Here is a 106,050-nt window from a genome sequence, read left to right as displayed (position 1 = left end):
TGATTTACCCATTCGGCATTTAGATGTCCATGCTGTATGCTTTCTGTTTCATGTAAGAGGCATTCACTTCTAAAAATAACACCTCTGGGTGATGATAAATTTTTGGCCAGCCAGCATTTGGTAAAAGGCAAGTATATTATACTTGAACTGACTTTAATGAATACCTTTTTTTATTTATAAATCAAAGATCTTTCCCAGCTGTGAAGAAGATACCTGAAGGCAAAGATACACAGCTGCTGGTCATTTTGATTGGAAGGTTCCAGGTATTAGATTAATTTTATGTGTAAAATCATGTAATCTCTTGAAGAATCTTACCACCCTATAGTGATAAATCCCCTTTACCTATACAGTGCAGTTGCGAAATAAAATTTCAGCCTACCTACATGTCATAAACCTGTAATAATTCAGTTACCATCAAATGTTAGAATCATTAGGTTGAATTACATACTTATCACTCATTCTAGCCTCACATCATGGAGACTTTTTAAGATTTTCATTTGCTGTTGTCCCTAATGTAATCTTATGGCTTTGTTGTTTATAATAACAAATTAAGTGGCTTTTGTTCATGCATATTCCATATTAAAGAAGAAATTCTCAGTATTCTAAAATCCAGGTGTTCCACTGCAGTGCAAAAGCAATACAGAGATAAAAAGTAAGTTCTGCCTTTTAGGTTGGCTTGTTGAACCAGACAAAGACAGATGGCTATGTTCTTCCCAAGATTGAAAAAAAAAAATTAACTGTTCTCTCAATTATGTTTTCTTTAGCAAATCTCCTACAGAAGTCTCTACCTCAGTCATTAAGTATTGTGATATGATTAGCATATTGATACCAGAAAAACTTAGCTAGGACTTCCAACTTTTAAAGAAAATTTAAATGTAAAATTCAACTGTTAACCAGGAATCAAATGTCATGTGATGTGCAGTTTGGATATTGCATGAACAGCTAAGGATTTACCTGTTTCATTGCCAAAGATGATTTGTCATTGATTTTGTTCTGTACAGTTTATGTAAAACTTTCATGGTAGAGACAGGCTCTGTGCTCAGGGTCTTGTCTCTGGGAAGATTATGTCAGTTTTATCAGTTCCAAATACAGTTTAGAAGATTCACTTGTGGTCTGTGCATCCTTTCTCAAAACTCGAAGCCCTTTGAAAACTAGGCTATCAGGAAATTTCATGGTTGGCATGTATACCATTCTTTGTATTAAATTGTTTCCAAGAACTTAATGGTTTACACAGAAAATCTGATATGAAAATCTCTTCTTGTACATTCACCTGTAAGTTGATCTTAGTGGGAATACGCGAGCAGAGAAACTTCCAGCTAGAAGTCTGGCCTCAAAAGAGGCCCTTTTGCATAGCAGGGCTGGTGCTCCTCTGGGTCTAAGTGGATTGGTGGTTTACTGTCACAAACTGGGAAGTACTGGTGGTCTCCTAGAGGAGGGGAAGGCTGGAGTCTAAGCTTGGGTGCTGGGAATGCCCTTGTCTCTGACTTCCTTTGGTTCTGAGAGGCCTTTTCTGGAGGAAGAGTACTTTCCCCACCTAGGCACAGCCTCATCCACCTCTGAAGGGCGGTGCGGGTGTGGGTGAGGGGAGCGGTTATCCTTAGCCGAAACAAGACTCTGTTCCCAGATATAGGATAGCTGACTGGTAGGTCTCACACACCCCACCCTCAGCAGCAAAATTGTAAACTGGTCAGCTAACCATATTTGGTAATAAACTTGTGAGCCATTTGAAAGCTCTTTGGGCAGTTAAATCACTCCTGATTCTTAGTTTTAAAAGTGTATTATTTGGTAGATTTGCCATCAGAACAAATACCTGGAGAAGGTATTGGTATCAAAACTAAATCTCTGCTCTGTTTTTTACACAGAGCTTAAAAGCTTTTTTAGGTTTTATTAGACATGGCGGTGCACACATATATGGGTATATAACCCAGGGACTTGCACATGCTAAGCAAATAGTCTAACATTGAACTATGTCTCCCAGCTCTTAATTTGTATTTTATTTTGTATTTTATTTTGAAACAGTTTCACCAAGTTGCTAAGGCTGGCATTGAACTTCCTGCTCAATCTCCTGAGTCACTAGGATTGCAGATATGTGCCACCACACCTGACTTACAAAATTTTTTTTTTTTTTACAAAGAAACTCTGTCTTTATTTTTTTTTTCAAAGAGAGAGTGAGAGAGGAGAGAGAGAGAGAGAATTTTTAATATTTATTTTTTAGTTCTCGGCAGACACAACATCTTTGTTGGTATGTGGTGCTGAGGATCGAACCCGGGTCGCACGCATGCCAGGCGAGCGCGCTACCGCTTGAGCCACATCCCCAGCCCTGACTTACAAAATTTTAAGACCTTTTTTTTTTCTTAGTTGTAGATGGGCAAAATACCTTTATTTTATTTATTTATGTGGTTCTGAGGATTGAACCCATGCCTCACACATACGAGAAAAGTGTTTTACCACTGAGCCACAACTGCAGCCCACAAAATTTTATTAAGATAATTTACATGCAGTAAAATTCACTCTAGCCCCAAAACCCACTCTTTTAAAATATATAATTCTAAAAACACAGTTGATTAACCACTGAAAGACACCGAGTAGCTGCATCACCCAACAAAAATTCTATGTTTTGTAAATGACTCATCTTGGGAAAATATTTTGAAATGTGAGCCAGAATAAAAAGGAAGAAATGAATTATTTTAAATTATCTCCTCTGTTCAAGGAGATTTAGACCTGGCATAGCACATGAATTTCATCTCTTCTGCCAGCTCCAAATGATTGATGGATGGCTGGAGGGGAGGACTTTGTACAAGGTTCAGACAAATTACCCCTAAGTGATTTTGGAAATGGCAGGGGATACGGGGAAAAGCATGCCATCCATTTTTTAGATTTATTTATTTATTTATTTTTGGTAATGGGGATTGAACCCCCTGGGCCACACCCCAAGTCCTATTTTATTTTTATTTTGAGACAGAGTCTCAGTAAGTTGTTAAGGTTGGCTTTGGACTTGTAATCCTCCTGTGTCAGCCTTCCAAGTTGCTGGGATTACAGGTGTAAATCCTGGCCCTACCTAGTTTTTTAAGTATAAATTTTCAAAACATGAAATAGGATTCAGGACTTCCTGGTTTGTGACTGTAACTAGACCCATGGGAAAAGACCCATCCTACCTTGCATGTTCATGAATGTCTTTGCTCAGAAATTTCTCCACCCCATATTAGATGACATCTTGGAAGAAGTTAAACATAGGAAGTGACTTAGAATTAGAAAACCACAAGGGAAAAGATAGTGACATGAGGACAAGTATTCATTGTCCAATAATTTCCTCTGCTCAACCCCCTCAATCCTGATGAAAATGCCCTGCCCTGTGCTGCCCTGCCCTGCCCTTCACATGCCAGGCCTACTTAAACTAGACTGGGGAGTTGTGAAAGAAAACTAAGGAAGCCCCTTGCTGGTGTCAAGGAAAAACTAGATTCCCTCTTTTATCCTTGGTCGAATCTCCCACAAACAAGTGTCCTTATCTTCTCTGCTCTCCTGAGGCCATCCCAGAAGGCCCAGGGAGGCCAGCCTCTTTGAACTCCAGGCAAGGCAGAACCAAGCAACTGTTCATAACTGATTTCAGCACATGGCCAGTGACCTGAATGGGACCTGACCGTGGGGGAAAATGATACAGAACTAGATGGGTTTTTAACATTTTTATTTTTAGTATATGTAGTCCTGTGAAAGTGAAATGCTATCTTTGAGCCAGGAACATTGAAAAACACTGACAGGGAGCTGCTTTGGCCTGGCCCATTTTTCTGAAGGCACATTGCAGCTGTGGCCTCAGCCCAGCAGGCAAAAGCATGTTGGGTCTGTACCCAGGTGCTGTTCAGAGCAGTGACAGGTCTCATCCTCTGACTGCAGAGGGGTCTGCAGGAAGACTGGGGCACCATAAGAAACTTTGAACCTTAAAAACCCTGGAAACAGTAAATGCAAGTTGTCAGGACTGTTTACTTCACATTTCAGATTGGAAAGTGATCAAGACTTTGGAAACATCAACAAGGATCTGCAGGATCTGGACCAGTCAGATTATAGACCAATTTGTAATTATACTGTTGGTTCCAGAATTCTACTTTGCTGGGGCAGAGTTGGGGGGGGGTGACCTAGAAGAAATAGTGTGGGTGGGCACTTTTATTTAATACACAGCCCTTAAGCAGTGAGTAGCCATTCACACCAACTCTTCTGAATAGCAAGCTATGGTCCTGAGAAATAGCTAGAAGGCAGACTACAGTATTTGGCAGAAATGCAGGATAAAGATGTTGGGGAGATGATGTCTTTTTTTTTTTTTTTTTTCTGGTACTGGATCAAGCCCAGGGGCATTTTCCTCTGAGCTACATCCCCAGCCCTTTTTATTTTTTGAGACTGGGTTTCACTAAGTTGCTGAGGGTCCCACTTAATTGCTGAAGCTAACCTTGAACTTGGGATCTTTCCTCCTCAACCCCAGGAAGGATTATTGTGAGATGAGAAATGTGGAACACTAGTCTAGCCAGGGTCTGCCTGAGAAGAGTGCAAGAAGGTCAGCATAGATTGGCCTAGAATAGATGCCTGAGCAGAAGCCCCTGACCCTTGATTTGGCATTACCAGTTAAAATACAAGATGCCTGTTTTTATTTGAAGGTCAGATCAGCAATGAATGACTGGTTTTTATATTACATGGAACATACATCAAAAATTTTCTTTGGGGGGGCTGGGGTTGTGGCTCAGTGGTAGAGTGCTCTCTGGGATGGTAGAGTGATCACTGGGTTCGATCCTCAGCACCACATAAAAATAAAGATATTGTGTCCCCCTTAAACTAAAAAATAAATATATTTTTTTAAAAAGTTCCTTTGGGCTTGGGGTATTTAGCTCATTGTTAGAGCACATGATTCCCTGGTTTTCAATCCCTAGCACCCTGCCAAAAATTGTTGTTTATCTAAAATTCAGTTTTGGGGCTGGGGATGTGGCTCAAGCGGTAGCGCGCTCGCCTAGCATGCGTGCGGCCCGGGTTCGATCCTCAGCAGCACCACATACCAACAAAAAGATGTTGTGACTGCCAAGAACTAAGAAAATAAATAAATGTTAAAATTCTCTCTCTCTCTCTGTCCCTCTCTCTCACTCTCTCTCTAAAAAAAAAATAAATAAATAAAATTCAGTTTTACCTGTTTGTCCTGTTTTTATTTGCTGAATAATTTGTAAATTGAATTTGTTAATGAATCTGCAAATTTTAGTTTGACATGCATTCTGAAGTCTGGTAACAGGATGGGAAAGACTTTAATCAGATATTAAGAAAACTATGAACATAAACTGTTGACTTGAGTCTGAGCTGCTTCACACAGAAAGATACTTAGTCGTGTTGCCAGTGAGAAATATTGGTTTTTCCTGTTTATGGCGACTCTCCTATGATGTAAAACGTTTTTTGGTTCTGCAATTTCCTCAGTAAGTAACAATATATAATACCACATTAACCCAAACTCAAGCTAGCAGCAACCTGCTTTTGTAAAAAACAGTCCAGGACTGGGGATATAGTTCAGAGGTAGAGCACTCTCCTAGCATGTGCAAAGCCCTGGGTTCAGTCCCCAATACTGCAAAAAATAAAAAATTAAAATAATGAAAAAGTCCACTCCTGACTATATTGTCAAAATAATTGGAATCAGGATATCAAAGAGATATTTGCATATCCTTAAAACGCATTCTTCAGAATGCCCAAGAGGTACAAACAGCCCAAATGTCCATAGAGAGAGGAATAGATTTTAAAATGTCATATATCCATGCAGCAGAATTATTATTCAGCCTTAAAAGAAGAAAATCCTTTTATGCTTACAACATGGATGAGATTTGAGGACATAGGCTGAGTGAAATAAACCCAGTCACAAAAAGACATCTGTGTGAGTATGAATCCACTTATATGTTGTGTTTAAAACAGTAAAAATTATAATAATAGGCTGGGGACATAGCTTAGTAGGTAGAGTGCTTGCCTCACATGCACAAGGCCCTGGGTTCAATCCCCAGCACCACCAAAAAATTAAAAAAAAAAAAAAAAAAAAGAAAAGTTACAGGAACAGAAAGTAGAATAGTAGTTGTCAGGGACTAGAGGGAGGGAAAATTAGTTGATTGATGGGTAGAGTTTGCTTGTTTGTTTGTTTTGCTACTGGAGATTGAACCTAGGGGCACTCAACAACTGAGCCACATTCCCAGCCCTTTTTATTTTTTATATTGAGACAGGATCTTGCTAAATTGCTGAGTCTGCTCTCAAACTTGAACTTCTGTCTCAAACTCTCGAGTTGCTGGGATTACAAGTGTGCACCACCACGCCCAGCCCCAGCCCTTTTTTGAAAATTTCGAGACAGGGTCTCACTAAATTGCTTAGAGCCTAAATTGCTGAGGCCGTCCTTCTGCTTCATTCTTCCAAGTTTCTGGGATTACTGGCATGAGCCACCATACCCCAACATGCCCCACCCAGCCAAGATTTTGAGTTTAGCACGATGAAAATAGAGCTCTGTTACATAATAATGTGCATATAATTAAGACTACTGAACTATCCACTTAGAAATCATCAAGAGGGCCAGGCATGGTGGCACACGCCTGGAATTCCAGGAATTCCAGGAGGAATTGGGAGGCTGAGGAAGAGAATCTCAAAATCGAGGCCAGCCTCAGCAATTTACTGAGACCCTCAGCAACTTAGTAAGACCTTGTCTCAAAATGAAAAATAAAAAGGATCAAAGATGTGCCTCAGTGGTAAAAGACCACTGGGATCAATGTCTAACACCAAAAAAAAAATCTGGTTTATTTTATTTATATATATACATTTCATATAAATATATAGTTAATATAAATATATAAAACCAAAGGGTAAATTTTACATGGTATTTTACTACAATTAATTTTTTAAAGACTTGAATTTTATAGCATCTCAAGATATATAGAGACAGATATTCAATTAATTTTTTGAAGCTGGGAGTTAAAGCCAGGGTTCCTTTACCACTGAGCTACAACATCAGTCCTTTTTATTTTTCATTTTGAGACAGGGTCTTACTATATTATCCAGGCTGGCTTTGAATTTGTGACCCTCCTGCCTCAACCTCTCAAGTCTTTGGGTTTACAGGTATATACTACTGTGCTCAACTAAAATTCAATTAAAAAAATAAGCAAAATCAATACTATGGATATAAAAAAGCCACCATAGTCCCTCCTGTTCCCACTGTTTAGTCTACCAATTCTTTCCAAAAATATTTATGCACATGCAAGCATATGCATATGTCCACTCTTAGTGAACCACATATCCAGTGAAATTTCAATTGCTATCTTTAGTAATAGCAGACTACAGGATCCCAGATCCAAAACTGTTGGCACCAAAATTAGAGAACTTTAACTGCTTGAAAGGGAACACTTAGAAATTCAGCAGAACATCTACTGCTAGTGTACGTTACTTAACTTCCCATAGAGAGTATAACTGTGCACTATGGTACAGACCTTAAAGTGAAATGAAAGAGATATAAGAGCTTTTTAAGCTTCTTTTTTTGTCGGGGGGGTGGGGTGGGGTGCGGAGAGGGTAGGGATCAGAGATTGAACCCAGGGACCCTTAACCACTGAGCCACATCCCCAACCCTTTTTGTTTTATTTTGCAACAGGGTCTTGCTAAGTTGCTTAGGGCCTTGCTAAGTTGCTGAGGCTGCTTTGAACTTGTGGTCCTCCTGCCTCAGCCCCCTGAGCTGCCGGGATTACAGGCATGTGCTACCTTTTAAGCTTCTTAACATTACCTTTTTTTTTTTTTTTTTTTTTTTTTTTTTATAAGAGTAGTCGGCCAAGGAGACCAGGAGACCAATTTTTTTTTTTTTTTTTTTTTTTTTTTTTTTTTTTTTTTTAGAGAGAGAGAGAGAGTGAGTGAGTTTTAATATTTATTTTTCAGTTTTCGGTGGACACAACATCTTTGTTTGTATGTGGTACTGAGAATCAAACCCGGGCCGCACGCATGCCAGGCGAGCGCACTACCGCTTGAGCCACATCCCCAGCCCTTAACATTACCTTTTGAGGGCATAATTTACTGACAATAAATGTACCTGTTTTCATTGTTTATACATTGTATATAGTACAATGACTAGTGCAAATACCATATCTCCTTTTTCCTTTTTTTTTTTTTTGACTGGGGATTGAACCCAGGCACACCTTACCACTGAGCTATATCTCCAGCCCTTTTAAATTTTCTTTTTTTCTCCTGCTTCAGCCTCCTGTGTACTGGAATCACAGGTGTGCGCCACTGCAGCCTACGCTCTGCCTCCTTTTGGGAGGATAGTTCTCAGTTTTATTGACTTATTTTTTCCAGTTATGAAGTTATTACATTCTTCTTATAAAATTTATAGCTAGACTGGTGCAGTAGTTTATGCCTGTAATCCCAGCAGCTCAGGAGGCTGAAGCAGGATAATCACAAGCTCCAAGCCAGCCTCAGCAATTAAGAGTCAATTTAGGAAGACTCTGTCTCAATATTAAAAATAAAAAGGATACCAACAAAGATGTTGTGTCTGCCGAGAACTAAAAAATAAATATTGAAAATTCTCTCTCTCTCTCTCTCTCTCTCTCTCTCTCTCTCTCTCTCTCTCTCTCTCTCTCCTCTCTCTTAAAAAAAAAAAAATAAAAAGGAATGGGGATGTGACTCCCTGGTAAAGTACTCCTGGATTCAATCCCCAGTACCAAAATAATAACAGTTTACAGCTGGGCGAGGTGGGGCTCACCTGTATTCCCAGCTACTTGAGATGCTGAGGCAAGAAGATTGCAAGTTCAAAGCAACTTAGCGAGGCCCTAAACAACTTAGCAAGGTTCTATCTCAAAAAAAGAAAGAAAGAAAGAAAAAGGGCTGGGGATGTAGCTCAGTGGTAAAGCAACCCTGGATTCAATCCCTAGTCCCCCCCTCCAAAAAGTAATATATATATGTACATATCTTAAGAATTGAAAGTACAAAAATGTATAAACATATCCTTTTCCCAAAAGCCTCTCTGTCCAAGTGTCTGTTTTGGTGAATTCCAGCACAGGTTTCCTCTGTCTGTCAGCCTGTCAATGAGGTATCGTCCTGGAAACCTTCTCATTGTTTCACTTCCCAAATCTCAGGGTACTCTTTACAGCTCTGTCACCCTGCCTTCTGCTTGGGAACTCCCTTGGAGGCACAAGTGGGTACCTGGCTGCTGTAGCATAGTGCTCTTTGCCACAGCAGCATTCAGGGTTCTCGAGAACAAGACAGGATCCCTTGCTCTCTCTCCAAAATGGTACTGTCTAGTATCTTCATTAATAAATTCTCTGTATAAGGATTGGTAAGCCGTTTAATTTTTTATTATATTTTTTGGTACCAGGAATTGAACCTGGGGGATGCTTAACTACCAAGCCATATCCTCAGCCCTTTTTAATTAAAAAAAAATTTATTATGAGACAGGGTCTCCACTAAGTTGCTTGAGGCCTCCCTAAGTTGCTGAAGCTGGCCTTGAACTTACAGTCCTCCTACCTCAGCCTCTTGAGTTTGTGGGATTAGAAGCATGGTCATTCTGCCTGGCTGACAAGCTGTTTTAAGCACCATCCTGAAAACTAGAAGCCTTATCAAATTTAGCCCAAATAAATTTCTCAGATTGAGAATCTCCATATTTAGGCCAGATCATGGGAAGATAGAGGCCAGTAAGTACCCACTTCTGATGTGGTCTGACCAGAGCACAGGGACTGCTGCCTTAGAAATAAAGTGCCCTCACCAAGGAAGGTGACCAGCTGCTGAGGTTTGCTCCATTTCTGTGTGATGTGCTCTAGGAGGAACGTGGGTAGACTGGGACATGTCTAGAGTGGAGTGACAGAGCAGGGCAAGGCTTGGGCCTGTGGCCTGCCAGAAGTTCTTAAGGAATCTGAAAGGATTTTTAGCCTTATGTGGGGGGAAATCATGGCATTTATGTGAAGGGCCAGAGGGTAGAAAATTTGTGTTTCCCAATAAAGAATCCTTTGCTTTTAGAGGAAGCCACACAAAGGCCAAGTGTGCAGAAGGAAGGGAGGAGGGGGGCTGGCAGTTACTTTCTTGGGTTCCTTTCATCTCCAGGTCCTGTGTTTCTATTGGAACAAGCAGGGTTTTAGTTTCCATTCCCTTTGTGACACTATTAAGGTTTTTTTCCCTTACATCTTTTATTCTTTCTCCGTAAGTGCTGGGAGACACTGGGCAGGTAATTTTAGTAAGTAAACACTATAAAGTTTTGACGGTTATGAATGGCTCAGGAAGGCGCAGGAAAGGAATGAATCCGTAAAAGTCCTTGCAAGAGGGTGGAAGGCCTGTGTCTGGGGGCAGCAGTGCTTTTTCCATCTCAGAGCTCTGTTTGCACTCTGGGCCATGTCGGCAGCCTCCCAACAAGTGTGGCAGGTGGTCCTGTGTAAAAGCTCTGGGAGGACCCAGCCTTGAACCAGACCCCCTTGGTGGCCTCACAGAGTTGCAGAATTGACATAAAAGCAACAGCACCAGGCACATGATGCTCAAGGTGGGGCATCCTCTAAGTTTCATTACCTCTGGTTTCATTACCTGTGGAGTGGGGACACCAATAGCTCCATGTTTGGTGTTTGCTAATGACACCTGAGATGTCATGTGGGACTGGCCCAGAGCCAGTGCTCCACATCTAGGGGCCGTGAGTTCTAAGGCTTCCTGGAGGGGTGCTGGGGAGAATGAGGTTCCCACTGATAAATCCAGAAAGCTGAAGAGGGGAGCTAATGGTGAGGAGGGGGGTTGGGAATATAATTCCAATTTTTTTGGGGGGTGTACCAGGGATTGAACTCAGGGACACTCCGCCACTGAGCCACATCCCAGCCCTATTTTGTATTTTATTAGAGACAGGGTGTCACTGAATTGCTTAGCACCTCACCAAATTGCTGAGGCTGACTTTGAACTCGTGATACTCCTGCTCAGCCTCTCGAGCCCAGCCTGCGCCACAGTGCCCAGCCTGTAATTCCAATTTTTTTCTTTGCAGCAACAGGTAGGTTGTTCTTTCATTTCTATTGTGCAATGAAAAAGAAATTTCCACACTAAGCACATATCAGCGAGTATGTCTCAAATTGTGTTGTGATTACATCCTGAGGCCACTCAGATTCCCCATCAAACCCCAGTTAACTAGTACAGCAGTGAGCTGGTCTGGGTCTTGGGGCCCTCTTGGGTGTTCCCCTTGGTTCTAATCCAACACGCCTCCATCGGGCCTGCTTTAGTTTTTCTGGTTCGCTCATTCTGCAAACACTGATTAAGCCCCAGTGCTGCAGGTACCAGAATCCATGCTGCAAATTACCCATGGAGGCAGGCTGGTCCCCACTTCACGGGGGAGTAGGTGGGCTCCAGGCTCAGGGCACTGATGGGAACGTGCTCTGAGAGCACAGGCACCCGTCCCAGGCTGGCTTTCTGGAGCAAGTGACAGGTAATTGAGCCTAGTGGATGAGTAGGAGTCAATGTGGGGGTGAAATCATAAATGGGAGGAAGGCCCAAGGGTCAGAACTTTCAAGGAACTGAAAGAAATTCCGCAGGTTGCAGCCTAGAAGGAAAGATGGGTGGAAATGAGCAGGAGAGGTGAGCTGGGAACACTGGCAGCCAGAGCCGGCTGCGGGAGCGGATGGGGTGGGTGGCTGAGAGTGGAGTTGGCTGTGGCCTTGAGTCAGATGGCCAGAGGGAGGAGGTGGGTTTGGAATTGGTGGTCCCCAGAGTTTGCTTCCAGGGCTGGAGGGGTGGTGAGGAGCTGGCTGGGGACAATTCCATAGAGAAGCTGTAAAAGCACTGGGGCCTGTTGGATTTGGTGGCTTTTTTTTTTTTTTTTTTTTTTTTTTTAAGGATGGAAAGGCCTTGAGTCATGGAAAGCAGAAGATATTGGGGGAGAAGATTGGTGAATGGCAGAATTTTTGTTCTAAGACTGTAGGAGGAAAGGCATTAGATGTACAGGGGGAAGGTTGGCCCTGGTGGAAGGGCCTGGAAATAGTGACAAGAATGCAGGTGGGGCTGTGGGTGGCCTCAGAGGGACATCTCTCGGCCAAGAGTGCAAGGCCCTGGGTTCCATTCCAGCATGGAAAAAAAAAAAAAAAAAGAGTGGGAGGAGACCCTCAGAGCAGGGGAAGTAGCAGAGGGCAGCAGAGACATTATGACATTCTCTTGTGAGAAGGGGTGGGGTGGGGGGAGTTTGAAGGGAGCAGAGGGGGTGAGAGGAAATGCTGGGGAAGAAGGAGAACAGCCATCCAGGGCAGAGCCCGGAGCCACAGCAAGTGTGCCTGTCTGAGCCTAGGAACTGCTTTTGCAGTGACAGCAGTCTAAGCCATCCTGGGGTATCTCTTTTCTCCAAAGAGAAGCCCTATCTCCCACCATCCCACTCCTGTGCTTTAGTTCTCCACCCAGGAGTGACCCTCAGATTGGAGAAGGGACAGTTGCCCTGTGATCAGAGCTTCCCCTGTGAACGTCACTGGGTCTGCCCTGGGTGGAGAGGCTGGCACGTCTTCACAGTGACCTCTGAATGAGGGTGACACCTTATTCTCAGAGGAGCCAGGATCAGGCTCGACATGGAAGAGGCTGCAGGGGTCAGGCTGGAGGAAAGGCAGAGAGCAAGTTTATTTTTAAACCCAAGTGGGCACTAGAACTGCCAGCAAGAAGCAGACGGCTCTCGGGGAGAGTGGAGATTGGCAGCCAGTCAGGCACTTGTCAGGAAACCTGGAGGCTGCCCAACGGGCAGGGGTTCAGGCGGCTGAAGGCCAGGGCCATGTGGGAGGGGTGGTGGGATGAGAGGAGCAGGGTTAACACCTCAGAGTTCAGCTCCAGCACTTCCCAAGGAGGCAGTGGGGATTGGAGGATGAGACCTGGAGTCCCCCAACCCCCTGAGAAGTGCCTTTGTTCCCTCACCCGTTGGCTGAGTCTTGATCTGTGTCAGCTGGACCAGGTGACTAGCTCTGTGAGGGAGTAGAGGTCAATCAGGAGTCTGTTAAGGGCTCCTTGCTGCTAAAACTCCCTCATCGGAGGTGTTCTGTCAGCATTCTGCAGAGCCAGGTGGCTCTCGGTCCTGAGAGCTGACCTGGAAGGTGGCCTGTGGCCTACTGGAAGGTCTTCCCCTCTGCTCTGTGCCAACGGCGCTGCCCACAGCTTCATAGCCTCATCGACCTCACCAGGGTCAAGACAAAGGTGCAGGATGCTGACAGGCCCTCTAAGAACTCCTGCACCACGGGAAGGGGTCCCAGGACCCTCTTCAGGAACTGTCACCAGGGCTGGTCCCCAGGTCGTAAAAGCTGAAGCCTCTCAGAGGACATGATAACAATAGCTCGAGTCTCAGCACTGACCCTCGTTATTTTACTCTCAACAGCAGATGGCTTGAAGAGCCCATGGGCAAGAGCTCTGAGCATTTGGCTAGAAGTCTTCAGGAGTCTTCTTGGCACCCAGCCTCAGGGTTGGCTGCTTTTCTCTCCCGCTGACCTTCTGGAAAGGTTGGTAGAAATCTTATATTACTTCCAGCAAGTCCCAGGGCTCAGAGCCCCTTTCAGGGCAAAGTAAATCTAGGTCTTTCACTCTAGTTATAATTTCCCCGTCTTGCCTTCCAGAAAGGACTGTACACACGGCTTCTCTGACCTCTGATGAGGCAGCGTCTGTTGTACCTGATCCAGGTCCCTCTGTGTGTCTGCTGCCTCTTCCTCCTTACCTCAAGCTTCCTGGGTTTCAGTCTTGCTACTTCCTAGCACCAGTTGTAGGCACTTGTAGCCACTGAGCACTTGAAATGTGGCTAGTCCAAACCTAGATGTGCTTCAAGAGCAAAATACATTCCTGATTTTAAAGATTTAGTGCAAAAATAAAAGAAAAGAGAACCTAACATCCCAATAATTATTTTTATGTTGATTACATGTGGAAGTGAGAATGGTTTGGCTGTATTAGATTTAATAAAATGCATTATCTTTATCTGTTGCTTTTAAAACTAGGCTACTAGAAAATTTTAAAACTCACCTGTAGCTTGCTGTGAGGCCTACATTCTATCCTGTGGGACACAGGTCTAGACACAGGGATGAGCCATGATGAATGTGTCATTGTTCCTTCAACTCAACAGGTAGACTTTCTGAGCACCTGCAAGGTGTAGCAAGGGCTTCCTGAACCCAGCTCTCCATCCTGGCCACCTTCAACAGGAGAGGGCAGGCAGTGAGCAGCCATGTCAACCTGAGCAGACAGCTGGGAACTGGAATCCGTACCTGTGATCCATCCAGAAATCCTACGGGGTGTGTGCTAACTCATTTGTGCGGGGGACTCAGAGGCAGCTGGGGGTTGTGATCTAATAGAAGGACTTTCTACTTTGGAAAAAACACCCCTGAGTATTTCTTGCAATAGGTGAGCTTCCCAGCAATTTCAAATTCTTGGTCCCACTCCCCACTGTTTAGGAACCACTCCTCTGAACTGCCTGTGACGTCTTCTGAGTGAAAGTACTCTTCTCAGATGATCAACCTGTTTGGGACACACCTGAAGCTCCATTCCAGCCCACAGGCATTTATTTCCTCCTGGAAAGTTTCAGAAAGAGGTGCAGGCATCATAGGCAGGGAGGCCAGAGGCAGAAGGCATGGGCACCTCCTGGCACTCCCATTGCCAGCCAGTGCCTGCTCTTTCCTGAAGCCTCTGCTCCTGTAGGCACTCAAAGATAACACAGCACCAAGGCAGGGAGGTGGCAGGTGACCCTGCACTGACCTTCAGAGCTAGGACTGCTGAACCTCCCCTGTGCCCTCTCTGCCAACTATCTACTAATAGCCTCAAATTTCAGTCGTTCAGGGGCCAGCAGTGGACTCAGCAGACCAGCAACTGGGAACCGAGAAGGGGTTAAGTGTAGAGACGGAGCTGTTGAGAGGCAGGAGCAATGGAAAAAGTTAAAAATAGGGTATCCAGCCCAGAGCAAGGAAGCAAGGGACACTCAGACTTGGGTCCTTGACTGACGGGTTTGAGGATGCCTCTCGCCTCTTCACCCTGCACACTGGATGGAAAAGCTGCCCATCAGCCTCTGGAGATGCCTCAGGTGTTCCCTGCATCGGGGGCACTGAGACGCTGCAGTAGGGTGGGGACTGGGAATCTAAGTTGAACGTGACCCTCTGTCCTATCTCTGTGTATGAGTTCAGGTGGTCCTGGGAGTTCTGCCATTTGGAACAGGGCTCTGATCCTGGCCCTCCTAGCTGCCCTCTCCCCAGGACCCTGCCTGGTGCTGCACAATCTCCTCCCTGTCCTGTCGTCCCTCCTTTTCCTGTTCCCACCCCCTTTCTTTTTCCTCTTCCCTGACTGCACCAGACTTCCAGTGCCGATGGACCCTCCCAGGGTAGGTCCTTCCCTCCGCCTCCCCAGACAGAGCACCTCCTGGCCCAGAGGGGACTGACATGCCAGAGTAGGGTGGAAAAGAGGTTCTGGGCTCAGACTGCAGCCACTAACCAGTCTTGCCCACCCCAGCTGGGCAGAGAGAGTAGAGGGTGGGAACCGAGCACTGTGCCCTAAGAGTACAGCTGGTACTGGGCTGGTCCGGCTTTCTGGAGTCTCTGGAGTGAAGAGAGACTTTTTTGGCATTGGCCTTAACAGGGAGGTTGAGTGTCCTGCTTGCTTCACCCTGTGCTCGGCAGAAGCCAGAGCAGGGGCAGTGTCTTTGTTGGGGCAGGCAAGGAAGGGAGGGCTGGGCCTCCACCCGGTGTCTGTTTCCTCGCCCGGAATGGGAGAGAATGGAAAGTCATGCCCCTTCCTCTCCTTGTGTTCCTGGGGGCTCCCTTCCTGCCCCCAGCTCCCTGCTCCCCCCCCCCCCAGTAGTCAAGCTCCTTGCCAAGCCCCAGGAGGGAGAGGGCCTGAGTCACACATTAAGGCCATTTACAGAAAGGAGAGACACAGGTTGGTGTGAGCTCCGTGGAAGCCCCAGGATGTGATCTTTAATTGATATTCCTGGCCCTGCCTCCCCACCCCAAGCCCCAGATGACCTATGTACAGAATGCATAGGGAGCCAGGTCCAGGCCAGGCCAGAGAAGTCCCCACTCCCCACTGGGCCAGGCTGTACCGTCAGGGCGGGACAGGAGGATGCAGACAGCTGGGAGCCAGGATCCACTGGTCACAGGAAGTCTCTTCTCCATGTCCCCACCCCACGGGCACGTGAGCACACAGACATGCCCATGTGTGCGGAGGCATTCACACTTGTGCAGAGATGTGGGTCCACATGCTTGTGCCCAGATGCATTGCCACTTGTGTGCCCATGTGCCACCTGAGAATGGAGGCCTCAGGGTATCGTGGCAAGAGTGCAAAGCCCAGCCCTTGACCAGCCTCAGGTTGTGGAGCAGAACTGGAAAAAGGGGCCACCTGCTCAGCCCCCTCACTTGGGCCGAGCCAGCTGGGGCACAGTACTGAGGACCTCACTGTAGCTGATGTCACCCAGTCACCTGAAAGGCTGTCAATGGGTCCCAGACTCATTTGCCTCTGAGGGTGGTTTGGATAAGTAGGGAGCCATTTCCTCCTTGATTCCTCTTCAAAGAGGCCCCAGAAAGAGGGACACAAGCAGGCAACTTAGAGACCCTGGGGTGTTCAGAAATCCCTTCTGAGTCTAGATGGTGAACCCTGGGGTGGGGCGACTCCATCCATTGTGGCTTTCATCCATAAGGTAGCCCTCTGCTCATCACTTTTAGGGTCACAGAGCCAGAGCTCCTGCATCTCAAGTGAGGGCCATGAGGGCAGGCTGAGGGCAGGCCTGTTTGTGGGAGGGCTGAGGAGAGCTGCCGGCCTTAGTCAGGCTCTCAGGCGTGGCCGCATCAGGGTCAGAGGAGAACAGATAGGGACACATCTGTAAACTTACTGGTTGGGCCTGGAAGGGATCAAGGAGTAGAAAGGGTTTGATGAGGCCTTGAGAACTTTTCTAGAAACCTAGGATGGTCCCCAAGACCTGCCCTTTCCTCATCTTCTCTTACCTCATAGGCACTACCCCTCCAGGCACCGGGACCCTGCTGGCCCTACCTACCTAAAGAGCCCTCCCTGGGAGAATGGCCTGGCCTGGGACTGCCAGGCCCCGTCAGGGGGCACCTAAACCCTGAGTCAGCCCCAGAATTACCCTTATCAAAAGGGGAAGGTGCCATTTTATTTCAGGGACTGTATTTTCTGGTCCCCTGCCCCACAATACATGTGTCCAGGCAGGAACCAGATTGTTGTTTTGGAATTGAAGACAATCTGGGACATGTGGTCACCGTACCCACAACCTAGCCTTGGGCACGGGACAGGCAGCTTTGGTTTGAGATAAGCACACATACTTCTGAGCTCCTCAAGGCTGGGGTTGGGGCGGGGCAAGCGGGACGTCCAGCCACTGGGTGCAGTGACAGGATTCCAGGTGGGAGCATCCCAGGGGGGGGTCTCCCTGAGATGACCGTACCTCAGTTCCTCCAGGCCCTCTGGTAAATGTCAAAATATCCCTAGAGCTGCCCTGGCCCCAGCACCCCCAAGGTTACATTCATTAGTTAAGATTCAATTAAAAATAAAAAGTAGATGTCAGCCCCTTCCCGCTAGGTCCTAGAGAGCTGAGTCCCTGGTACCAGCTGTCTAGTTCTGAAGAGGGGCCATCCCAGGCCGTGTCCGCTGGTGGCTGCCTGCCCCCATTGGGGCACCACTCCAGGCCCCCCCATTTGAGCTGTGGCAAACTGTGATGATGGAAGCTACATTCACAGGGAGAGTTGGTGTGCAAGGCCAAAGCCGCATGAGATGGGGTGGGACCGTGAAGGAAATGCCCTCCAGGCCTGGGCCACCCTGGTGGTTCGAAGGGCAGGGCCACAGCCCCCCCTCCAAACCCCTGTGCAGCCAGGAGTTGAAGGGTTGGACCTGGAAGACATTTGCACGGTGCCTCCCTCTGTGGCTGGGTGGGGGCAGCCTCGTGGTTCAGGGCCGAGACGTGGGTGCCAGGCTCGGAGGGAGGGGGGTGGCGCTTAGGCCCCTCCGGACCTGGAACGGAGAGGGGGCATCAGGGGAGGGTATGAGGCAGGGCCCAGAGGGAGAGCCCTCCAGCTGGGGAGTCAGTGCTGGGCCCTGGAGGCAGCAAGTCACAGGCTGGCCGGGAGGGGGTCTGGTGGGAGGTAAGACAGCGGTGACATGGAAGACAAAACAGATGGGACGCAAAAGGAGGATCCCTTCCCAGGGAACTGGGGCTGCAGGGGGCACAGCTCCAGGGCCCACCTGGCCAGGTGGTCAGGCCGCAGAGGACGAGGGGGCAAGAGGAAGGGGTGGGGCAGGCTGAGAGCGTTCATCCCAGGCCGCCTGCAGGGCTGGGGAATCGGGCCCCCAGCTCCCGTCAACAGAATGCCAGAGCACAAATGAGATGGAGGAGACAAGGACAGCGGGAGGGATGATGTGGCCGGCGTCACACTGCCCCCTGCTGGGTCGGGTCGTACCTTCCTCTGCGGATGTTTCTTCAGGAGCCAAGGCAAGACAGGGGAGAGAGAGAGAGGAAAAGGAAATCTGACCTTCCCCTGCTCTCCAGGGAGGGGCCTCCCAGCCCTTGTGAGACTCCCTGACCTAGAGAAAGGCCTGGGTCGCCAAGACCTGGACAACTAAGGACAGGGCCGGTGGGCAATACTGAGATCTACCAAAAATGGGCACTGGGTTCAATTCCTGACTCTGCCACTAACTCACCATTTGACCCAGTGCCTCAGGTTCCTCCTTCGTATATCGAGGGGGTTGGATCAACTCCAGGGCCCCACACTTAGATGACCAAGGGGCTCTTAGGTTCAGTGGGGACTAGGGATAAGGGAACACACACCCTGGCACAGGTGAGCCTTGCAAGCCTCCACCCGGCTGTGCTGAGAAACACTGAGGCACACTGGGGCCCAACGTGTATACTATAGTACTGGGGAGTGAACCCCAGGGTGTCCTTCCACTGACCTCCATCCTAGCACCACCTCCCTTGTTTTTTGTTTTTTAATTTTGTGACAGTCTTGTTGCCGAGGCTGGCCTCAGACTTGAGATCCTCCTGTCATAGCCTCCAGAGTCACTGGGATTACAAACATGTACCACCACTCCAGCCAATCTTTATATTTTTCAAGAGAGGCTGGCAGTTGGGATTGTTAAACGTGAAATTTCTTGGTTTCTAAATGTGAGCAATTGTTCAAATGTTGCAACGAGACCCTGTGGGCTGACTTGGACTGGTGATGTGTGAGCTCTGGTTTATGTAACCTCTCAGGGAAGTCCCCCTCAGCTCCGACAGTCTGAGAAGACACCAGGGAGTCTAGGGTGCATGTATGTGTGTGTGCACGTCTCTTACTTAAATCCCCAGCCCGTGCCGCCCAGGACGATGGCTGCAACCAGGACAGCCCCGGCGATGGAGCCAATGATGATGTTGGTACCGCTGGGACCTGGGGAGGAGGGCAGGGCTTGGTTGGCAGGGACAGGAATGGAGAATGGGAAAGACAGACCCGCCCTGGCCAGCTCGAGCCTCACCTTTATATCGCTCTGTCTCCCCGGTGGGTGGGGATGTGGGCAGGGGGTTGTGGATGCTGCAGTCTTTGCCTGTCCAGTCAGGCTGACAGATGCACTTCCCTTCATTGCTACAGACCTAGAGGTGGGGTGGCGCCAGCAGAGGTGAGTAGACCTGTGTCCCCTCTTGTAAGCCTCTCTCACCATCCCTGGCCTCCAGGCACCCACCCCGTGGTGGGAGCAGATCCGGCGTTCCCCACTGCCTGGGCAGGTGCTGAAGTTGAAGGCAGAGGCTGGCAGGCAGCGGTGGTCCAGGCACAGCATGTTGGGCCCACAGGCCGTGCCATCCTCCACATAGCTCAGGTCTGAGCCATCAGCCAGCTGCACATGGCCTCCCCTGGGAGATGATACAGCCAGCTTCAATCCCCATCCCCTAGCCTCCATCAGAGCTGCCACCTCCCCTTCCCCAGCCATGGTCCCAACCAATACCTGCAGTCCAGCTCCTTGCCCTGGTGGTAGAAGGTAACACTGCTGATGTCTCCCCCTAGGTCCCCTAGCCGAGGTGCTCCAGAGATGTTGACACAGAGGAGGAAGCCACAGAGCACATCCCTGTTGGGGCATGTGGAGATAGTGAGCCCACGTTTGGTTCCAGACCCAACTACTGAACTCTGTTCTGCCCTTTCCACTGGGCTTCGGGCTCCTCCTAGAAGAACCTGAATATCACTTCCCTCCCCAGAGCTGGGGAGGCTCAGTAGGTGCCTTGACTACTCACTGCTTATTGCACTGGACCCAGCCTGACCCCTTGCGCCCACAGTTCCCACGCTCTGTCCCCTCCACATTCAGCTTCTCATAGCAGAATCGATCAGCAGCCACTGGGGAAAGATGATGCCAGGTGTCACCCCACCTACCCCAGGACCTCAGGCCCATACCTCCCCGACTGTGGTTTGATTTCCAGGCCAGTTGGCTCTCTGAGATCCTGGGAGCCTCTCAATTCTGGGTCCCTCAGAGTCCCCTCTCCACACTTAGCCAGACTCACCATGGCCCCAAAGGGCCTGGCACTGTCGGTCCCGAGTTTTGCAGCGACCTCCATAGCAGCGACCCTGAAGGAGCAGCAAACGAGACAAGAGATGGAGAGAGACACTGGGGGATCAGGTGGAGACAAGAGATTGCATTGAGCCATGAGGGGAAGGAGCCCCCTCCCCTCATACCTGCTCATGATCACAGTAGTAACCATCCAGCTTGTGCAAGTTAGGGGGACACTGTGGAAAGAGGGCTGACTGAGCAGACACCCCAGGGAGGCATACAAGCTTGCCAAATGCCTGGGGGCTGAGAATGTAGCTCAACTGGTAGAGTGCTTGCCTTGCATGCACAACGCCCTGGGTTCAATCCTCAGTTAAAAAAAAAAAAAAAAGCCTCCCCTGGGAATGGGGCTCATGTTACAGGGTTCTTGAACCTTAAGGACGAAAGGGATGTGTCTGGTTCTGGATTTAACCATGTAGATTCAAAAATCCTTTGGCCTCTCCAGCTTTCCTCAGTCTTCTACACCCACCCATCTCTGAGGACAGGGAGAAAAAAATGCCTAGCACATAATTACCACTTAATTGATGTTAACCAATATTATTATCCACTCTGATCCCTAGCATACACTAGGTGCTGTGCCAGGCGCTGGAAATACCAGCCAGACTGTAAATACTGGTTTAATGATTGAAGGAACGAAGCCAGGAGGCATGAAGAACCCCTTTCTCAGATAAGAAAATGAGATGATGAGCGGCTAGTGTCGCCAGCTGCGAAGCGAAGGGGCTCAGAGAGCTGTCACAGAGCCAAACCGATAGGGATAGGGGCTGCCTTGCCCGGGGCTCCGTAGGACCACTTGGCCGGGCGGACCTGGCTTGAGTCTCCAGTGCAGGTCTCCGCGATGTCGCATTCGTTCACCGCCTCTCGGCAGGAGACACCTCGTGGCTCGTACTAAGGAAGGGATGCATTTCGGGGCTATAGACACCTCGGCGCCGTCCTCTCCGGGACCATACCCTCTTCCCCGCGGGTTCTCATTTCCCTGTCCCCTCCACTTACGGGCTGCTCACCCCTCACCCCCATCCCATCCCTCAGAGCCAGGCTTTTCAACAGTCCAAGGTGGCCGAACGCCCCGCCCCCAATCGCTCATTGGTGCTTCTTTCGCGCCAGGTCCCGCCCAGATATGTGCTCCGCCCTTAACAGCTCCGCCTCGTGTGTGTGTGTGTGTGTGTGTGTACACACGCGCACGCACGAGATGAACCCAGAACCTCATGCTTACCAGGCAAGCGCGCTGTACCACTGAACTACACCCTGAACCACATCCCCAGCCCCTGCCGCCTCTTATCTGAAGTCGTCCCATTGTCCCTCCGTGGTCCCGGCCCCGCCCGATCGCTCTTCCTCACCTTGCAGCGGCGACAGCAGAGCCCGTCGCTGCACATAGCATCGTGAGTCAGAGTGCACTTCTTGCAGCAGTTGCCACCCGCTCGGCTGCATTCCTGAGGGTCGCGAAGAGTAGCGGAGGGAAGCGGGCAAGTCCTAATTCTCCCCACTCCGACCCTCCCCCGCGCCCACCTCCGCCTCCCTGGTCCCATCTGGCGCATGCATCGGCCACTCACCTGCACCGAGCCGCAGTCACATTCCTCCCCCGCCTCCACGAAGCCGTTTCCGCACTCGGGGGGGTCCAGAAGCTGGACCGGGAGGGGGTGTCGGGAGTCTGGCTGGGACCTTGCCCAAGCCCGCCTCCCCTGTACCCCGCCCCGGGGTTGGTACCTTGAGGGGCTTGTTGAAGAGGCAGCTCCCACCGCCCTCCTGCAAAAACTGGTTGTACTCATCGATGCTGCAGCGCGAGAACTTGCGGGGCAGGTAGAACCTGGGCGATGGTGAGGGGATGAATGATCCCCCCCAGCCCGCCCTCTCGCCCCTTGTTAACTCTGGGGAGCGGGCACACCAGGGTCTCGGTCACCATCGAAAGGCGGCTGAATGCACTACAATCCTCCCGCCTGCCCATCAAGGAATGAGCGGAGGACGTAGCTCCCGCCAGCTCTGCGGAATCTCAGGATTCCGTGCATTGAGAAGGGACCGCGCCTCCACACGACGCTCGGGCGGCGCCCAGTGGCGAACGCGTGCACTACAGTCTGGCCAAGTTTCGTGTCCCAGCAGGGGAATCTGGGCCTTCAGAGTAGTGTTCGAAGAGAACTGGACTTCTTGGAATCCCGTGTGGTCCCGTGAGCTGGGCTTTTGGGGCGCAGATTACATCCAGTGCCTTTTCTAGGATTCCCCTCAAGACCCTCTCCTCAGTTCGTGCCCAAGAACTCACCCAGTATCCTCCATGATGCAACCCAGCCAGATGTCTGGACACTTGCAGTCCCCTGAGAGGGAGCCAGGAGGATATGAGGGAGGGTGGGGGACCACTCCCTCCCACTTACACCCTTTTTACTTCTAGAGTTGCTGGGTGTGGGTGGAGGCTGGCTGTGGGATCACTTGGTGTTCTCTAAGGGTTGATACCTGCTGAGCTCCTGTGTTTGTTCCACATCATGCCCAGGTTCTGCCCCAGCGTCTGGGCCAGGGTCACTGCCATGGCCCCCATGTTGCCATACTAGGGGTGGGGAAGATGGAGCACAAAGATGTCTCCATCCTCCCAACAGGCATCTTGGGCGCTGTATCCCCTCTCCCTCAACCCCACCTCAGCCAGGCCCTCCCTACTCACCTCGTTGACACCCCCACCCCTGGACAGGGAGCAGATGCCCCCCACGTAGGCTGCACCACTGCTGGTGCTCTGGAAGGTCCTGCCCCTGGAAGGAAAGGGTTGTCAGGGTGATCTCCTGCCTTCCCTATGCGACTCCCTGGGGTGGTAGGAGGTCGGGGGCGGGGACCCTGACACTAGAGTCCTTCCTTGGGGAAGCAGGCAAGACCCCCCCCCCCGGCCTCATTTGCCTGAAAGTGAAGTAAGAGATTCCTATTAGATCATCTCTAGTTGCAAGGCCCTGTAATTAGATTCCCCCCACCCCATCAGGGTACTGGGTCTCTGAGGAAGGGATAATGGGACAGTCTGAAGGGGAAAGAGGGGACTGTGGGGAGGTAAGGGTATATGAAGACCCCCCCCCCCGGGCTAAGGCAATGGGACCCAGCCTAAGATGCAGGGATGCCCAGCCAGTTGCATTTGGCTGGGGCAGGTGTCAAGTGCAAGGTGAGCCTGGCCCTCAGACTCCCCAGGCTCTGAGGAGAGCACCTGCACAGGCAGGTGTTAAGAACCCTAAGCACCACAGAAGGAGCCCAGGCCAAGTGCATGGGTCAAGGGACTCACGAGAAGAGGTGGGTGGCATCACTGGGCTCAGGCAAACCCTCCCGCCGGTAGACCATGAGCCGGGCCAGGGTTTCCAGGAGGTCATCCTGCACCTGGATCTTGTCCCCATCTGCCCATGTTTCCATGGCAACCAGCACAATGCGGGTGTTGAGCTGCTCCTTGTATATCTGGTACCAGAGGGAAGAAGATGAGGAGGGTTGGACGGTGGGAGTGGTTGTGGGGTGACAGGGATATCCCTCCAGGAAGTGGGGGTCAGAGGCTGAAAGTGACCCCCGGATGTGTGGAAGAGTGTGGTGAAGATGGAGGAAGGGCTGCTCACCACATCTGCCAGGTTCACCACGGACTTGGCAAAGTTGCTGGTGAGGACCACAGACTGTCGCATCTGCTCAAACTGCAAAAGAGAAGAGGGGGAGGGAGGGAGGCTTCTTCCTGGCTCCTCCTCCTGGTGTCACCCCCCAAGTCTGGGAACTTACCAGCTGGTGGTCATTGATTACAATCAGCTCCACGTACTTGGTCTCACTGTGTACAGTGGGGTGGCCCCTGCGGACCTGGGGGGTGGGTGGGCACTTGGAATCAGTCCCTCCATGTTTGGCCTCATGGCCAAGCCATGGAAGACTCAGTGTATGTGGGGTGGTCCGGACTGCAGCGGGGGACAGTGCCAGCCTCCACTGTGGCGTATCCCATCCCTCCCCAGCCTGGGAATGGGCACAGAGGGCCAGCAGCCTTTGCTTGCCTGAGATGGGGACCTGTGTAGACATCAGTGTTAGGGAGGAGTTGGGGGGCTCTTCCCAGAGATGGCTCCCTGGCCATAGGTGGGAGTTCCTGCCCTGGACCACAGCCTGATGTCTCTGCAGCCCGAGGTCTGAGCGGGCCCCGTACCTGCCTTTTCCTTCTCAGCCTCGGCCGGTTTGGAGGAGCAGAATGGGCGGGGTCCACAAACAGGCAGCCTGTGGGGAGGGGCAGGTGAGGGGGGCACGGCCCACCCCCACCCCAGCCCAACCTTCCCTCCCTTACCTGGTTCCCTGCATCCGAGGGGGGCTGGGAGGAGAGGGGTCCGGTAAATGAGGTGGGGAAGGGGTCCCTGCAATGAGGGGGGATTAGTTCTTGGGGAGCCAAGCAGGTCTGCTCTGGGCCCAGTTGAGGGGGTAGCTCCAGCCCTTCTCTCCATGCCAACCTAGGGTGACCCAGAACTGGCCAGAGCTCCCATGTCGGATCTGATCTCCCAGATGCTCAGATTCCGAGGTCAAGACCTGGGGGTGCCCTGAGAGACATGGGGCAAAGGACACTGGAGCCCAATTGGAGGTCACTCAGGGGACAGAGGGGACATTGGAGCTGGGGGCATAGGGCGAGGGAACCAGAGCTGGGATCACTGAGGAGGGCAGTGAGTCTGAGGTTACTGAGGGAGGGAGGCGGAGGAGAAGGCAGAAACAGCTGTTGGGACGGTCACAGCATGGCCATCCGAGGGGGTGGTGAGGGCTTACCTGGGGGGCTCCCCAAGGCCCAGCCATCTCTTGGGGCTCCACAATGTAAGTCAGGTTCCCATCAGAGAAGACCCCACTGTGGAGAGAGAGGCACAGATCCCCACCATCCCAGACTGGGCAGGAGGCTCTCCCTGCCACCCAGCCCTGCGGGTACTCACTGCAGCCCCCGGCAGGTGGAGATGGCGGCAAAGGAGTGCGGGCTGCCCCGGAGCTTCCCCTGGTAGTAGCAGTGGTCTCCAGCCCCCTGGGGAGCAGCAGAACAGTAAGCAGAAGGCAACCCACCCTGGCACGGAGGCAGGAGGACGGGGGGGGGGGGAGCACAGAAAGCTCCCTGTGTGCAGGTGACTGGAGTCCCAGGTATACCTGGGCCTCTGGGGTCTGGTTCTATGCTGCTGGTGCTCCTCATTGGCTGTTTCCTAACCCTCTCTGTGCCAAGTTCACTTCTCCTATAAAATGAGGAAGTTGGACCATGGCAGGGGTTCTTAGCCATTTGTTGGTCACAGACTCCTTTGAGACTAATATCTAACATTTATATAGCACCTGCTGTGTGTCAGGCCCTCTTCTACGCACTTACCATGTATTATCTCATTTAATAAGATGACTGCAATGGACTCACCCTAACCCACACCATCTCACTTGAACACTGCCTGTATGGCACACACCTGGACATGTGGTCTGTGGCTGAGGAATTCTAAGCAGCATGGGTCCTCCTGGCCAGGCTCATGGGTCAGGGGACCAGCAGCACCCCCCTTCCCCAACTCGGCTTCCTGCAGAATTACTTGTGCTCCAGTTACTGAACAGGCTGGGAGGGGGCAGGCTATTTATAGATACTCATTCATCTTTGTTCAGGCTCCAGGGCCTCCAGGGCTGGGACCCTGGTGTGGCAGGCAGCTGGGAATCCCAGGGCAAGAGGGGGCACTTCCTCCACTGCCTCCTCCCAGGAGATCCTAGGGAGACAGCCAGCAGGGCACAGTGAGGCGGAGCTGGCTTGGAGGCGGACTCCCGGGGCTGGGCAGGGGGCTTCAGGTCCCACGCTGTGCAACCTGCCTACCCAAATGGCCATTCTCAGGGCTTCCAGGGTGAGGAGAGATAGAAGATCTCCAGGAGTCAGGCCCTCCTGAGTATCTCCCTGACCTCCCTTCCACCAGCCGTCTGTCCCTCCATCTTTTGTCCCCTCAGGGCTGGGGATTGAACCCAGGGCCTCATGCATGCCAGGCAAGCACTTAACCTCAGAGCTCCACAGCAAGCCCTGACCCTACACCTTTGCCCACAGAAACAGCAGCCCTATCCCACCTCCCTGTTCCCTTCCGAAGGTACTCACAGTACTGTGCTGGGTTGTCCCCTCCCTGCTGAAGTGGCGCTCTACATATTGTGAGGAGAGGAGGTGACTGAAACAGCAGACAGATTGGCAGAAGGAAGGAGAGGGTTGTTGGTGAGGTCAGGTCAGGCTTGGGGCCTGTCCCCAGCTCCAGGATCCCCCCACCCACCCTCCACCTGGCACCAGCAGCCACGCCCAGGCACCTGCTGCCCACCCTCCCGCTGCCCTTCCTCCTGGGCTCAAGGCCACACTCACTGGTTCAGCTCCAGGTCCAAAGTGAAGTTTGAGTTGAAGGCTGGGATGACGAAACTCACCTGGGCCAGATGGACAGGCTGAGGTGGGGAAAGGCAAAGGGGAATCAGTCTGAGGCCCCTGGACGGAAGGAGCCCTGGGGAGGGTGCTGGCCCCAACATCTGAGGGGACCCCTCTTTCAGAAGATGCTTTGCACAAGGTCCTCTTCCTCCAAGACCCTGTTCCTTTCCTGGGGGGCAGGGCAGGGTGCTCACCCCTGGGCATGGCCAGCCCCACCCCCTGCCTCTGGGTTGAACTCCTGGGACCAGGTTCCTGGAGCAGCTGGGCCAGTGGGTGGGAGTGTCCCTCAGCCTGCTCATGGCCTCATCCAGGTGTTCCCCGCTGCTGGTAGGACCACCCCAACCTCAGGTGGAGTAAAGGAAAGGTCCCCAGAAGTAACAGAGAAAGGGAGAAGAGTCCTGTCCAGGAAAGGGAAGCAGGCCCTTTGCTTCCTGCCCAGCCCCAGTCCACACGGGACTGTGCGGATATGGACGGAGTGGTCAGGAGCTGATCAGGGTGCCCTGGATGTTGGGCAACAGGCAGGTGCCATCCTCTGAGGAGGTAAGGACTTGGCTCCTCTACTCCCAAATCCATTGCCCTCGGCCTTGCCCAAAGCAGCTCATCTTTAATATTTCAATTCCATGGTTAATTTTTAAACACGGAAGTTTTCCTGATAAATTTTTCAGAGGGGCCTATGCAGTGGGGCTGGGAGGTTCCAGGTTGTCATGGCAACGTACCAGGCCTGAGCAAGATGGCTGCCCTCCCAGGCCTGGGCACCGGTTGCCGGGAGGGGATGGAGACTTGGAGAGTCACTCCAAGAGAAGAAGGCAGGAGAGCCCAGCTGAGGGAGTGTCAGCCTTCTTGGGCCCTGAGTCACAATCACCCTAGGGGTACCTCTGGAGGCTCCTGCCTCCTCCCCAACTGGAGTATACGGCCTCAGGTCTTAGGAAGGCTGGAGGGTTCAGGAGCTGGAGCCTCCTTTCTGCCTGTCCATTTAAGAAAACTGAGCTCCAGATACCAAGGTGAGGGTCACAGCACTCTGCCCTGAGGATGGGAAGCTTTTGTTTCCTGCCTGGCTCTCATGGTAGGGGAGCAGGTCGAAGGAAAAAACGGGAGCCTGACATCAATGTCATGAAATTCCATAGCCTGCTGCCTGGTCTAGCTGCTCAACCACCTGACCATGACTAATCCTCACTGAGCACTTCTTATGCACCAGGCAGGGGTCTGTCTTTGATGAGCATGATCATATTCGATCTTCACAACAACCCTGTAGGATAGCTGCTACTGTCATTCCCACCTGACAAACAGGGAAATTGAGGCACAGACAGGCTGATAAATTGGCCCAAGGTCACACATCTGAGAAGTGGTGGAGCTGAGAGTCAAACCTAGGGCATCCATTTCCAGGGCCTTCCCACCCCAAAGGTGAAATAAGATGGAAGTTGGCCTGGGGTCCATGAGAGACCCTGGGAGAGACAGCGAGGTGGGGCGGAGTGCCGAGCCTGGGTAGCAGATCTTTGAGCCCCAAGGACACTGACTCTTCCCCTCCCAGCTGACCAAGGCTCCAAGTCCCATTCTGAGCCCCTAGAACATCGATCAGACTCGAAATAGAAAGTCAAGGACAAGGAGTGACAGCTTTTCTCCCCGCCCCTGCCTAGGGCCTCCTGGCTCTCCCCTCCCTCCTTCCAACCAGGACTGGCTCTATCCCTGCCCCTCCCCAGCCCTTCCTGGACCATCTCTGCCCTCCCTCTCCCCTTGGACGGATCCTGCTTGTTCTGTCGGTCCCCCACGGACAAGCCCCTACGCCAGCCCAGAGAAGCAGCTTGCCCCTGCCGCGTTGCCCTGATTCTCTGTCTCAGGATGTGCATCAGGGTCCTAGCAACTTCTCTGAATTTCAGATTTTCCCGCTAAAAATGATGAAGATGAAGGCCACTTTTGAGACTGAGTGGTTGATGTTGTTGTGGGAGGTCGTCCTGGGCCTGGAGGAGTCTGGCACTTTTAAAAGCTTCCCTACTTGGGAGGTCAGCAGGCTGACCTCACTGTCCCTCTCTGTCTGTGGAGGCCAGGCTGGCCTGCTCTAGGGCATGCCCAAGACAGATGGGGGTGCAGTGCCAGAGACTGCAGAGTCCCTTCTGGCCCCACCTCTATAGCCTGTGAGGCTGAACTGTGGGAGCAGATCCCCGTTCCCCAGCAAGATGCGGGGTTCAGGCCAGAGAAGGCAGGACAGCACATGCCCCGAGGCTGGTCCTGACAGAGGCAGATTTGGGAGCTGCCAAAAGGTGGTGGAAGAGAGGAGAGGAGCAGACTCCACGCATGCTCGGAGGACACAGCTCTGAATGCTGTCTGAAGGAAGAGCTAGATCAGGCAGGGCCTCCTCAGTCCCAGGACCTCTGGGTCTCAGACACCAGAGTCCCCAGAGCTCCCAGCCAAGTTTTCAGGCCAATGTTCTATCAAAGTCCAACTGTTCTCCTGGCCTACGCCTGTCTCATGCCCCTGACCTGCCCCTGGCCTCATTCCATCACCTCCCAGGCCCTGGTGGACTTTTCAGTCTTGAGGTCACACCAGTCATCCAGCCACCACCCCCCCAGTAACCAGCTCAGCATGGCAGGGCCAATTCTGCATCCTGCACTGGCCTCTTGCTGCCCTGGCCACCGGCGTAGTCACGTGCTCCACTTCATTTGATCTCGACCCACCCAGGCGTCTGGACCTCATTTTGCAAATGCTGGACCGAGGCTTAGCGAGGGACACTTGGAGGTGACAGGCTCAGGGTCATGGCCGGGGAGCCAGCTGTCGGGCCAAGTCTCACCCTTGAGCTGGGGGTTGCCTCTGCCGTTGCAGCTGGCAGGATGACGATCCACCTCTCCACCTGAGCTTTCCCTGTTCCTCGTCCCCCACTTTCCCAGACACCTGCTTCAGGGGTACCATACCTCGTTCTCTCTGAGCTCTGTGTGGGGCACGACCATGTTCAGGGTGCAGAGAGAAGGAGGCAACAACTCTGCTGGCATCCCCCCCGAATAATCACAAACACAGATGCTGGTCTCAGACCCAGACCTGCAGGATCTGTTCTTGGGAAAGAGGAGATCAAAGATCTTTAGGGTTCTTAAGTACCCAAGAAAATCTGAACATACAGACCCCTGCTCCCTATGACCTGCAGGCTCTGCCCTTCACGCACCGGCCCAGGAACCCCCAACGGCACCTCTACTTCCCCACAGCCCTCCCATCCCACCCTCATCTGCATGGTTGGTGCCCACAACCTTGGCTACTCCCTTGCCCTCTGGTCCTTTAAGCAAACAGTGTATATATACACACACACACTTTTTTCTTCAGAATCTCACTATGTTGCCCAGGCTGCCCTTGAACTCCTGGGCTCAAATGATCTCCCTTAGCTTTAGTCTCCCGAATGTTGGGACTACAGGTTTATACCGCCATGCCTAGCCGCACTCATTCTTGATGTGTTTTTGTTTTGTTTTAATGACTGATTCACCATTTCACGAGGGCCACCTTTAATCCCCTGGAGCAAGGGGCTCAGCATTCAGTGGAGTGAAAGCAGCAGGAGGCCTAGGTGAGTTGCTTAATCCTCGGCCTCAGTTTCCCCATTGGTAAGATGGGACTGTCAGGAGGAGGAAGAGGAAGCCCTGCTCAGTGTGCTGTTATCATGAAGATGAGTGAAAATAAATGAGAAAGGATGTAGAAAACAGTCCAGCTGAACGGGGCTTTGAGTACCTGGATAAAAGACCCCCTTAGGCAGGGACAGGCTCCAGATCTGGGTGACTGATTTATCTGTGAGGTGTCTCTCACCTGTGGACTTCTTTCCGGAATCCTCTCCAGCCAGCTGGGCTTGGAGACACCACCACCTCCTGGGCTGGGTGGCTGCACATGGGGGAGGAGCTAAGGAGGCAGGGGCCCCCCACGGGGGCGTGTCCTGGCTGGAAGACCCCTCTTTTCACCCCCCAACTGACTTGCTGCAGGCTCCCCAGCGAGGTGCTAATGCTGTATTTATCAACAGGACCAGGGGATTCCCAGACACTGAGAACAGTTGGACAAATTTCTGATGATGAGATATGACCTAAATTTTTGAAGACAGAGTCACCTCCTCACAAGGTCATCAGTCCCTCTGGGGGAAGGTGCTGGGCAGCTGGGTTCCTCTAGGCAGCCAGGAGGGGTGCTTGGGAGAGGCCAAGCCCACAGGCTGGAGTCTGGCTGGGGAGGACTTGAGACGCCAGGCCTGCCCTGTGCCTCCTGGAGCCCCCCCTGGCACCTGATGGGTAACCCCCAAAGCCCCGACTCCTGTTCCTCACGCCCATCCCTCAGGCCAGCACCCGGGTGCCCCACTCAGGGGTGCTGGGAACGGGCTCTGGCTGGATCCCAGGCTGGACACCTGACACACATCATCTCTAGCTCTTGCAGCAGCCCTAGGAGTGGGACTGTCATCATCCCCGTTTTATGGAGGAGCAAGGGGGCTTCTCAGAACAGAGGAAGACACGGTGGAGCAGGATCTGCACTGAGGTTCGCTCGCCCCAAAGCCACAGCCAACAGCCTTTCAGACCACAGTCTGCGGACCCTCCCTCCTGTGGGGCTCAGCACGTGGCCCTGGGGAACAAGCCGGGTCCACGGGTCCTGGCCATGGCTTTTAGCCACCATGTGCCTCCCAGGAACCTCTCCTTCCCCCACCCCAGGTTAGATCTGCAACTCTGGCCACAGACCACAGCTAGCCTTGGCTCTAGCAGGTGACAGCACTGGGTGATCACTCTGGGCTGCTGCCTGTGACACCCATCTTCCCAGGGCTGGAGGTTGAGCCTCCCTCAGTCGCCCCCACCTCTACGCAGCAGGGAAGCAAGAGGCTCTCTGCGCAGGGCTTCTGGGGCAGCATTTCCAGTAAATGCTGCTGTGGGCAGCTCTCAGAGGCCCAGCTCAGGGAGGAGGCCCCCGCCCCCTGCTGGCTCACATGAGCACTGTCTCCTGGGCCTGGGACCCCTTCACTCCAGACCCTGTTCGCTTCCCTCCATCCTGCCTCTCCTTGCTTCCCAAGGATTCTGGGTTCCCCATGGCCAGCTTCGTGTGAATCAAAGAAAGGTGACCCTCAGGACACATGCAGCCTCTTGGGCCCATGGATTTCATTCAGCTCTCTTACCCCTTGCTTGGCTGACTTGCACAGTCAACAACCAGTCTGACTGTACACTGTGGGCCTCTTATCCTCCTGCCTTTACCCTTAGCTGTGGGCTGCTTGTGACCAGACATTTCTACACTTTCAGAAGCTCCTCACTTTTCTGGGTCACAGGCCCAACCTACTTACAAACTGGACAGAAGTTGAGGGGTTGAGAGCAAAGAGAAAGCAAGGGGTCCCTCATGTCCCTTTTCTATACAACCCTGAGTGAGGTGGGCAGTCCACCAGCTAAGTGTGCCACTCTGGGTTTCTTTCCCTTTCTCTCTTTCATACTAGGGATCAAACCCAGGGGTGCTCTACCACTGAACTACATCTCCAACCCTATTTATTTACTTCTTGGTCCCGAGATTGAACCTAGGGTCACTTAACCATGTAGCCAAATCCCCAGCTCTTTTTTTTGTTTTTAATGTTTTTATTTTGAGAGTTTATGGCTAAGTTTTTAAGGTCTTGCTAATTTGCTGAAGCTGGTCTTCAACTTGCCATCCTCATGCCTCAGCTTTGTGAGTTGCTGGGATTACAGGTGTGCGCCACCATGCCCCGCACCCTTTATATTTTTTATCTTAAAATAGGGTCTCACTAAGTTGCCCAGGCTTGCCTTGAACTTACCATCCTCTTGCCTGGGCCTGCAAAGTCCCTGGGATTATGGGCATGGGTCACTGCACCTGGCTGGATATCAATGTTGACCCAGCTACTGATGTGACTTGGGAGAGTTACTTCCTCTCTCTTTGCCTGTTTTCCCCATCTGTGAAGTGGAAATCATGGTCCCATCTCCTGGAGTCAGGATGAGGATTAAATAGACTCATATGTGTAAAGGCACAAGTGTGTCTGCCTTAATGGACTGGTAATTGTGATCTCTTTATCATCTAATTCTTTCCTGGTCACCTTCTCTTTCCCCTGTGCTAGTCCCATGTCCACCCCCACCAAGCCAAGGATCCCCAGCAACCAAGCCCTTTCCCATAGCCACCTTCTGGAGCTAAGGGGGCTGAGATTTATGATATCTTCATCCAGACGAGGCTCAGAAAGGTGAACGGATCAGCCCAACACCAGGGCAGGTCAGTGCCCAAGGTTCCCCACCCCAGCCCCGTGCAGCAACACGTGCCCCAGGCTGCCCACGTGGCCGGAGACCTTGATGCCTGCTCAGCTGCTCAATTGGAAGTCCTCACCAGGGAGATAACTTGGGACAGAAACCAAGCAGCACGGGTGTAGAGAGCTTCCTGCTGGACCAGGGTGGTCAAGGCTGCCCTGATCCCACCATCAGCCCCAGAAGTGCCCCAACCCTGGGGACAAATGCTGGGTGGGAGATTGAAAGTCAGAGAAAACCTTCTGGACAGGTCACTTGTCTCCTTTGGTCTTCTTCCATCCTTCTTGCTCTAGGTGCAGTTGGGGAAGTGCCCCTTGACCCAGATCCAGAGAGCCCTGGAGGCAGAACAGTGCAGTGCAGGAGCCCTGGTCTTGGAGAAAATTACTCCCAGCTCCACTAATTAAGATCTGATTGATTTGGGGTAAGTTACTTAACCTCTCTGAGCCTGAGTTTGTTCATCTGCAAAACGGAGCAGACAGATGTTACCTGCCTCCCAGAGTTGCAAGACTTAAATGATGTGCTCACAAAGCTCAGCAGAATGCCTGGCCCAGAGAAGTCCAAGGGAAACTGAGGCAGGGCCCTAAGTCCCCTGAGAAGGCTACGAGAGAAGTCTCAGTCCCAGAGAGACCCCTACTGCAGATGACTACTGCCCACAGACCCACAGGACTCTCCGCTCCCACCCCCGCCCCCAGGCACCCCTTAGGTGTATTCTGATTTGGTCACTAACATATACGCCACACATGCACACAGGCCACCCACTCACCCAGCAGAACAACACTCAAAGAGACACCCCACCCATCCAGTCCCACTGCACCTCCCTGATCTCCCTCACAGCTACAGGCGCCTCCTCTCCAAAAAGGACCAGGCCCAAGAAGCCACTTGGATCCCCGACTTTTCAACCCTACCAGGCTCCCGTGATTCCCCTCATCTCTGCCCCCTGACCCCAAGGTGACATCACTCCTTCCCCAACCTGTCATCCGCTAAAGCACAGTCAGAGTCCCAGCAGTCAGGCAGGGTCACCAAGGCCCTACCAAGGCAGCCGTGGGGTGCACAATTCACAGAAAGCCAGTCTAAGAACCAAACTGCCGCTGGGACACCGCATCCCCGCTGCGAGGACCATCCTTATGCCCACCCACCTGCTCCCAGGGAGCCTGGGCAGGCGCCGCCAAAGCTGGTCTCTCCCCCCTGGCTCAGCCACCAGCTCAGGACCATCAGCCCCCTCCTCTCCGGGTCCCCATCACTGCCCTGAGTGATGGTGCATCTATTATGCATGTTCCCTTCCTGCTCCACTCCATTTCACAGTACTCCCCACCCCTGCACCACCCCACACCCCCTCCCCCTTAAGGGCTTTTAACCAAGTACATTAGGCAGGGCCAGATGCCAGTCTGACAGATGTCTGTAATGTTAGCCTCCGTTTCCCTCCTTCCTCCCTCTGCCCAGCCCAATTTACCTCCCACCACTCGCAGCTGCCAAAACTTCCCAGACTTTGTTGTGCCCCTCCTCTGAGTCTCTCCTGACACCCCCTGTTTCTGCTGGGCCTTCATCATCCAGCCCTCTGCCGCCCCCATTGGCCTGGCTAACTTTCAGCATCAAGGTCCTGGAGAACTGAGGCACGCTGAATGGATATTCCATCTGGATGATTATTATTCACATGATATTAATTAATTATTAATTGCAATTAATCTCTTTCATTCCTAACCTTCCTGTGGGAGGCAGGAAGGGCCTGGCAGCTGAAAAGGACAGGGGCAGGTAGAGCTGGTGTTGGTGGGTGAGCTTGAGTCCTCTAACCATTTTCCAAGGTCCCACCTTCAGCCAGGACAGGAAGGCAGATCAAGTTTGTGCACAGTGGGAAACTGAGGCAGGAGCACATACTAAAGTTGTTCTAAGAAAGCTGAGGGTGGCTTTAGCGAACCTGGAAGTCAGAGTCCCTGACTGGGCACTGGGCAGCTTCTCCCTGGCCGGCACTGTTCTGCCCAAGCCCCATTTTAAGCAGAACCACTAGATGGGGCAGGGAGGGGGTGCTAGTGGAAGGCTGACCCATGACAGAACTGAGGCCTGGGTGAGCCAGTGTTCCTGAAGGCTAACAGCAGGGGGTCTCCACAATGATGGAAGGGACCAGGATGGGCAGGCCGAGGGCTTCCCACAGCCCATTGTACAGAAGGGGAAGCTGCCACAGCCAGCTGCTGAGGTGGCGCCCAACCCTTGGCTACCCAGTTGCTTCCCTTGGGTTCTGAGGCCTGCTTCAGCCCCCTTCCCTCACCACCAGCCCCACTCACCGGGCCCCCAGGTGGCTCCTGGCGGACCCTGGTATCCAGCTGCTGCTTTCGGACCTCTCCCCCGGAGCTCTCCCCTACCAGACGGCTGGGCTCTGTGACCTCGGGGGCTTCTACAATCCCCACCTGGGGTGAGCCCCTCCAGCGCAGAGCTCCTACAGGATCCCGGGCCCCAAGACCTGAGAAGACAAGGCCATAGCTGCAGGCAGATGCCCTCCACGGGGCAGGAGACTTGGGAAGCGGGTGGGCACACCCCAGCCCCCAATCTGGCGTGGCCCTTGGAGCCTTGGATCTTAATCGGGTGGGAGGATCTGGCTACCCTGCAGAGGAAGAACCCCAAGGGGAGGGGACCAGGAGCTTCGTCCTACCCAACCGTCACGACTGCCCCCCCAAACCTGCAGAGACCTGCAGAGTCGGCTGGCCAACGGCAGGGGAATGGCCGCGGTGAGGCCGGCCAGATCGGGACAGGTGGGTGGACGCACCTTGCCTCTTCTCCCGTTCCCCCACCCTCCCGCGCTCTGGATCGGCTGTCACCCGGGGCACTGCAGGAAAATGTGGCTGCAGCAGAAACCGCCGCAAAGCCCGGGGCGGGGGCCGGACGGGGGTACCCGGCAAGGCGGGGGTCACTTACCGGGCGCGGGGAGCAGCAGCAGCAGCAGCAGCAGAGCCGCGATCGCCCGGCGCCGCAGCCGCCTCATGGTTCGCTCATAATCCTCCGGGTCCGGGGGCTGCGGCTGCCAGCGGCGCGGCGGAGAGCGGGAGGCGGGCCGGGGGCGGGAGGCGCCGGCGGCCGGCGGGCGGGGGCGCGAGCGGGCGGCGGGGGTCCGCAGGGCGGGGGCGGCAGGGAGGCGCCGGCTCAGCGCGCTCTGGCCGCGGCCATCCCGGCTGGGCGGCGGGGCCGGGTTAAGAGCGGCGAGGCGAGCACGTGAGCCCAGGGCCCGCCCCCCACCCCCGCCCCCCAGCCCGCTGGCCCGGCCGCCGCGACGGGAGGACAAAAGAGGCGCCGCCCCGGGGGTCGCTTCCGACACCTCCTCTGCCCCCTCGGCAGGTGCAGGGCCGGAGTGCACTCCCTCTCCGTCGGTCCCTTCCTCGGCCACCCGTTGCCTGAGGATCCGCGAGGACCCATAGATTCGTAGGGGGATGGAGGCAGGGTGCAGAGGGGGCCCCCGGGTCTCTGACTCGATGGCCAAAGACAGCCAGTCTGGGCACCTGATGCTGGGACGTGGCGGCCGGACCCGGTTTCACCCACTGGTGTTGCACACCTGCCATTCCAGCCCCAGATGCTCAGCAAGACTGTCCTGGCCTCAGCCTGAGTGTCCCGGCTGACCCAAGGCTGCGGGAGCCCGGAAGGTGGAGAGATGGACAGAGGTTTTGTTGTTGTTTTGGCGAACGCCCTGCTCCATACCTTCCGGATCTCTTGTCCATCTGCAGCAGAGCAGGTCACTGCAGTCCTCCCACACCTGCGGTTGGGACCCCTTCCCACTGGCAGGCTACTTCTTCTGGTCAAAGACTCCCCTGCCTCTAGGAGGGTATCAGGGATTACTGCCATCACAACCACCAGGAAAGGCTGGCTTTCCTCTCTGGGCTCCTAAGTCTTTGGCATAGGGAACCTCCCCCTAAATAAAATATAAACCATCCAGGTGTTCCCATGCTGTTAGCATGCCCCATTTCTGCCCCTCTTGTGGTTGTCCAAATCTTTAAGGAGCAGAAGATGCTTTTGCAGACTACCACCTCCCCTCTGGTCAGAATAGGTTGCCTTAAACTTGACCGCCCAACCCACCTTCCCAGCTGCGCCCTCAACCCAGTTACTGAGCTCCTGGGTAAGATGGGTTCTAGAACTGGAGGCTGGCATCCCTGACCTCTGCTAGGAGTCCCAAGAGCCCAATGCCTGGGTGCCTGGGGTGTGGTAGGGCATGGCATGGGTAGATAAGCAACTGATGAGCTCTCACCTTGACTTTCCCAAGGCCAGAGCATCTTTATACACACCCTGGAGGACCACAGGTCCCTGAGGAGCAAGAGTGGAGGCAGGGAAGTCCTTCCTGGTTGTTCTGCTTCCCCAGGGCCTCTGATGGGAACCTGGGAGGTGCCTCTGGCTTGTGACAACCTCCCCTCTCCCCCAGCTCTATTTTAGGCCCAGGAGAGGTGAGAAGGCAATTTCCTAGGAGGCGCTGACATCAATGCTTAGAACGAGGTGACTATCCCCCCCCCAACCACCTGCCATTCCAGCCCCAGATGCTCAGCAAGACTGAGCAAATTCTTTCTTCAATCTGGAGATATTTTGAAAACCTCCTCCAGGATGTAGGGAAAAGGAGGTTCTGGGAACGATGGCCTACTATGTGGTATTCCCTAGAAACTCATGACTGGTAATCCAGGATGGAAAGATGATCCTCTCCATTGTATGGATGGGGAAACTGAGGCTCTGGGACTACATGAGCTTCTTCAAATCACAGGGTCACTCAGTGAAAGATATATTCAAAATGCTAGGGCTCCAGTCCCTTCTGGCCAGTCCTATCCCACCTCCACCTCTACCTCTATTTGGGACTAGAGGGGACTGGTACATCTGGTTCCTTACCCTCCACCTATTTGGCACTCCAGATACCAAAGTGACTGTCCTGCCACTGTGCCATGCCATGTCCCAGGGCCACATCAGTAAGCCCTGACTCTCCAGGGCTGGTGAGGCTTGTTTCATGGTGCTGGGGCTGGAAGAATCCAAGCCTTCCATTTATTCAAGACCACACAGCAAGCCTAGACCTGAGGTCCAGCTATTTTTCAGCTACCACCTACCACATCTGTGGTCCTGGTGCCGTTGGCTTTCTGTTGGGGTGAACTTCCCAGCCTTGGGGTGACTTTTGAGTCACCTGGCCAAACAGGAAGCTTGCTTCAATTTCCCTTTCCCATTTTCCCTCCTAAGGTTGGGGGCTGTCTTCCAACTAGCCACCTCCATCACACAGAGACTCATTGATTGCATTCCTCATCAGACCTGAACAAAAGGGCTTGTGACCGGTTCCTGTGGTCCCTGTGGCCATCACTTGAGAATGATGGCCTCTGTTTCTGCCATCCTGATGGCACCCTTGGGGTCACCTTTGCTGTGTGGCTCTGCTCAGGGCTTGGGCTCTGATCTCCACCTTCAGTCTTCCCTCAGGAATGACCGTCATCAGGAGGCCTGGGCTCAGCCCTGCAGCTCTTCCTGCCCTCTGGCTAATTCTTCCCTCACAAGGTCCAAGCTGGAGTAATTTGGAACTCAGACTTTGTCACAGCAACTGCAAGGTGAGGGAGCCCATTGCAGCGGGAAGACGGGGATTCCTGGAAGTGGAGGATGGTGCAGCGGGCAACAGCAGGCCCTGGGCTCCTGGTTGGAGGCCCAGCTTCCCCTAGCTAATGAATGTGACCTTGAGCAGGTCCCCCAGCCAGGTTCCTCACAGTGCTGCCTGAGAGGGAGGATAGGCAGCTGAGCCTCACGTGCTTCAAGCAGTGCCTGGCACACGGAAGATGCCATCAACCTGATCTGGTGTCAAAGGTGCCCAGGAACTAGCTCCCCGGCCCTTGTCCAGGACAAAAGGCCCCGTTATGGCTTGGGAGCCTCAGGACCCTTTCTATGCCGTGCACATGCAGACAGTAGGCCTGATGTGATCATGGTGAGGAGTGGGGCGCACAGGGAGTGCCACAGTGCCACCACTCCAAGAGACACCTCATGCTCTTCCTCCCTCTCCTGGAATCTATGGAGTTCTCAGGCTTTGCCCAGGCACCTGGGGCACCAGATCCAAGGCACATCTGTCTTTTCAAAGGCTTGTGGGGGCACAAATGCCCCTTCCTCACACAAGAGATCCTCTAAGCTCTGGAGAGCCAGACTTTGGAAGGTGAGTCTGGGGACAGGGTGTCTTCCAGTGCTCCTTCATCCACAAATTTACCCTAGGGGTGAGGATATAGGTCACAGAGGGACATCACAAGATGGAAGATTAGTGAAGTAAGCTCAATTTAGGAGGGAAAATGCACAGGTGTGTAGGGGGTAATAAGTGCGTTTGCTAATGTGCCAAGTACCTCACACAGATGCAGTTTGATTCTTTGACTTTCTAGCGAGTAGGAAGTAATGTTACCTCCACTTCACATTAAGAAAACAGTTTCAGGGGCTGGGGATGCAGCTCAAGCGGTAGCGCGCTCGCCTGGCATGCGTGCGGCCCGGGTTTGATCCTCAGCACCACATACCAACAAAGATGTTGTGTTCACCGAAAACTAAAAAATATAAATATTAAAAATCTCTTTCTCTCGCTCTCTCTAAAACAACAACAACAACAACAACAAAACAGTTTCAGGAGTTTGCCAAAGGTCAGAGGTAAGTAGCAGGACCTGGACTTGGACTTAGGCCCTCATGACTCCACACTATAGGGGAACATGGAACTTGTGCCTTGAACTGTGGGCATTTGAGGGTGGGACCAGGGCAAACTTGGAAGCTGAACTGCCTATTGCATTCAGACAAGTGGGCTTACCAGGCTGGATGGGACTGGGGCTGGGAGGTGGCAGAGACAAAGAGAAGAGTGGGTGTGTGGAGTAGGACATTCAGGAGGGAGGAAACAGGACTTGGGACTGATTGGACGTGACTTAGAGGTTGCAGTTGGAGAAGCTGGGGAAATGAGCACAAAGGGGGCCCTGGGTCTTGTTTTGAGTCGTCTCAGGTCTGTGCATGTGGTGGTAGGAAAGGGAAGTGATTTGGTGGGGTCATGGCATTTTATTATTGAGAGGACCTTTGAAATCATCTCATCCATGCCCCTCATTTCAAGATGAGGAAACTGAGGCCAGAGTAGTGAGTTTGGGGAGCAGCGAGATCCTGCTTTTGCACAGCAGAACCACCCTCCTGATACTGGAATTCAGAGGGGATGAGAGGAGGGATTACCTGTGCAGGTCACACTTGTAGTGAAGTGAAAGGACGGCGAGAAGAGAGAGTGAAGGTCCCGGAGCTCGTGTGGGGAAAGCAGTTAGAGCTGAGGGCTCATCCAGGTCGGGGGCTGACTTGAGGGGGACACCTAAGGAATGGGCTGAATGATGGCCAGGTGGCTGAGTGGGCAGGCAATGGTCAGCAATGGGGCAGGGGTAGACCCAGGCTAAGATGGGTTTGCTAGGACTGAGGTTTCAAAAGGAGGAACTTGACTTTAGCAGGCTATCCAATGACCTTGGAATAGACAATCCCAAGGGCAATGCTTCAGTCAGAACCACCAAGGAAGTTCAGAAGGGGAAGAAAGGCAAGATGGAGGCAGCTTCAGGAAGGAGCCAGAGAACAGGAGGAGGAGCCCTCAAGCTTCCAAGTCAACTCAAGTTACCTTCCAGGATGGACAGGCATTGAGTTTTCAGGCAAAGGAGAGGTGGCGAGTTGAGGAAACCAAGGTGGCTGGAGAGCATAGGGTCAGTGTGACTTGGGGAAGAAGGACAGAGTTTCCTTTGAAAGAGAAACAATGAACAAGATAATGTTGAAGGGGATGTCAGCAAGATGACCCAGGGCCGAATGAGTCAGAGTCAAGGTCATCTGCTGAGAAGGCGTGTCTGGGGAAAGTAGACTTGAAGAACAGCGGTCTGAACAGTCAAGGAACCACTGAAAGGCCTAACTTTGTCAAGCAGCACCCATAGGTCCTGGGTGTCTCAGGTGTTGGCCGTTCCACTCTGAGCCTGGAAGCCGGACTGGACAAATGACTGGATACTGTAGCCTGGAGGTTATGGCCTTGCAGAAATGTCTGAGGTCACCGTGATTGAGATGGGTCAGAGATGAGGCGGGAGAAATGGGCCCTGGTGATGGCAAGGAGGGCATCAGAACCTGTGTGATAGGTGTTGAGTGAACAGTGCACAAAGGTACCAGCAATGTCTGAAAAAGAGGAGAATCGGGTGCCATGATGGGGAAGGCAGTGGGGAGCAGTCATCTCTGTATGTCACAAAAGGAAAGGGACATTCCTAGTAGGGCCCAGAAGTAAGCCATTATCAGGGCCCTGAGGAAGGGGAGAGGATTTGGAGCAGGAATGCCCTTTGGGGCAGAGGAGTTTTCTTGGTGGGGGGTGATGGGCATGCCCTCTGCTGGGTAGCAGAGCCAAGTGAGTGCCCAGACGGGAGTAGGAAGAGGCTGACCAAGGATGGGTGCTCCTGTTGCCCTCAGCACCCAGGCCAGGCCACAGGAGGGTGGTGACACTCACATTCCCCACTTGCAGGGGGCCCCATTCTGCTACCCGGCTATTTTCTTGGTATCTGCTGGACCCTCACCCCTGCCTCGGGTCACTGAGGACTGAGACATTGCACTCCATCTCTTTGCTATTTAACAAATTTATTCACATTTCCCAAATCAAGATGAATTGTGAAATTTAACAGGAATGGCATAAAAAGGCCAAACAAGGCCTCTAAGGAGGGCTGCACACAGTTGCTCTATTTCCAAACTAACAACTCAGGTCTTCACCCGCAGCCAGGCCCCCCTTTCTTCCTCTGAAAGGAGACACAGAATAGCACCAGGCTTCAGGGAGCTTCAACATTTAAAGAGACAAACACACAAAGGCAGAAGGGTGAGAAGAACCACAGTACAAATTGTAATAAAAAAAAAAAGTGGCCAAAGAATCAATAGCAAACCCATTTCTGTCTCCAGATTAATGGCTTGGCAGTAAGAAATGGGGGGAGGTCCTTGGGGAAGGAGGGAGGGAAGAGGGAGATGCAGAAGTTGGCAGGTGAGACACTGACCCTGGAACAGCAGAACTCCGGGTGGGCAGCTTGAGCTGAGGCTGCAGAGGAGAGCTGAAGGGTCCCCAAAGAGGGCTATAGCCGCATCCTGGGCTCAGGGGAAAGGTCAGTGCTGGGCCCGACTAAGTGCATGGGGGAGGGAACGCTGCAGTGCTGCAGCCTGGGCCCCTCCTCTGCTTCATATGTTCCTGAGGATCTGTGTGAGCGTGGGGGGCTGGGGGAGGGGACACGCACAGGCATCGGAGAGCAGGAGAGACCACATGCTTGTGGGAAAGGAGGCTGGGTGGGGGTGGGGAACACCAACAACTAACCCTCTGCTCTGCAAGAGACAAGAGCCTGGATGCTGGGCCAGCAGGCCTCCTGCCACCCCAGCTTCTTCATGGTTCCTTCCCTATGCCAGTCTGGCCTCTGCCTCCGGGTGTGGGGCTGGCCATGGCTGGAGGTAGAGGCAGGAGAGAGCAGCCCCTACCTAAGGCTCTCGGTCCTTCCCCCAAACCTGCAGGCAGGAGGTCTGCTTTGTGGGCTCCGCAAGGCTGGGCATAGCTACTTACTTGTACCTCAAAGACCAGACCTAGGGCTCCACTCCCCTGGTCTTGGCTGGCCCTGGCCAGTGTATAACACCAAGTAAGGTAGAACTTAGATCTGTGGCTCTGTGGGCTGGAGCTGGCCGGTTGTGTGAAAACCTAGGGACTCACAGAAGCAGCTCTGGGTGAGGGCTGGGCCTGCGAGACAGGGAGACAAGGCACTTGGAGAGATGAAGGGGCCCAGAACCATCTGGAGCAGCTGGCTCCCATGCTGGCTGGCAGAGGATGGGGAAGTGAGGTGGCCTGGCTTCCTGCAGGCCCTCCCACGGGGGAGTGCAGGTGGGCCCGCAGCTGGTTGGGGCCTGTGGAACAGCTAGGGGGCTGGTCAGTCTGCTGGGGTATAGGACCAGGGGCTGTACACTCAGAATCCTCAGGTCCCAGGAGCCATTCTCTCCCAGGCCAGGGGGGTTGTGTGGTCCAAAACTCAACTGGTCTGTCTGTGGACTGCCAGGGTAAGGGGTCTGGGAGGGAGCAGCAGGCCTGTGTGTGGCAAAAGGGCCGGAGGGAGGCTTGGGGCTTAGATTCACAGCTGGGAAGAGGAAGATGCCTGCTATCAGCTGTCCTGGGGCCACAGGGGCTGGCGGCTCCAGGTACAAGAAATGAGGCATTTGGCCTCTTCTCAGCGATGCTGCTGGGGAACTGAATCTTCCGCTTGTGACCAACAGATGCCAGGTCCAGGCCAGAGGAGAGGTCCATAAAATCAGAGCTGGGCAGGAGGTGCCGGTAAGTGGGGCTCCTGGAAACTGGTGTTTTTGAAGGGTCCACAAGCACATCAATTGGTCCCCCTAGCTCCTGGCAACTTGCTAGTGGTCCAGGTACCTGGCCAGTCCCTGCAGGCTCAGATGATGCTTCCAGGTTGTCCACCATTCCATCCTGCTCTGGGGTACCTGGGATCTGGCAGTCATCTTCTTTCCTCATCCCAGGAGATGCTACCCTGGGAGGGAAGGGTTGGCTTGGGGACAATGTGTCAGGATGGAGAGCGTCACATTCAGAAGCTGTGGAATCTGACTGCCTGTGGGGACAGAAATACCCAGTGAGCGCAGGTTCAGCTCCAGAACAGGCAGCAAGATGGGAACCTCTTGGGCTGGGGCTGAGGACAGGGCAAGTGGCCTCTTCTGTGTTTAGTGCTGAAGAGAGCTGCCCCTCTGGGAAAGGCCTCTCTTGGTCTGATACTGTGGAGCAGCCAATGCTGTGTGCTCCTCTTGGCTTTGTGGCCTGTGGTTGGGGCTGGCCAGAGGAACAGGGTAGAGGCTCTTCTACTGAATGACTTCATAGAGGAGGCTGTGCCCTTTGGTAGGTGCAGACAGTAGCAGAACCTGGCTGCCCAAGCTGAACCTGGGTGAGAAGTGAAGCCACAGCTCCAGGCGGGAGAGGGTCTACCCTTGGTGGGTAGCTGGAGAAGCTGGGCTCAATGAGTCTGGGAATCTTCACCAAACCCCAGGCAATCCTTCTTTCTGAGAGTAACTTCCACAGAGGGAGAAGGACCTTGCTCACTACCCTCCAGAGGGACTCAGGAACTATGTCCACTTCTAGCTAACCAGAACTGCTCACTCTCTACTGTGCCAATGGCCACCCCTAAAACAAATAGGATAGAGGATGGTGGAAAGGTGAGGAAAATATTATAGACTGGTCCTGCCAACCTGAGGGTTCCTTCCCAGCTGGGGAGGGCAACAGGAGAGAGAAAATGCAGGTGTGTCTGCAGCTATGGCACTCACCTGGGGAGGCTGGCCTGGGAAGGGACTTCTATAAAGCTGTGGCTGAGCTGGGCGATGATCCGATCAACTTCTGCATATGAACGGGCTTCTAGGGCAAAGGCTTGGTGCTGGGCACTTTGAAGATGCTGTCCAGGGCAAGAGATGGCAGAGGGCATCAGACAGGTTTGGAATGGGATGAGAGGAACTTCCAGCCAGCCTCAATGGAGGACATGCAAGGTGGAGACTGCAGGCTGGGCACTCTCAGAACAATGTGGGGAATGGGGAAACGGCTCACCACGTGCAGATCCTCAAAGGCCCCCCGGCAGCACTCGCAATAGCCCTTCCTCCTCCTGGGCATGGTGCACACAGCTGACTGAACGCTTGGCTCTTGGTCCTTAAGTTCTCTGTGAAAGATATAGGGTGGGGGAAAAGAGGTCACTACTAGGGTCCCCGGAGGAGGAGCTGCTGCTCAAGGCCTAGAGCTCAGGTGAGGGAGGGGAAGGACCAAGATGGCCAAGGGGCCAAGCAGGCACAATGGGCAGGTTTGTCCTACCCTTGGTGCTAGTTGTCCAAGGGTGGCAGGAGAGGCAACAAGGAAGGTGAAGCCTCTGTGTGGGTAGCCTCTCTCTCCCTCTCTCCTTTTATTTGGGAGTACTGGGGATTGAACTCGGGCACTCAACCACTGAGCTACATCCCCAGCCCTATTTTTAATTTTATTTAGAGACAGGGTCTCACTGAGTTGCTTAATGCCTCACTTTTGCTGAGGCTGGCTTTGAATTTGCAATCTTCCTGCCTCAGTCTCCCAAGCTGCTGGGATTATAGGTGTGTACCACTGTGCCCAGGTGTGCAGCCTCTCTTATCTGTCTTCTCCGCACCCACATCTCTGAAACCACAGGTGAGAGTAAGTAGGGACAGCAGAGGCCATCACTAGAATAGTTTGTAGGAAAAATGAAAAAAAAAAAAAAAGAAAAAAGAAATTCAAACACACACACACACACTGCACCCTGATGTCCTATCTGACCCAATCCTCTGCCCAGGGAGATACCAAAGTTTCAATGCCTCACTGTCTTCCCTTTATGGCCTCCCAGCTGCAACCCTCAGGTCATACCAAGCTTAGCTACCCTGCTTTGCCTGGGCCACCTCCTAACTGGCTCTCCTGGTATCCCTTGTACCTTCCAGGAAAAGAATGAAGACATTTGGGACTTACCTTCAGGCCATTCTCTCCCAGTTCCTGCCTCCATCTACTGCCACATTCCTTTTTCCCCTCCCATTTGCACTATGTCCTGACCCACAGCCTCTGTCTATGAGAAGCTCACAGGCTGTCCATGATCCCAGGAGCTTTTGGGCTGAGACAGCCCATGAACTAGCCCTTGGCTCAGAAGTTAGAGAGCATCTGAGAAGACAGCTAGTCCACCACATGAGCTGAATTCTTTTTCCACTTTGGTCAGTGAAGTTCAAACTCTCTAACATCTATGGAGTATGAACATGAACAAGGCTACAAGCCGCCATGGCCATACAATGTAGAGAGTCCCTTTAGTCTCATTCCTAGTTATTCCTTGTGTTTAGCCTAACAGGACTCAAACTTTGATGTGCACTGATAACACCTGGAAACTTCTAGGAATGCAGCTTTTGGGGCTCAATGATCAGAGATTTTGATTCTATAGTTGTGGACTTGAGTCTAGGAACCATCTATCTCATATACACATACATATGTGATCAGAGATATTAAAAACTCCCATGTTTTTTGTCATATTAGGGGTTAAATCCAGGGGTCACCTACCACTGGGCTACATCCCTAGGCCTTTTTATTTTAAAACAGGGTCTTATAAAATTGCCCAGGCCAATCTCAAACTTGTGATCTCCTGCCTTAGTGTTTGGAGTCACTGGCAAGTGCCACAGGCATATGCTACCACTCCCAGAGAGAACCCGCACTTTTCAATGGCACCATAGGGGCACTCTCATAATGGTGGTCTACAGATCTGAGTTTGAGAAACCAGTCTATTGCCCTCTGGACACTTAAGTTAAATTCCTTAGTAGAGATGAAGAACACCAAATAAAATGGATGAATACTCCCAGTGCCTCTCTTCTCTGGGCTAAGTTCCCAGAATAGACTTTGCCAAAGGAGCAAACAGATGGCCATTCCCAAATCTGACCAGCAGGGCCCTGAGGGGGAGGACTTTGGCCTGTCACCAGTCCTTGGTACTCAGGAATCAAAAAGACCTACCTGGTACAGTGTGAGCTGCCCGGGGTTGTCAGGGTCTCAAAGGGACTTGCATCTTTGGGTCCCAGAAAAGAAATTTCAGGAAAGGATTTAAACTGATGGTGGAAAGGACGAAACTTCCTGAAACACAAAAAACTTCCACTTTGACTATAGTGGGGAAGGGAGACGATGAGGAAGGGGACTAGCCTCTCTACGGAATTCTAATCCTGACATTTTCTAAGTTCTAAAATAGAACTCCTACCAGCCTTTCTAGGTAAAATTAGTACCATTAACTATGCTGTCCCTGTCTTCCTTTTCTTCTCTTTGTGGTAATGAGGATTGAAATTAGGACCTTGTATATGCTAGGCAAGGGCTCTACCACTGAGCTGCCTCCCCAGCTGTTTGTACTTTGACAGTGTCTTGCCAAGTTGTCCAGGCTGGCCTCGAACTTAACAATCCTCTTGCCTCCGTCTCTAGAGTAGCTGGGATTGTGTGCAATGCCTCGCATTCCTCTACTTTCCCAATGTGTACATACTCATGCTTGTTTGAATCTTATAAGCATCCTTTGGGCTGAATGGAATAAGTGGTCTTATCCAATTTGACAGAAGAAAGGAAACCCCAAAGGCTCTGTGACTTGCTCAAGAGCTCATGACTAGTAAGTGGCCAAGACCAGACTACAAACCTCCACTACAGATTCCTGGGCTGGTTCTTCCCATTCTGCCTCTCAACCCTACAACTTTCACGGACTTTAACCTGGCAGAACCTACATGGAAGAATGTTTAAGTCATAGCAGTGATTTTTCCGTTCTGTGAAGGGAAGTGTTTTTTGCACTGGGAGGGTCCTTGGCACCATTTGAGGGCTGGTGTTCTGAACAAAAAACAGAGGTGCAAATGAAGATTCTGGATAGCCAGATCTATACGGAGGGTTCTGGCAGTTTGCCTGAAGTTGAAGACATTTAGGAAACTTAGAGAGCCAGAACCGATTTGTGTGTACTCTGCAAACCCTGCTGACTGAGGTCACTGCCGGGCGCGGGCACGCTGTGCTTGGTTGGAGTAGCCCATGCTCTGGTTGTGGTGGTGGTGGGGAGAGTGCCTGGGCCTCAGAAGGGAATTAACCAATAAGTCTTTTTGGATCCTTAAGCAGAATGGGTGCTTGCAATCCTGGCACCTCTCTTTCCCCTTAACAACACTTTCTGCTTAGGAGGTTTCATGTTGGTCAGGCAAACAGGCTTTGAAAAGCTACTGCTTCAGAACAGCACATGAAAAGAATCACCAGAAACTTCAGTTCTGCTTGAATTTCTTCTCTGGTCTGTGATGCTGGGAACACACAAGCAATGTAACCCCTCTGGTGATAGTGATATGACCTGTGCCTGCCATGTACAGTACCAGTACCAAGGCAGCGGCAGTATCTCAGACACTGCATCTGAGTTCCTTGTGTTTATCTTGTGGTGCAGGGGCTGAAGAGCACGTGCTTCACTCCACTAGAACTGGAGGGAGTGCCTTCCGTGTGCCTTTGGGCCACCAAAGCCAATCCTACTGTCTGCAGACACTAAGAAGAGAATGTAGGCCCATTGAGAAGATGGGCTTGGAGCTCTGGGGGTGCCCTGCTTGAGGCTAAAGGACCCAGAAAGTTCTGGTCCCAGTAGTCCCTGTTGTGCACAAATGGTCTTTTTTTCCTTTAAATCTTTTTAAAAAAGGAAATAACTATTGATTCACGTGGACTTTTATCCTAGAATCAAAGACACTGATAACCAAGGTGGCTGCCAAGGGCTCATCAGGTTAACATTATCAAGGTGATCCTCCTGCTCTAGGTAAGGAGATATCACAGTGGACAGAGGGCAAAGTAAGGGGGACCAATTAGGGCAGTCAGGGACCCTGGCTGTAATTTACTAGCAAAGTGGCTGTACAAGTCCCTGGCTTCTCTGACCTCAGTTTTCCCTCTAGGAAAGAATGGATTTATGCTGTTTCTCACCCAGGGCTGTCATGAGATATGTGCTTGAAAAGGGCCTTTCAAAGCCAAACTGAAAGCCTTTATCATGTACGAGGTGGTCTGACAAGGGAATCCCCAGTGCCACCTCATGCATTTATACTTCAGCCAAGATGTCGTGGACTGTACTAGCACTGTGACTGGACCAGAAATGAATTGACATTAAGTGTCAGCACACACCCAGCAAGGAGCAGCAATCATGAGCCAGGATGGGACACAGGAGCTCATAAAAGGAGAGTATTAAATGAAGGTAATTCACACACAGGATCATTAACCTCTGACTCATCTCCAAGAGGAGTATCAACTGCATAATGCCACCCTCAGAGGCTCCCCTTGGTCTGTGTGAGACTTCTCTTCGACAGTGGAAGAAAGCAAATTGTGGGGAAGATGAAGATGCAGGGTTGAGGCACTCCATGTCCACATGTCAGCTTGGGTCCCCTGAGTACCTCTCCCTCCTCCTCTCTGCAGGCCTGGGAAGGGGGAAGAGGAGAGAGGAGGTTCTACTTACATGCTCACATCTTCGATTTTGAGGAATGGTGCCTTTAGTCTGGCCACTGGAAGGGGAAGAAGCACACATTAGCTCTCTGCCTGCCTTAGAGCACAGCCCACACCACACACACAGGAAATGCTCCAAGAGGCAAGGCTCTGCCAAAGCCTAAGAGCCTGTGCCTTTCCATTTGGCAGAGGTGAGCACCCCTCCCATCTCTTCCAGCCTCTCTTGGGGAGAGTGAGTTGCACTAGCGGAGGCTGCAGAGTAACTGCAGCACTAGCTGCGTCCTCCCTCAGCAGGACCTCCTGTGTGCATGTTCTGGAGGCTGTCACCCACCAAGGGTACCGCGACCATTAGAAACATGGCTGGTGAAAGAGACCCAGGCCCTGCTGATTTCTGCTAAATACAGAGTTATGGTCCACAAAGTTCCTAGACCTTGGTTCTTGGTATCTCAGAATCCTAAGGGACCTGAAAACTCCCCAGGCAGCATTCTTCATGAGGATTATGGGAGGGAGCAAAGGGGAAGAGGGATAAAGTATGTTCAGTGATCTCAAGTTCCTGAAAAAAAAAAATAGGGGCAAGGGGTGCTGATAAGACAAATTCCGAGTCAGGTGACCCACCCCTCTCCTCTATTATGCTAGTTATTGCACAACTTACAAAATCAGTTGGGCACTATGAACCTCTCTATCTTCCCACCGTGACTAGGAGTCCTGTCGGAGGTGCAGTCTAGGCAGGCTGGAAGCCCAGGAAGACCTAACAGCCACAGATTCCCTCGGGAGGCTGGTACCTCAGAATTCCTAACTCCTCTGGAAGCCATCCTAGCACCTAAGCAAAGCAGCCTTTTCTCCTTGGGCTGCAGCTCCCATTAATTACTTTCTGGGGACAATTTCTTGTCTTTCTAATTAACAGACAATGATTAAAACCAATTCCCCCACAGACTTCCTTGATTTTCGAGCATGAGGAAGTGCCAAGTGACTTTTCTTAGCTCCTTCTTGTGCAGGAATAAATGCCACTTAAAGAGCATCTTTGGGAGAAACATCCAGGGGGAGAAACTCTCCTGCTGTCCAAGAGAAGCCAGGAGACACAGTCCATCAATCTGCCTGTTTGTCAGTTTTGGGGAGTTTGGCATTTCTGAAAACGGTAGGCAGCTGTCAAACTGCCCACCCCAAACTGCTACTAAATCAGGAGAAGATTGCTGAACTTCAGTCAATGCCCAGGAACAGCCGGAGGATATAGAAGCCAAAGGGCCTGCATGGGGTCCCAACTCTCAAGGAGAAGCCCTGGCCATACCTCTCTCGCCCCAGAAATCTGAGGCCAGGCCCTGGAAACACGAGGGGGCAACACAACCTGGACTTGCTTCCTGCCACAGAGAAGTGAACAGATGCTGCCTCAGAGGGAGTCGTGGGGAAGTGTTTATAGAAGGAGGGATTGCAATTAGATGAGGAAAAGCTACCATACTGACCTTTCCGCGTTCTTGACTCCACTCCTGGATGTGTTCCCTAAATGGAAAGGGAAAATAGGTTAAGGATGTGAGGGAGCCACGGGGGTCGAGGAACTGGGACTGGTACGCGGAGTTACTCAGTCTGTCCCACTTTGCTTCCTGCTGTTGAGAGGCTGCAGAACCCGACTCCTAGGCTGTGAGCTACAGCAGACAGGGGCACAGTGGCTCCCCCTGCCTCTCAGGGCCATGATGAATGGAGAGTCCTCTCTGTGAATTTCAATGGCGGCTGGCTCTTTGAGGAAAAGATGCAGGACTGTGTAGAGAAGAGTTTTGGAGTCCCTCAGGCCTGGGTAGAAACTGGAGCTGCACCGCCAGTACTGTGAGGGCCATTTTCTAACCTCACAGGATGTGGCACAGATGAAACTAAAGCAAGTGAAAGCGCCAACTTAGAGGAGATGCTCACTAAAGGGCAGCCTTTATTTTCTAGGCATAGCTGCCATTTCAGGTCACCTAACAGAATGAGGACACTTGGTTTCCAGTGGCCACCTTGTGTACCCTTATTCTGTGGGCCAAAACTAACATTTAAACCAAGGTCAAATAAAGCTGATATTAAAAGCTAAATGGAGGGACTGGGGTTGTAGCTCACTGGTAGAACAGTGAGGTACAACCCCAGTTGTGATGCCTAGGTAAGGAGACATCACAGTGGACAGAGGGCAAAGTAAGGGGGACCAAGTAGGGCTGTCAGAGACCCTGGCTTCTACATGCCTGGCACGTATAAGGAAGGCACTGGGTTTAATCCTCAACATCACATAAAGATAAACAAATAAAGGTATTTTATCCATCTACAACTAAAAAATATTACAATAAAAACAAACAAACAAACAAAAACCCTAAATGGAATAAAATAATTAGCTAAAGAGCTAGGGAAGGGAACCAGAATGAAAGATCCAGTTGGTCCATGACTGCCTGTGCTTCTGAGCCCAGGGTGGTTCCAGATACTTCTCTAGGCCACACTTTGAGGGCAAACACAAGCCAAAGAAGTCCAGCATATTCCCTTGCATATCAGCAGATTATGTAGAAATCTTATTACAAAAAACTCCAAAATATCTACAAAATAGGTTATTAAGTCAAAGCAAAGTTAAAAAGCATTTGTATAAAGGGGGTAATTTTTGATAAACTGGCTTATATGTGCACAGAGTCCTAGAAGGACACAGAAAAACTGCTTCCACTGTTTGCCAGGGAGGCAGGTCAGTGGCTGGGGAGTAGAAGTAGGAGGACTTCACTGCATATCTTTTTGAATTTTGAACAAAAATATATCTAGCAAAAGGAAAGCCCCCAAACTCCAGCCACTTTGGATGTGGTTTGCTACAACTATTAGTTCTGCTCCTAGACGCCAGGCCATGCAAATAGATCTGCAGGTTTGATCCTTAGAAGGATCAAACCTGAAGACATGGCAGCTTTAAGTGAGTCTGGGCTTTCTTGATGGGGTACCCAGAATTCTAACCCTGATAAAGAAAGGAAAAATTAAACACGGAATTGGAAGACAGCTGCTATTTCATGATACAACTCCCTCCCCAGTCCATCCAGTTGTGGGCTCATTCCCAGGCCAAGAACTGTTCCTACAATGACAGCCTTGCCAGGAGGTCAAGAGCACTTGGGAATTTCTATCTAGGTCAGGATGACCAGGTGCAGTCCTTGGCCCAGGGTTGCAGTGAATGCCTTAGTGGGGTAAGTATGACATGGGACATCCACAGAGTGAGAGAAAGGGCAATGTAAAGCTGTGGACATACAGAATGAGGTGACAGAGGAGCTGCACTCCTATTACATTTTTCAGAATGGCCAGGAAACAATGGCTTAGGTGGGTCAGGGATTTACCAAGTTGTCAGAGTCCACTGAAAACCACCCGTGGGTTTGACCTACCTCCTGCTGCTTCGGTTCTTGTTTCTTTACACATGAAGAACCATGGGATAGCTGCTGCATGTGCATCATCATTTCTGCAGAGAAGACAAAGGCCATAGCAGAGGCGTAAACTTCTTAGTTATCCCTCATGGTCCCTTTCTGGGCTGGAGGACTAACTTGGTCACCTGGCCTAGTCAGCTGGATCATGCCATCCTTGTCTGCCACCTTCTGGCTACAAGTTACCTCTGCACCTCCTGACAACAGAGGTAGGGGCTGGGTCCTCTATGTCAGGAACCACCTAAACTGGCTTCATGTTTTTTTGTAGCTTTGAATATAATTCAGTTTTGGACTGCAGTGCCTTATGGCTCAAAGACTGTAAAGAGTGGCATCTGTGGGGAAAACCCAGAACTTTTAGCTATGCAGGTGTGTCCTCAGGTAGAAAACCCAGCAGGGGCTAAGGAGGCAGGAGCTTCCCTAGCACCACGAAAGGCAGAAAATGAGATCAAGTCCGGCAAGGATGACATTGCAGTGGGATGGAGTCCCTGCCTCCATCCCAGACCAGGAACATCCCCTGCACAGCCCTTTGATTCCCTTGAAAAATCTTGGTAGCACCTAGTTGGCATCTGGAGACTGTCCTATCTAGATCAACTCCTCTATAATGGATCAGGGAAAATCCCAGACTCAGAGTGGAGCTGAGCAGGAGATCAGACTCCATAAGCCAATTATGGAACACTATTCTATTATAGACTTACCACAAGAGCAAATCGGTCATTTATAGTGTGAGGCAACCATATGGAAAAAAGAACACAGCATTTACTGTCAGACCAAACTAGGTCAGAACATGGGCCATGCTGCTCATTTTGGTGAGACTGTGGACAGTTTACCTAATCCCTCTGAGGTGCACACTCTGCTATATGCTATCCTGCTTGCCCCACACCCTCCCACTTTTATGGAGCAACATAGGAACTGAGTACGCCTGGCTTCCAATACTGGAAACTTATGCAGCCCTGATCCCTCTAAAAGCCGACTTTCCTAAAGTCATCAATGCTTCCCTCCACAGGTGCCCAGCAGGGACCAGTACCGTCCACATGCAGGACCCTTACTCCCCAGGAGCGGGCATTGGTCAGGAGGCTGCTGCTGTTCCCACTGCCTCTTCCGCTGCTGCTCCCCTGAAATGACAGAGTAGAAACACCACAAGGACAAAGCATGATGGGACAGGTTGACATTACTGTGAGAGCCCTGGGTCACCCAAGGGGGGATTTGGATGGAGGCAGGGGAGAGAGCATACTATCCCCAAGGAAGTTACCCTGTCCTCCATTCTGAGTGGCCAATCTAGGAGGACACACACTGAATGTGCCCACATGTTCTGCTCTAGCCACCTCGTGACCATGAAGGAGCATGTGTTTCTAAGAGAGCTCTGTTGGGAGGGTTCTGTGAGGGAAGCTCTCAGTACACCGCAAGTACACACGATGACTACAAGTGAGGTTCTCACTGACAAGCCGGAAGCTATGCTGGTTCAGTCTGGTAGCACAGTCTCCCTCATTCTGGCCAAGGTTCCCATCGTTTTTTGTCTTGAGATGAGGTCTCATTTTGTTGCCCAAGCTGGCTGGCATCAAACTGGGTTAAGCAATCCTTCGGCCTCAGTCTCCCAAGTCATTAGACTACAGTCACGTCACCATGCCTACTCGTACCCATCTTTTTTTTCTTTCTTTTCTTTTTGCTATTTGATACTAGGAATGGAACCTAGGGTTGCTTTACCAAGGAGCTATATCCCCAGTCCTATTTATTTGAAACAGAGTCTTGCTAAGTTGCTGAGGTGGAACTCAAACTTGCTATCCTCCCAAGTTGCTGGTATTAAAGGCATGGCCACCATGCCTGGCCCAACTCACCTGCTTTGTGATGGCCTTCTGCAGAAGCTCCTTCCCTCTGCTCATAGGCACCTGACAGAAAGAAAACAAAATATGTAGACCACAAAACATATACACAGATATTTACACATAAGCTGGTGGTAGTGTCTTAAATGTCCCTTGGAAAGTTTGGAGCAGTATCAGCTGAGGATAGGCAGAAATGAGAGTTTAGAGAACCTTTAGGAGGTAAAGATAAACCCATCTGTAAGTTTAGATCACGCAGAGGTAGCTGCACCATTGGCAGCCTGAACCATAATGGAGAAAGACATTTTGAAAATATGCAAGGTCAAACTGTCACAGATGTTCTCAGACCTTTCTTTAAGAGTCTCTGGACTCTCTAGCAGATAATGTTAGCAAGTGTTTCATTTTATAAAATCTTTTCTTTGCTTCTTGGAAGACTTGTCCCTCATCATGAACATCATGAACAGGGTATATTCATGGACATCTTAATCTTAGCCTAACTAAACAAAAACAAACATGCAAGTCCAGGGGTAAAAAGCCATGGTGCATATATCAAAGAGATGGCATGTGTATTGTCCCAACTATTGGTGGTTCATACATGAGAACAATGGAAAAGGGAACTGCTGCATCCTGGGTGTACTGCTGCCCAAGCCAGGCCAATTCCAACAAGTCCTCTCTGCTTTATAGAGGACTTTCCTCTGGTTTCTGAACTTGTGACTCTGAAGTCCTCATAAAGGGTGACATAGAGCATAGAGGGATAGCATGAGGATGGAGCATTGCTGAGGTGTTTAGATTCAGAACTGTGATAAAATATTATCAGTCTCTGAATTCAAATAAAATTAAATTAAACCAGCTAAAACTCAAACTAGAGCCTACCTAAAAAGGTTTACCAACGCCTACTTGCTTTTTTTGTGGACCACGTCTTCCCTATCCCATGAGGTTCTTACCGAGTGCACAGGTTTCTGTGAAGGCCTGGCATGGTTGCCTTTGGGACTGGCTACAGAGGATGTTTCCACTTTGACCTCGCTGGGGCTGGGGCAGCCTCTGTGGCCTGTCTCACCACTTTCTGCCTTTGCTTCTCTGCGGCTGGACACGATGTAACTTACTTCTTTGCTCAGAAAACCCTCAATTACCTGAAACCAGATCACAGAAGTGGCTGAAAACCAAAAAGCAGATGTAGAATTGTCAATATCAAGAAGCTGGAAAAGGAAATCTTGGCTGCCAGAAGTTCCAGAATCAATGTCTTTAAATAGACTAAATGTACCTCTGCAACGAGTCCCCAAGAAAACATCATTATGAAATAAAATATATATATTATATATCCCTCCAGGAACTGCTGTTCCTGACCCAGGCCATAGGCTTTGAGTTCTTTCACTGGTCTGAGTTTGCACACACACACTGGAGGTGCTGTGCAAGAAAAGAGTAGCTTGGTTTGGCCACGATTTTTTCTGTGTAAGACACACTGGGGCATCCAAATGCTGCTGTTATCTTGACCATAATACAAAAAGGAGCATAAAAAGTGAAACAAAAAAGGGTTTGACTGACACTCAGCTATAATATAGGTGTCTGCTCACCTTAACCAGACTACAAACCTCTTGTGAGCACTGACTTATCTTGGTATCCCAGGAACTCAGCACAGTACCTGAAGCATACTGACATTTAACTTGCCTTTGTGGGAACACAACAGAAATAAACACTGAATGGGCAGATACTTAGACCAACACTCTGGGGAATAAAGAAAACTGCTCTGTACATTTGTTGATTTCTGGGCTAATCACTATGGCAAATTTCGAGCTATCAACTAAACACCTACAAATGAGGAGCTGGGAAGAGATAAAGTTTGGAACCACCATGATGGTTATACAACAGTATAAGGGTAATGATGCCAATGAACTCTATACACTTCAAAATGGCTAAAATGGCCAAGAATGGTAGCAGACACCTGTAATCCCAGTGTCATGAGAGGCTGCAGGATCACAAGTTCAAGGCCAATGTTGGCAACTTAAGAGATCCTTTCTCAAAATCAAAACAAGGTGGGGGTGGATATGGGGGATGACAGAAATGTAATAGTGGTAGAGTGCTTCTGGGTTCAATCCCTAGTAAAAACAAAAACAAAACCAAAATGGTTAAAATGGCATTTTTAAAAAATTTGTGGGCTGGAGTTGTGGCTCAGTGGTAGAGTGCTTGCCTATCATGAGTGAGGCACTGGTTTGATCCTCAGCACCACATAAATGTACAATAAAGATATTGTGTTCATCTAAAAAACTTAAAAAAAAATTGTTTTTTGGTTGTAGCTGGACAGCATGCATTTATTTGTTTAGTTTTTTATGTGGTGCTAAGGATTGACCCCAGTGCCTCACACATGCTAAGCAAGTGCTCTGCCACTGGGCTACAGCCCCAGCCCTAAAATGGCATTTTTTAAAAATAAATTTTCCAAAATTTTAAAAATCTTTATAGTTTGAAAGAGTACATCTATCTTCCTCGTTATGGCAAAAAGAAGTATTGGAGGATAGGAGCACAGCAATGTTTATCTTCCATAAATTGCTCAATGGCCAACGTTCCTCCCACCTCAGCATACCCGTTACTTTGAATGTGACTTTGTTGTTCCTTCCATTAGGAGGTGGCGCCTACTTTTTTTTTTGGTATGGGGGAATGAGCCCAGGTATGCTTAACCACTGAACCACATCTCCAGGCTTTTTAATTTTTTATTTACAGACATGATCTTGCCAAATTGTTTAGGGTCTCATAAGATTGCTGAGGCTGGCTTTGAACTCATGATCCTCCTGCCTCAGCCTCCGGAGCTGCTGGGATTATAGGTATGCACCACTGTGCCCAACTGGAGCCTACTTTTTTACCTCTTAAATCTGACACATTGACCAATAGAATGTGGCTAATGTAATATATAAAAATTTTAGAATGCAGGCTTTGAGAGGCCTTGCAGCCCTCCACTTCACTTTCTGGGAAGGGTGCCATGTATCCACTGTGTAAACCAGCTAGTCTATCTTTCTATAAATACACACAATGCTATAGATGTGTTCAATGTAAATAAGAAGGTAAGAAGTTTCTCATACATTGTACAAGAAGTTAGAGAGTGCCAGATGTGTGATGGAAGCCACTTTGGTCCTTCAGCCCAGCTGACCCTCCAGCTGAATGCAGCTACAGGAGTGAGCCCCAATGAAACCATTAAACTATGCAGCCATCCACATAACAATGCAAATACTAACATATTGCTTTTGTGTGTTTGTTTGTTTATTTTTGTGATGCTGGAGATTGAACCCAGGGACTTGTACATAGGAGGCAACTTTACCAACTGAGCTATATCTCCAGCCCCTAAAGTATTGTTTTTAAGCCCAAGTTCTGACGTGTTTTTTTTATGCGGCAGGAGCTAAAAGAGACTAAAGTTCATGCCTTTTTTTTTTTTTTTTTTTTTTGGTACTGGTGATTGAACCCAGGGCACTTAACACTGAGCCACATCCCCAGCCCTTTTTTGTATTTTATTCAGAGACAGGGTCTCACCGAGTTGCTCAGGTTGGCTTTGAACTCGCGATCCTCCTGCCTCAGCCTACCAAACCACTGGGATTGTAGGTGTGTGCCACCATTCCCAGCCTAAAAGTTCAAAATATAATTATGGGCCAGTTTAGGCATGATCCTTATTCTATTATCTGCCCTGAATTTCTGTATTGCTAAGTTACTGGTTTGTTTGACAGCAAAGAGCCTCCGCATTTGAAACATATTCATGCAGTTTCCCCAGTTATCATTTTCTTTTGGGTTGAGCATTATCACACTATTTCCTAGACATAAGAGATATCTATTACTAAAATTACCATATGATATATACTTTTAAGATATTTTAATAGACTCAATTGTTCACCAGTGTCATTTCTAAGAGCTCAAAATTAGAAATAATCTAAATGTTTATTAGGTAGCTATTAAATAAATCAACAATCCACTCAAAAATATTATACTGTAGGCCATGCACAGTGTTGTAAACCTATAACCCCAATGACTCAGGAGACTGAGGCAGGAGGATTGTGAGTTCAAAGCCAGTCTCAGCAAATGGTGAGGTGCTAAGCAACTCAGTGAGACCCTGCTTCTAAATAAAATACAAAATAGAAAATAGGGCTGGGGATGTGACTCATTGGTCGAGTGCCCCTGAGTTCAATCCCTGGTAACCCCCTCAAAAAAAACCCCAAAATTATACTGTATAACATTACAAATAATGTGTACTTAGGCAATAAAGACAGGAAAATGCCAATGCTTTAAGGTTATGGATTAAAAAGTTGGTAATCAAAAATATAATCGGGGCTGGTGTTGTGGCTTAGTGGTAGAGCACTCCACCTAGCACAGGTGAGGCACTGGGTTTGATTCTCAGCACCACATAAATATATATATAATCATAGCTGCTAGTACATGCCTATAATCCCACCAACTTGGGAGGCTGAGGCAGAAGAATCACAAGTTTGAAGTCAGCCTCAGCATCTTAGCAAGGCCATAAGCCACTGAGTGAGACCCTGTCTCAAAATTAAAAATAAAAAGGGCAGGGGATGTTGCTCACTGGTTAAGTGCCATAGGTTCAATCTCAGTACCCAAAGACAACCAAATCAAAATACACACACACACACACACACACACACACACACACACACACACACACAATCATGATCACAACTATATAGAAAATGAGCTTAAGAAAACAATGGCAGAACAAGGACCGAAAGTAGAGTGTTTACCCAGGGCCAGGGACCAGGGGTATGCAGAGAGACTGATAATAAATGTGGGGCTTCTTTTTTATTTTACTTATTTATTTTTTAGTTATAGGTGGACACTTATCTTTATTTTATTTTATGAGGATCAAACCCAGTGCCTTATGCATGCTAGGTGAGTGCTCTACCTCTGAGCCACAACTCTAGCCCCGGGGCTTCTATTCTGGGGTGCTGAAAATGTTCTAAAATTGACTATGGGATCACATGATTTGAATACCCCTGTGAATACAGCTTGGGGAAGTATCTATGGGGAGTTGGTACCAAGACCCTAGATGTAAAATGGCACAGTCTTTGCATATGACTTACGCACACACTTCCATATACTTTAAATTATCTCTAGATTATTTGTAATACCTAATGTATTGTAAATGCCACATAGTTTTTAGTATATTGATTAGGGAATAATGGCAAAAGAAAGGTTTGCATAGACACAATTTTTAAAAAATATCAATGTGCAGTTGGTTGAATCCATGGATGAGGAGCTCATGAATATGGAGGACTGACATACCAAAAACCACTAAACCAAAGCCGGGCGTGGTGGCACATGCTTGTAATCCCAGCAGATTACAGCCACTCAGTGAGACCCTGACTCTAAATAAAATACAGAATAGGGCTGGGGATGTGGCTCAGGTTGAGTGCCCCTGAGTTCAATCCAAAAACCAAACCAAAACAAAACAAAACCCCCACTAAGCTGTGCCCATTTTTATTTTTGGTACCCTGAGGTACCAAAACCACTGAGCCACATCCCTAATTCTTTTTATTTTTTATTTCGAGACAGAGTTTCACTAAGTTATGTAGGACCTTGCTAAATTGTTCAGGCTGACCTTGAATTTGTAATCCTCCTGCCTCAGGCTCCCGAGTCACTGGGATTATAGGCATGCACCCAGCGAAACTGTGTACTTCAAATGAGTGAATTTTATGGTATGTGAATTATTTCTTAAGAAAGCCTTTAAGGGAGGAAGAGAGAAGGGAAGAATAAAAATCCCTCACCAGCTCCTGACTAGTCACCCACAAAAGATCACGGGATCACCGGAGAGAAACGGCTTACGTACCCCACCCAGCTGCTGGATGGCTCCCGTCAAAAGCTGGAGATTCTTGCCAGCAGGCAGATCCAAGTAAAAGGACTTTCCAGAAAATGGCTGTTTCCTAGCACCTCGTGAGCTTTTCTGGTATTTTCCCAGACAACTGGAGATGCCCAGCCGAGCCCCTAAAAAAATAACAAAGAGGAGCACAGTAAGAAGTTTGGGGTAAGAAAGAGTTCCTCAGTGACAACCCTCAGTGACAGTCCAGTCTGTGCGCTACGCCTTGTGCTAGGCTCTGGGAACACAGAGACACCTTCAAAGCTAGTGTACTTAGCTTCAAGAAACTTAGATGTGGAAAAACCAGAGCTCTTCTTACACTCTGCTGGTGGAAATGCAAAATGGTGCAGTCACTGTGAAAAAAAGAGTTTGACACTTTCCCAAAATGTTCAACACAGAGTTAACATGTAATGAAGCAATTCTATTCCAAGATATGTACCCAAGAGAAAAACATATCTAGATAAAAATTATGCACAAATGTTCATAACAGTATTATTTATGAGAGCCAAAAAGTGGGAACAATTCAAATATGAATGAATAAACAAACTGTAGTATATCCATACAATGGAATATTACTTAGCAATAAAAAAGAATAAAGTATTGATACATGGTACAAAACGGATGACCCTCAAAAACGTGCTAAGTGAGGAAAATTAGACACAAATATTATATTGATTCCAATGACATGAAATGTTCAGAAAATGCAAATATATATGGAAAAGGTAGATTAGTGTTTACTCAGGTCTGGGAGTAGGAATAAGGAATGACTGCAAAAGGGCATGATGTTCTTTTGGGGATGATGAAAATGTTCTCAAATTAGATTTTAGTCTTAATTATACGACTCTGAAAATTAACTAAAGACCCACAGAGAGTAACACTCCATTTGTGTACAATATGAATTTTATTTATACCTCAACATAGCTTTAAAATAAAAACCCAGAGAAATACCCTTAAGAATTGTGCACTTTGGAGGGCTGGGGATATATCTCAATTGGTATAGTGCTTGCCTTGCATGCACAAGGCCCTGGGTTAATCCCCAGCACCGCCCCCCGCCCCCGCCCCCCCCCCCAAAAAAAAGAACTGTGAGACTGCAAACTGCTGCAACCACTTTGGAAAGCAGTATGGAGATGCCTCAGAAAACTTGGAATAGGACCACCATTTGACCCAGCTATCCCACTCCTTGGCAATATCCCCAAAGGACTCAAATCAGCATACTACAGTGATACAGCCACATCACAATGTTTATAGCAGCTCAATTCACAATAGCTAAACTATGGAACCAACCTAGATATCCTTCAACAGATGAATGGATAAAGAAAATGTGGTACACATATACAATAGAATATTACTCAGCCCTAAAGAAAAATGAAATGACGGCATTGCAGGTAAATGGATGGACTAGAGAATATCATGCTAAATGAAATAAGCTAATCCCAAAAAAACAAAGGCTGAATGTTTTCTCTGATCAGTGGACACTGATCCATAGTTGGGAGTGGTGGATAGGGAAGAATGAAGGAACTTTGGATTGTGCAGAAGGGAGTGAGGGATGGGGTGGGGCTGTGGGGATGGAAGGATAGTAGAATGAGACAGACATTATTACCCTATATACATGTATGATTACACTACTTGTGTGACTCTGCACCATGTACAGCCAGAGGAATGAGAAGTTGTGCTCCATTTGTGTATAATGTGTCAAAATGCATTTTACTGTCATGTATGACTAATTAGAACAAATTTTAAAAAATAGAAGAGAGACCAATAGAACAGAAGAAGGGGATCAGGGGAGGGAGGGGAGGGAAAGGGGAGGCACTGGGGAATGAAATTGATCAAATTTTAAAAAATTAGAATTGTACATTTTATTGTATATAAATTTTCATCAAAAGAAAAAACTATATACAAATATGGAATTCTTGGGCTGGGGATGTGGCTCAAGCGGTAGCGCGCCCGTCTAGCATGCACGCGGCCCGGGTTCAATCCTCAGCACCACATACTAACAAAGATGTTGTGTCTGCCGAAAACTAAGAACCAAAATGTTAAAATTCTCTCTCTCTCTCTCTCCTCACTCTCTCTTTAAAAAAAAAAAAAAAACAAAAAAAACAAATATGGAATTCTAATCAATTAAATGCATGCTAAGCCACTTAGAGGAACATGTACTAAGGTCTAAAAGTTACTTGAAATTCATGAGGAAAAAAAAAAAATTGGATAGGAGCTGGGGGCTTACCTCAGTGGCACAGTGCTTGCTAACATGTGTGAGGCCCTGGGTTCCATCCCCAGCCTGCCACCACCAGGTTCAATAAAGGGAAGATAAGATGAATGGGAATGTGATAAAACAAACATATTAAAATGGCAACAAGAAACTTTAAGCTGTGTGCCTACGAGAGCTCCTTTTAAAATTCTTTAGATTGCTGCAGGTTTGAAAATTTTCATAATGCAATGTTAAAACTTGAAGAAATCTTAAAATATTCCCTAACTATATAATGCCTTTAATCCTATAGAAGCCTCACATATTAAACCAATTTCCTTAAACTGAAATACTACCCAGTTCTTTATATTCTTAAAATTAACAAGTAGTTATCAACACCACCATTATTAATTCCATTAAAAATTCCAATAATTAAAAAAAAATCCTAATAATAAAATCACTCAAATCATTAAACACTCAAGTCTCAGGAAAATCTTCAGTAATAAGATAGTAGAAGTAATAGGGAAATATATTTAAATATATATGGATAGATAGATAGGGCTGGGAATATAGCTCAATGGTTAAGCACATCTGGGTTTAATCTTCAGTACCAAAAGACAAAGACAGACAGACAGACAGACAGACAGACAGACACACACACACACACACTCCAACACTGAGCTATATCTCCAGTACTTTTTTTTTTTTTTTTTTTTTTTTTACATCAGGGCCGCACCAAGTTGCCAAAGGTGGCCTCAAACTTTCAATCCTCCTATCTCAGCCTTCTGAGTCACTGGGATTACAGGCATGCACCACTGCACCTGGCAAAAAGCCATATCTGAAACTACATATTGAAAAGACACATCACATACTTGAAAAACTTAACCCAGAATAGCTAATACTAATACACAGTCTAGTAAATTGGAATTTAAAATGAGGGGTTTTGAATATTTTAAAGTTATTTATTATTACCATTTGCTGTTTCGAGATGGGAGTCTTACTTACGTTGCCTAGGCTAGTCCTAAACTCCTGGGCTCAAGTGGTCTTCCTGCCTCATTCTCCTGAGTAGCTGGGAATATATGTGCTTGCCAACACAACCAGGCTTTGACAATTTTTAAAAAGCTACCTGGCTTGGTTTGTTTTTGATGTTATTTTACATTATAGCTTGTAAATAAACAGTATTACTCAAAATAGTCAAATACACCCATCAAGTAATGAATAAATAAAATGTAGTTATATCTGTACAATGGAATGTTATTTAATGTCAAAAGGGAATTACATGGGGCTGGAAGTGTTATTTAGTGGTGGAGCACACGCTTAATATACAAATGGCCCTAGGTTGGTCTGATGCCCAGAATTTAAAGAAAAAATGATATAATGATTCATGGTACAATTGGATGACTGTGAAAACATATTGCTAAGTGAAAGAAATTAGTCACAAAAGAGTATATATTATGTGATTCCATTTATATGATAATGCCCAGAAGAAGCAAACATATAGAGACAGAAAGTAAATTAGCAGATATCTAGGCTTGGGAGCTTAGGAGAAAATTGGGAATGATTTTAGTAGGTGTGGGCTCCTTTTTGGGGTGATAAAAATAGTGGTAGCGAGCTTGCCTGGCATGCGTGCGGCCCGGGTTCGATCCTCAGCACCATATACAAACAAGGATGTTGTGTCAGCAGAGAACTAAAAAATAAATATTAAAAAATTCTCTCTCTCTCTCTCCCATTCTTTAAAAAAAAAAAAAAAGAATATACTAAAAGCCACAGAGTTGTACACTTTATAGTGGGTAAAATGTGTGACATGTGGGCCATATCTCAATAAAACTATTATGAAAAAATTTAACCCTCCATATCTGCAAAGTCTCAAGGTATCTCTTAAAATAGTCAACAGTAACTAAGTGGAGAAATCTGGCAGATACCACTTTGATTGTGTGATTAAAGTCAATGTGACCAAAAATGAGACTCATGTGCCTCCTGACACATATCGGAAAGGGCACAATATCAAATACCAAAATGCGTAGTCCAAACTGAGGGTTGTTCAGTTGTGCTTCAAAAGAACTGAGGTCATTAAGACAAAGAAAGAAGGACAAATTCTTCTCAGGAGACTAAGTTTTTATGACAGCTAAAACAACGTATGATCTTGGATTGGTTCTTAAACCAGAAAAAGGACATTGGGGGACAAGTCGTAAAATATGAATAAGGGGGTAGAGAGCTTGCTTAGAATGCTTGAGGCCCTAGGTTTGATTCTCAATGACATAAACATACAAAAAGAAATACAGAGGATAGGGAAAGAGGTGTTAAGAATAGCAGAGGCATTTGTAAAGGGGGAATAAACAATGTAGGGTGGAAAATACTTGAAGAGGAAATAATGTTTCAGACTTCTGAATAAATATATAGGGTGAATAAAGAACTTCTGTTCTCATCCCAGACCTCACCAAACACACACACGCACACACACACACACACACACACACACAAAAAAAAAAAAAAAAAAAAGAGAGAGAGAGAGAGAAAAGAAAAAGAAAGAAAGAAAAAAATATAAAGACACTAGCAAGGGGCTGGGGTTGTGGCTCAGCGGTAGAGCACTCGACTCACACGTGAGACCCTGGGTTCAATCCTCAGCATCACATAAGAAAAATAAATAAATAAGTGAAGGTGTTTGTGTTCAACTACAACTTAAAAAAAAAAAAAAAGACACTAGCAAGAAAAGATGCTATAAAATTTTGGAAATCGGAAAGTAGATGGGGGGCTGGGGATGTGGCTCAAGCGGTAGCGCGCTCGCCTGGCATGTGTGCGACCCGGGTTCGATCCTCAGCACCACATACCAACAAAGATGTTGTGTCCGCCGAGAACTAAAAAATAAATATTAAAAATTCTCTCTCTCTCTCTCTCCTCTCTCACTCTCTCTTTAAAAAAAAAAAAAAAGAAAGTAGATGGGTGAGTAAAACCAGACAGGAAGACCAGCAGGAGCCAGATCCTAAGCCAATAAGAAACAGCTAATTAGGGACCAAAAGTCTTGAAATTAGGGGGACCAATACAGGAGAATGCTACAATGAAACAGTGAGCTAAAAAGAGAATTATTTGAAAACCTTTAAAAGGAATAGTTACCTTCTCAAAACCTCTCTTAGGCCCAGCAGAAGGCTACAGCCATGATTTTAACAGGGTTAGGGTTAGGGCAACTAGTTTTTGCAAAATGAAAATACTGTGATTACTCAAGAATTTTAATGCAAGAGTGATATAAAGATATTCTCAGGCATATAAGCCTCAGAAAGTTTATGACACAGAGTTCCCTTTTGAAAATACCCTTGGAGAAGGATCTCCAGCAAAAAGAGAACGAGATCCAAGAGAACGAGATCCAAAAGAAAGTAACATGATATGAGAAGGATGAATAAAGTAACTTATTCAAATGTATTATTACTTAAAATGTAACAAACAAGAACTAAAAGTAAGAGATGCTGAAAGAAACAGGAGAAAAGGTATGCAGGGGTAATTATGTGTTAAAAAACTGGGTATCTATGTAAAGTTTATTGATAAAATAACCATGAATATGGGCTTAATAAATTACTCCATAAGTTTTACCATCAATTCCTAAATGATCTATGACACCATCACCCCCACCCACTCCCCCCACACGCACACAAAACCACTAAGTAATTAGAAGACTCCAACAGGGATAAAATTTCTCCGCCTTCCAGGAGGCCCTGAGGCAGGGGTAGTAACTGTGACCCTGCACCCTCATTTTTGACTGGTTACCCACCTGAGTCCGTAACAGGGAGCCTACTCTCAGCCATGGAACTCTCCAGCCCGAGGTATCTGTCGCCTGAGAAAGGACAAAACAGCAGCAGCTCAACTCTCTTCCCCAGGCTTCCATCTTCCATCCCTCCTTCTCCCACCCCGGCCTCCGCCTCCCAAACTCTACACCCTTCGACACCGCGACTTCTTTCGGACCCACATTCCATCTCAACTCCCCCGCCTCCTTAAGGCTCTGGTCCCTCAGTCCCTCCGCCCCCTCCGCCACATTCTGCTCCCCCAATTCCCAAGACCTCTTGGCCATCCCTTGCACATCTCAATTCCCGTCCCTTCTTCTCGGCTCTTTCCCTACAAGTCTCTCAGCCCCCTTTCCACCTCTGCTGCCTCAACGCCAGTACCCTGCTCTCCAGCAAACCCCTCCTGGGCTCCTCTACGCTCCTCAGCTTCAGCACGGATCCATTCAATTCCTAAACCCATTTCCCGATCCCGTACCTTTTCAACTCTTATGACCCCTGCCGCCTTCCTTCTTACCCCTTTCTCCCCTTCCCGGCATCCGTACCCTTTCCCCGCTCACACATCAAATCTCGGCTCCTTATCGGCCTCCGTACACGGGCCTCAAGGTCTCTGTTTTGCATTCGCAGGCCCCTCGGGCTCTTTGAGACTCTTAAATCCCGTTGTTTCAGAGCAACTACAATATTCTCCAAGCGCCCTTCGCCGCGGCTGCGGTTTAAATTTCCTGCCGGCTCCGCCTCCCAGTGCAATAGCCTCAAATTTGCCCTACGGTGTCCCTGGGAGGACAATATTAATCGGGCCTATCCTTCCTTTCCCACTTCTACAACCACTTCGCCTTCTGCTCCAGGCTCTGAAGCTAGCTTTTCATAGCTCGCGGTTTCATTGGCTGGAGGACTTTGCGCCCTAATGGCCGGCAAGCTGGGATCTAATGGAAGCATTTTACTGATTCTTCACACTGCCTGGTTTGAAATTTCTAGGAGTTCGAATAATAAATAACAGAATAATCCTAAGATTTATAGACTTTTGCAGTTTACCTAAAAGTTTCATATACAGCATTTCGTCTTCCCACCTTTGTTCCCCTTCTTTTCTCCATTCTCTACCTGACAAAAAAACTAACAGGTTATCTCCATTTGCCATTTGTTGTTCAATAATGTAGTACCCACCTCCCCCACCCCCACCCGCTGCACTTTTTGGGAAGGATACTGGGGGTTGAACCCAGGGATGTTCTACCACTAACCTATATCCCCAGCCCTTCAGCCCTCTTTTTAATTTTATTTTTTTGGATAGCATCTCACCAAGTTGCTGAACTTGAACTTGTGATCCTCCTGCCTCAGGCTCCGGAGTTGCTGAGATTATAGGTGTGCGTCACCAGCCATGATTTTTTTCCAATTTATTTTTTAGTTTTAGGTGGACACAATATCTTTATTTTATTTTTATGAGGTGCTGAGGATCAAACCCAGTGCCCCAGGCATGCTAGGTGAGCACTCACCACTGAGTCACAACCCCAGCACACTTCCCGCCCCCCCCCCCGGATTTTTTAAATTTTTAAAATTACATTTTGATCCTCACCTCTCCACTTAAACCATGCATGTTCTGGTCCACTGAATTCCATCTTTCCAAATGCTATGGTCACACTTCTATCTTCATTGTGTCCAACTTCTAGAACATGGACTATTTCCTGCTTGAAATACTTTCTTCTCTTTGTTTTGATGATACAGCTTGATGATACAGCACTCCACTGGTTTTCACCTTACTTCAATCCTTTTCAAGCTCTCTTTGTTGGATTCAAAGCCACTGATCATCTATACTTGTTGGAGGAGTGCTCTAAAGCTTTGTCCTTTAGTCTTCTTCCTTATCTCCCTAGGAGATCTCCAATTGTATATGCTAATGTCCCCAGAATTTATGCCTCTAACTCTGATCTCTCCTCAGCTCCTTGATATAGAAGGCTCAATTCTTGTCTCCCTTGCCAAAACAGTAACAGGGACAAGGTTTTGAGAAAAAGTAAAATATTTAATTGATTTGCTAGCAAAGAAACATGGGACTCCTGTTCCAAAAGCTCCTGGTCAGGGGGAACACAGGACTTTAGAATAATACAGGGGCCTGTCATGGTGATGCATGCCAGCAGGCTGGGAGGCTAAGGCAGGAGGATCAAAGTCAGCCTCTGCAAAAGTGAGATACTAAGCAACTCAGTAAGACCCTGTCTCTACATAAAATACAAAATAGGGCTGGGGATGTGGCTCAGTAGTCTAGTGACCCTGAGTTCACTGGTACCCCTAAAAAAAGAATAATACAAGAGCTGGGATCCAAATATTAACAGTATATATGATTAATTAGTGTCCACTGGGTGTCCATGAGATGTTGCTACATTTCCCAGATTTGGATTCTTTATTCTTGTGGGTAGTGACAATCTTCTGTGTTGTGAAGGACACCGTAGCTTATCCTGGAACAGGAAGAATGTTAAGCTTGTTTCCCCTGCTGTCAGGAAAGGGATGAAGAAGAAGAAGAAGAAAGAAGAACAAAAAATGTCAGTTTTAAAATAAGCCACCAGAAGTCAAGCAAAAAGCTTTGTTCTCAAGGCACAAAGTGGACCCCTGATACACCAAGATATCCAGATGTACATATTCAGGAGTCTATGAAATAATTTAAAAATTTGGATGTCTAACAGGCACCTTATGCTTAACATCTTCAAAATTAAACACTTGTTTCATTCTCTTTAAAAAAAAAAAAAAAACAACTAATTTTTTCCCAGTCTTCATCTCAGTAAATGTCATTGTCATTCACCAAGTTGCTCAAACCAAACACCTAGAAGTTATCTTTCAGTACTTTCCCATAAGTTCATCCCTACTCCAGAAACAGATCCTACTAACTCTGACTCCTAAGTATATTTTGAATCAGACCAATGGTGCCACCCTAGTTTAAGGTACATTTCTTGCCTAAAGTACTGTCTAAAGTACTTCCTAACATTGCTTCCACTCTTGAGTAGCTTCCTGCTGTCTCCAGTATAATCCATTTTCCATTCAACAACCAGAATAATATTTTTCAAACATCATTGTAGTGGCAACCCCTCCTCCACAGGAAATCTTAATTAAGCTTCTCCAGAAATTTTCACCATAATTGATCTTAGGACTATCAGCAAAAGAATCTCTACAAAAGAGTTCAATGTAGTTAAACTTCTTATTTCCTGTTACTCTATCTTATTTAGCCACCGGTCTGAAAGATATCAGCACTCCAGCTGCTGAACACCTCTTTATTAATTTTTTCAAAAACATTTATAAATGTTGATGAACTATCATTATATAGATAGATAGATAGATAGTAAATGATAGTTCATCAACATTTATATATGTAAAACAATTTGTAAAGGTTTTCAAGGGAAGTGTGTCTGTGAATGCAGAGTGTGATAAGAAAAACAGATTCTTTTAACTAGGCCTCTGGCCTTGGGCCTGAGCTTCACAGATAAGTTTACATTTCAAAGATAGAGAAGAGATTACTAATTGGGCTCCCTGGTAACAGCTGGCAGGGGGAGGAAAGAAAGGGGAGAAGAAGCTGTCCCCTTCTCAGGTGTTTTCCTTGAAGGGTTAACTTGCCCAGATAGTGAAAGAAAAAGCTGCTTTTGTGTGAACTTCCGCAGACTGTGAACTTCTGGGCCCCCTCCCCTTACATGCTGGGTATAAAGTTCTGAAACAGTCTGAACTTGGGGTTTGGGGGCATTAATTGATTACAGCGAAAGCTATACCTTCTGAACCTAGCTGCAACCAAATAAAAGTGTTTCCTGCTATCTTCGGTGCCCTGCCTCCTCTGTCCTCTTCTACACCATGATAAATGTGTTTATAGCACATACACATGGTAGGTATCCCTTCCAGTGGGGTCCCTCCCTTTAGGAAAAGTACACATTCTAGCCCTGACAAACTATATTGTAGCCAAGTGAATTGCATTGACTCTTGGAAAAAGAAAAAACAAAACAAACAAATGACCGAAAAAACAAATTTTAAAAAACACAGGTGCTGGGATTGTGACTCAGTGGTAGAGTGCTTGCCTAGCATGTGTGAGGCACTGGGTTTGATTCTCAGCACCACATAAAAGTAAATAAATAAAACAAAGGTATTGTATAAAAAAAATTAAAAACACATTATTTCCCAGTAAATGCTTTAACCAGGCGCGGTGGCGCATACCTGTTATCCCAGCAGCTCAGGAGGCTGAGACAGAGGATCATGGGTTCAAAGCCAGCCTCAGCAAAAGTGAGGCATTAAGTAACTCAGTGCGACCTTGTCTCTAAACACAATACAAAATAGGGCTGGGGATGTGGCTCAGTGGTTGAGTGCCCCTGAGTTCAATCCCCAGTACCCCAAACAAACAAAAAACAAGTAAATGTTTTAAACTTTAAGAGCAAGGATGGTTGGCTGTGTTCCCTTTTCCACATTGACATAACTAGAAACATCCCAGCTAGAGGCTGTGAATGTCAAAACTTGTGTTCCTTAGTGAAGATGATATGGAACAGAACCCTGGGCAAATAAACCTTTATTGTCAACTATTGAAATTTTGGGACCATTTGTTACTATATCATAATCTAATTCAAGGTTCTCAAAGTGTAGTTCATGGTGCCTCTCCCCCAAGAAGTTTCAACCAGGTCAAAACTTTTTTCCCCCAGTATAGTCAAAACCTTTTTTCTCCAGTACTGGGGATTGAACGAGGGGTCTTTACCACTAAGCTACACCCCCAGTCTATTTTATATTTTATTTTGAGACAATGTCTCACTAAATTACCCAGGTTGGTCTTGAACTTGTCTTAGACTTCCAAGTCACTGAGATTACAGGTGTGTACTACCATGCCAGGCCAAAGTCAATTTTTTTTTTTTTTTTTTTTGGTACTGGGGATTGAATTCAGGAGCCCTTAACCACTGAGCCATATCCCCAGCCCGATTTTTATTTTATTTAGAGACAGGGTCTCACTGAGTTGCTTAGCACCTCGAAGTTGCTGAGGCTGGCTTTAAACTTGCAATTCTCCTGTCTCAGACTCCCAAGTGGCTGGTATTACAGGCTTGCACCACCGCACCCGGCGGGATTTTTTTTTTGTGTGTGTGTAGTTGTAGATGAACAAAATGCCTTTATTTTATTTATTTTTATGTGGTGCTAAGGATTGAACCCAGTGCCTCACACATGCTAGGCAAGTACTATACCACTGAGCCACAACCCCATCCTAAAACTAATTTTTACAGTACTACTGAAAAATTATTTTCCATGTTCACCCTCATTTCCTGATGAATGTTTGGTAGAATGTGCAGAAGCTGAAATGAGAATACAACTGTAGTCTGTTAAACCAGGTATTAAAGAGATTTGCAAAAAGGTAAAGCAATGCCCTTCTTTTTATTTTTATTTTGGAATGCAGGCCCATCCTGTCAACCTGGAAGAAGTGGTATAGGGAGCTACAGGAGACCCTTTCCAGGGTTAGCACTCAAACTAACTTGATGACAAATCCTGACTCTGAGTGACTGAGGTTCCTAATGTGTCTTGGGGAGCTGTTTTGCTTGCTGGGATTAAGATGGACCTTGTTGAAATGAAGAAGCTTTTGGATTTCCGCAGTCCCTCCAACTTGCAGCTCACTCAGCCTACTGTAATGATAAATTTCAAAACACCATGTGGAGGAGCTATTTGAATCTTTCTGTTACACTCTAATATTTTTAATAAACTTGGTACAACAACAACAATAACAACAAAAGATGGATCTTGTTCTCAGTGCTGCATATTATGTTTATTTTTTTAAATACTGTACATCTATCCAGCCACCTTGACAGAAGGTGACATCTTCGGGACTCCTGATTTCAATAAATCTTAGTGCTTATATCCTTTATTTCTTCTGTGCAAAATTGAGCTACTGTTTTGTATATGATCATTCACTGATGAATTATCCATAGTTTTAAAGAATCAAGTGTACTGAGAGATGAAGGTTATTGTTCAGTCAGTACCATGGGTAAGGATCCTCACCATTTCATTGTTCCTGCTGAAATTGAGAGGGGACAGTAATTTTATGGAAACATGGGACAGTTTACAAATAGCTGGTTTCAACTCACTGTTAGTATAATATCCTCCCTCTTTTTCACCAACATGTTGAATTGCTGAATTCACAGAAGCCTTCTACATAGACTTGTATAAAAGCACACAGGTAGTAGAACTCACCATATCTAGAAGATTCTCACTTCATTTGTATGCAAATACATCCCAGTGAAAGCTTCCCTTCAGAATCTACCTTACCACTCATTATTCTATCACACAAGGTGGTTTACTTGGGTTTGTACTTCTTGGTTAAAATCTTGACAATTTCCATTCATGATGGTGATTTTCAAGTTCCCTAGATCTAAAAGCAATTTTTCTTTTTCTTTCTTTTTTTTTTTTTTTAATGCAGGTTGAACCCAGGGGTGCTTTACCACTGAGCTACATCCCCAGATTTTTAAAAATTTTGATACAGGGCCTCACTGAGTTGCTGAGGCTGGACTTGAACTTGCAATCCTCCTGCTTCAACCTCTCAAGTCACTGGAATTATAGGCATGTGCAGGTCTCAAGTCACTGGAATTATAGGCACATGCAGGCTAACATCCATGTTAAAGAGAGCCATATAAACAATAAAATATGGAGGGAATGACAATTTGTGACTTCTGAGGGTAGGTCATAAAAAAGACATTTTGACATATGGTATTGCTATTTCTTGGCTTCTGCTCCTGGGGAAGTCAGCAGTCATGACACAAGAACTCAAGTATGCTTGTGGTGAGCTCCACAAGTATGCTTGTGAAAAGGAACTGAGGCTTCCTGCTGACAGCCAGGAAGCGCCAACTGGCCACTCGTGATTGAATCATCTTGCAGGCAGATCTTTCAGGCCTGGTGTATCCTTCAGATAACTGCAACCTCACAAAAGAGCCTAAGCCAGAAAATTCCATCCAAACTGATTACAAATCCTAGACCCACAGAAGCCCAGAGAAAAGAAATGATGAGTCCTATATTAATTCACTGCTATAGTTTGGATTTGGATGTCCCTCCAAAGAACCAGGTCTCAAAGGTTTGGACCTCTGTTTGGCACTATTGGGAGGTAGTGAAACCTTCAAGAGGTGGGGCTTAGCGGGAGGTCTTTAGGTGATTGAGTGCATGCCATGAAGGGGATTATGGAACCCCAGGCCTTAAAGAGAGCAGTTTTGCTCAACTACCCCTTCCATTCCTGTCACAACTGGCTCACTACAAGCCTAAAAGCATTGGGGTCAATTATTATGGACTATGATCTCCAAAAACTGTGAGCCAAAATAAAACTATTCCTGGCTATCTCAGGTCTTTGTTATGGTGATAAAATGGCTAACAATCACTAAACTTTGGTGCCCTTCAGCTTTTTTTTTTTTTTTCTCTGTGTGTGTGTGTGTATGTGTAGTGATGCTGGGGATTGAATTCAGGGCCTTGTGCATGAAAGGCAAGCACTGTACCAACTAAGCTATACCTCCAGCCCCAGCTCCGACCATTAAACTTTGGGAGTGGCTTTCTTATAATGAAAGGGTAAAGTTTCTAAGCTGCAAAGCCTGAGTTAAAAAGTGAAGGACCAGGTATTGTTAAGTTCCTCTGCCACACCCAGAACCTGAAATTCCTGAGGCAGTTAAGACAACGCCCTACTGGCCATTTAGCCTAGGGCCCTGTGCAGCTTGTCACGTAGGCATACAAGGCCCGAACCAATCAGTTTGAATGTGTACCCCGCTTAGGAGTGACCAATCACCCCCGCCCGACCTGTTCCCGCCAATGAATGTGCTAATCATGTATGAGAGTTGTTGTTCAATTTTCCCGGGCCTCATGCTGATTTGTTCTGATGTATACAAAGCCCCCCCCCCACCCGCGCTCCCCAAAAAGTGTACTTAAGCACTGCTTAGCCTCTGCTCTGGGCTCTGGGCTGCTCTCCCTTCTTTCCCTTCTTGAGTGGGCACGGAGCCCCAGCATGCTGGAACAATAAATCCCCTTCAGCCAATTGCATGAGTGGTCTCTTGGTGGTCTCTTCCTCCCACACTTTGCCGGTCCCTTACAATAACAATAGAAAACTAAACAAAAAGCTGCTTAGAATCCTCAATTAATTAACATGTAAAAGGGCCTGAAACAAAAATTCTTTAAGATTGGCTAATCTAGCATGTTCTGATACAAATCAAATCAAATGAAATCACCCTCCTGTTCAAAGACTCCCAATGCAAGCCTGTAATCCCAGCAGCTCACCCGTAATCCTAATAGTTTGGGAGGCTGAGACAGGAGGATTGCAAGTTCAAAGCCAGTCTCAGCAACAGTAAGGCGCTAAGCAACTCACTGAGACCCTGTCTCTAAATAAAATACAAAATAGGGCTGGGATGTGGCTCAGTGGTTGAGTGCCCCTGAGTTCAATCCCTGTACTTCCCCCATCCAAAAAAGAGAGAAAGGAAAAAAAAAAGACTCCTAATGGCTTCCTGTGCTTGCCCTCCAGTCACACCTCTCTTTTCTGCCTTGGACAAACCAAGTATCAGATCAAATTTCACTCTTTCAGATGGACCTTTCCAGACCACCCAGCCCAATAGTAGCCCACCCATTCCATGCCAGGCACACTACCTTTGTTTTCTTTATAGTTTTTAACCATTATCAGATGTGGGAGACCAACCTTACACGTGACTGAGTCACACTCCCTGGCTGGGTGCTGAGGCACTCAGTCGCAGAAATGTGGCAAAGCTTTCCCCACCTTTCTTGGGTTGAGGGTCGCTGTCTTGCTGCAGCCCCATGGGTGAAGCTACGCTCACCTGTTCCTTTGTAATATAATCCCTTGCCCTATTTAGGATAGAATCTTCCATGGAAGTGCCTTGTGTGTGTCCCCTTCTCTTACTGTGCCCTTGGGTGTGGCCTACCCAGGTGTCAGTCAACCTGCTGACAGTGGACATCATGAAGATAGACTCAGCCCCCTGAAACCTGACCCCTTGCCTCTTTTGAATAGCTTCTCCTCAATAAAAGGGGTCAGCATGTGCTCTCACTCTCTTTCTGCTGACCCTTAAGGTCAGAGGAGCCGTCACAGTGACCCAAAAGAAAAAGGTATTTGTGTCTCTTGTGTGGTTATTTTGCACAGCCCAGTTAGCCCAGTTTATTTATTTATTTTTTAAAATTTATTTATTTATTTATTTTAAAGAGAGAGAGAGGAGAAAGAGAGAGAATTTTTAATATTTATTTTTTAGTTCTCGGTGGACACAACATCTTTGTTGGTATGTGGTGCTGAGGATCGAACCCCGGACCGCACGCATGCCAGGCGAGCACGCTACCACCTGAGCCACATTCCCAGCCCCATAGCCCAGTTTAACTAGAGTGACCCCTGAGCCTTTTAGTCGCGAGAACAGAAACCCCAAAATCAGGAAGTATCTTATTTTACCAACTTAACTATCTATATCTACATACCCTAGAATGTAAGCCCATAAAAAGGATCCAGTCTGTTTTAGTCACTGTAATATCCCAAAAGTAAAAATCCTGCTTGGAAGAGAGTAGGTGCCTAATGAATTCATTTGTTGGATGAATGAATTTGATTTTTAGTTTTTTTTTTTTTTTTTTTTGTAAAATGAGAATATTATCATCTACCAGGCAGTGAGATTTTTTTTTTAAAGAGAGAGTGAGAGAGGAGAGAGAGAGAGAGAGAATTTTTAATATTTATTTTATAGTTCTCGGTGGACACATCTTTGTTGGTATGTGGTGCTGAGGATCGAACCCGGGTCGCATGCATGCCAGGTGAGCTACCGCTTGAGCCACATCCCCAGCCCCAGGCAACAAGATTTTAAAGAGTAAAGATCTGTTTAATACATAGTGAGTGACCAAACATGGTGCTTTTTACTTGGTAAAAAATTTTGAGATAAGTCAGTTGCTTTTTTTTTTTTTTTTTTTTTGTGGTACTGGTGATTGAGCACAGGGACACTCTACCTACTGTTAGGTCTTAGCTTACACAACTCTATTTTAAAAATCTGCAGCTTCCCCAGGCACAAGCCCACAGAGCCCTCCAATGTCATCAGGCACAGCCTGGTAAAGAAGTCATTTTCCGGGCTGGGGATGTGGCTCAAGCGGTAGCGCGCTCGCCTGGCATGCGTGCGACCCGGGTTCGATCCTCAGCACCACATACCAACAAAGATGTTGTGTCCGCCAAGAACTAAAAATTAAACATTCAAAATTCTCACTCTCTCTCTCTCTCCCCTCAAAAATAAAAAAATAAAAAAATAAAAAAGAGAAGTCATTTTCCACAAACATGTCACTTGCATTAACCCATTAGGGGGTCAAGTGTAAAACCAGGGTGGAAGCCACCAAAGTATATGGCTTGGCTCTGAAATGTAAAATGTTACTAAGAACAGCTGATAGGGACCTGGGGGAGCAGAAGCTCCAAAATTTAGTATAAATAATAAAGCAAAAGGACAGACATTCAGCCAGCCAATACTGATGCACACTTGCGGAGAGCCTGATGAGGACCTGGACTGACATCCCAACTCTTCTCATCATCTGCCTGATACTCTGCATCGTCTTCACCATTCTCAAACCCCACAGCAGCCTCCTGACCCTAGTGAATACAGCAACTTCTCCTTACAACTTCTGTCCCCAACCAGCCATTAACTCCACTCCAGGAGGAAGCCTCCACAGGTTGATGATCTGATCACTGTGGTCTGAGTGTGCATCTGCTGGACTTAAAGACTAAGACTTGAGACTCTAGATCTGGCATTTGAGCTTAGCATGCAGAGGGAATGTCTGTAATACGTCTGTCATGATTAAGTGTGTTTGCAGTGCTTAGAATTAACTTAGAATTGTTTGCTTTGAAGTGGTTATGTCTATTGCAGTGCCCAGGATTAAGGATTGTCATTTCTTGATTAAGAACTTATTGAATGAATTGTATTGAATGATTTGAGTGAATAAAACACTGAAAAGGGCTTAAGCACATGGACATTCTTTATTTTTCCCCTCGACTACATATGTTGTACCTTTGCCCATCATAACAACTACTGAGCTGTGTCCTCTCTCCTTTTTATTTTTAATTATTTATTTATTTTTTGGTAGTGGGGATTGAACCTAAGGATGCTTTCCCTACTGAGCTAAATCCACAGCCCTTTGATTTTTGAGACAGGATCTCATTAAATTGCCAGGGCTAGCTTCAAACTTTGATCCTCCTGCCTCAGCCTCCTAAACTGAGGTGTGTACCACCACACCTGGCAAAATAATCCAAAATTTTTTCTCACCATTTTCTCAATTTCTTAGAAAGGACTTAAATTTAAAAACAAATAAACAAACAGAAAAAAAAAAAAAAAAAACAGATCTAGCCCTACCAGTTCTAGGGTCAATCCCTAGAACTGCCAAAAAAAAAAAAAAAAAAAATCACAGAACGAGAGCTGATTCTTAGTCTCTAAAAAAGCTTGTATAAATTAGGTGGGGCGGTTCACACCTGTAATCCCAGTAGCTTTGCGGGTTGAGGCAAGAGGATCACAAATTCAAAGTAGCTTCAGCAATTGAGGGAGGCCCTAAGCAATTTAGTGAGAATCTGTCTCAAATTAAAAAGGGCTGAGGATGTGGCTCGGTGGTTAAGTGCCTCTGGATTAAATCCCCAGTACCCACTCACCCCCTTAAAATAAGAGAGAGAAACAAGTAAATTTTACTAATAAAGAAAATGACATTGGTGTCCTCTCTGGTCTTCTGGTTCAGACATTCTGGGTTATGTAGGGCAGGTGAGGTGTCTGGGTAAGGAGTAAGGGAGAGTTTGCTACCTGGAGGGACTGTGCTTTTTTTTTTTTTTTGGTATCAGAGATAAAACCCAGGAGTGCTTAACCACTTAGTCACATCCCTACTTTTTATTTTGAGAGAGGGTCATTCCAAGTTGCTTAGGATCTTGCTAAATTGCCGAGGCTGGCCTCCAACTTGTGATCCTCCTGCCTCAGTCTCCCAAGCTGCTGGGATTACAAGCATGCACCACCATGCCCAGCTATTGTGGGTGTTTTTTTTCAGTGTCCTGTGGTATGTCTGCTTCTCAGTGTTCTACAGAGTTTACATTATGTATGGGTAAATGGATTTACATGTTGTGCTACATCCCCTGACCTTTTAATTTTTTATTTAGAGACAGGGCCTAGCTAAGTTGCTGAGACTGGCTTTGAACTTGTGATCCTCCTGCCTCAGCCTCTGGAGCTTCTGGGATTACAGGTATATGCCACCACACCTGGCTAACACCCATTTAAAAAAATTATTTTGAGAGAGGGCCTCCCAAAATTGTCCACATTGGCCTTGATTTTGTAATCCTCCTGCCTCAACCCTACTCAAGTAGCTAGCTTACAGCTGTGCACCACCATACCCAGAGAGTCACTCTCTTACAGTTCTTTTTGTTTCGGGGGGTATATTTTATGATGGACATATTAATTTGGTACAGCAGTTCACATAAATAATTTCTAAGTAATTACATATTAGGGGCATATGCAGAAAATACTTTTACAGCTGAGAGTATATGGCAAAAATAGGTTTGATGCTCATTCATCTAGAGAAACTTTCCATAGATGGGCAGAGACATATATAAGAATGTGAACTTAACTACTATTTGGAAAGCTGGGAAATAACCAAAATGTTCATAAAAAGAATGGATAAACTAGGTTATGTTCAAACAATAGAATACAGTGGTTTGAGTGGATAAGAGCTACATGTATCAATATGGGTAAATATTTTAAAACAATTTTAAGTGAAGACAGCCAATGCTGAATCAAAAGTACAACATATAAGACAATGTGATATATTGTTTTTGGATACACACATATGTATTAATAGTGTACTATGTTTAAAAACTTTCAAGAGGAAGATAAATACCAAATTCAGGAATATTGGAGGGTTTCAAATAGGTGTTTTATTTTATTTTAGTACTGTGGATTGAAACCAGGGGATCTTAACCACTGAACCACATCTCCAGCCCTTTTACTTTTTGAGACACATCTTACTAAGTTACTGAGGCTGGCCTTGAACTTATGTTCCTCCTGCCTCAGTCTCTCAAGTCACTGGGATTTACAGGTGTATGCCACTGAGCCCAGCTCAAACAGGTGTTTTTGTTGCTGGGGATTGAACCCAGGGCCTTGGGTGTGCTAAGTACATGCTCTCTACCGAGCTATATCCTCAACCCTTCAAATGTTTCCCTTTTTTTTTTTTTTTTTTTTTTTTTTTTTTTTAAAGAGTGAGAGAGGAGAGAGAAAGAGAGAGAGAGAGAGAGAGAGAGAGAATTTTTTTTTAATATTTATTTTTTAGTTCTCGGCGGACACAACATCTTTGTTGGTATGTGGTGCTGAGGATCGAACCCGGGTCGCAGGCATGCAAGGCGAGCGCGCTACCGCTTGAGCCACATCCCCAGCCCCCAAATGTTTCCCTTAAAGAAAAAAAAAAAAGGTATAACTAAATGTAACTAGTTCAAAACTAGCTCTCCTCACTGACATCCTTATATCTCTGTGTATCTTCTCACACACTCTATGCACATGCAAGGACAGATAAAGATATGCATCCTCCTATTCCACCTTTCTTTTAAACACAAATGGTAGCAACACCATTACACCCTGTTTTGAGCTTCACTTTTCTAACACTATATCTTGAATTTTGTTATATGTCAGTACATAAAAAGCTGTTTTTTGAGACAAGGTGTTGCTGTGCTGCCTAGGATGATCTTCAACCCCTGGATTGAATGATGATCCTCTGATATTAACCTCCACTACACATGGCTACATTAAGTAGTTTTTCGTTATTTTTCTTTTCTGTGGTGCTGGGGATTGAATCCATGACCTCACACACACTCAGCAACCCTCTATTACCCAGCTACATCTCCATTCCTCCCTCATTCATGTTTTTAAATTTTATTTTTGTAGTTGTAGATGGTCAGCATGCCTTTATTTTACTTGCTTATTTTTTTGTATGTGGTGCTGAGGATCAAATCCAGTGCCTCAAACGTGCTAGGCAAGTGTTCTGCCACTGGGCCACAACCCCAGCCCTCCCCCATTCATTTTATAGCTGCATAATATTTTGCATGGCTGTACCAGGCTTTTATGAACCAATCTCCTATATATAGAATATAGACTATTTTGGTCCTTTTACCACAAGGAGCTTCACTGCAATGAATACCCTTATGTCACTCTGCACATATGTATGTCTTATAATACATTCCTCAAAATAGAAATGCTGGGTCTTTAAAATAACTCCTCAAAAAGAGTACCAATTTATTTCCTGCTCCAACACTTACCAGTGTCTGTTACCCTATCACAGGTCAACACAGTTACAATCAGGCTTTTGTGTGTGTGTGTATGTGTGTGTGTGGGGTACAGGGGACCAAAGTCATGTCTTTGTGTATAGGAGGAAAGTGCTCTACCACTGAGCTACATCCCCAGCCCTATTATCAGACTTTTTGATCTGAGCAGAAAAGGTATTTTGTTGCAATTTTAATTTTCATCTTCTTTTTAAAATTTTTTTTTTTACCTTGGTTTTGTTTATTTTCATGTGATGCTGAGGATCGAACCGAATGCCTCACACGTGCAAGGCAAGCACTCTACCCCAGCCCTAATTTTTACCTTCTTAAAAATGAATGTTATTGAGCATATTTAATTTTTCAGAGACAGATTTATTTGGAAAGCAGATACATATTCAAGGGAGAATGAGTAGATATAAATGTGGGGGAGGGAATCTTTTGGATGAAGAAAGAAATGCACATTCAAGGGATAATGCTGGCCATCTTGAGGGTGAAAAGTATGGGGATAAAGAAAGGAAAAACATGTTAAAGAAAGAATGCAGGGCCAACTTCAGAGGGAGATAGCCTAAGCCTGAGCATCTCTCTTTTTTTTTTTGGTTCTGGGGATTGAACCCAGGGGTTTTACCACTAAGCTATACCACCATCCCTTTTAAATTTTTATTTTGTGGCAGTCTTGCTAAATTGCCCATGCTGGCCTCCAGCTTATGATCCTCCTGCCTCAGCCTTTTGAGTAGCTGAGATTACAGGCATAGCTCAAACTCATCCTAGAGCCATGGGGTGGGGGGTGTCCCAAGTCTGTAAACTGATAAGCAACACCACTGGACTATCTGGAGCTGAGACTGTAACTCAGTGGTAGAGAATGTACTTCACATGCACAAGGTCCTGGGTTCCATGACCAGCCCCCAAATAAATAAATAAATAGGCACATCTGTGAACATGACAAAGAGGCAAGTCTTTGGGGGTTGCTTCTGTCCTCTGACTTCATTAGTGTTCCATTCTTATTCAGAGAAACAGAGAAGCCATGGGACTAACATTTGCAACATCCTTTACTGCCAGCTGTACAACCTCATGACAAGCTCTATCATAATTTTAAAAATTGAATTCTCTCATTCCAATACAACTAATTCTATGAAGCTAGCATCACCAAACACAAGTTGTTTTGTGATTTCTCCAGTACACTTTACTTTTTTGGAGGGGTAACCAGGAATTGAACTCAGGGCACTTGACCACTGAGCCACATCCCCACCCCATTTTGTATTTTATTTAGAGTCAGGGTCTCACTGAATTGCTTAGCAACTTGCTTTTGCTGAGGCTGGCTTTGAACTCATGATGCTCCTGCCTCAGCCACTGGGGCTGCTGGAATTAAAGGTGTGCGCATGGCTCCAGTACATTTTACTGTGTGTTCAGTTTATAGAATGTGACTATCCTGTATTTCAACACTTGCATTTGTAACATTCATAAATATCAATCCATAAGTAACTACGGTAAAACTGTCACCTGACAGGGGTCCAAGGAAGTCCCTCCAAAGGAAAGGGGATCTCAATTGGGCCTGGGCCGGTTCTTGATGGCTTCTGGAGAAGAATTTCAGGATATATGAGAAAGTGAAGCACAAGCAAAGATTTTTAAAAAAATTTTTCTTCTTTGTATTTTTATCTTTATTTATTTATTTTTATGTGGTGCTGAGGATCGAACCCAGTGCCTCGCCCGAGTTAGGTGAGCGCTCTACTGCTGAGCCACAGTCCCAGCCCCACAAGCAAAGATTTTTTTTTTTCTTTTTGGTGGTGTTGGGGATCCAACAAGGACCTCACAGCTACACCAGTTGCCCCACGAGCAAAGATTTATTGAAGGCCACAACAAAAGAGTACAAAGAGTGTGGGCACTCTATTCTTCTTAGAGAAGACAAGACAGGTGACATGCCCAGGGTTAAGCTCTCTGATTATATACATAGGACTTTTCAGGGAACAAAAGTGCAGGTTCTCGGACAAGCTTCTTGAAAATAAAATTCCATGACAATCATTCTGTACTTGGGTTCAGAATAGTACTCTTTGGTCAACAGTCTATCCATAAATGATTCGTGGACCCACTGTGTAAATCTTTGAACCTGATGACATTTAAATAAATAATATATTTTTGTTCTAGTTGATCTGTTACAAGTTGAAGGTTTTGTTCATCTAACTAAAAGGACAAGTCATCCTCCTAAATCTGGCTCCCCACCTACTAACAGTCTCTTTTTCTCTTTCTCCAAGAACCTATTCATCTCAAAACAAGGATCAAGTTGCTTGTCCTCAGAATGACAATTGTATTTTTTCTCATGGGTTCACACAATATATATGCCATGCTTTTTGTGTCCTAGAGATAAGCAAGTTGGGTAACCACCTACCTGGCTCCAAAAAAGAACAAACTGGAACCAGGCAAGACCAGTTTCTGCCCTCTCACCCCCCCAACTCATTCCCATTCTTCTGTAATGCACTACAAAAGGTCTGTCAACACCATTTTGGTCAGAACTGCTTTCTACCCAGACCATAACCAGTCCATATAAGGAAAAAAAAAAAAAAAAAAGAAGGTGAATCCCCATTTCCATAAAGTGCCCACCCCCTCTCCAAGAAAAAGTCATAAATAAAATAATCCTCCCTTTTGTTAATGAAGACTTCTTTTTTCACAGGTCAAACGCTAAATCAAGCCCTGACCTTAAGGGATTCATATATGATACTGCAAACTTGTCTGCCAGCTTCAGCGACTTAGCGAGGCTCTAAGCAATTTAGTGAGACCCTGTGTCAAAAAATAAAAGGTCTGGGGATGTGGCTTAGTGGTTAAGCACCCCTGGGTTTTAATCCGTTACCCCCTGCCTCCGAAAGAAACGGGGGAGGAGGGAAACAAACCAAAACTCAAAGTGCAGATAATAAAAGCATTTTCTCACAGAGTTGTAGAGAGGATTACAAGAGATAATGCATGAAAAGATCTTAGTACAATGCCTGGCGGAGGATAAAGTAGCTCTAAAGGTATTCCTGTGTAAACGTGGAACCAATGAATAAAAGAAATAAAATTAAGGTGCCTGTACATTTATTGAGCACCTACTATTTGTTGGTACTGCAATAAGTACAGCACGACGACTGCATTGAAATAAATGCAGCACACTGCAGGGTTCTTAACGCAGACAGAAAGGATTTAAAAGGGTTCTGGAGCTTGTGTTTTCAGGGAGTGGGGTTTGGCGTGGAGAAGGTGGCAGGAGTCGGTAGCGATGATGGATATTCCCGGTAGAAGCAGCAGGTCCCTGCTCAAAAGCCATGGGAGAGTGGGTGGCTTAGCACCCTACCAGGGCTCGTGGAAGGGCAGCTCGGTGAGATGGGAGGAAGCGCTGGAATCGACGTTCAGGTCCAGTCCTGTTATTAGCCCCGTGACTTTGGCCAAGTTACTGAACCTCTGTGAACATTCACAGTTGAAAAAGAGTCTGTTAAAGATACTCACCTGCCGGAGTTCCTGTGCGATTGACTGACAGTGCGAAACCGAACACGCGCTTTGCTAGGAAGGTAAGAAATACCGAAGCAGGACACAAGCCCGGCGCGCGGGGGCGTGGGCTTCCTCTCCGAGCATGCGCGCTGGGCCCGCGGCGCGGCCCGTCAGGCACTGCGGTAGGCACCCTGGGGGCTGGCAGGACCCTGACCCCAAGATGGCGGCGCCCTGCGAAGTGGCCGCGGCAACCTCCGGCGAAAGTGATGGCGGGGGTGGGGGTTTTGGATCCTGGCTGGACGGACGGTTGGAGGCGCTGGGAGTGGACCAAGCCGTTTACGGTTCCTACATCCTTGGTGTCCTGCAGGAGGAGGAGGAAGAAGAGAAGTTGGACGCTCTGCAGGGTATCCTGTCTGCTTTTCTGGTGAGTAGCCCGGACCCATCCTTCAGCCTTAGGCCGGCATCGGAGGATCCCAGTCAGTACTTCGCATCCCGCTACCCCTACCCGGCGTCACGAAGGCTTAGTGGTGTCACCTGGGAGAAGTACATTTCTAGCTCTAGGCTGCGGATGAAGGAGGTTGCTCCCAAACCAGGTTTTGGGAAGCTTGAAGGTTGCAGGTGCTTCGAGAAGAACGTCTTTCCCTTATTCCTGGGAACGAGGCCCTCTCGGATGCCTGTGGGTAAGTTGCAGAATGTTCTTATGAAGGCGCTGGGATGTCTAAAATGAGAGTTTTAGCTAAAACGTCTACAAACCAATTCCATTCCCATCCATTTAGTGTTGAGAGTGGAGAATAAAATGTTCTTGGGATGTTTGTTTACCCTGGGAGCAGTACCTAGGGCTGTCCCATGACAAAAGCCTGTAGGAAATCTCCTTTCAGGTTCTTCTTTCGGAGTAGGAGGCCAAAAAAGGTAACCTCGTGCTAAGGATCTTTTCATGGCGGGTGGAACTGAAGCAAATGTTGTGCTTGAATCTTTACAATATTTAGAAATTAAGTAATCGGGGTGTGTGTGTATGTGTGTGTTTAGGGGGGCAGTGATTAGAAAAAAATTAAAAAGATAAAGTTTGTATTTAGACTCTTAGAAGCAAATTGATTCAGAAATGCTTACTTTAAACTTTTTACCAGTAGTAAATGATTAAAATGTCCACTTTTCCAATCTGATCATTCTGCCTTATCCCCATTTCTCTCACCTCCAGCGCACAATTCTTAGATGGCGACTCTAGAGTAGATTGGCTACAAGTGCTGTCTGGCTGTCCATCAGATTCTTTTAAAATACAACAATCTCAAGACTGCGGTTGTAGCTCAGTGGAAGAGGGCTTGCCTAATGTGTGTTTGATCCTCAACACCACATAAAAACAAATAAAATAAGTGTATAAAAAGTACAATAACATTATTTAAAAAATAAAACTGGGATGCTCAATATTTACCTCTTTTAAAAAAATAAGATAAAATACAACAATCTCAAAGATAAAATTTGTTTGTGTCATCACTAAATACTATACGTAGACACTAGAGTTGTCTCTGCATTCATGGTTTAGAAGAGATGTGGAAATTGGACTGCTACTGTGAAAGCTGCCAGTTCATCAAAAGCATTAATTTTTTCTTGGTAAGTGCTCAAGTTTGTACAGGTTTGTAGAATGAATTCATTTGTTATTCTTTTTTTTTTTTTTTAAGATGTTGATGGACCTTTATTTTATTAATTTATTTATATTTGATGCTGAGAATTGAAGCCAGTGCCTCACACATGCTAGGCAAGCACTCTACCACTGAGCCACAACCCCAACCCATTATTTGCTATTCCTTTTTTTTTTTTAATTTTTAAAATATTTTTTAGTTGTAAATGGACACAATACCTTTATTTTATTTGTTTATTTTTTGTGGTGCTGGGGATTGAACCCTCACCCATGCTAAGCAAGCACTGTGCACTGAGCCATAACCCTGGCCCCCCTCATTTGCAATTCTTCAAGCCAATTTTAAACAGGGACTATTTAAAAAGTGAATAAGGATAAGCATGGTGGCACATGCTTGTAATCCCAGCTACTGAGAGGACTAGGGTGAGAAGATTGTAAAATAGAAAGAGGCCAGGCTCCGCAATTTAGTAAGTCACTGTCTCAAAAACAAAAAGGGGGCTGGGTGGCTCAGCGGTAGAGCGCTCGCCTCGCATAAGTGGAACCTGGGTTCTATTCTCAGCACCACATAAAAAGTAAAGACACTGTGTTGTGTCCATCTACACCTTAAAAAAAAGGCTAGGAGTGTAGTTCAGTAGTAAATCCCTGGGTTCAATCCCCAGCACTACATACACAGACCAAAAAAACAAAACAAAACAACAACAAAAAAAACAAACCAGAATCAAAAGATACTATGAAAATACAGATAGAAATATGTATATATGTATTTTATAGAGAAGTATAGAAGGCAGAAAACATTTTTTTCAAATACAAGAGTATTTTTGGAGGTGATACATGCAAGGAAAAAATGAATGTGTTACACTTGATGGAAGTGCAGTTCATTCTTTGGCACATGGTTGAAATATAACAGTAATGTAGGTATCCCAGATCCCTCTGGCAAGAACCTCTTTGAGTCCCAGAACCTGCTCTGGCGAGATTGGCCCATAAAGGGGAAAGCTATAGCACAGTTTGTAAGGCAGCTTGGTAGTTCAGTGGAAATTCAAAGTAGTGTTTTTTTGTTTTGTTTTGTTTTGAGGGGAGGGGGGTTCTGGGGATTGAACCTGGGATTGATTTACCACTGAGCTACCTCAGCCCTTTTTATTTTTTGATACAGGGTCTCACTAAGTTGCTGATTGTTAGTAAGAACTTGACATAGATAACGCTATTTTGAAACACATCCTCCCTTTCAGAATAAGAGTCACCCCAGACAATATTCCATCATCATAGAAAGAAACCCCAAACAATATTTCATCATCGTACAAAGAAAGGAAATTGTTATCTGGGATTAAAATCCTGAAAAATATCAGATTTGACAGGAACAGTGACCACCTCAAAGACAAGAGTTGAGGACCACAAGGACCCTTCCCTGACAACCCCCTAGCAACAGCCTAACCCCCAAAATTCCCTCACTCCCTCATGCCCCTACATCTATCCAAGGCTATAAATGGAAGATGAGTCTCAGTCTCCACTGGGCCCCCTTCCACAGGTTTGTCCCAAATAAACCTGTTTTACTGTTGAGCCGCCTTTCCTCTCTATTTCCTTCATTTAGTTCTTTCTTTATGCTGAGGGCCTCACTAATCTGTCAATGCTGGCTTTGAACTTGCACTCCTCCTGTCTCAGCCTCCTGAGTCACTGGGATTATTGGTGTGCTCCACCATGCCTGGCTGAATACATTCTTTTCTTATACCCTGATATTGCAGATTATAGGAGAAAAAGAACAAAGACAAGGAATTTTTATTTTTGTGTGTACTGGGGATTGAACCCACAGCCTTGTGCATGCAAAGAAAGCACTCTACCAACTGAGCTATATCCCCAGCCCAGAATTCTCATTTTTATTTCCAACTGAGAAATTTCTAATGACTCCATGAAAATGTTGTTAAAATAACTTGAGCTGGGCATGGTGGCATATGCCTGTAATCCCAGTAGCTCAGGAGGCAGAGGCAAGAGGATCTCAAGTTCAAAGCCAGCTTCAGCAATTTAACAAGACCCTAAGCAACTTAGTGGGACCCTGTCTCAAAATAAAAAGGGCTGGAGATGTGGCTCAGTGGTTGAGCGCCCCTGGGTTCAATCCCCAGTACAGCCCCCTTTCCAAAACAGAAAACTTTGGTACTTCTTTGCACTAGCTCCTTAACCAGCCCTTTTCATGGTGTCAATATTTGAAGCTATGGCTCTATTGGTAAAGGGAAACGTGTTTGTCTCATACTTTTTTATTTTTTTAGCAGACACTTGATAGAAAAGGCAAAGTAATTTAGAAGCAGAGTTGGTTCTTTGGGTTTCCATGTTGTTGCATAAGCTGCAAAAAAATTTTTTTTTCCCCATTTCTTGTTATTGAACCAGCATTGCACACATTAGGCAAACACTCTACCACTAAGCTACATATCCAGCCCAACAAAATCATTTTTAAGGTTGACTTCATTGCACTGTCCAATTCACATACTAGTTTAATTTTCTTCTATATAGAAACTGACTCTGGGAAAAATAGACCAGGAATCATAAAGTGAGACAAGGTTCTTGTCCATAAAATATGAGGAGCATCTTTACAGAACAAAAAGAGCCAAGAAATATGGTTTGTATTAAGCATATAATTCAAAGTGCTGCTGTCAGTCAGTCAGTCTGGCAGCATGTAATGCCAAAGGTCCCTGACTTTTGTATCACATTTCTTTCTAGGAAAAACAAAAACCAGGGCCAAACCAAGTTGCCAAATTGGGCTAGGATTCAATATTAGAAATAATGAAATTTGTTAGCAATAATTTGAGATATGATTCAAGAATAGTGGGCTGGGGATAGCTCAGTTGGTAGAGTGCTTACCTTGAATGCACAAAGCCCTGGGTTTGATCCCCAGTACCAATAAATAAATAAATTATAAATAAACAAGTAAATAAATAATCCAAGAATAATGACGGAGCCAATAACAATAAATAAAAGCTTTCTATCATCTTTTCTTTTATTCTGCCCAGTAGTACTTGCACTGATTGATTGATTGGTTCATCACATTTTTATTGATGGATTACTGTATGCCAGGTACTACCGTTACTGCAAAATAGAAATTTCTGCCCTTCTGGGGTTATAATCTAGAAGGGAAAAGTTTTCCCAGTAAATTATAGTGCTATGTTAGGAAACTAATAAGTGCTAGGGAAAAGGAGGCGTTTTAAGAAGATCAGAAATGCAATAGAGGGTAGGTTACAATTTTATGTAGAATAGTTAGGGGGTTATATTTTATGGCAACTGTTTATATACCAACCTCCTAAATTGTGTATGAAGCCAGGCACTATTTTTTATTAATTTCCTGGTTCACATCTTAGTATGTTGAACAAAGCAGGCACTTTCTGAATGAATAAATGAAAGAATGATAATTGAACTGCTTTGGTTTAGGTGAAGAAACAGGGAATAAATCAGTTTGTCCTCCAAGAATATCCTTTTTATTTGGCTCTCCACTTCTTTTCTAATCCTTTTTTCTTTCCCTTTTCCTTTGCTTTCCCTGCTAGAAAGTCTATGAATTATGGAAGCTCTGACCCAAAGAAGTTTCTGTGTGTCTAGGTCATGCAGTAAAAGGATGAATGGTATAGGAAAGAATCCTTTGTTGATACAAAACAAGGGTATCACAATAAGACTTGTTCTAACTTTTTTCTTTAGGATAGCATAATACAGTGGTGAAGAGTATGGGCTCTTAGCCAGATTCCTTGGGTTCAAGTCCTCTTTATTATTTATATTTTTGGGGGGTGCCAGGGATTAAACTCGGGGGCCCTCTACCACTGAGCCACATCCCCAGCCTTATTTTGTATTTTATTTAGAGACAGTCTCACTGAGTTGTTCAGTACCTCTGCCACCATGCCCAGTCTATTATTATCTTTATTTTGGTACTAGGGATTAAACCAGGGGCGCTCAACCACTGAGCCACATCTCCAGCGCTTTTTTATGTTTTATTTAGAGACAGATTTTTTGTCAAGTTTCTTAGGGCCTCACTAAGTTTCTGAGGCTGGTTTTGAACTTGTGATCCTCTTCCCTCATCCTCCCAAGTCACTGGGATTATAGTCATGTGCATCCACCTTAAGTCCTCTTTAATCCATTATTACTTGTATGACCTTGAGCAAGTTACTTAACCTCTGTACTTTGGTTTCCTCATATATAAATTGAATAACAATAGTAATACTTTATGTAATTGTTTTTTTTCTTAACATTTATTTTTTAGTTGTAGGTGGACACAATACCTTTATTTTATCTTTATGTGGTGCTGAGGATCGAACCCAGTGTCTCACACATGCTAGGCGAGCATTCTTCCTCTGAGCCACAACCCCAGCTCCTACGTAATTGTTTTAAAACTTGAGAATTCTTTTTTTTTTTTTTTTTTAACTTGGAATCTAACCCAGGGGCAGTTTACCACTGAGCTATATTCCCAACCTTTTTATTTTTTATTTTGAGACAGAATCTCACTAAGTTGCTTAGGTCCTTGCTAAGTTACCGAGGCTGTCCTTGAACTTTTGATTCTCCTGTCTCTGCCTCCTAGGCTGCTGGGATTCAGGCATGTGCCACTGTACCCAGTTGCAAATTGAGGTTTTTTTTTGTTGTTGTTGTTGTTGTTTTTTTCGGGGGAGGATACCAGAGATTGAACCCAGGGGCCCACAACCACTGAGCCACATCCCCAACCACATTTTTTTTTTTCTATTTTGAGACTGTCTTGCTTAGTTGCTTAGGGCCTAAGTTACTGAGGCTGATCTTGAGCCTGTGATCCTCCTGTTTCAAGTCTCCCAAATCTCTTGGATTACAGTTGTGCGCCCCCACAATACCTGGTGAATTGAGAATTTTTATGTAAAGTTTTAGTATAGTGCCTAGCAGATGGGGTAAGCACCTAATAAATGTGAACTCTGATACCTTGCCCTGTGAAGTAGAACAGGAAGCTGGTGAAGGTAGACACAATGAACATGGAGAGAATGTTTGTGTGTGTGTGTGTGTATATATATATAAAATTTATTTATTTTTAGTTTTAGATGGACACAATACCTTTACTTTATTTACTTTTATGGGGTGCTAAGGATTAAACCCAGTGCCTCACACATGCTAGGCAAGTGCTCTACCACTGAGCTACAACCACAGTCCCAAGAATGCCCATATTTTTGAATGCCTATGCTTTGCCAAGTAGAGTAGGCACTGTATACACATTTTTATTTATCCTCACTAAAATCCTGGGAAGATGTGAAGTTCAGAAAGTTTTGTTCATAAGCCAGGCAGGGTGGTGCAGGCCTGTAATCCCAGCTACTTACTTGGAGGGTTGCAGACAAGTGAATCACAGGTTTTAGGCCTGTGATTTAGCAAATTCCTATCCAAAAAAAAAAGGTTTAGGGATGTTCCTCAGTGGTAAAGCAGCATTCCTTAGTTCAGTTTTTTTCTGAACCAGACATAAAGAAACTTGCTCATAGATCTGGAATTCAATCCCTGGTATCAAAAAAAATTAATAATAAAAGATAAGGAGAGCCGGGCACAGAGGTGCACATCTGTAATCCCAGCAGCTCTGGAGGCTGAAGCAGGAGGATCTTGAGTTCAAAGCCAGCCTCAACAAAAACGAGGTGCTAAGCAACTCAGTGAGACCCTGTCTCTAAATAAAATACAAAATAGGGCTGGGGATGTGGCTCAGTAATTAAGTGCCCCTGGGTTCAAACCCTGGTACCCTGCCAAAAAAAAAAAAAAAGTAAGGAGAGAGTGGGGAAGGGAAAAGGGGAGATGCTGATGACAAGTAGAAAATTTCACTCAGACAAGAAATAAGCTTTAATGAGCTGTGGCACAGAATGGTGACTAAAATAATAATGTATTTCAGAATTGCTGAGAGTAAATTTTAAATGTTTTCACTATAAGAAACTGACAAATATGTAAGATTATGAACCTGTTAGTTTCATAGTATCATGCCCAATGTAAACATATATCAAAACATCATATTGTATAAAATTTTTTAAAATTAATTAATGAATTTATTTTTTTGAGGATGAGGACTGCCCTGAGCTGGTAGGAATCTTTTACCCTGGAGCTTGGCAGGATGGAGTAGGTGCTCTTGATCTAGCAGGTGTGGATTTTGGGACAAACACACCGAATTCCTTCTGTGCCCATAGAGACATATTCTGTGGCTCCCAAAATCTTCCCAGGATCTCTTCTCAACTCTGGCAGGGAGAGCTGTGCCCTCTGCATAGGCCTTTTTAAGGTTGCTGTTGTTTTTGAGAACTCTCTCAGAAAATTAATCAATCTACTTTTGCAACTAGGAAGAAGATTCACTCCTTAATATCTGCAAGGAGATTGTGGAACGATGGTCTGAAACTCAGAATGTTGTCACCAAAGTGAAAAAAGAAGGTAGAGTTGGCGTTTCTGTGTGGCATTTTGGTGTGTGACCTCAAGGGTCCTTTCTAAAAGCCTTACTATACAGCTCTTTGGGAGAGGGTGTTTCATTTTCTCCTTTGATTCTCATTCTTCCTGAGATGATTTACACTGGCGAACACTTGAGAAGCCGGATTTCCTTTTCCTTTTGCATTTGTCCATTTTAGCCTGACCACGGTTACCTTCATTGTGGTTTTTGCTTTCCTTTCATCCTCTCTCCACAGCACATATGGGTATATATTTTTCTCACCTCCCATCTTTTTTATGTTCTCTTTTCAAAACACAAATTATGGTTGGGATTTTGGTTTATTCAGCTAAATCATTTACCCTTTAAAATGCAAAATAAATGGGCTAATATTTTAATTAGTTGCAGAAAACTCAATTTATAAAAATCAAACTTGAGAAGAATCTAAACTACACCCTTAGGGGCTGGGTTCATGGCTCATTAGTAGAGCGCTTGCCTAGCATGTATGACACACTGGGTTTGATTCTCAGCACCACATATAAATAAATGAACAAAATAAAGATCCATCAACGTCTAAAAAAAGTGTTAAATAAATAAACAAACAATTAAATAAATAAAAATAAACTTCACCCTTGATTTTCAGTCTTTCCTGTACATTAGAATCACTTGATATACTAGGGTTGGACTCCAGGTATTGGTGTTTTTAAAATACTCCTCTAGAAGGTTCTAATGTATAGCCAGGTGTGAGAGCCCCTACTTTGCACCATTGCTTCCTTTTTCAGGATGGAGAACTTAGTAGTTGATCTTATTTTAAAATAAGGCAAAATATTTTTAGTTCAAGCATTGTACTTGGCACAATTATAAACATGAAAGGGATCAGCCTTAGTTGATTCTGGAGTCTTTCTTAGGTTTCTGGAATAAGAGAAGAGAAAATTGCCTGTTTAGAAGAAGCTTGTCTATGATTCGAATGCAGTGCTTTTCCACCTTTTTTTTTTTTTTTTTTTTTAAGCAGCCAAATCAATGTATAAATCAAATAAAATCAGGGCTGCTGTGATTGAAGATATGGATGTAAGACCATGCCTGGCCTGCATGGCCTTTCCTTTCCTGTCTCACATGCCCCTGAGGCATGTTCTTTGAACCGTAGGACCTTTGAGTCAGCAGCTGCCAGTGTCTTTTACAAGCACTGCCCTGGTGAGCTGGTGGTTGGGTGAGCTTGTTTTCTGTCATACAAACGTGTTTTCCCTCTCTTCTGCCTTCCAGATGAGGTACAGGCCATTGCCACCCTCATTGAGAAGCAGGCACAGATTGTGGTGAAGCCCAGGATGGTGTCGGAAGAGGAAAAACAGAGAAAAGCTGCCCTGCTGGCCCAGTATGCTGATGTAACAGATGAAGAGGAATATCCTTTCTGGAATCTCGGCACCATTCCCTGAGGGTGACACCAGAAGTGTTGACAGTTTACAGTGCTCTTTAGGAAATTGTCAATCACCCGCCATAGTTTAATTTTCTTCTCTAAAATGGCAAAGATCTATGGCCCTTGATGGATACGAGAAATGAGTTGGAATAGTTGATACTGGAGATATGTACTTTGGTGCTAAGGAATGAATCCAGGACCTCATGCATGTTAAGCATGTACTCTATCACTGAGCTACACTCTCTGCCTAGACTTTTATTTTCAGAAGTACATTTCTGAAAACTCAGTGTAAATAATGCCTTAGTGAACCAGTATGTTGTGCTTTCAGAAAAGAAGATATAGCTGTGATTCCTTATATTTGCATGTACATGTGTACTGTCACATGTATAACCCATCTTTCTTTTCTTTTCCAGTCAGTAAAGACACTGATAACACTAAGATGATGAGTGATCACAGGCATTCAGAAAATCAGTGGCAAAATCAGGCAGGACTAGAACTTGGATGCCTTTGGGTGAAGGATACCCTAACTTAGGAGCCATTTAATTCAAATCTTTTTAATGTGACCATAGTTAAAAGTAAAGCCGAATCCCTAAACACTACCAAAATAAATTAGAATCTGAGTGTGGGAACTGTACAAAAAGAAAGTAGTGTAAGTAGGGGCAGATTTAGTTCCCTGTAAATTTGAAATTTATTTAGGAAATGCTTAGCTTACAGAGCCTACTTGAATGAAGTATGTGGCTCATTATACAGTAGACATCATCCCAGAAATATCAGCTGGCTAATCACTATTTAGGAAAGAATACTTGGGTGCTTTGGAGACAGTTTCTCTTACGCTTTTTCCTCACAACTTTTCTTACTAGGGTTAGCAGAGTATGGTTCCAATGATAAATAAAATCTCAGTTCTTGGGTTAGAATAGGACTTTATTTTTTTCCACCATTGGAAAAAACAACTTTTAAGCTGGGTACAATGGTTCATGCCTGTGATCCCAGTGACTTAGGAGGCTGAAGCAGGAGGATGTCAAGTCTCAAAAAATAAAAAGGGCTGGAGAGGTAGTTCAGTGGGAAGTGCCCCTCAGTTAAATCCCCAGTAGTGCCCCCCCCCATCCCTACCCCCGCCAAATAGGGCTGGGGATATAGCACATGAGTAAAGCACTTCTGGGTTAAATCCCTGGTTCCCTCCACCAAAAAAATAAGAAGAACTTTTAAAGCATTGATTCCCCTGGAGAATGTGTTATCACATGAATTTCTGGGCTTTATACTCCCTCCCCAGAGTTTCTGATTAAGTTGGTTCAGATTGGAGCCCAAGAATTTCTAATAAGTTCCCAGGAGGCCTCTGTAAATAGCCCTTTGAGAACCATTGTTTTAGAGGTCATTTCATTGTCTCCTGGCTTTCAGATAATGTGACAGGCCACCCAGATCAACTTAAGTTTCTTTTTAGCCTCCAAGAAAAGACTTTTGCTGTGGAAGGTGCTATATGCCCGTAATCCCATTAACTCAGGAGGCTGAGACAGGAGGATCTTAAGTCCAAGGTCAGCCTCAGCAATTTGGTAAGAATCTATTTCAAAATAAAATAGAAAGGGATGGAGATGTAGTTCAGTGATTAAGTGTCCCTGGGTTAAATCCCCAGTCAAAAAAAAAAAAAAAAAAGAATTGTAAGAGAAGCTTAGAACAATTTTTCTCTTCCTAAATTGAGATTTCCAAAGATGAATCTCTGGGGTTTACTATCACATTCCGGACAAAAGTCCTTTTTCCATTCAGACAGCTTTTCCTCTCCACCAATCTACAGAGTATTTTTAAATACTGAGTTGGGATGTGTGAACCTTTGTTTTCCATCCAGTTTTCCTTAACATCACTTACTGAAGCAGATGAGAAGGATGATTCAGGTGCCACCACGATGAACATTGGTTCAGATAAATGTATCCTTCTTTGTGACCAGCCCCATGTGTTTCTCCATGGAATTCTCTTGGGCATCGATTTTTATTTTGTCATTGCTAGTACTTCCTGTTACCTGCAGGAACTCATGCCAGCATTGAGAGTACAGAAGGTCAATTTATCAAGCATATTCCGCAAAGAAAAAGTTAACAAGTACTGTTTTCTTCTTCTTTTTTAAAAATTTTATTTTTAGTTGTAGATGGACACAAAACCTTTTATTTTTATGTGGTGCTGAGGATCGAATCCAGTGCCTCACATGTGCTAAGCAAGTGCTCTACCACTGAGCCACAGCCCCAGCAAGAATAATTTTTAAGGAAAAATGAACATCTGTACTCCCTGTGTGCAGCTCTGGGTTGCCTACCATTATGGAAATAATTAAAATAATATTGAAGTTTTGTGTTTATTCTCAAAAACTTTATAATTTCTTAGAAAGAGAACAGAATGAATACTAATAATATAAACATATTGAAACATGTGTTGGGAAAGGTTCTGACCAACAGAATCATTTCCTAGAGAAGATGGGTTTAGAAATATACCTTAAGCCAGGTGGGTGATGCACACTTGTAATCTTAGCAACTCAGGAGGCTGAGTCAGGAGGACCGAAAGTTTGGGGCTAGCCTCAGCAACTCAAATAGGCTGGGTGTGCTTATAATCAGTGGCTTGGGAGGCTAAGGCAGGAGGATCACAAGTTCAAAGCCAGCCTTAGTAACTTAGCAGGGCCCTAAGCAACTTAATGAGAGCTTATCCCAAATTATAAAACCAGCTGGGGATGTGGGAATGGTGCCTGCTTTCAATCCCCTGCGCACCCCCCCCCCCCCCCCCCCCGCCTTCCAACCAAAAACAAACAAAAAAAAAAGGACTGGAGATGTAGCTGAGAGATAAGAGTGCCCTTGGGTTCAATCCCCAATACCCGTCCTCAAAAAAAAAAAAAAAATCTACATTAAGCTGGGTGTGGTGGTACTTGCCTGTAATTGCAGCTACTCTGGAGATTGAGACAGGAGGATCACAAACTTGAGGCTAGAATGGACAATTTTTAGTGAAACCCTGCCTCAAAATAAAATTTTGAAAAAGGGATGGGGAGGCTGGGGATGTAGCTTAGTGGTAGAGTGCAGAGTGGTAGGTAGCACTCAGAAGCCCTGCATTCAGTCTCTAATGCCATAAAAAAGAACGTGACCTCCCCCCCCAAAAAAAACGGGCAGGGGCATGTAATTGGGGATATAATTTGGTGGTAGAATACTACTGCATTCAATTTTCCAATATCACACACACAGAGAAAATTCACTTTACTTATTTCGTAGTGGGGATTGAACCCAGGAGCACTTAACCACTGAGCCCCATCCACAGCCCTTTTTTATATTTTACTTTGAGATAGGGTCTCACTGAGTTGCTTAGGGCCACTCTAAATTGCCAAGACTGGCTTTGAACTCATGATCCTCCTGCCTCAGCCTCCCAAACTGCTGGGATTACAGGCATGCACTAGAGGGCCTGGCTGAAAATTCATGATGAAGATATGATGCTAGGTACCTTGGCGCATGCCTGTAATCCCAGTCACAGGGGAGGCTGAGATGGGAGGATCGCAAATTCTGAGCCAGCCTTGGTAAAAGTGAGGCACTAAGCAACTCAGTAAGACCCTGTCTCTAAATAAAATACAAAAATAGGGCTGGGGATGTGGTTTATTGCTTGAGTGCCACTTAGTTCAATCCCCAGTACCACCACCCCCCCCCAAAAAAATGAAGGGTTTGGTATAGATTGTCAGAGAAGGGGAAGTTAATTCAGAGAGACCCATTTAGTTTTGGTGCTGGGGATTAAACCCAGGGATCTATTACTGAACCGTACTCTCAGCTTGAGACTCATTTATTTTAAAGCACTAAAGAAAAAAAGTCATATTTTAAGAGTGGAGAGAAGCTTGTCTAATATTAACAGGTTTTGTTTTCAAATTTAAAAGAAATAAGCAGTACAGTTTTTGGCCAGTTATTTTCTGTTAAACATTTTATATTTCTTGTAATTCAGAGTTGATGGTTATTAGAATATGGATTTCACTTAAGCTTTAGTGGCCTAGGGAAAAAAATCAAATTGATAAAATTTAGTAGGGTTAACCTTTTAACTCTTTTCAAGCATTTTAAAGTACATAAACATTTTCCAGATAAATTAATGTTCTCCTCACTAACCCTAGATACTCCGCAGTGTTCTGCTATTAAATACCTATTCCTAGGCTGGGGTTGTGGCTGAGTGGTAAAGCACTTGCCTAGCACGTGTGAGGCACTGGGTTTGAGCCTCAGCACATAAAAATAAAGGTGTTGTGTCCATCTATAACTACCTATTCCTGAATGAGCATTCACTTTTGTGTGTGTGTGGTGCTGGGGATTGAACCCATGGCCTTGTGTATAGGTAAGCACTGTAACTGAACCATATCCCCAGCTCTTGAGCTCTGATAAATATTTAAAAATTCAGATTTAAGTCTGAATGAGATTTTTTTTCCTGAGGACATTTTAGATCTTCTATAATTAATGATAGCTTTAAGATTTCCACTAGACCAAGGATAAACACAAGGATGGTTTTGTTTTGGTACTGGGGATTGAACTCAGGGGCACTCAACCACTGAAGCACATCTCCAGCCCTAATTTGTAATTTATTTAGTCCCTCACCATCGCTGAGGCTGGCTTTGAACTCACAATCCTGCCGTCTCAGCCTCCCTAATCTATGGGACTACAGGAGTGCATCACCATTCGACACACAAGGGTGGTTTTTTAAGACTAGGAATAGATAAAGGCATTCAGGACTCAGCAAGAATGAGGAAAGTTGTAGTTGTGACCTGTACCTTTATCCCTTAACTCACCTGTAGCTCTGTTTCGAAACACCAATGTAGAAGATGTCCTCAATGCTCGGAAATTGGAGAGAGACTCACTTCGGGATGAGTCCCAAAGAAAGAAGGAACAGGACAAGCTGCAGAGGGAGAGAGACAAACTAGCCAAGCAGGAGCGCAAGGAAAAGGAAAAGAAAAGGACACAGAGAGGGGAGCGAAAGCGATAACCCTGGCCTGTTCAATTCTTCCCCTGCTTCAAGAACTTGATGAAAAGGAAAACTGGCTTTGCAAATGTGTATTTAAGAGAAATGAGAAAACATTGCATAGTTCTTTCCCAAGGCATTTCCCTTTTGTTTACATGGTCAAAAGGAAAATCACAATCACTTTTAATTACAAAAATGTGCCATGTTTTGCTGATGTGGATGATCAGATAATTAATGTCTGTACCAAAGAGCTGCAATTGGGGCAATCTTTATATTTTAATACTGAAGTTCTGTGCTCCTTTTGGCTCCTTTTTTATAAAATGTCTTCCCTCACCTAATTTTCCTTGAATAAATAGGATTCAGAAAGCTAACAGGGTTTTCTTCTGGGAGAAGAAACATGACCGTTCCTCTGAGATGAAAAGTGCAAGTATAAATTACTTCAGAGGTAATATTTACTCCTAAGTGTAGTATAGTTTTATGGCTGATATATAAAGCTAATCAGGAAGCTGTAATTCCAGCTCCTGGGGAGGCTGAGGCAGGAGGATTACAAGTTGAGGCCAGTTTGGGCAAATTAGTGAGACCAGTCTCAAAAAAAAAAAAAAAAAAAAAAAAAGGCCTAGAGACTCACTGCTGGCTTCAATCTCCAGTGCTGCCAAAAAGAAAAACTAATGAAAAACCCTACTTGGATTGGATTTTATGTTACATGACAGAAAACGTAAGAAAGTGGGAAGAAATTATTTGGAGTGTGTTTAAGATCTGAGATCTTTTTTAAAGAAAATTTCAACTGATGGGATAAAGTATCTAAGATAGTTAAATATTTTTCTTCATATAGGCTGTGACATTAAGAAGGATGTGTCAATATTGAGTGCAACATTATCATTGTTAAGCTAGATTCATTTTTTTTTTAATAATCATGAATTCTCTTGAATGCCAGTAGAAATTTTAACCCCAATTTTCCCTAAAACATGACTATTAAGATCTGGTAACTCCTGATTAGAGAAACTGGAGGAATTGCCCTTTTAAAGAAACACTGGAAATCTTGCTAATATAAAAAATACTTAAAAGAGTGTACATAGTAGGTGCTTAACAAATTTATTGAATGAATGAATGGGAAAATTGCCTGGGAGAGTCAAAAGTGAGCAAGAACTCTCCATTTCTACCTTTTTCACAAGCCACATTCAATTATAAATAAGGCTCTTCTCTACTTGACTTCAGGCAGTAGTAGACCGTCCAGAAGCCTAAAGAGCATTTTTCTCTCATAAGACAAAGTAGATATTTTATACCACGAGTCAGCAAACTACCAACTACAGGGCAAATTTGGCCATCTTTTTTTGTATGGTACAAACTAAAAATGTTTTTTACATTTTCAAGAGGGTATAAGATAAAGAACACATGATAAAACCTGAATTATTTACTGTTTAGCCCTTTCAAGAAAGTTTGCTGACCTTTGTTTTATATCATTAACTATGAGATTAACAAAAACTTTTATCTTTGTGCAGAAGGTTGAAAATAAAAAGCATGGTTAAAGAAAAGGAAATTATGTTACCTCTTCATAAAGTCCTCTAACCATGGCATTGCAAAAATAACGACATTTTTAAAAAAATAAACTTTATTTAAGTCACCATCTTCTGTCTTATTCTGATTCTTTCCAGCTACCCATGGAAATGAAGTCTGTCATTTTATCCATGGATTCGTGAAGGGTACTTGTTTTAATTTTTCTTTCTTCTGGGACTCTTATGTATGTCACAGTTAAGTGTACATTCTAATGCTTAAAACCGGAAAAAAAAATTAGTTCAGTAGGTTTTGAGAAATGTTATCCACTTAACTTGGGTGCTAATAAATCCTTTACATCTAAGTCTAAAATGATTGATATCACAAAGGGAAAATTTAAACAACCATATCTTTTAGGGTAAAATTGAATTTTAGGTCACATTTGGGATTTTAGTCATAACATTCCTAACCCTCCAAAATTTTATAGTAGCAAATTATTCAAGCAGGAAGAATACTGATACAATAATTGAAGGTAATTTCATAGTCTTTTTTTAAAAAAAATTCTTTTATTTTTTTTTTTGTTGATGGACCTTTATTTTATTCATTCATTTATATGCGGTGCTAAGAATTGAACCCAGTGCCTCACACTTGCTAGGCGAGCGCTCTACCACTGAGCCCAATCCTAGCCCCTAATTCCTTTATATAAACTTCTTCCATTAAAAAATAAGTATACCAAATTCCTTTGGCTTATAAATGGTGGGAATATCATCTTTACAGATCACTTCAAATTTTGTAATTGATATTTAGAAATGCAATGAATAAGAACCATCCATTAGAGGGTATACAATTGAAAGGGACAATATAAGAATTACCTACTAGGTGACTTATGATTTAGCAAAATTTCAAAGAAATACTTTTCAAGTGTTTTGTAATGGACCGGGGTACATTTCTCTGACCACTGTCATTTTTATTCTGGTTTGCCTGGATTAATGGGCAGAGTAAAAGTTTATATTTGAAGGGTCAGGTATGATCCAACTATATGAGTGGGAGTAATCTACCAGTTAAATGAAATTCAGTTGTTTTCTGACATGAATAACTGTGTATGTGTGGTATGTTAATTGAACCTGGGGCCCTTTACTACTGAGTTACATCCACAGCCCTTCAAATTTTATTTTGAGATAAGAGTTTAAATTGTTAACCTTGTTGTTTTCCTGCTTTGGCCTCCTGGACAGTTGGGATTATAGGTGTGTGCCACTGTGCTCAATTTGGCATGAGTAACTTTTTTTAGTATTGGTAATCGAACTCAGGGTCCCTTAACCACTAAGCCACATTCCAAGCCCTTTTTTTTATTTCAAGACAGGGTCTCACTACATCTGTAGGGCCTCCATAAATCACTGAGGTTAGTATCAAACTTGCAATCCTCCTGTCTCAGTCTCCTGAGCTGCTGGGAATACAGGAGTGAGCCACTGGGCCTAGCAACATAAGCAACTCTTAAGGTTAATAACTAATGCAAATATAAAAAAAAAAGAAACCAAATATTTTCAACAAAGTAATTTATTCCTGAGAGACTAAATTCATACAATATTTGTTTTCAGAACATCCAACATGTCTTAATGTCAAACTTAACCACTTTCTGTGCAGTGACTGTGGTGGGGCGATCTGTTTTATTTTACTGCCTTCAATGTAATTGATTTGGGTAGTTCTAAGGCATATCAGTGATCAAAATGTTTCTCCCTACAGTTACTCTTGCATTCTCAATCAGTTTCTTCCGCACATCATCTAAAGAAAATTTATGTGGTGTGATTACACTCTTTTTTTTTTTAATATCAGGATTTCTAAAACTAAGGAAAACACCAACATTTAAAACATCAGTGTTTCTAGTCAAGGATATTTCAATTAAATTTCATCAGTACATTATATTATAGTTTAACTCATGTAGAAATGTTAAAACCCAAGATCTCCTGAGTCACATAATACCAACAATTCATATTAATGAATAAATTACTTGGGTTCCATATAAAGATATTAAGTGATGAGAAACAGAAAAAGCCAACCTTTCAAGTGCTCTTTTAAAAAAAAATACAGAAGCAAACTAAAGAACACAACTACACAAAATATACACTAACCAATTGCAAACTAAACTAGTTAAAGATTAACCTTAAAAAAATACATTTTAGAACTTCGTGATACCCTCATAAAAGACAGCAAACTAAGGGTATTAAAACAATAGTCATTATTTTAGTTACTGTGCATCAAGTCTAAAAGATCCAGATAAAGGAAATGTTTTGTTTTGATTCAATTTAAATACTTTAAAATTGGAAATATTTAATAATTGATAGTAAAATTAAATTTTAAAGAATATACACAAATGATTTGAACAGGTTTTATATTCAGTAACTTGCATGGTTTTTACACTGGCACTTTTATCACTAATTTAGGAGAATCAGATGCATTTCCTTCCATATAGACCCTAAGATTTCAAATTTATAAATATGGTAGTTATTTTAAATTTACATGAATATTGGGTTTGTCCCTGTTTTCCTTTGTTTCCTAGGTATTATCCAGTTTTGTAAGGAAAACACTTTTATATCACAATCAAAACTTGTCTTGGTTACTAGACTGTATCCTTAATTGGGTTACAGTCATTTAAAGATTCATTATTTGGAATTATACTAACTAAGGCAGAACTAAATGAAACTTATCTCCTAGAAGAATTTCATATTTGCATTTACCTGCACTGCAGAATGGGATTAAGCAATATTTTAGGTGTTAGGAAATAATTTACTTAAATAAACTTGTTATCTTTGACTACTCAGAACTCCTAGAGTAGTCAACTTTACCTTTGAATTTTCCTTAAACTGTATTCTCATTCATTCCAAGTAGTTTTTTAAATAGAAGTTAGACTTCATTAAGGTATTAACTTTAAATCTGAAAGAAAATTAACGTACTGAAAGTTTGACAAGTTCATTAAAAATTTTAGCATGTCTTGATACATTTACTTATCAGCTTTTTAATTCTTCCTTCTGCTGGCATTTCCTTAATGTTTGTTTGTTTCACCTCTCTGGTTCATTGGATTGCTACTATTTATGCTTTCATGAACTTTTTCTTCACAGTTTACTATATCTTGGAAAGCCTTTTCCACATCTGCTTGACCAGCCGTACTTGCTGTTTTTGGCAAGGTCATCTGCAGTGCGCACCATAGAGTAGTGCGTGCTTTCCGAGTAGCCACACACATCTCTTTAATTGCTGAAGCAAGGGCAAAAACATCTGTAAAAGAAAAGAGTCATTTCATATTAGATAGCATTTAAATATCCCTTAACTCGTACTGGAAATTGAATCCAAGGGCACTCTACCACTGAGCTACATCCCCAGCCCTTTTTATTTTTGGATTCCGCTGGGAAGGAATTCCCTTGGCCGAACTCCGGTGACCTCTCTGCTATGGCGGGCCCCAGGCTCCTTGCCGGAGTTATTTTTGGAGGACAGGGTCTCACTAAGTTGCTCAGGGCCTTACTAAATTGCTGAGGCTGGTCTTGAGCCTACCATTCTCCTGCCTTAGCCTCCCAGGTCCCTAGGATTACAGGTATGTGCCACTATGCCAGGCTTCAAACATTACTTTTATAAAAAGAAGGATGGCTATTAATTGTGCTAATTAAAGCACTCCGTTTTTAAAATATTAAAAAGAATTATTAGGGCTGGAGATGTGGCTCAGCGGTAGCGCGCTCGCCTGGCATGCGTGCGGCCCGGGTTCGATCCTCAGCACCACATACCAACAAAGATGTTGTGTCCGCCGAGAACTAAAAAATAAATATTAAAAAAATTCTCTCTCTCTCTCACTCTCTCTTTAAAAAAAAAAAAAAAAGAATTATTAAATTTCTTTCTGGCTTGTGCTACAATGACTATGCTCTGGGTAAAACAGATTATCTGAAGACAGGTATTACAATTCAATTGGTAAAATTATACTAGAAGAAACTACTTTTGGAATAAATAAGTGTGGAGGTCATTTATCACTCCCCTTTTCTTTCAGTAACCCAGGGGCGTTCCATCACTGAATTACATCCTTGGCCCTTTTCATTCCTTTTTTTGAGATAAGGTTTCACAAAATTGCTGAGCCTGGTCTTGAACTTGCAATCCTCCTGTCTTAGCCTTCCAAGTAGCTGGAATAACAAGTGTGTGCCATTGAGCCCAGCCCCAATTTGTTCTTTAGATAAGTGTTAATTTTAGAAATCCAACCTTTTAATCCCAGAATATGGTTTTATTAACATTGAAATTATCACATAGCCTTGTAAAAATAATCTGCATTAATATTTGTACCTCTTTCATCTTGGCATCTAGGCACTCCTTGCCTTTGCCGATTTGAAGCATTAACAATTTCATCCTTTCTACGTGACTGTACAATGTGAATGGATTCCAAGTGTCTATCAAGAGCAGTAGAGATATTGGCATGAAGGGGAGAGCTTCGAAGACGTTCCATTTTGCCTAGTAAAGTCACAACCTGAGGGAGACATTTTAAATTTTGATAAGGCATGTAACCACTTGACCTGACCAACTTAAATAAAAACAAATCTTCATCGGGAGGCTGAGAGATGAGAATCACAACTTCAAAGCCAGCCTCAGCAACAGCAAGGCACTAAGCAACTCAGTGAGACCCTGTCTCTAAATAAAATACAAAATAGAGCTGGGGATGTGGCTCAGTGGTTGAGTGACCCCTGAGTTCAATCCCTGGTACCCCCCCCCCAAAAAAAAAAAAAACTTCAGTGAAGCATAATAGCGGTAAGAGCAAAAAAAGTCATTCAATAAATAAATGAATGTTTACTGTATCCTAGGACCATGATGGGAGAAACAAAAAATGGAAAAGTTATACTTAGTTGTATATGTTAATTCTAAAAACTTTCGAAGTTGATTGCTCAGAGTCAAATATTAAAAAATGCCCACATCATTAAGAATGCAAATATAAAATCTGATACTGTTTTTGGCATATAAGACAACAGCCTGCAAATAAGAACACTAATAGCATTGTTAGAGGGTATTATGTAAAGGAAAAGAATTTGAATTAAAAGTGGGTAGCAAAAAATACAAAGGGAGTACCAAAAAACAAAGCAAACTCCAGGGAATTACTAATTATGTATTTCTAAATAAGAGTTCATGGTAAAAGAAAGAAATGGATACTCAATAATAACAAATTTTATTTTTAAAAAGAGCAAGGTGGAAAAAGGAAAAAAGGATAGCTACTCTAAGTTGCTTAGAAAATTCTGAAATTAAAAATAATAGGAACATTGCTCATTAAATTACAATGTGACTTAACATCAGGATTCTTTTTTTAATATTTAGTTTTTTTTATTTGTAGATGGACACAATATATTTTATTTATTTTTTTTGTGGTACTGAGGATCAAACCTAGTGCCTCATGTGTGCTAAGCAAGCACTCTGCACAACTCCAGCCCAGGATTCTTTATATTTGTTTGAAGTGACAGTATTCTTTCAAAACAAAGGTATTTTGTAAAATTATCTATACCTACTTATCTAGCTTATCAGTATTTAACACATTGATGGATATACTTTAATTTTTTTTTTAAGTTATAGATGGACACAATACCTGTATTTTATTTGTTAGTGATGCCGAGGGTTGAACCCAGTGCCCCACACATACTAAGCAAGCACTCCACCACTGAGCCACAACCCCTGCCCCTTAATGGATACAGTTAATATGTGTTGAATGCAAGATTAAGAAAATGGAATAAAAATTAAAAATTGAAAATGAAAATCAAATATGGTAATTCCCTCTTATTATCATCACTAAATTAGAAAACAAATATATATGTACATATATATTTAATCTTTTTATTTTTGTGATACCAGGAATTGAACTACTATGCTATATCCCCAGCCCTTTTTATTTTTCATTTTGAGATAGAGTCTTGCTAAGTTGCTTAGGACCTCCATAAGTTGCTAATAAGGCTATCCTACAAACCTATAATCCTCCTGCCTCAGTTTTCCAAGATGCTGGGATTACAGGCATGTGCCACCATACCAAGCTGGATTTTACTTTTAAAAACATACTTTCTGCTAGTTATGGGGGCACAAGCCTATAATCCCAGCATCTCTGGAAGCTGAGGCAGGATGATCATAAATTCAAGGCCAGCTTGGAAAATTTAGTGAGACCCTGCCTCAAAATGGAAAATAAGAAGGGCTAGGGATGTAGCTCAGTGGTCGAGTGTCTCTGAGTTCAGTCCCTGGTACCTTGAAAAAATAAAAAATAAAAATTCTGTGAGAGTTAGTTTCATTGCCAAAATAAAAAAGTGAGTTTGAAGAGGAACCAATTAAATTACACAAATTACTTTAAAATTTTCCTTTTCCTGAATATTAATCAGAGTTCTTTCTAGAACCAAACAGAAAAGAATATTTCAGAGTTAACATACTATTGTTAATTTAAAATGCTTCAGGGGCTGGGGTTGTAGTTCAGTGGTAGAGTGCTTGCCTAGGATGGGTGAGGCCCTGGGTTTGATCCTCAGTACCACACTAAAATAAATAAATAAATAAACAACAAACAAAAATTAAATTCTAAA

At 46.0% G+C, this 106,050-nt stretch overlaps 4 protein-coding genes and 1 pseudogene across 5 annotated transcripts in view; 2 read left to right on the top strand and 3 right to left on the bottom strand.

Moving 5' to 3' along the window:
* Nucleotides 1-18,339: 18,339 nt before the first annotated feature.
* Adam11 (ADAM metallopeptidase domain 11) lies at nucleotides 18,340-36,016 on the bottom strand. Of its 2 annotated transcripts, XM_026408246.2 has the most exons (26): nucleotides 35,950-36,016; nucleotides 35,322-35,497; nucleotides 26,768-26,844; nucleotides 26,516-26,582; nucleotides 25,353-25,438; nucleotides 25,195-25,270; nucleotides 24,728-24,794; nucleotides 24,593-24,660; nucleotides 24,187-24,261; nucleotides 24,033-24,104; nucleotides 23,714-23,880; nucleotides 23,117-23,201; nucleotides 22,915-23,005; nucleotides 22,727-22,778; nucleotides 22,180-22,279; nucleotides 22,026-22,097; nucleotides 21,813-21,905; nucleotides 21,283-21,363; nucleotides 20,607-20,657; nucleotides 20,435-20,498; nucleotides 20,171-20,270; nucleotides 19,888-20,007; nucleotides 19,627-19,795; nucleotides 19,423-19,537; nucleotides 19,247-19,337; nucleotides 18,340-18,395 (listed from the first exon to the last, which is right to left on the bottom strand). In XM_026408246.2, exons 1-26 carry the CDS (start codon nucleotides 36,014-36,016, stop codon nucleotides 18,347-18,349), a joined length of 2,331 nt encoding a protein of 776 aa, XP_026264031.2. In that variant the 3' UTR covers nucleotides 18,340-18,346. The 2 variants fall into 2 exon arrangements, with proteins under 2 accessions (XP_026264031.2, XP_026264033.1); XM_026408248.2 differs by lacking the exons at nucleotides 25,195-25,270; nucleotides 25,353-25,438; nucleotides 26,516-26,582; ... (1 more) ...; nucleotides 35,322-35,497; nucleotides 35,950-36,016 and having other exon boundaries at nucleotides 24,597-24,660; nucleotides 24,728-24,758.
* Nucleotides 36,017-42,355: 6,339 nt separating this feature from the next.
* Dbf4b (DBF4B-CDC7 kinase regulatory subunit) lies at nucleotides 42,356-66,023 on the bottom strand. The gene is made up of 12 exons (XM_026408276.2): nucleotides 65,967-66,023; nucleotides 59,998-60,152; nucleotides 55,130-55,315; nucleotides 54,204-54,254; nucleotides 53,396-53,483; nucleotides 52,336-52,409; nucleotides 50,437-50,473; nucleotides 48,993-49,038; nucleotides 46,523-46,639; nucleotides 44,594-44,702; nucleotides 44,320-44,444; nucleotides 42,356-43,616 (listed from the first exon to the last, which is right to left on the bottom strand). The coding sequence occupies exons 1-12, from the start codon at nucleotides 65,998-66,000 to the stop codon at nucleotides 42,704-42,706; spliced, it is 1,935 nt and encodes a 644-aa protein (XP_026264061.2). The 5' UTR covers nucleotides 66,001-66,023; the 3' UTR covers nucleotides 42,356-42,703.
* A 5,486-nt stretch (nucleotides 66,024-71,509) lies between these two features.
* Nucleotides 71,510-72,320, top strand: LOC113196375 (lathosterol oxidase pseudogene; annotated as a pseudogene).
* An 11,526-nt stretch (nucleotides 72,321-83,846) lies between these two features.
* On the top strand, nucleotides 83,847-99,565 carry Ccdc43 (coiled-coil domain containing 43). The gene is made up of 5 exons (XM_077800906.1): nucleotides 83,847-84,083; nucleotides 91,571-91,658; nucleotides 92,908-93,043; nucleotides 94,916-94,974; nucleotides 97,833-99,565. Exons 1-5 carry the CDS (start codon nucleotides 83,880-83,882, stop codon nucleotides 98,018-98,020), a joined length of 675 nt encoding a protein of 224 aa, XP_077657032.1. The 5' UTR covers nucleotides 83,847-83,879; the 3' UTR covers nucleotides 98,021-99,565.
* A 2,959-nt stretch (nucleotides 99,566-102,524) lies between these two features.
* Meioc (meiosis specific with coiled-coil domain) overlaps nucleotides 102,525-106,050 on the bottom strand; it is an 18,826-nt gene continuing 15,300 nt past the window's right edge. Inside the window, exons 7-8 of the mRNA XM_077800385.1 lie at nucleotides 103,799-103,979; nucleotides 102,525-102,754 (exon numbers count right to left, since the gene is read on the bottom strand). Coding sequence (XP_077656511.1) covers nucleotides 102,525-102,754; nucleotides 103,799-103,979 — 411 coding nt within the window. The remainder of the gene's footprint in view (nucleotides 102,755-103,798; nucleotides 103,980-106,050) is intronic.

The sequence above is a fragment of the Urocitellus parryii genome, chromosome 7 (genome assembly GCF_045843805.1).
Source record: "Urocitellus parryii isolate mUroPar1 chromosome 7, mUroPar1.hap1, whole genome shotgun sequence".
Classification (NCBI taxonomy): domain Eukaryota; kingdom Metazoa; phylum Chordata; class Mammalia; order Rodentia; family Sciuridae; genus Urocitellus; species Urocitellus parryii.
Note: the sequence above shows the minus strand (reverse complement) of the source record. Positions and strands in the feature narration are given on the sequence as shown.

Excerpts from the sequence above, each read along its gene's own strand:
- Adam11 (XM_026408246.2), bottom strand. The coding sequence starts at position 36,016 with ATGAGGCGGCTGCGGCGCCGGGCGATCGCGGCTCTGCTGCTGCTGCTG. Across the intron at positions 20,008-20,170 it reads TGGGTCCAGTGCAATAAGCA|GGATGTGCTCTGTGGCTTCC; the intron begins GTGAGTAGTCAA and ends ATGCCCCAACAG. Across the intron at positions 19,538-19,626 it reads GGATCTGCTCCCACCACGGG|GTCTGTAGCAATGAAGGGAA; the intron begins GTGGGTGCCTGG and ends CCCCACCTCTAG.
- Dbf4b (XM_026408276.2), bottom strand. The coding sequence starts at position 66,000 with ATGGCTGAGAGTAGGCTCCCTGTTACGGACTCAG. Across the intron at positions 55,316-59,997 it reads CCATCCAGCAGCTGGGTGGG|GTAATTGAGGGTTTTCTGAG; the intron begins GTACGTAAGCCG and ends ATCTGGTTTCAG. Across the intron at positions 44,703-46,522 it reads GGCAGCTCACACTGTACCAG|AGAACTTAAGGACCAAGAGC; the intron begins GTAGGTCTTTTT and ends TATCTTTCACAG.
- Ccdc43 (XM_077800906.1), top strand. The coding sequence starts at position 83,880 with ATGGCGGCGCCCTGCGAAGTGGCCGCGGCAACCTCCGGCGAAAGTGAT. Across the intron at positions 84,084-91,570 it reads GTATCCTGTCTGCTTTTCTG|GAAGAAGATTCACTCCTTAA; the intron begins GTGAGTAGCCCG and ends TTTTGCAACTAG. Across the intron at positions 91,659-92,907 it reads CACCAAAGTGAAAAAAGAAG|ATGAGGTACAGGCCATTGCC; the intron begins GTAGAGTTGGCG and ends TCTGCCTTCCAG.